The sequence below is a fragment of the Mchenga conophoros genome, linkage group LG7, assembly GCF_057382185.1.
Source record: "Mchenga conophoros isolate Kocher_MC1m ecotype Shallow Benthic linkage group LG7, M_conophoros_male_GT1.1, whole genome shotgun sequence".
In the NCBI taxonomy this organism is placed as follows: Eukaryota; Metazoa; Chordata; class Actinopteri; order Cichliformes; family Cichlidae; genus Mchenga; species Mchenga conophoros.
Window position 1 is genome coordinate 42,896,432 of NC_140532.1, and position 144,179 is coordinate 43,040,610.

General features: G+C 40.4%; 7 protein-coding genes across 15 annotated transcripts in view; 5 read left to right on the forward strand and 2 right to left on the reverse strand.

Annotated features, from left to right (window-relative positions):
* Positions 1-1,821, forward strand: part of LOC146570747 (uncharacterized) — a 9,588-nt gene extending 7,767 nt beyond the window's left edge. The window contains exon 10 of the mRNA XM_085279384.1: positions 1-1,821. This exon is cut by the window's left edge and continues 886 nt beyond it. The gene's annotated coding sequence lies outside the window, so the exon portion shown is untranslated.
* Positions 1,822-14,320: 12,499 nt separating this feature from the next.
* Positions 14,321-40,776, reverse strand: mrrf (mitochondrial ribosome recycling factor). The gene is made up of 7 exons (XM_085279386.1): positions 40,583-40,776; positions 35,944-36,120; positions 35,656-35,808; positions 27,170-27,288; positions 17,544-17,635; positions 16,081-16,240; positions 14,321-15,284 (listed from the first exon to the last, which is right to left on the reverse strand). The coding sequence occupies exons 2-7, from the start codon at positions 36,116-36,118 to the stop codon at positions 15,207-15,209; spliced, it is 777 nt and encodes a 258-aa protein (XP_085135512.1). The 5' UTR covers positions 36,119-36,120; positions 40,583-40,776; the 3' UTR covers positions 14,321-15,206.
* Positions 40,777-40,809: 33 nt separating this feature from the next.
* On the forward strand, positions 40,810-56,287 carry rbm18 (RNA binding motif protein 18). 4 transcript variants are annotated; one of them, XM_085279389.1, is made up of 7 exons: positions 40,810-41,038; positions 42,009-42,122; positions 46,377-46,503; positions 47,292-47,378; positions 50,959-51,071; positions 51,604-51,704; positions 54,505-54,642. In XM_085279389.1, the coding sequence occupies exons 2-6, from the start codon at positions 42,016-42,018 to the stop codon at positions 51,686-51,688; spliced, it is 519 nt and encodes a 172-aa protein (XP_085135515.1). In that variant the 5' UTR covers positions 40,810-41,038; positions 42,009-42,015; the 3' UTR covers positions 51,689-51,704; positions 54,505-54,642. The 4 variants fall into 4 exon arrangements, 3 of the variants coding, with proteins under 3 accessions (XP_085135515.1, XP_085135513.1, XP_085135514.1); XR_014893026.1 differs by having other exon boundaries at positions 50,959-51,704; positions 54,505-54,552; XM_085279387.1 differs by lacking the exon at positions 50,959-51,071 and having other exon boundaries at positions 40,815-41,038; positions 54,505-56,287.
* On the reverse strand, positions 45,059-84,870 carry morn5 (MORN repeat containing 5). Of its 6 annotated transcripts, none has more exons than XM_085279394.1 (6): positions 84,627-84,868; positions 84,357-84,504; positions 80,860-80,971; positions 80,416-80,547; positions 78,104-78,150; positions 71,588-71,797 (listed from the first exon to the last, which is right to left on the reverse strand). In XM_085279394.1, the coding sequence occupies exons 1-5, from the start codon at positions 84,671-84,673 to the stop codon at positions 78,131-78,133; spliced, it is 459 nt and encodes a 152-aa protein (XP_085135520.1). In that variant the 5' UTR covers positions 84,674-84,868; the 3' UTR covers positions 71,588-71,797; positions 78,104-78,130. The 6 variants fall into 6 exon arrangements, with proteins under 6 accessions (XP_085135517.1, XP_085135519.1, XP_085135520.1 ...); XM_085279395.1 differs by having other exon boundaries at positions 78,083-78,150; XM_085279396.1 differs by lacking the exon at positions 71,588-71,797 and adding an exon at positions 77,500-77,515.
* Positions 57,341-70,711, forward strand: lhx6a (LIM homeobox 6a). The gene is made up of 9 exons (XM_085279385.1): positions 57,341-57,853; positions 58,749-58,820; positions 59,054-59,236; positions 60,961-61,082; positions 67,643-67,863; positions 68,208-68,308; positions 68,403-68,498; positions 68,651-68,825; positions 68,977-70,711. Exons 1-9 carry the CDS (start codon positions 57,776-57,778, stop codon positions 69,054-69,056), a joined length of 1,128 nt encoding a protein of 375 aa, XP_085135511.1. The 5' UTR covers positions 57,341-57,775; the 3' UTR covers positions 69,057-70,711.
* Positions 84,871-84,964: 94 nt separating the features above from the next.
* ndufa8 (NADH:ubiquinone oxidoreductase subunit A8) lies at positions 84,965-94,814 on the forward strand. Its single transcript, XM_085279390.1, has 4 exons — positions 84,965-85,172; positions 87,300-87,463; positions 92,866-93,031; positions 94,354-94,814. The coding sequence occupies exons 1-4, from the start codon at positions 85,122-85,124 to the stop codon at positions 94,489-94,491; spliced, it is 519 nt and encodes a 172-aa protein (XP_085135516.1). The 5' UTR covers positions 84,965-85,121; the 3' UTR covers positions 94,492-94,814.
* A 32,690-nt stretch (positions 94,815-127,504) lies between these two features.
* LOC146570753 (keratin, type I cytoskeletal 18) lies at positions 127,505-136,840 on the forward strand. Its single transcript, XM_085281229.1, has 10 exons — positions 127,505-127,568; positions 130,210-130,482; positions 130,608-130,733; positions 131,171-131,253; positions 131,934-132,090; positions 133,280-133,444; positions 133,540-133,665; positions 134,716-134,933; positions 135,710-135,738; positions 136,263-136,840. The coding sequence occupies exons 2-10, from the start codon at positions 130,219-130,221 to the stop codon at positions 136,376-136,378; spliced, it is 1,284 nt and encodes a 427-aa protein (XP_085137355.1). The 5' UTR covers positions 127,505-127,568; positions 130,210-130,218; the 3' UTR covers positions 136,379-136,840.
* Positions 136,841-144,179: the final 7,339 nt, after the last annotated feature.

Here is a 144,179-nt window from a genome sequence, read left to right on the forward strand (position 1 = left end):
TGAAAGCAGTGATAAGAAACTGGTGTTTGCAGAATCTATGAACGCGGCAATTAAAATCTCCTTTTTCAATACATGTAACAGTTCAGATACAGCAGTGGTTTCTGTTTTAGCTCAGTGTGTGTGCATGAAAAAGAGAAAGGTCATAGTTAAGGCATCAGCTAGACTGCAATCAAAGCAGCAACAGCTTCTCTCTGGTGTCAAGAGTAAGAGGAAGTGACACTTTGAGTGTTCCTGACAAGAGATCATTTATGCCAGTAACATTTAATTTAAAAAAAAGAAAGGGTCTTTTTTTTAATTCTTTTTTTAAAATTTTTGTAGGTTCTTCATTTTGTGGAAAAGCTAGCATGTTTACAAAATTTCAAATGGCATCGAGCCAGTAACTTCTCTCAGCCCTGATCTGTTGCACTGGTCGACATCATCTTTTACTAAACTCGATTGTGCGCTTTTTCGCTACGGCTGGTGACTTTACATGATCTCAAAAAGTCCCGAGTCAGCAGTAAACAGCATGTTGTTGTTTCGTTTATCAAATGCACAAAAAGCGATGAACGTTTGTGTGGTAAATAGAGAAGTGAAAGAAAACATGCTTTAAATAAGAGAATGATATCCAAATAATGTGGCTTACTGTAGTTTACAGTCACACACGTGATGTGCGATTAACACTGCAACAAAACAGACGGGGAAATATTCCACCAAAGTAGTTTGTTGTCTTTAAGCTAATACACAACTAAAATGTGATTTTAAAAAAGGAAACTCAGCAGAGATGGGTTTGTAGAAAGCTAAAACAAGACCAAATCCCTAAAGACTCATCACATAATTTTACATGTAGGGAAGAAGGGCCTAAATCAGGGAAGCATCCAAGCAATTTGTCATTTAGCAGCCATAGTAGTTAAACCCAGTAAAAAAAAGAAATTTAAATTGTTGTCACAAAAAGACCTCATATGTTTGCTTTATTTCCCCATTTGGCAGTTGATTGGCTCGGTTTCCTGACAGATTTTTTTGAGAGTCCAGGATGTACAAGAAGTGTCTAAAAGATCATTACAAGTGGGATAGAAGAAGGAGAACCATCTCAACAGCACTTTATTACTTGTTGTTTTTTTTCTAAGCCAAGATGGCTAATAGCACTCCAATGCTAAGGCACGGTGGAGGCTGCATCATGTTATGGGGCCGTTTCTCAGTAGAAGGAACTGTTGTAATGGTCAGAAATGAGAAAGAGCGCATGCAACCTAGTCAGCCATCTACTTCTCTTTCAGCACAAGACCTTTACCCCAGACAGCATCTGTTTAAAAAAAAGACTTACCCAACTCCAGGCTTTGCCCTTGTGCACTTTGACTTCAATTCTTCACCATTTTTTAAAAATACAAACTTCTGTCAGATCTGTGTGGAAAATCACACACAACTCTGGGAATACCCGGCTGTCTAACTCCTGGAGTTTATAAAAAAATTCTTCTATATAACTCCCTCTTTATATCCAGTAGAATTGATTAACTGATTATTTTTGAAACAATCTGTGACTTCATGGTTTTTACTGGTCAGAATATCATCCCCTCTTTAGATGATATGCTTTTATGACAATACAACCACTGCTAAAGATGAAAAAGTGTTTTTATGTGTGTGTGTTTTTGCATATTCTTAACGCAAACAAACTTTTTCTTTGAGAAAATGTCTCCTTTTTCATTAAGCTCACCTCACATCTCTATCATTTTTCAAACTAAGCAGTTCCACAGTAGTTTACAGTTGATTTCAAAAGCCAATTAATTTGTATACAAATTTGTTTGTGAAAAAAAAAACTTTTTTTATACATTAAAATGGAAGATTATTGGATGTTTTTGAAATTTTAAAAGAAAAGGCTTAAATTAGATCAGCAAATAAGGGGGAACCAAAAAGCAACAATCCTGGAAACCTTTGCCGATGACCTGTAAAAAAATATCGATGTGGACTAATTTATTTCAATAATGCAAACCAACAAGAGCACTGTAAATTAGATGATCACAGTCCTCATTAGGCAAACATAACAAGCATAAAACAGTATTTTTTTTTTTTTAATTTTATGCATGTGTTTCACTTTCACAGACAGCTCAAGTAAAGGCAGATAACAGATAATCTATACACTGTGATGTAAGGGCAAACCTTCTGTAAGAAGCTGAGGTGGGGCTGGGTGGGATCTTAGAGGCTGCTGTTCCCTGGAAAAATCTGGCACACAATCTGGAGCGCAGGCATTATCCAAGAAAACCTGCTTTAATGCAAAACCAGGGTGCAGTGTAAACTGGAAACTGGCACGTCATCAAAACACAGATCATTACTTCCAATCAGACCCTAAGAAATCCTTAAGTTGGTGAAGTCATGACTACTATGCCATGGTATCATCCTCATCATTTTCCCCCCACATGTGAGGCTGCAGATATTTAAGTCAAAGGGAAGAATCTGACTCAGAGTCATCTGAGAACAACAATTTCTGCAAAATCTGAACAGCTGAATAAGTCTAAATCTTACAATTTGCTGGTCTGCTAACTCAGCTCTGTCTCAGTCACGATACAATCTTGAAAAACATTCAAGCATGAATAAAGGGGAGGAAAAATAAAAGCCAAATGTATTTAAGAATACATTTGTAACGTTTGCAGAGCTCTGTGTGCAAACTCAGCAGTTTGCACACAGAGCTCTGCAAACGTTTTGGTTCTTCTTCCAGCTTTCATTATTGACTGATCTCTGTGTAAAACTGAGACTAAAACCGGACGCACCCTGACACACTCAACACGCTCAATGTAAAGAGCAACTTGGCAGCCTGCATGTGTCGTACTGGGTACGTTTATGATTCACTTAAATATTTTCCTCCCAAAATTTAGTGATGTGAAAGGGAAAACACGACATACGCAATAAATCTGTTTACGTGCCTTTCAGTCACAAACTTGTTCATGAACTTCTTCGGCAAAGCCAGACAGCAGACAGTAAGGTGGTTTTGTGGGCTGCAGATAGGAAAACGCAACATCCAGAACGCAGGAGGGAGAGAACTCGAATAAAACTCTCGCTTTAATTGGCGATTAAATAAATTCAAAAACACAAAGTCCAAAAACCTCCGATATAATCAAACACTACGAGTCAGACAAGGTAATTCTGTACAACAGAAATGGACCCAAAGCAGATGACATGTCGAAGAAGAAAGGGAGGACTGTTTTATTTATAGCCTATACTTACAACTCGATGGGAACAAGAAACAATCCGACAATCAGAAGGTCAGAAATGAAACAAGGCACCAGTGAAAACTTTTATAAAACAAAACAGGAAGCAATCCAAAATATATCGACTAAACACACAGACAACAGAAAGGAAACAAACTAATCGAGTGGGAAGGTAAGTAAGTAAGTAAAATTTATTTATATAGCACATTTCACACTGGAACTCTTTCCCATGTTGCTTGTCTGTGTTTATTGTGCTATGGTGTGTTGATATCTGTGCATTCCTGTATTATCCTTTTGTGTTACACATTTCAATGTTTTTTTTCCCCCTAGCCTGACCTGTCTCCCCAATGTGATGTTTGTGTATTGTATGTACGGTCGGCAAGGTCTGTCATCTCGGTTGTGGGCAAAAGACCTGCAACTGACAAATAAAGGCTATCTCTCTCTCTCTCTCTCACATATAAAAATCACAAAGTGCTTCACAATAAAATCAGAAATACAAATAAAATAATATAAAACAGTGAAAAAATTTATTAAAAGCTTGTTTGTTTATAAATGTCTTCAGCTGCTTTTTAAAGGAGTCAATGGAGTCTAGACAGTGTAAAGACAACAGCAGGGAGTTCCACAGCCTCTGTGCCAGTGCCTGAAAAGTCCGACCACGTGTTTTAAACCTAGTACGCAGGACCACCAGTAACCTCTGACCCGACGACCTAAGTGCTCGGGATGAAGCATGAGGTTTCAGCAGGTCAGAGACATACTGGGGAGCTTCACCGTGCAGAGCTCTAAAAGTTACAACTAAAATCTTAAAATGAACCCTAAAATTTACAGGCAACCAATGAAGAGAAGCCAAAACTGGAGTAATGTGTGACCTCTTGTTTGTGCCAGTTAAAAGTCTTGCTGCGGCATCCTGTACAGACTGAAGGCGATCCAGAGCTGATTTGTTAAGACAAGTAAAAAGACCGTTACAATAATCCAAACGAGAAGAGATAAAAGTATGAATAATCATCTCAAGTTCTGCCTTTGACACCAGTAGTCTGAGTTTAGAAATGTTTCTTAGATGATAAAAAACAGTTCAAGTTGTTTAGAGTGTTTCTCAAGAGACACTGAACTATCAAATATAACACCTACGTTTCTGAGACTCGACTGAAATGAAGGGTCTAAAAAACTGATATGCTGCTTAATTTCTGAGAGCATGTGATCAGGTGCAATAATCAAGGTCTCTGTTTTATCTGCATTTAACTGGAGGAAATTGTCATTTAACCATTGTTTGATTTCTGACAGACAATTATTTAAACACGACAATTTATAAAACAGAAGTTTTGAAAGAACAGTATAATATAATATAATAAGAAATAAAGTCAAAACAGAAAGCGAAATGTTATACAAGACTGAGTCTCAAATGATAAAGCCAAAAGCAGGAAGTTATAATGACCAAAAAAAACAACAACACAGCACTAAAGAAACAGAAACCAACCTTACCATAAACCACAAAAATAACAAATCCCAGGGACCATCACAGACAGGAGGCTTTTTCTTTAAAGCCAAAAGAGGGTTTTACCCTGGCAGTGAGCAACAGAAAATCTGCCCTGAAAGGAGAAATATCAGACCCTCGTAACCACGAACACAAATCCAAATAAATGCCACATTTACTTGAGATCAGAGAAATAGATAAGAAAGGCAATAAATATGACTAGACTGAACAGCAAAGCCACCCACGATTATTACACATTATCAGATTTTATTGCCTTGTTCTGATCAGCAGCTGCCTGTAAATGATCTAAAACAACTTCCCCCAAACTCTAAATTGCTAAAGCAGAATCTGCTTATTCGGGGGTTTTTGGTAAGCCTCGGATTTTCTGCTCTTCGCAGCAAATTCAAAAATGGATCATTTTTTAGTTTAATCATTGCGCCTTTACTTTGTACACTGGAACTGCTGGAAATTTCATTATATTTGTCTCTGACAGGGCTTCATCATTTGGGATTGAGTGAAGAGGAGGGAAAAACACTTACTGCCATGAAAGAGTCAGGAGCTGAAATAACCTTTTTTTTTTCTGAATCATTACATTTTAGTGTACACACACACACACACACACACACACACACACACACACACACACACACACACACACACACACACACACACAGTCATCAAAAAAATCCATCAATCCTCATTCTTCTACATTAGACACATAACAGACCGCATAATCGAAGCAGTTTGACCACATTTTCAGAAACATCAGGACTCAGCTTCATTTAGTCAAAAATGCCTCTTCCATAGCTTCCACATTTTAGTATCTTCTTATTCTTAGGAAAACCCAAATTTATGGGAAGCACCAAATGTGTTGCGATATTTTGGAGATGGTTACAGACAGAAGAGAAGTGGTTAATGATGCAAGAGGGGCTTCTTCTTTGTGTTAACATAATTTCACCACCCTCAGCTCTCGCCAGAAAACCATTTGCCAAAGAAACAAAAACTGAGCTCATACGTGCTCTCTCTCAGCTACAAGCCTGCGCCTACATCAGAAGCCTCATGTATTTCATGGCTTTAAGTCTGGGTGACGTCTGGGTTTATAAAGCTAAACGGTGAGTGTAAACCAAAGCTAAGTACTTACTGGGAATTTACTTTTCAGAGATTTCTGTTCATTTAATCGGTGTTTACAAGCATGTTGGTCCAGCCATTAAAGCCTACTTACTGTGGGATCCATCGTTGCCTGCTGTGGTTATAAAAAGTCATTAAAATGTTTGTAAAAAATGTAAAAAAAAAAAAAAAAAGAAAAGAAAAAAGAAACCAAGATAAATCATTTCAGAACTTTTTCCACATTCAATGTGTCCTATAAGCTATACAGTCCTGTTATAAAACAAACCAACATCTCTTAGTTTACTTTCCAGTAGGAGTTTCCAGACGTTAACTTAGTTGCAGCAAAATCCATCATCTGCGTAAGCATCAAAGAGATCAATTGGAACACAAAAGAATTTCCAAGACATGAGATGGGTCACGGAAAACAAAGACGACGGTCATCAGTAAGTGAAGAAAACAGGGACAATATGGCACATTACATAAAAACTGGAAAGCCCCTCCAAAACTGGTGAAAAGAAAAGAAGAAAGCTGGTGAGGGAGGCTTCCAAGAGGCCTGCAGCAACATTAGAGAAGTAGCAGGGTCATGTACTATATGTGACAACAAGCTCCATATTCTGTATATACATTAGCCTGGGGGAGTTGGGTTGCAAGATGGAAGCTTTTTCTTATAGAGGAAAAACATCCATTTAGGCTCAATTTTGCAGCAAGTCACTAAAAAGCGTGTGATCTGATGAGCCCAAACATCTGCTGAACAAGGTAGTGACTATTCTTCTTTAGCTAGAACAGAGGCATCTGCTAGAAAGCTGAAATAGAAGATAAATTTCACCTTTCAGCACACCACCACTACACATGCACCCACGGAAAAACAAAAATGGCTGAACCAGAAGATGATTAAAGCTTTGGAGTGGACCGGTGAGAGCCCAGACCCGAACCCAGCTGAACATCTGTGTGGGGTCCTGGAGAGAGCTGTGGACAGGAGATGCCCTCACAATCCGAAGCACTTCCACAAGGAAGACAGTGCAAATATTACAAAGTTAAGATGTGCCACGATGAAAGAAACTTTCCCTAAAACAAGTGAATGCTGTGTTAAAACCAAAAATGTGTTTCCACAAAGAATTAGTTTAACCTCCTAGGACCTGATGTCCACATATGTGGACATCACATTTTGGATTGTCTCAACCAAAATACTAAATTTTGCTCTACAAGGGCCTGATATCCACTTACAAGGACATTATGCTCCCACTGTTTTATCAAAATTTAAAACAAATGTCCTCATATGTGGATCTCACTTTTGTCAAAAACAAAAATCTGGTAATTCTTTGTTTTTACATTCATCAGGTCCCAATCAGAACAAATACCAAAGAGAAATTAAAAATGCATGCCGTGAAAGAGTTCAGGTCTTAGGAGGTTAAGGGTGTCCGTATTTATTTACCAACCAGGTAAAGGATTTCAGTTTTCAGCTGTATTAAGTTACAGGTCACGATAAAGGTGGAAAAAGTTCTGAACTTACTGATCTTGGTCTCACTTTTTATGCACACACACAAAAACAGACACTTTCTTTAGCCACTGTACACGAGGGTCCCACTAGATGGTGCAATTGCACTTCTCATGCAGGCTCACAGTGAGAGCTGTGGACTTGGTCTGCTACTCAATCCATGAAATTTGATTTACTTGTGTGGCTAATCTGGATTTCAAAAAAAGAAAACATGAACAAAAGCAAGCAATATTTGCTGTGATTCTCTCATTGGGAAGGATTTTATAGCTTCCTTTCTTCTGTCTTATCTTCAAAGTGATTTATCCCCTAAGAAACCCTGATGTCTGCCAAAAACCTGCCTAAACTGAATCAATTAAAGTCACTGATCAAACTGTTGTCACTGTAAATGTAATGGTCCTGTACTGAACTTCATTTAACAAGGAAAAGAGTACATAAAATATCAAAACAGTGGCCAAAAGAGCGCATAAATATTACAGTACAACTATTAGACATCTGGTTTTATGCCTTTTTGTTCTAATTGAAAAAAACTTTCTTTGAAATCAACGTAAATCTATTGATAAGCGATCAATCACTCGCCAGTAACAGTAAAGATCCACTTTGTCCAGTTGTCCCAGAAAATTCTCATCACCCATTCAAAAAAACCCAAACCTTGCCCTGAAACCAAACTCAGCCGCTCTACGCTCCACATCACAACAGACCCACAAGTCGCACACACGCAAAACGAGAGTTAACCCCCATCAAAAAGAACGATCTCCTTCATGTGTGCCCCCCTCCCGCACTTCCTCCCTCAGTGTCAACCTCTCAGACCGACAAAGCTTCATCATTTGGTAATTAATATTCTAGGAAAGAGGGGAGCATCAGGAAACAATTATTCAATAATGTATGAATGTAAATGCACACTCCCTCCACACAAAAACACACACATATGCACAAGGGCATATACATCACTGTGATCGACTCTTCCTCTATTCCAAGATCAGATTACCTTCATACATTAATACAACTGGAGTGAAAGCAATGAATGTGCTGGCTTGCACACAAACACTCAGAGATTCAGCTGTGATGGGTGTTCTCGTGCAAAAATCCAACGCGGAGCACCGCGGTTTTAGCTCTCGCAAGCTGATCGGCTTTGTTTGCGAACGTGCATCTTCGTTTATCACATTAAAGCACCAGAAAATGAAAAAAAGTCAGTGTACTCCGAGGTCAGCACGGTGCGTTCACTCAGACTGAGTATTTTAAATATCAATGCAAACACTGTGAGGAGGTTATAGAATCAAAATCTCCTTTAAAAGTTTCTCGTGACAATATATTACATGCATGCAGCTCATGAAAGGAATTGATATGAAACACCCCCACGACAGCACATAGCAGCAAGTTATGGGAACGCACAATACACTACTACAGCTTATGCAAGGTTCTGGACAGCAGGGAAGACCAAAGAGCAGATACAAAAAATGTATTGAAAACAAATAATTTAGAAATTGTCTTGAAGTGGTTTGACGCTGCATTTTATCACAAAAACATATCTCTTTTAAATAGTAGATTCAGTAAAAGATGAGCTTGGAGAACAGTGAAAGGGGTCAACCAGGACACCAGAGCTCAAGTATCAAATTTCTTGGCAGTTAAATTGGCACTGTGGGTTCAGTCTCATTGCAAATAGGTCACAGGTTTGATCGAGATGTCAGATTTTAAGCCCTGGACGGTTAACCTAAATGTACAAGGTCACTTGAGGGATTATTTTTTGCTTAGATTACAGTAGTGGACAGTGTTAGGAACGATGGAGCCACGTGTGAGTACCCCTCTTTGATGTGCCACAAAGCTTAAAAAAAAAAAGAAAGAAAAGAAAGAAATGAAGATGCCACTGGGGTTGTTGAGGTCCATTCTGAATCCTCACTGGAGTCTGGTCACACAACTCCAGTTAATATCCACACACTCTCTGTGCTGGCACTGACCCAGTCTGTTTGGTAATTGGGATCAGATGAGTGGCAGCAAAAGCGAAGCGACCAGGGTTCCTCCAGGACCCGCGGTAACCTGGAAGCATTTATTTTATGGAAAAGATGTTTAGTTAAAGTGCAGCGCAGCAGCCTACAGCCCGGCCCCTCTAATGACCCTCCAGCTTTCTTGCCCAGGCCTGGAGACAGAGCCCTGTGATGGATATGACTGGCGAAACAGGCGCGCACACACACACACACACATATGCTTCCAACACTGCGCTATGTGATGGATATGACTGGTGAAAGCTCTGAACACTGCTTCCTGAGTCCTTCACTTCCTTCCTCGCAGGCCTCGGTCAGCCAAGCTGAGCCAGGTTTCACTAGACTAGGGCTGGATTGAGTTGCAGATTAACAGGCTTCCTGTCCAGTCCGTTGGCTGCGTTCATCTGCTTTCCTACAGGTCACTTTTATTGATGACCGAGCAGTGACGTTATTGAGGATGGATGGGTCTCTTCAGGATGGATGAAATGCTGGAGACTGGCCGGGAGTGTGGAGAAAACAGTGTTACCAGCATCAACACTTACACTTTTCCTTTTATCAGCTATTGTCCCTTATCATGAGGATTTACAGAGTACAAACTGGGTTACATTTAGGTCATCGGTAAAATAAAGGCTAAATGTTTTGCAGTTCATTGCAACAGGATTTTTCACTTCTTAAAAATGTCTTAAAGGTGCTGAAAAAATGATAAAATGTAACTTAATGGTCTTAATGACAGATGACCTACTAAAATAGAGCCTTTTCCAAAGGATATTTTACCTGCTGTGGATATAGTACAATATATACAATATAATATTGTTGTACCACAGGTGGCTCTATTAATCTTTAGATTTGAAAATGGAAGAAAAAAAGAGGAAAAAATTATTTGTTATAACAACATTGCTCAAAAAGAATTTTTTTCATGCTTTCTATTAAATAAACTGATATATCTAGAAACCAAGTCCATTGCCATTCCCTCCACCATCTCATCACTCCAAGCCTCCAGCACCACCCACCCCACACCTCTCATCCTCTCTCCTTCCCTCTCCCTCTCTCCTGCTGGCAGCCGTTGATTACTCTCGTCTCCTGGGGAAAGGCTTAAACTCCTCAGAGATAGTAATATCGAGGGCACTACTGGCTAGTCACTTCAGATCAGGGCGGGGGGAGGAAATGGCGACGGACATAAAGCTAAATATATAATTCCTCCCATGCCGGTAATCACGATGTCCAGACGATTTGAAATGACAGTTTAACCACTTTAGACTGAGGCACGCTTTGTTCAGATTTGAGAACCGGGAGGTGTGTGTGCGCGCAAGTGTGTGTGCGCTGGAACGTCTGGTTGGTCCCTGTGATGGTTGGGGAGCCTCTTCGCGGGTGTAGTAGCTATCCAAAGAGGCCCCGTGTGGTCCTCTCTAAACGCACCGAGGGGGTGGGGCGGCGGCCGCTCCATTGAGTTAAAATGGCTCGCATACCAGACAGGAGCAATTCTGTGAATGACTGACGTGCCAACAGCTCCGGAAGGAAACACTCTCACTACCCAGTATTGGTTTACGTGATTATTAGGATATCCAGCTTCCTCCTAAAATGGTCGATCATTTCCCTGTTAGAGGCAGCAAGAGCGCCCACCTGGATTAAGCCTGAACGTGGTCCACATGCCACCAGGCGCAACCAGGCCTCACGCCACGCAGCCCACCAATTACACACATAAATATTAATAGGCTAATCTGCGCGGATTCTTTTCCTCAGAGCCTGTTAGTACATCCCTGAAAGGGTCAGAGACACTCTAATTCATTTAAATTTTAAGTTCAATTTGCATATGCAGAGATTTTTTTTCCTTCCAAACAGGCTCTCGTTTCCCCCATCATCACATCGCAAGAGGAGCCTGCATTTTGTATTCATACACTGATTGGATCCTTGATGAGATCTTCAGGGTGGCTTCTCACACTCTGGTGCTCTTCACACTCCAGAGGAGATGAGAAGAGAGAGAGGGGAGAAGGAGGAGATGAGAGGTGTGTATGTGGGATCAATCCAATTCTGACTACGTTGAAGTGGTCCGCTCCGTCATCGCCCAACTCCACGTCCTCCTCGTCGGTTTCAGCTGCAGCAGGAGCGCCGCGACTCGGGCTATAATCAGAGGCGGCACAGAAGGAAGAGAGCAGGCAGAGAGCCTCCATATAATATAGACTCCTGCTCCTTTTTCGAGACATACACAACATAACAGAATTCATATTACGCTATTGTCACCAGATTCCCTCAACATGTATGAATAATGCAGGAGACAAATCTGCATGAAAGGTGAGAGAGAAAGAGCACCACACCCAAGCATTTCACATGCACTTTTCAGTCACGCACGCTGGCTTAGTTTTACTTGCACTATATGTCCATGCCCAAATGCATTTTAATGCTTCAGGTCCATTTTCCTGTGATTAAATTAATTGTGTGTTTGGGCAACGAGTTCTGCCAAACGCGGGTGACCTAAAGCTCTGGGCCTGAACACTTCCTGTGCAGACAGAGAGAGGACGGAAGCTGCTGTTCTCGTGCTACGCTCAGACACCAGAATATATATGTTTTTAAAAACAACCTGAAAGTTTTCCCTGCTAATAATATATACTCACATATCTATATTATTGCTAATATTTATTGTAATATATCTATATCACTAAAGCACTTCTGGATGGATGCAAACTGCATTTCGTTGCCCTGTACCTGTGCATGTGCAATGACAATAAAGTTGAATTCTATTCTATTCTATTCTATTCTAATAAACACTTTGAGCACTAAAATGCACTTTTAGTTAATTTACCGTACAGCGTTTTTTCTTTAGCCTATCTAGGTCTGATGGTACCTGTTCTTCAGGGGTGCTACTATCACAACTAATTGAGTGTCATAGAAAATAACAGCCAAGAATATTTGATAAATAGGCTGAACTTACTAAACCTCGTAAACACTTCACATGTATAAGCCAATGCTGAAGTCTTCACAGCAGCAAGGGTCTACACTTCGCAGCCATTTTGAAATGCTTTTGGGCACTTACCTAGGTAGTTAATTTGAAGCACTATCTTAATAAACATTGATTTCATTGGTCACATAGATGCTTTATGTTCAGTCAAATATCACAAAGATGCTCAAAAACATTGAGCATTTTGAGACTAGTTTTTTCCCTCTTGCTAGTTAAACTTATATCAGCATTTCTGCTGAAATTCTGTCAGAGTTCAGGGTTTTTTTTATGTCATCACTCAAGCTTATATACTGTATGTGTAAATACATGAAACTGTTAGTTAGACATAGTGAATAACTAATACAGAAGCTAACTAACATTAAAAAAAAGTTGCGATTATGCTAAAAGTATAGCTAGCAGCTAAACTTTTAGCTAACAATATATTAAAACTAATTCAGTAAATATAGTGAATACCTGCTGAAATACATAGACACTGGCTAAGATTATATCTAATTTTTTTTAAAAGCAATTTAAATAGCAAAAAAAGAAAAAAAGAAACATCACTAAAATTGTTAGCCTGCAGTACAAACCTTTCAACCTTTCATTCTTTACAGAGGAATTCATGAAAGCTAGTTTCCACTGCTGAAAAAAGATAATTTTGCCATCTGTAAGTCAAAAACTCAACTTACATACCAACTAAAACTTAGATTGAAATAATACATCAAAAATTAAACTTTGCGTGGCAAAGGTTTGTTTGTTTTTTTTAAATACAGAAACAATGCTTCCATTGGTTAAAGCAGTAAGCTAATACTTGTGGACAGCAGAGACGTTTAACAAACAGCACTCGAGAGACTTACAGTAGTATAGATCCAATTATCAGTTTGAATATGAGCAGCCTGGTTTTAGTCCATCAACAGGGCTGTTAGGGTGCAACAGTTGCAAATAGCTTAGCACCTACAGGCTAACTGTATGTTAGCAAACTTCACATTTTCTACTTATATCAGTCATAAAGGTTGTTCATGGATTTTAACTCCTCTGCTGTAGAAATTATTCTTATTTCAGTTGGTTTTGGTCCTTGTTCTTGAAAACCTGGTTTTAATAGTCAACACTTTTAAAAAACTTTTTATTTCAGTAAAATGACATTTTTATAAAGGGCGTTGTGAGTAAAAGCAGTGATTTTTGGGTGTGTGTCTGGTTATCTTTTCCTCTGCACACCAGCCTGGGATAAAAGCCTCGGCTATCAAATCAAACGTTTACTGAACTAATTTAGACTTGTATATTTTTGTGAGGAATCGCCAAAGGACACACCAAAGACACAAAGACAAACCTCCGCCGCTCTCGCTCGCACACGAGCGCAGTCTCAAGCACATGCACGCACGTCAAAAGGCGGTGCTAGTAGTAGTAGTAAACATTTGAAAGGAACAGGGGTAATTCACTTGATAAATGTCAACCAAAATGAAGCTATCAGCTGAAAGCAATTTCCTTGTGCTTGCCTGTGTTCTGCGCCAGGAACTTGGGAGATTTTCACCCCTCCATCGATCATGAAGCCTCTGTTTTAGGCCAAGGTACACAATGCCCTCAAATTGCTGACATATGGACCTAGAATCACCACGAAAACCTGCCATTTCCACCCCACCCCTCCTCTGTCCCAACCCAGCCACTCCTCTGCTAAACTCTTGTTTATCCAGTGACTCTGGACTGTTTAGGCCATTAAAGAAAAGCCATTGAAGGAGACAGAGCAAATATAATAACATAAAAAAGTCACAACCTCTAACCAGAAACACAGCGTGGCTACCAAATACCAAAGAGAAATGTGGTTTGTTACGGTTTCTCAATTCATTTTTAATAAGTCTGAAGGCACTCTGATTAAAATGTAATTAGCTGATGCAAAATTGGAGCTCTGTGGTCTCCAATCAACTGTGTAGCTGTAGGACCAAGTGTGTGGGCAAACTTAAAATAAAACCTGTCTGACTTGTGGGCCGCCTGTGACCAGTAGCGGAAGAAGCAAAACAAATCACGATAAAGACGATGACACCGACCACATAATGGCTGTAAACAGCACATACATGAAAGCAGGGTTTGTGTGTGTGAGTGTCGCTGGGTTTCTCATTCAAACATATGTTGGTTTCAACAGCTATTGCGCTACAGTTCCTGAGTGCAGCTATTTCAAGGCAAAGGCCAAGTGCACAACATTAAAAGCCTTCTCCTAATGGACAATTGTGGTGCCAGGGCCTAGGGGTCTGTGCGCAGGAAAAGTCCATTATCACTCCAACTAATGGAGGAGGGAGCGACTTCAAACATAAAGTGGAGAAAATGAAAAGAAAACAAGAGAGAACAAGATGACGCACATGGTACAAAGCAGCGTTTCTTTAATGGACTCCATCAATAACGTTACGTTCCCAACTTTATTGTGTTTAAAAAAGAGAGTAGCCATATTATCAATCCTCAACATGGACAGAAATTAAAGCCCCCTTTTTCCCCCCCTCAAGTGCATTTTTAACAGACTTGGAATCAATGTGAAACAAATGTTTGGCAGCATCTTAATGGCATCTGTTCGGTCGACTCCTACGTCTCTGGAACAAACTCGCTCTCGCTCTTGCCACCAAGACAAACCCGCAGCCAGTTTACATTGAGACGGGTGCGCTTGCTTTTATATAAACAGACAGGCCCTGTGGCAAAGGGTTTGATTAGGAGGAGGCCCACAAATCCCATTAAAAGTCCATTCGTTGCTTTCTCGCTGTTTGTTTGAAGACAGGAAGAGTAACAAGGGAGGAGGGAGGTGACGGGTAGTCTGTTGTCGTTTTTGTACCAGTTTTTGTTTATGCAGATATCACGACGCAGCAAAAAAAAAAAAAGAAAAAGAAAAAGAAGAAGGTGGTCTTACCCAGTGATGTGGGCAGGAACAAGAGCCCAAGATGTGGTTTGAACAAAAACTACCTCCCCAACATGATCCAGTCACTGTCTATTAACAAGATGAAAAAAAAAAAAGGAGGATATGTTGCTGCTTTTCAGTGTGTCCTCTGTTTCACAGTGACACAAATAACAAGTTCCACAGTCAGCCTAACAGCTCCTTGGTCTTGGCTGCAAGCTGCTTGTCGATGTCTGCTGCAATGTTGTCTGCCATCTGCTGAATCTGTGTAGGCAGAGAGAGGGGAGGAAAAAAACAAAAGTAATGAAAGTTAACGCTTCAGAGAGCAGAGGTCTAATAAGAGGTGGCGTGAAACAGCTCCAGAAAAGGATGAGGGTGAGCGGAGGTGAGCTCCATTCGGGTGGAGGCTAGTTTCTCATTTTGAATGTAGTTTTCAAATAAAGAAAATACGATCAATAGTTAACTTATCAGTGAAGTGGACTCACTACACTTTTCCTTATTTTCTGTAATATGTGCTCTTATGACAGTGCATGCTGATCAAGCTCAAAGAGAGCTGACATCCTATGGTCGTCTCACCAGCTCCTGCTGGTCAAACCTGTTTGCAAGGGGCAGCCAATCAGGCAAATGTTTCTTAAAGTGGGAGGAGCTAAAACTGCTTGAATTGGATAGAAGATGAACTGAGAGGCTTCACCATGTCCCCGTATAAAATAAAACTTTTTGTAACTTTGCGATGATAAAGTTATCATTTGTCATCAGCTGTATCCTTTCAGTGTTCATGTTTTGATTGCAACAGCTGGTAAACTCTAACTAGGCACTTCAGTTTGGTGGGGGGGGGGGGGGGGGGTTTGGAGGGAAAACCTCGGAGCAACACATTTCTGATGAGTTTTTCAAATATATTTTCTTAGAGTTTTGTGCAGCACAACAAAAGTGACTTCTGGTCGTGCTGCATTCAGGGAAACATATCTGACAGAGGAAAAACTATTTGATCTTTTCCTCACCTCAAGCTATACTTTTTTTTTTTTTTTTTTTTTTAAATCTCAGGGAATCCCTCGTCTCCTACCTGTTTTTCTACGAGTCGTATTGTGTCTTCTGAGTGTGCTTCCTTTGCTTTTTTGACCTGTGTGACAGCATTAGAGCGCACTCTCCTCAGTGAGTCTTTAGCCTTGTTGCCGAGCTGTTTGGCTACCTTGGCCAGGTTCTCCCTGTGCTCCCGAGTCACTCTGCAGGGAAACGGGAAAAATGTCAGAAATGAGAGGCAAAACAAAAAAACGAGAGTACAAAAAAATATAGAATTCAAAGTTACAGGGAAAAAAAAGGGAGATGGTCTAAATACTGAAATGAGACTTCTTGCTGCATGCCAGCAGCTTTGACATCACTTTTGGCATATGCTGCCATCTGCAAGCACAAACCGCCTGTTATGCATCTGTATTTACCATGTTTATTTAAGACGAGATGAAGTCTAATACCAGCTCGGTTTGACCGCATTTAAGCACGAGCTAGGAAGTAATTACTGTGTTTTGTAGAGTACGGTAAGAAGGTTTTATTAAAAATATCCTGGAAACGACAACATTTCAGTAAGAGACACTAACAAGCAGTCACAACTTTGTGTGGCACGAGCAAATACACTCTGAAAAACAAAATAATGAAAACTAAGGTCCTCACTTGTGCAGATGGGGACGCTAAGTGCTTATAAGCATGACGTCTGATCCTCTTAGCTCTGACTTGCAGCAACCACCAAACAATCTTCCTCAGACCTTAGAGCAGAGCCGAAACATCCGTCATCCTAACAACTTTGCATTCGCTCTGCATTTGTTAATCACTTAGAAAGTCCTACTTCCCATTTCACTCTCCCTCTTTGTCCTTAATTGGCTTTTTTTCCCCTTGTTTTTTGCCTCAGGGACTATTTGCAAACAATCCAAGTGCGCCGTCTATTTACTGCAAACAATACGGCCTAATTACCGATTCCAGGGCCAATCAAGAAGCGCCTTCTCTTTGGAAATGCAAATGTAGGCTTGGAGCGTGCCGAGACTGATTGCAGGGGGAAAAGCAGTCTGACTCTCGTGTCCCTCCTCTGCCAGAATAACACCTGCTGCTCCATGCGCACACACACACTCATGATAATGCATGCACATAACCACAAGACAGCATTCATGCACTGAGACGCACGTGCATGTGTGTATATGTAAAAAAACATACTTTATATACACAGGCAGAGCGGTTTAGTGAGTGAGTGACTGATTGTTTTGTGTCGGGTTGTTTGATTTGGCCGGGGGAAAGAGAAAGAGACTGGCCCAACCCTCACGTCGTCACACCGGGGGTCTCTATACATGTACAGGCAAAAGTCAATAAACCTGTCAGTTTAGAGCACGGAGACGAGTGGAGGAGGAAAATAGAGGAATACCAAAAGAAAAATAAAGGTGAATGAGAAAAAAAAGAAGTGAAAGACAGAAAGTGCTAAAGGGAGCAAAAATGTTTTCTGGCCTCCGGCGTGTTTGTCTGCGAGTGCGTCAAAGAGAGACTCACTTGGGAACGGGCACCTTGATGATCGTCCCGTCCACCTCTGGGTTTAAGTTCATGCTGCTCTCTCTGAGGGCACGGGTGGCCGCTGCTGTAGCCTGGGGGCACATGCACACAGACACACACACACTGGAGTGAATAAAAAGCAAATCTACAAGTGCAGGTAGTGGCTTAGCTCCAGCTGGCAATCATTAAGGTGTTGTGTGTGGTGTGTATATGGTGTGTGTGTGTGTGTGTCAGGGAAATCCCATGTAGTGTGGAATTGCCTCGGGCCACTGTCAACACTCGGCCCCGTGGGACAGGACTGAGAGGTTGCAGGGCAGGGTGGTGACTCCTGGTGACCCCACAGGAGAGTCTGCTTGTGGATGATAGATCAACACACACAAACTTTGTGAGTTTGTGCTCAGTTGTACTTGAAGGTTTTCTGGTAGAATCATTACCACATTATTGTTATTATTATTATTATTATTAATAAAAGTTATTTATACTTTGTTCGCCTGTGTATATGGGGGGTGTATTTATGCATTGTTGTTTTATTACAATGACAAACATGTATATATTTATTCACCTTAATAAACAGTAAATGCAAACATGTTTTACATATGTACATGACACAGACAGGAGCTATAAGATTATGAGTTACAGATGTGAAAGACTCATGAAGCATGAACTACACAAGTTATATTGAAGTATATGTAGAATGATTACTGTGTATAATTTCCCCCCCCCCGCTTCGGATACACAAAACAAACACTCCTCCCTTAACACTTGTTATCCTGTTGCCCTTTACGAGTCCTTACCAAGAAAATAGGAAGTGCTCAACTCTGCTCAGATCAGCAGGATGCTGTGTTTGTTGCAGGGCGCCCTCTGGTGGACAAACTATGCAACATGAACACTCACAGCATGGTTGAAGGGTGTTTCTCTCATTTTTACTTTTATGAATGCAGATACTGATATCAGCCTGCAGCTATATCAGTCACAGTCTAGAAGTAAGTCCCCACCAATGGATCGTTTTTTTTTTTTATAATAATACAACATCCAACTACTGTTAGCTGCATCTCTATGGTAACCGTTGAATCCTTAAACAACAGCTTGGGATCTGTCTTGAATTTATCAAGATTTATTAATTTCCCCCCAGACTGGAGCTGTCATCATTATAATGAATTAAGATTGGGGGAGATTAAAAGGAGAGCGCTGTGTGGACACTGGTTGAAGAGGCAGCAGTGCTGCATAGAGATAGAACAACAGGATCAGAGAAACTACTGGACCACAAACACACAACAACAACAGTTACGCGAGAAGCTGGATTTTGGTCTTTTTCCCAGAACTAAGAAATACACTTAAAACTCAAAATGACATATTAAGACATGTTTACATGTGTAAAACTGAGACATTATCTACCAAGTGAAGCTTAAGTTAAGCAATGACTGCATAGGACCATAAAGCTACAGTTAAAAGAGTGCATAGACACAATGGAGAGGAACAAAGCCACACTCCTCAAGCTAGCGCAACAGCCTCATAACTCAGTTTGCAAAGCGAGCAAATGTGCAATGCATGTGGAGAAAAGAAAAAGAAAAAAGATTTCCTCCTCTTACTTCAACCGTCACTAACCCATCCTGCTTTCTCAACAGCTCCTTCTGGCCTCATCCACTGGGGGAAAGAAATGGCAGCAACATTAAAGGAATTTATTTGTGTGCATTAAATTAATTCAAGGGGTTTCTTTTCTTTTGTTAAAGTCATCCGGGAAACAGGCCTGCAGTTGCACTCTTTGAGCGAGGGGTGATAGATTCATCCCATACCTATGTTTGATTGTTCTCAGCATCAAATTCATCACCATTTCCCCTCTCTGACGACCACTCCGGTGGTTACTAAAACCCGAGTGGAATTTCTCTGTGAAGGCTGGGCAGGTTCTGGTTAATATGTTGGAAAGGAAGAGAAATTACACTGAAGTTTCACATCAAACGCTCACGACTTGGTTCAAAGCAAATAGGCGAAGGGAGAGGAATGTGTGTGTGTGTCTAAAAAAAAATTTAATGCTTAAACATGGACACACACACACACCAAATTGCCTCCGGATCCGAGCGTAGTGGTTAGATGTTGTTCTCTGTATCGTCCCAGCCTGCTCTTAATGAATGAATGGAAAACAATGGCAGGGCCTCTGTAGTTCCTGGTAATGCATCATTATAAGCCTGTTAGCTCTGAGTACTGACGACTCACCTCTGTGTGGTACATGGGTAACACGGGACATGACAGGGTAGCGTGCGTGTGGATGAGTGTGTCCGTCAGTGTGTGTGTGGTCTGTGGTTTCTAGGGTTTCTGGGAAGGAAAAAAAAGAGACTCCGGATTCAGGTGGAAAACTGACTTCACAGATTTGAGGTGTTGATAAATACTTGGATTTGCATGTTGTTTGTATGCTGTGGTTTCACCTGGAGAACAAATGAGGGAAACCACAGCCCTCAGGTGACTGGCTGTGGAAATAGAAGGTGCAGGAAGATATTTAAAAGCAGGTTTTTGTTTGGCAAGTTGTACTGGAAAAAAAAGAAAAGGAAAAGAAAAGCTCTTGGATGTCGTGTGCAAAGACGCTTCTTTTAACTTTTTTTACTGAGACAGATTTTTATCGTTTGCCTTCACTGCCTCTTCTACCCATTTTATATATAGAAGAAAAGATGCAGGCTGTATCTGCTGTCATCATAGCCAGTGTACAGTCACTTTACTTAGGACCTGCTAATGCCCCCAATTAAGGAATCTCTGTTTTACAGAGATGAGAGCAATGAATTATTCTGCCACAGTCACATTAACCTCCTAGGACCTGGCGTCCACATATGTGGACTAGAGATGGCACGATACCACTTTTTTATGTCCGATACCAATACCGATATCATAAATTTGGATATCTGCCGATACCGATATGAATCCGATATAGTGTTTTTTAATCAACAAAACTGTTTTTTAAATATCTTGCTGCATTTTGTATAAGTTCATACTCAAGTTTAAAACAACAACTACACTAAAGCTATTCTGTTATACCTGTATCCAAAAAAAATATTTCATAGTTCAGCAATACTGATCAATCTAATAAACTTAAACCTACACCATCCTCCCTATTCTGGTATTTTAAAGAGTACTTAGTGTAAATATTAAGCAACCTAACTAATAGGGTTCCAACTCCCAGCAACAACAAAAATAAATAAATAAAAAATAGGGAACCACCCCTCACGCTCCACCTCATGATGCTTAATCGACGTAATCAACCTTAATTTGATGCAGTGTGAAAAAAAATGCACAGAAATCAATTATTTTTCAAGAAATATTAAATAGATTCAACATCTTTCTTCAACAAAATTGCAGACTGCACAGATGGTACCTTCACAAAGGAAAAAGTACTATAGCTTACTAGGGTATATATATATATATATATATATATATATATATATATATATATATATATATATATATATATATATATATATATATATTAGACTTAATAGTTACTATATACAGTAATGGACTTCTATTCATTTTGCATCAAATTAAAACTTTGGCTGTCAGATAATTATTTATTAAAAGCTAGACATTTTAAATGAGAATAAGAAAGAAAAGTATGTCTTTGTGCCCCTTTTCCCAGTTAATGCCCTATCGGCCCCCCTGGCTAAACTTTGCTAGATCCGCCCCTGCTCAGTTACCAGCCGTCAGCTACGTAGAAAAAGATCCTGGAGTAGAAAGTAATATTAAATACATTCTAACAACAGCTGATCAAGCTTAAACGTGCTGCTGTTGTTCAGCCGCTGGTTTCCTCTTTCTGGTGCAAAGTGGGCCAAAAGCAAACAAGAGAGACTCACGACAGAAAAGCCGATCAGCTGATCATTAAGCAGTTTCATGATTGAAGTAGCAGCAAGAAGAGGCAGTCGTTTGTTAAGCTTAACGCAGGAATGCTTTACAAACATTCAGAGATGGACTTACACACTTGCTTTACTTCTCTCGGGGATAACTTTGTCGGAGATGAAATGCCGGGTTGCTAGCAAAGCTCCACATGCTATCCAGACCACCGACAGGTCCCGCATGCCACAGCCGCTCCGACTTGCTAACGTTCTGAGGTGAGTTACGGCGTGTTGCAAGTTTTGTGAGGTGCTTTCGTGATATTTAATGGATCGGATTACATTTTTTATTTTTCTCCGATATCTGATCCAGTAATTTAGGTCAGTATCGGACCGATACCGATATGTAATATCGGATCGGTCCATCTCTAATGTGGACATCATATTTTGGGTTATTTAGACCAAAATCCTCAATTTTGCTCTACAAGGGCCTGATATCCACTTACGAGGACATTAAATTGCCACTGTTCTATTGAAATTTTAAACGAATATCCTCATGTGTGGCTCTTATTTTTCTTAGAAACAATAATTAGGTTACAAAAACCCTGGTAATTCTTTGTTTTTACATTCATCAGGTCCCAATCAGCCCAAATATCAAAGAGAAATTACAAATGCATGCCATTGAAGAGTTCGGATCTTAGGAGGTTAATGTTCAGGAACATTTCTGTAGCCAACATAGCACAACAGCAAGCTGTGCAGTTTGTCCACACACTGCATAACCAGACACTTTTAACGACAGACTGCATATAAAATATTTTTGGTGTTTTTGGGGCCGCAAGTGACCATATTTGAAAAGGTAGAGTGCTAATTTATAAGCTAATTATTATTAAAGCCTGATTATTACCCATTGTGGTTCAATCACACTTATTTACAGAGTAAAAATAGTATGGCGGCCTCTTCCAAACCTCCTAGGAAAAGAATTAATGGTTGCCCGGTGATTGCAATGAGGTTTTTGCTGCTGCTGGAGACTGACTCCTAGTAGTTGGGGTGACCAACTGGTTACCCATGTTTTGAGGGTGTTGCTCATCCACCTGAGCAAGGACTGAGAGATTTATTAAGGTTTGCAAATAACTGCAGACTGATCTGAGTCAGTCTGCAGCGGTGAGTGCAACTTGTCTGCCACAGGAAACTCGACTCAATATATTCTGGTTATATTCCTACATAGAAGCAAGGTTGCTGAGTGTCTTGTTGCAGTTAAATTGCTGTTCTAAAGCAAACGTGGCACGATCTGTGGAGGGATTTCTGAATGAGTATTATTCTGATGAGGTTGAATCTGAATGTAAATGCTAATATGAATTTCTATGTATACAGACAGCAACAAAATCTTCTACAAACAACAACAACAGATTTGTGATTTTCACTGATTGATCCCAATCCCTGTGTTATCAAACACAGATTACACATGATTGTCGACTGGCCCTGTTCAATCGGAGACTGACAGCAGACTGACTCCATCACTTGACTGTCCTCCGCTTTGAAGACAACTTACTGCGAGTCGTCGGAGGCCTGGTCCCCGTCTTCACAGGAAACATGACTGTGAGTTTGTTGCTGTGACAGCGTACTACGGCTTCCCCCTTCGTGTGACTGTAGCATGAAAAAGCTGTGTAAAGTTGAGTGACTCACACTCTACTCGTCATCATTCAGCCCTGTTTTAATGAACACTCCGTCTGAGAATCTTCGGATTAGTCACACCTGTGTTTACTACTACTAATCTGTGTCAACATGGCTTCTGTGAAACACTGACAAGGACCGTTTTACGGCATTATAAGTGCTTTTACGTTTCATTCATAATGTCATTTAAGTATTTTTTTGCCAACATAGTTGCATAACTGTGTTGTTGGCACATTTTTTGCATTAATTGTGGCTAAACGATAAAAGTTTAACCATTCTTAACTTATCCTCCACGGTCATTTCTCAGCTTAAAGTACACTTTCTATTATAAGCAGCATCCATTAGTTCTGTCTCAACTGCCCTCGACCACAAAAAGTACAAAACACGGAGGTAGGCTGCGTACAAACTCAAGTTATGTCACAGCGACGCAACGAAGGCAGTCCAAACATGCAATTGGAAGAATGCGTCAGGTGGATCCTTCGCAGTCCACCCAGATTCACTGCACATTGGTTAATGTAGAGTATTTTTGGAGAAAAGAAAATGACGGTGCAAGTGAACAGTACAGGAATATAGTTTTAAAAGTATGTGCTGGGTTTTATCTCAGTCAAACATCCAACAGTTCAAAACGTTAAAATAACAAAGAATGTTAAAATGTTCAATTCTGACAACGTTTCAGCCAACTTATGTGACATGCAGCTCAGGTCCTGCATGCTTTTAAAGCCTTTACATTAAAACCAAAGAAGTATGTAGCTTCTGTGTGATGCTTGTGGTCACAGACAGACACCCGGTCCTAAAGAAGTCTATGGGAAAATGACCTTTAACCCTGACCTCTATAAACACTTTCCTGCTGAGATTATTCACTCAAGCACCCATTTCAGGTGATATTTTAGTCATTCTAAGTAAGAAGGATTACCCAGGATATGCTCATTTACTAACCTCTGATTGACAAGTCATTAGCGATGAGCACTAGACCTGCGAGTCTTAACACCAATACTTGTGTCCTTCACACAAACAAAGTCAAGGAAAATTCCTAACAACAAAACAAATACAGTCTATTACAGATAACTGTAAAACTAGAAAACCAGCAGCACCATGACAGGATGTTAACACTTTTGGAGGGAGAAAAAAAAACAACCACCTGAAAGATGAAGATTGTTTAGAGGGGTCTTGTTTAGAGACACGGTGGAAGGGAAATGCTTGAGGGAGCAGCTCAGGAATACTGGAGCTCAACGAGTAGAAGGAGTCTCTCTGGGAGGCTCAATGTAAACCTTAAAAAGAGAAAAAAAAAGGAGACTTGGATGCCAAACTGTAGCACTCTGGAGAGTCTGACAAAGGAGATGGCAGAGAGAGAGAAAAACTGGAGAAGGAGATGAAGGCTGTGGAGGAACAAAATAAACTGTAGGAAGAAAGAAAGTGCTGGATGAGGAAAAGGAAGAAGTTAAGGTGGCAATCAAAAAACTGAAAGAGGAGGGAAAAAAAACAACTGAAGAAGGTAAAGAAAGACGTGACAGAAGCAAATAGGAAATATGACAAGAGAGAGAGAAAGATGAAAAGACCGAAGCTGAAAGGGGCCAAGAAAAGACTTAATGAAAAGCACAGGCAACCGTGGGAAGACAAGAAAGAATTGGAGGAAGTGCAAAAGGCAGTGCAAGAGTGGCTGAGAGAAGCAGAAAAAGAAAAATAAACTTGGTGAGGAAAAACAAGTTGTGGAGGACACAAAACAAGTATTAAAAGGAAGTGCAGAAGGAAACCGAGGGCAAAAAAGTGAACTGGATACAGTCAAACAAGAAATGGAAGATACAAGAAAAAAAGGATAGGCAGTGATGGAAAGAAAGTGGAGGAGGTGAGGAAGAACCTGAAGGAGACCAATATGGAGACTGAAAATTGGACCAGATGTGAGGAAAGACAGAAAAGGATGAGAGGAAGCAGCTGAAACACAAAAAATGCAGATAGGACGGTGGAGTAAACTCCTCTTCCTTGCCACTTTCTCTTTATTGGCTCCAAGCTCCCTCCGTCTCCTTCATCCTCATCGTCTCCCTCCATCAGCCTTCTACTTTACTGCCTCTTCCTCTCAGGTATGCACAGCGGTCCAGTGACTAACATTATGTTACATGTAGTTTTCCAGGTAAACTCCATCCCAGTAGAAAACAGTAGAATTGTAAACCAGTATAAATAATAATTTTTTAAAAAATGAATCAAAAGAAAATAAATGCATTTTTATTAAAAATCATTGAAAGTTCATGTGTGTGTCGGTGTCTCTTAATAAACAGAATACAGTAATTAGACCTCAGCATGGCTGCTGGTTGCTGGGAAAACACTGGTGGTTATGATTCAAGAAGGACTAAAGCGGATTGTTTGTACGAGTTTCTGTTGTTCCCAACCTTCCACTATGAAAAACACCAACTTATGATATTGTCTGATGATGTCACTGTGATGACTTAACTGAAAAAAAATAGACTGTCGGGAAGTTTAGTTTTACTTTATTTTTACGATCTTAGACATAACTCCTGAGAATTGAGTCATTCTTTTTTCATAAGTGCCCGAATTTCAGAGCGGTGCTTTCCGCAGGTTGATAATATGGTGGCTGTGGGTGGCGTGGGCAGAGTTTCTCTAAACACCTCATAGGCATTCAGAGTGACTGAAATGGGCCTTTAGAACAAACTATTACCAGAATCAGCCCATCCTTACTTTTCACTCCACCTCTCTCAGGTCTGTTTGAGAGTTCAGACCTGGTATAAGGGCTTAAACTCAGACTAAGAGTTTAAATTTAGTTTAAGAATCACCCTCAAATAAAGCAAACTGTTTAAAGAAGTGAAATCATTTATTTCCTGTTGTGTGCTTCCAGATTATACCAACACCGCTGGGCTTGGTTTTTTTAGTTTTTCCTCCACATAAATGACATTTTGGCATCCATCCAAAGGGGTTTAAACCAGAGCCAAATGGAAAACAAATACATGTTAATTTGGGTTTATTTACACAGGCAAAATAGTCAATTTTATTAATGAAATAGTCCTAAACAGTAAGAAATTGCACACATTTCTGTGTCTCTGTAGTGAAACCGGTGACCGTGCTTTATTGCTGTGCACAGCCAATCCCCCAAAGGCCCATAATGAGCCAGGAAAACCCTGGTTATGCATATTTCCGTATTGTATCCTGTCTGAAGCACTTTTCCTCATTCATACATATGTGGAGATATTTTCATTGCAACATTTTCAGATCATTTTTTTCTTGTTTGTCATTTCAAATCAAATCAAATCAAATCACTTTTTATTGTCACATCACATGTGCAGGCACACTGGCACAGCACATGCGAGTGAAATTCTTGTGTGCGAGCCCCACAAGCAACAGAGATGTGCAAACACAACAACACAAACGAGCAAAATACAAGAGAATAATACAAGAAGAAAAATTTGCAAGAATAAAGGACTGTGCACATATTTCCGTTCAATATTTAATGAGATCAAAGAAAATGTAGCAGACAGCAGAAAAAGTTGAGCATATCGGTCATTAGCGTCTCTGGATATATGACTGTATAGTGACACATGCAAGCACATTCAGCTTTTCCAGACCACCAGAAAGTCTGGCCACCAAAAAACGTGAAAATCTACAAAGCAAAGGAGGCAGCGAAAAGAAGCAAAAAAAGAAAAATAATCCATTCCTTCCTAACCTGGGGGTAAAATGAGGTCATTTCCTATTCTGTGACAACTCACACTAAGACATATCCGCGCTGCAGTACACACATACAGACTTTTGTTGCTATCTTTCACCCCAGAACAAAGGGCTCCCCGAGTGATCAATCAATTAGCATCTGAGACACAGCATAGTGAGAGAGAGAGGTAGGTCAGGTTTCATTTACAGAGTGATGTGAGATTCGAGTTCTGGTCTGGCTTACTTTTCCTTCTGTGAGGAGGACCATCTATCTGTCTGTGCGTCTGATTATTTTTACAAAGCTTAGTTACTGCGCGCTTGTCCATATGAGACAAACTGATACCGGTAGGAAGAAATCATAGCTGTGTGTGCTCTGTTTGACTGTGTGTGTGTGTGTGTGTGTGTGTGTGTGTGTGTGTGTGTGTGTGTGTGTGTGTGTGTGTGTGTGTGTGTGTGTGTGTGTGTGTGTGTGTGTGTGTGAGAGAGAGATCGTCTTACTTCAGGGAAGCTGCTCATGTTGACCATAATGAGCTGAGGTGACTTCATGGAGATCTGGCCCAGCTGCTTGAGAGGGAACTTCCCATCTTGAGTCGTCACCACAATGTGATCCAGAGCTCCTAAACAAATACAGGTCAGTGGTCAATGCCAGTGTTTACTTTCTTCATTTATTTACCTTCATGGACAGTTTAGGCATCATTGTTCTCACTGTGTGCACTGTAGCATCCCGATTTTTCCTTTGTATTCGTATCACAGGATTAACCGTTCTACTGTAAGGCAGATTTAACTTATACATTTAATGTACTTTAATTCTTTTTCTCTTACTGTTGTTTTTAATTATGAAATCCATCTTTCAGAAAGATATGATATGCATTGACCCCAGAATTATAATTATAGATTCATTCTCATTTTCTTTACATTTTTCTTTGAAGGAACCAGACTTTTTTTTTCTAAGTAGTATTAAGTAGTAGTTCTCCAGGCACTCTGAAGGTCTTTCAGAGTGTCTCTTTGGACATTGGCTGTTTTTTTCCATTTTTGAAGACCATAGAATCAATTTTAAAATGTATTTTAAGGCATTTTGTTACTAGCAGAAACACATAATTTGTATAGTTGGGGGGAAAAAAAAGCCAAATGTAACATAGTTTGATGGGAATGAAATAATAGTTTAGCACCAACAAGGTAATTCCCAAAGAGCTCTTTGCGAAAAACTTGGCAAATCATGGTTAGGAGAGAGGTACAACAGTCAGCATCCACAGCCATCTTTAAAACACGGCGGAGGCTCGGTCACAGTCTGGGGACGCATTTAAGTGAGTTGTGTTGGCAGAATCGTCTCAAAATTGCTCCAGCAGCACCTGGAAAGTATCCGATTGGCAGTTATTCATTTATCAGCAATGCCAATGATCCCAAACACGCTGTTAATGCAGTAAAAGCATACCTGGATAGAAAAATATACAATTGAATATTGGTCGTGGACTGGCCTCCCCAATGCCTGGGCCTCAACAGTGTGGGATCATTTTGATACAGAACAAAAGGCAGCCAACATTCAAAGATGAGCTTTGAATTAAACTCAAATGAAATGTCTTAAATGTTGTATTTCCATGTATATTTCAACATGTTTGAGTGAATAACTGCACCCGTTTCCCCATTTTTATAGTAAAATATAAAGAAACGGAGGCTGGCTCAAGACTTTTGCACAGCACTGTAGCTGGCCATGTTTTAATAACTCATTTCTACGCACACATGCATTCATATTCACATGCATGCTTATGGCTGTCCTCTTTTCAAAACAGTAACCTAATTATCGCCTCTCTGTGACGCATTTAGAGGAAAGCTGTAAATTGTAGCTTTAAAATCAGGTGAAAGCAAATCAAAAAAAAAAAAAAAAAAAAAAAGCAGCAGTTACCACCACGAAACAGCCCAGTTGATTACTAACAGAACAGTAACTGTATTTCTGGTTAAAGCCAGGTTAATCATTCATTCTTGCTTCACAGATGGAGGGAAATCTATCTTTAATCACTCCATAAATCAGAAAATACTTTCAAGAGCCATAAAAAAAAAAATCAAGTCTTTTACAAACAAAGTAAAATTTGTCTCTTAAAGATATATTATCAAATGGTTTCTGTAAAAGCCTTCAAAATATAAACAGAGAGGAAAATAAGAGTTTGTTAGCGCTCCTAAATTGGAAGATTTCAAGCTATGAGTATGAAAAAAGATCTCTTTTTGATCGGGTCTTCTAAAATCCTGTACTGTAACATTCGATTTGTCAATTTTAAACCAGCATTTGTATTGCAGTGATTTGCACATTTGCTTAACAAGTGAATGATTCCCAGTCTGATCCATGGAGGAGGCAAACAACGCCTTTGGGCTTGTCTCAGGAGATAAAAGAAAATCTACCAAATCAAACATGCGGAGCGATGCTACGGCGACTACTTACGAGTAACAAAGCAGCTGCAAGTAGCTTTATATCACTTTAAAAATCAATCAGAGGCTTTTTTTCATTACAACCTTTCTGAAAATATATGTATGATAATACAGATGGAGTATTTTATCATTAGATATTAACTACTCTGGAAGAACGACCAAAAGACCAGTTTTGGTCCCAAATGTGTATTTTGGAGCTTAAGCTATGGAAGCAAAATAGCTCAAATTGAAAAATAAAAATGGTCTGACTATAGAGTTTCACCCTGTGTGTTAACACCAGCACTGGCACATAGTTAATAAGATGTTGCTATGGTGTAATGGAATAGATGTGGGGAAAAATCATTTAGTCCTTTGGACAGATTAACAGATAGACAGAGGAACGTGCAATAGCACAGTAAAAAAATATTCATTTTGAGACCACTGTCAGACTCTTAAAAGTTTCCATGATCTATTGTCTCCCCTCTTTGTCAACACTGAACGAAACTAATGCATGTTTGCCAACACAAGCTGACTTCTGTCCCTCCCTCCCTCTCTGCATCCACCCACTCCTCTCCATCCTCCATCTGGCTAACCTCAGACGCGCTTGTTTCCTTCTTCTCCACCTCTGCCTTACATCACTCCCTCCCGGCTCACCCGGTGGGGGGCTGCGCTAGTGGTGTGTGATTGTGGAAATGTGAGGTGAACCGAAGGTGAGCCAGTGGTGTAGTTTTCTCTAAAAGATCAATTTATCATATGATTTCAAGGGTTAAAAGAGAGAGACATATCCAATCAAAAAGTAAGATACAGCTGCAAGGAATTAAAAATAAAAGGTTGGTATGATGTGATAACATGGATATCAGCTGACACGCTGCCTACTTTGCTGCCAATTATACAGTCTCCCTTTTTTACTTTGCTCATGCCCATATCTCTGCCTGTCTGACTTTGTTACCTGCACCTTCACAACGAGCACCAGCACATCTGCAAGTACTTTAAGCAGGCAGGCCGGCAGACAGTCGGTCATTGCTACAAAGATGGATGGTGAGAGGGGGTGGCAGCTGGTTGAGATATCGGATGAAATTTGGCTAAAATGCTCTTTATTTTTTAAACACGTTGAGTTTTTAACGATACCAAAAACAGATTTTAAGCTGTATGCTGCGTCTGGGTGTTGGTGTAATCAGGATACGTACCACATTAATTTGCACTTTTTCCCTCTGCGTCTTGTCATGTCAAATTCTCCTTTTAAAAAGGTGCTGTAAAAATTTATATCAGTTCCCATCTCCTTCGCCTATCTCAGCGAGTGTTTGTCTGAACCGTTGCAAACTTGCTGGCTGTAATGTCGTTCACCCGAGTAAGCCCAGTGCTCAGTTTGAGGTTGTTTGGATGAGCAGTTCTCGCCTTTTGGTAGTTCTCCCTTTCCTGGAGTGACTGCTGCCTGCTCCAGTCAGTTTTTTGAGGAAAGGGGTACTGTGCAAAAGTCTTGAGCCACCTCTCATGGCTTTATATTTTGCTTCCAAGAAGCCAGACTTTATTGTAATTCTTATAAAAGTGATCTTGATCAATAGTTCTCATTTTCTTTGAACAATGACTCATTTTCAGTCCAGTCTTTGCACCCCATTTTTTTGTAATTATTTAAGTCACTTAACACTGTCCTAAGAATCGTTCAAGGATGAACGCCCAACCTAACAAAACACCAATTTTAAATGCACTTTTTTGCTGAAATGAAATTTGCACCAATTTATATTTTTGCACCAACGAGGTGATTACCAAAGAGTTACTAACTGAAAACCTGTCATATATTGGCATGGAGCGCTGTGCAGTGTATGCCAAATTACAGTAGAACAGGAATGAATCCATTCTTAGCAACAGTTCTTAATGGGATGCAAATCCAAGTGGAAATTTTTCAAATTATCATCAGTATGTATGAAGGAGATCAAGACTAGGCTACAACAGTGAGTGTTTACAGGCATCTATAAAATACAGTGGAGTCTCTGTCATCTTCTGATTGACAGTGGTTCATTTTTCACCATAACGATGATTCCAAGCATGCTTTCACTGCAGTAAAAGCACATCTGCACAGAAAACACACTGGAACACTGAGTCATGGATTGCCTCCCCAGAGTTCAGACCTCAATATTACTGAAGCAGCTTGGGGTCGCATTGACAGAGAACATAATAAAAGGCAGCCAACAACCAAAGAAGAGCTCTGAATGTCCTACAAGTAGCCTGGAGAACTATTCCTGAGGACTACATAAAGACATTCTTAGAAAGTGTGACTCAGAGAGTTCAGGCTGTGTTGAAGAATAAAGATGATTACATCAAATACTGACTTTCAAACTTGTACAAACTGACTTTGGATTTGCAAGTCTCCAATTTTCCTAGCAAATTAACAAAACGAGGGGCGGCTTAAAACTTCTGAACAATAGTGTAAATGGTTTTTGTTTCACATAACAGCAAAGCTGTGGAGTAATAATACTGCATCTGTGTGTGCTGACCGGTGTTCTCGTTTACACGTGAAAAGCTTTACTTCTGCTCAGATTGTTGAGGACAAAATGTTGCACTGATTTGAATCCAATGAAAGGCAGCACTATGATTTTGTGTAAGTGCTCTGACCTGTGCCCGGTTGTGTCTGATTATAAGTGTCCTTGTTAGAAGAAATTTACAAATATAGGTGCTGTCGAGAAATGCCAACAGCACAAAAAGGGCGATTACCAACATAACCATTTTCTGACGCGCTACAAACACTAAATATGTTGGATTAGTGCTTTTTTTTTTTTTGCGCTGTCCTAAATCATACATCGGCTTCTTAGTCATGAAAACTTTGAGACCTCCAGTCCAAACCTAAACTAAACTAAACTCTGGGGTTTTCCTGCATATAAAATTCTGTTCTATTGGCCTTCTTCCAAAAGAAAATCACCAGGGCTGTGATAAATTAATACTTCAGACGTTTCTTTTTAAAGTGGTTTTATTTTATTTACTCCAGGATAAATATGCTTTTCTTTATCAAATGGCCAGGGGTAAAAGGAAAATGTATATAGCTCTGTTAAGTAAGACTCATTACCGTATGTGGACTGATGTGCTTTTGTGTGTAGTCTCAGCACAGAGCCGCGTTTTCAGCCAGGAAAAACTCGGTAAACCTAATTCTAAAGTTTCCCTAAAACCAAGTCTTCACCCTCAAACAGGCTTTTGAAGGAGTGTGAAAAAAAGGAGGCAGGCCAAAACACTCTTTTACAAAAACCTGTAAAAATTTCATAAATCTGACGTCCAAAACCAGTTCTCACAAAGACAGCTGGACATGTTTTTATTCAGTTTAATTTCTGCAGATCCACGCTCCGATCCAGCTCAATCACACACACACATGCATCTAATGAGTGCATCCTCATAGCCGTGCTCTTTCCAAAACGGTAATTTAATGATTTCCTACATGTGATGTGAGCAGCGGGTGTCCACATGCATTGCAGCTTGGGCGGATTACAATTACCGCAATGAGAGTATATGCTGATTAAAAGCTTAAGAAATGGCGATATCCATGTTTCAGCTTATTGTTTTTACCCGTCTGCGAGAAACAAGAATGTGAAGTCTACTTTAAACAATGTTTTCTTGGACACAGCGCTAGTTTCCAAGTCACATTACCCATCTGCGATGACCATGAGATGGTGGGCGTAGCACTGATCTCCCTCTCTCTGCATTTATCTGTCTGACTTTCTGCTACGTGTTTGCTGCACACATAAGTACAGACTCATGGCAACAAACAGCAGTACATACAGTCATACACTCACTCTCATAAGTTTAATGAGAGCCAGATGAGAGGTTCATGAACAACACACACACATACGCTCGGACAGCTGACGTCATCCCATTCCACCATCTCATCTCTGCTGTCAACTCTAAGTCCTGCTGCCTCCCTGGATTACTGTCCAGCTGGACAGAGGAGAGGGGGATGAATGGACCAGAGGAAAGGAGCGAGGGATATATAGATTAGGGGGAGGGGACACAGGAAGGATGACAGAACAGAGGGATGGATGCAAAATAACGGTAGAAAGGACTGGAAAAAGAGGAAGCGATGAAGGGAACTTTTAACTGAAACGTGTTATAAAATTGTAAAAAGGTGGTTTAAAAATTTCTTATGTGGTCTTATCTAGTCAAAAGACAAAGTATGAAGCTGAGAAGCACTGGAAAATTATAAGACAAAAGTAATAGAGGCAGGGCTCCACACAGAAAATGACTCAGAGCAAAAATCAATTGAGTGATAACCGGATTAGAAAAAAGAAAAGTTGGGAATGTGAAAAGCAAAGCTGGACACTGAAGGGTTCATGATATTGTATGTGTCTTCATTCTGTGTAAAAGAAAAAGAAAAAAAGGAATATTACACTAAAAGCAAATCAGATACGTGTGCGGAAGAAAAGTGGAACAAATTCAAAGTAATTTCAGTTTGAAGTCCGATTCAGGCAGCTGCCTCGTCCCCGGGGAGCTTCCATTACACACCCCACCTCTGACTCCCCGAGCGCGCCCCCATTTATTAAAATGCAGAGAGGAAAAAAAAAAAAGAAAAAGGCTGTGACCTGGATGTACTTGGGGAAACAGGGGCCAAGGCGGGGTCAAGGTAACATCAAATAGGGATCTCTTTATGCTAAGCCTTTTGGCGCCGTGTCCGAGAAAGACTTTGATTCCAAAAGTTTTAAAAACGTTAAGAAAAAGCCCCCCTGTTAACTACAGTGCACGCTGTGCACACTATATTTGGACAGTTACCCATTTTTTCCCTCCAGTATGTTAATTCTGAAACGAAATAATGGATACCACATTAAATGTCTTCCTCTGGCATTAATATAACCCCTAAAAACTCATCTGTCTTCATCATAAATACATATTTTCCTTTAAAGATGTGAACAAGAGCAAGTTTTCACATTTTAGGATGAAAATTAGCCCCAACCCCACCTCTCAAAAACATGCAGCTCACCTAAACACTCTAAGGTTTCAGCTGTAATTCGAGCAGGTTTGCAGAAATCTGAAAAGAACTAAGTGGGAGACGTAATTCTTTTAACAGCTTAGGAGCACAAAAGTAAATGGAAAGATGCCCGTGAAGGAAAACAATAATAATAAATGCTTAGAATCATTTACACCATTACCAGCATGATGTCTATCGACTTCTCCAAGGCTTTAACTGTTTATCGTCATCGTCTTTTAGATTCTCTCTTTCTCTCTCGTTCAATTTTAATGGATCGTTTACTACAAAGTTTGATCAGAATTGATTGAAGACCTTTCAAACTATCGGGTTTACAGACAGAATGTCAAAAACATAACCTCCCTGGTGGTGGTAAAGATGAGCAGAGGTTTCTCCAACATCATCTGCAGTACATAATATCATCAAAAGACTCTCTGTATGGTGACATCATCAAAAATTAATATTGGCCGCCTGTGATCTCCAAGCTCTCAGGCAATGTGGATTAAAGACTGATATGATTCTGTCTTTGAAATCACTGCATGGGCTCAGGAACATTTCAGAAACCACCGTGTGTGAACACCGTTCACCGTGATGGCCACAAATACAGGTTAAAGCTCTGTCAGACGAAGCCACACGTGAACGCGATCCAGGAATGCTGCCATCTTCTCTGTTCGGCAAAGTGGAAAACTGTTCTGTTGTCAGATGAATAAAAATGTGAAATTCTATTTGGAAAATATGGACACTGGACTACACAGGAGAGGGACCGTCCAGCTTATTATAAGTACTCAGTTTAAAAGCCAGCATCTCAGATGGTGCATTAAAGCCTACAGAACTGGCAGCGTGTACATCTGGAAAGGTACCATCAACGCTCAATGGTTTTAGAGCAACATGTGCTTCAATTCAGACATCATATCTCAACCAGTCAGTAGCACGGCTTTGTAGCAGAAGGGTGCGGTGCTGAACAGGCCTGCTGGCATTTCAGACCTTTGACCAGCTGAAAATGAAAAATATGACAAAAAAGACCTAGGACTGCTTAGCTAGAAACTCATAGCAGACACAAATGGGACAACATTCCTCTCCCAAAAGTCCAGCAGCTGGACTCCTCAGTCCCCAGATGCTTAGAGACTGTTGTTAAAAGAAGAGAGGATGCAATGCAGTTTAAAGCTTTTATGAGACTTGTTGCTGCAACCACATCTCAAATTCAAAATAAGACAATTTTCTTAAAATGTTAGATTTCCTCAGTTGAAATAGTTGATATTATCTATGTTCTATTTTAAAATGTTGTTTCTGCATTTTGCTTCCATTCACATTTCACACAGAATCCACAGGCCTTTGTGGAAGATTCCTCTTTGTGATATCCTTGTTATGTGAGGCACTGGTGAGCTTTTCTGTGCATGAACAAAAGCTGGACGAGCACACAGGTAAAGTTTAGCTGCCACGTGTTTAACTGTCTTAATGTTTTCAGTCTGGACTGTACGTACATGAAGTGATGTCTGAACGTTTCTTTTAACTTTAGAGGTAATGCTTTCATGCTTCATCTGCCTTGTTGGTAACCCTTTGTTCTCTGCTTTGAACTTTGTACTAAAACAAGAGGAATGAAAGGCACAGTCCAAAAAAGAAAGAAAGAAAAGTACGATAAGCTCACTACCTGGCGAGGTTCGGATGCTGAGGTTTCGTGTGAAGTCATCTTTGAGCGAATCGAGAACAGTGGTCATGTCCTCCTTCACTTCATCCAGACTGATGATGTCTTCCACCAGAGATGAATTAATGTTCACCTTCCCTGACTGGCCCTTTGCCTTGGCTTTGAAGATTAAACGAGAGAAAGAAGGAAAAAACCGAGGGAAGAGTGGAGACTTATCTAGATAAATAACATCACATTTGTGCCAGCAGAGTCATGGAAGTTGTACAAGTTAACTTCAGAAATCTCCTCACTGACCTTTGGCCTTTTTGGTGGCGTAGAGCCTGATGCATACAGCAGGAGCAGGGTGGTGGAAAGCGTCAGGAGCCAGAAGAGGCCTAAGGCTGACTCTGGATGTGAGCGGAGACCTGACATGTCGCAGCAGGGGCTGACACAGGAGAGGCCGCAGCAAGCTCAGATGATTCAAAGCCATAACTGTTGACACCGGAAAGGGGAGGGGGGGGGGGGGGGGAAGAGTTTAAATTAACAAAACATTTTAAAGTAGATAAATGCCATACAGCTGAGTTTGGAAGGGCAACATGTGATTACATTCGACAGAGCTACAATTCAATCAGAAAAGCAGTTGAAAGCACAGCTGGTAATATTAATCAAAATGAGGTAATAGCTCATATCAGCCAGCAGGAGGTAGGCCTTCATCTTCTTCTAACAGTACGGCACCCTAGTCTGTGTGCACCTCAGTAAATGCATGATAATTTCTGACAGAAGTGCAACTAAATCAAAATGAATGCAACCTACTAATCTGTCATCTGCTACATTTGCTTTGTAGCATTTCTGTTACGGTCTCCATAAATTATTAAAGCATTCAAATCAAATAAAAGGGATTGACTTGCAGATGAATGATCAATATTTGCTCTTTTGTAAGTAAATGAAACCTGTTATTAAGTGAGAGCACATAATGACATCATAAACTGTTTGCTTGATAAACAGCTGATCTGATCTAATTTTTTTCCAAAGTTCTGTAACTAATTTTTTTCCCTGTGAGGTTTATAAGTGATCTTTTACTCTGTTTCTGACTGTGAACATGCTGTTATGTTACACTATCCGATAGAGGTTTTTTCAGTCCCTTTGCCACGGTTGTGTAAATTCAAGTACCTAGCCGTGCAGACTGTCTTTACAAATGTTCACTCTAAAGAGCTCGAGCGTGGTGCTGTAAAAGGGTGCCGCTGTTTCAAAAAGTCACTTTGTGAAAGTTCTTCCCTTGTAGATATTCCACAATCAGCCCTGAGTGGAGTGATATTATTGCAAAATAGAAGCTTTTAAATACCACAGCAACACAGCCAAGGAAGCACGGTGCTGTCGCCTCACAGCAAGAAGATCCTGGGTTTGAATCCAGCTGGGGCCTTTGTTGCATGTTCTTCCTGTGTCTGCACACAGTCCAAAGATGCGCATGGGGTTAGGTTGCTAGGTGATTCTAAACTGGTCGCAGGTGCGAAGGTGAATGGTCTTGATAACTGTTCATACCTCCTCTGGTATTAACATCAGCACAAAAACTGTGTGCTTAAAGTGTCATGGAGTGGGTTTGTGTAGGTGGCCAACTACGTTTACCTTTATAGTGTAACTAAGTCTTTCTTTTTCCCCACTCTGTGCAAACGTTGTAAACCTGCCAGGGACTGCAGATGAAAATCAGCCAGTGTAACTAAAGCACATTTACACGAGTCTCGGTGTGCATGTTAATGTGCACGATCCCCTTAGAACATAATAAAAAAAAGAAATAAACTCTTTTCATGAATAATCATGTGCGTGTTTGGGTTGTGAAACAGAGATAAAAGCCTATGAATAAGAAATTCTTGAGAGCAGCTCAAAAATTACTCATCAACTGATCTAAATAAATAAAAGTTTATTATTTTTCTGGTATTCCAAAAAATATGAATCCTTTCCACCTGAATTACAGCCCATGCATTTGACCAGAGTTTCTCTCGAAGTAGAACACAGACGGTTGGTTCTTATAAATCCATCCACACGTCACTGTTTTTGTGAAGCTTTCAACAGTCAGCTCTACCACCTACATTACATTCAGTTACACTCATACACTTAAAAACATGCCATTTCTCATAAATCTGTGGGATAAAGCTAACCATTATCTCAGCCCACGCGCACTCGTCTGGGCATTCCTGAGGGAGGAACCTCCTATTCAAAAAACCCCCAAAAAACAACAATATGACAGCAGGCCCTGCCTTTCAATGGACGAATCACACCCCACCTCACAAATAGGCTCTTGACTGTGAACTGTGTCACTGACCCACGGTGTGCACACACAAGTGCAGAAAAACACGGAGATATTTAAGCCCCCCAGACACAAACAAGACTCTAAAGCCTGTCTTTCACAGTCAGTGGTTGTGAACAGCGTGCGGTGCACTGCTGCCCGCCTGACATCTTCTATTGTGCCTCGTGTATTTATAACTGCGACCTGTGAGGGGAAACACACCGTCTGAACAGTCTTAATACCCGAATTGAACATTTTAAGTCAAAGGCTGTGTCACAGTGAGCTTTAAACAAGCCACTGGGTGTGGTTTGTCTCCAACCAGACATGACACTGACCTCACTGTTCGCCATTATACCTCCAGCTACCACTAATCCCCCGGAGTCAATCCAACGCTCACTCCAGATATTAACCAACATCCAAACTCATTCCTTTGGCAATATTTAGGCTACACAGTACACCACCACCTCCAGTACAAGCCCAAAACAGGCATCCACGGCCGGCAGGTTTCCCAGCAAGTATGATGCGACACGCCACAATGTGGCAGAGACGATAGGCCGAGATGCGGGACGGTGACAGATCTCTTTAAGAAGCCAGCCGAGCAGAAAGAGTGAGGCACAGGTGTTCAGTGGGATACTGTAGCCTCACGTCCTGTAGATTTCACACACACGGCAGCAGCTGCAGACACACCCTGTGTCTTCCAGCAGCAGAAACCAGCTGGTGAACCCGCATGCTCTCTCTCCTTTCGCTCTGCAGCCTGAGCAGCGAACAACACAGCAGAGTATCTGATGATGTTCTGCGTGGCTCTGCCTCCTCAAACAAGATGTTCATGCTGGGAGCGAAACAAATTATTTTCTTCTCATTAAAAACCATTGAGCGCACCTGGTTTAGTGTGTAATGAATTCCTAAACTTTCCTCAAATGTTCTTTTTTGTCTAATACCAAAAATGCAAAAGATCCCCAAATTTTAGAAGCAGGCACCAGACAATACTTCACATTGTTACAGGCTTGAGGATGCCATCAATTCAAACTAATCATTTCATCACATAGTAGCACTGCAGTTCGACTGATATAACAATCAATCAGCATAATGTGTTGATGAATATGTTTTTACCACAGCATAATGTAGAAATGGAGACTCATTTCTTGTGACCAAGTCTTAGTACCCAGTGTTGAAAGGTGCAGCTGGAGTAGAGAAAAGGTTCTCTGGCAGAGCTTTACTCAACGAAGCAAAAGTGCTACTATTGCTAAAGTGGTTTTTTTTCTTGTTTTTTTTTAAACCATCATAGTACAAAAACAGGAGTGGCACACAGCTGTTTATTTTGGGTGATTGAATGCGTGACTAAACCTTCTTGTCTTTACACTCTGTGCGCGATTAAAATAAGGTTTGATATCTTGCCACACTGTCTCATGTTGTGAATTTAATTTTGAAAAAAGTCCCAAATTTTGAAAAAAAAAGTCACGAAGAATGTTATATCTGTGATAATGAACACAATTTATACAGCAACAATTCAAAATTCAGCTTTGTCACACATCATATTTAAATGACATGGCTTTACAATTAGACAAAGGCACGTGTCTCATCCCTGCTTCCCCCACACACTCTGTCTACAGAGAAAAAGAGTAAATATCCAGTCAGCAGAAGTTCTCTGGTTGAACTGTCTCTGGAGGCCAGAGAAAAATGGTCAGACTGCTTCAAGGTGACAGGAAGATAATAATAACTCTAATAGCTACTAGTTACGACCAAGGTATAGACAACAGCATCACTGAGTGCACAACGCGCCGAACACTGTGGGTTACAGGAGCAGAAGACCACACTGGGTGCCATTCCTGTCTGCTAAGAACAGGAGAGCGAGGCTATAATAAACGCGATCTCTCCAAAATTAGACAACAGAAGACTGGAAGATGAGTCTTGATTTCTGCTGCAGCAAGCATCCATCCTGCCTCAAATCAGCAATGATGATGCAACCCATGGCACAGTTTCAAATAGCTCAAATAACACCAGAAAGCACTGGTTTCTTGAAAATGACAGTGGGTTTACTGGACTCAAATGGCCCCCAATCCAATACAGGTAAGATGAACCTAATATCCAGTGAGTCTAAATATGTAAAAACAGGAACTATTGCTTATGTACGTGTTTTAATGGACCTTTTCACAGACTACCTGTTACCCAGCTGGGTATGAAAGTGATAATTTTGTAGTTTTTCCGACTATAAGAGGACAAACTAGAGCAACATGACACAGCATCACCTAGTTTTACTGACACCAACAGTAAATTCACAATTAATCAAATCAAACACACAAATCAATAAGAAACGTGCGCCCCAGCCATCTATGGGGCACATCACATGCGCAACTTAACATGACGTTAAAAATTCATATGTTTTTATATTACTGTGGACTCGCTCCTGCATACAGCACCAGAACGATTCGGTGCAAATTTCACAGCAGTTACAGCAGTTGGGAGCTATCATACAAGCCCATGCACATTTAGGTTAACCAACTGTACGACTCTATAGCTGAGGGGTTGAGAAGGTCAGTAAGACTTCTCTCCATTCTTACAGGGGGCAAACTGAACCAAAGTGAACTGTGTTCAGCACAGTGCTACCCTTAATTTCAACAACAACCCAGCAAAATAAAAGCCTCAACTGTAAAGTGCACCAGAACACACACTTACTTCAAAAAGTCTTCACAGAAGCGTGTCAGCCTGGGCAACAACCATCGGGGAAAACGCGTTTGACATCTATTTCGTCATCACCACGAGACTGTATGTTATGGCCACCTGGTAGATGTTCGATATCCGTACAGGTTACACTGACTGGGCGGGGTTACCGACTAAGAGGACACTGGAAGCGTTGTAGGAGAATGATATAGGCGATACCAAACAGTAACCGAGTGCTCCCATAGGACTGCGCATGCTCAAACAAACTACGTCATCACCCCGCGCCTTTGTTGTCAGACGGTAGCGAGGTATCGTCAGAGCTAGCTCGCCTAGTCTCTAATATAGAACGAAAACAGTTTAGGAAATGATTAATTTGACGTTTTGACGCACCAGAATCATCCCGAAGGTGGGATCAGTGGTAAATCAATTCGAAGAATTCGCCAGCGAAGAGGAAGTTTGACAAACAACGAGGTAAACGGAAACTCACTTAGCTAACTGCTGCAATCCACTGCTCTTCTATAACGAAGTGACTGAGAGCTCATCTTCATCACATATGTTACCACCTGCATAACCGTGTCTGGTTTAACTCTACCCGGGCGGATCTATCCGAAGAAGTTCCGGAGTTAAGGAGTAGAATTGTACAGTTTGTTAAACTAAGATTATTTGCTTAGCTTTTCCCAGATGTGGAGTCGGAGTTTTGCTTTTTCAGATGTTTTCAGGAACTATGTGTTTATTTGACAGTGCGAGGAAGTAACCCACACTACGTCGTTTCCTGATTCTGTTTCCTGATTAAGTTAAAACCCCTGTTATGAATACATACATCGGCACAACCTTTGCGCACATATTGCACACAACTGCTTTAAATTTTAATTGAATGAAATTAACTGAGTTAGATTAGAAAATCCCTAAAATTCACTGTTTAATTGGACACTTTTCAGAGATTAGATCATTGGCGTGGTAGTGGCTATGTCGTAGAAAGCATGTTGGTGGTGAAACTGCCAAGCAGAAGGAAGAAAAAGGTTCGTGGATGTAGGGAAGGAGGACAAGGAGGGTTGTTGTGACAGAGGAGGATGCTTGGGATAGTGTCAGATGAAGGAAGATGATCAACTGTGGCGTCCAATAAAGGGCAGCTGAAAGGCAAAGTTTTGAGACTCTTTATTATTTATGTGCAGTTAATGTGGAAGCTGTTTATCTGACGCTTTACTTTTTTGACCTTTCCTGGATTTTTCCTTCAATGAGGGTATAATTAGCTGAATATCTGTATTTGGTTGAGCGTGCAGATGCCCAATAGGTGTCCAGGTCTTCTCTGGTAGGTTCCTTCATGTTCCAGAGATTTCCAGAGGCAAACGCCCAGCTGTTGAGTGTCTGAGCTCCTCAGCTCCATGCAAATTCATACTTGCGATAATCAAAAACTCTGCCTTTTGCTTCTTTTATCCCACAGATTCCACATGTCATCGGCAGCAGAGACAGTCGAAAATGCCTCTATTATTTCAGAGAGCACGGCCCATGATGGAAACCGCTTGTGGATAGGAAACATTGATCCCAAAATCACAGAGTGAGTAAAAAAAAAAGTCAGCTTCTGCTTTAACGCAAGCTCATATTTCATCTTCATTGATCCACCAGATATCACTTTAGATAGTGTAAATTATCTACAACACTTTAATCCGTTAGTAATGATTACAGGGATCTGAGCTCATAGTCAAAGAGCCACTGGGATTACAATAGAGCTGTGCCATAGTGAGCATTTTTAGGAGTTAAATGTAACGTTTTCAGCGTCAAATGTGCGAAAGCGCCACTTTAATATGGAGTAACATTTAGTGATGGCTTTTAGTGGGTGATCTGTGGTCACTGTAATAGATGGTATGAAACTGAGGCATTGGTTTGTACCTTCTACCCCATAGAAAGGCAATGTATTGTGTGTCCGTATATGATTGATTAACTGTGTGTGTAGAGTGTGTGTGTGTCACAAGCTGAGACTGAGCAGACAGGGCTGGGTGTGTGAAAGAGAGGCAGTGAAGCGCGGAGACCTGCTCGGCTAAGGAGCAGCCATCATTCCTCAATCACCTGCCCTGTTTACTGTTTCTGTGTCAACCTGGAGCTCTGTGTGTGTGTGTGTGTGTGTGTGTGTGTGTGTGTGTGTGTGTGTGTGAGAGTGTGAGAGAGAGAGATGTTTGGGTGGCAGCTGGTAGAGGCTTTGACACCCAGAAGAGTCTTGACAGAGCATCACATGCAAATCCTTTTTGTTCCTCCTTCTTTGTGTTTGCTGCTGAATGCTAAAGACATCCCTGCATATGCTGTGATGAAGAGGAGGTAGTTTTTTGGGGTGAGGGGTGTGTTTGTACGCCTGTGGGGGCTGCTGGAGAATGTACGGGCAGCAGCTCTGGTGGGCGTCTAGACAGGCGTTTCCTTCCCCTTTCCCTGCTCTGCTCTGCTTCTTCTTAAATGGCCCTCTACTTCTCAGTATGGAGGGAAAACAAGAGAAATGCTCAAGGCCCCCGTTGCTGATTGGGAAGATTAATTAGCTCCGGGATAGCACGCAGTACCCCCTGTGTTTGTCTGGGTGAGCCAAACTCCCTGCAGATGCAAGGTGCTGATGCCACAAGGAAAAATGATTGAACTGAAACAAACTGTTCTCAGCATTTAAAATCAATACAACTTTAAACTGCCCCCAATCTTAATTTATATCATTTTATTACAAAAGATGACATGAGTAATTTATTCTGTGAGGGTGAAATTTTATTTCTTTGAGCTTGGATCATTTGAAAATACAAAAGTGTGCAAAAGTCTTAAGCCCCACTTGATTTCTTTATATTTTGCTTCCAGTGATACACACTTTGTCTTTTTTTAAGCTTTCTGAAGGTCTTTGAATGATTTTTTTTTTTTTTAGATTGCACCCATCTTCAGTCCAGTCCTTGTACCTGGTCGTCCCAAAGGAATGTTTTTTGTTTGTTATGACACTTAACACTCACCTATGAAAAGTTTTAAAAAGGCACCTAACAAACTAGATGAACCAATGTTGTGTCTACACATAACACACAACTTAGAAATGAACCAATTTTAATGTGTATCTTTAGGTATATTGTGACTAGCAGCCTGTCACAAAAGTATATAGTTTGTTCCAATTTCTGTAGTTGAATCTACACTGCCAAATATAATTGGGTTTGACTTGGAGGAAACAGTATTTTGCAGTAGCAAGGTGATTTCCAAAGAACTATCAGCTGAAAACTTGGCATTTTGATTTTGATCCACAACGCAATACCATCTGGAAAGCCTGGAGAACTATTCCTAAAGACTTCTTGTAAAATTGTTGCATTTTTCAGTGCTGGCGTTTAGGTGAGATTTAGTTCTGTTTCATGTTTTCAGTGCTGTTTTAGGTGGTTCAGGGTAAAACGTTACACTTAATTTGAATACAGTGAAAAGCAGCACTGTGATTTTGTGTGAAGTCCTGTGCACCGTTCTGTTTGATTATAAGCTTCCCTGTTGAGAGAATTATGAAATTTTCCTATGAGTTCATCTCTTACAATGAAGAGAGAAGAATTTATTCCACGCGTGATAATTAAATTGACCTTTTCTGCTTTTCATCCTGTTCAGATATCCATTGGGTTATGGAGAAACTATGATGTTGTTTCCCTTTTAAATTTTCAGTAAAAATCCCACAGTTCCTGTCACAGTGCTAGTTGTCAGTTGCACGCTCTTTTACTCTTTACAACTGCAGATAGCTGCATTGTCAAGCAGTCAAACCCTAGCTCCTCCTCTCCAAATTCTTCCCTTCTGACCTGCACTTTTCTGGACCGAACCTTTTGTCTTATCTTTTTCTGGACTTGACTCACATCCCCCCCTGTCCCTTCCTTCCTCTCCTCTTGTTTCCTAACTCTTGTATCTGTCATACCTGGCTTCTCACCTCCTCTCTTCTTTTGCCTTGTGCTCCTCTTCCTACACCTTTCACCTTGCCATCAATATCCCCTCTCTGAACTTTAGTCTCCGTTTGCTCACCTTTCCCTCCCTTTCCTCCCCCTTCTCTTCCCCTCTTCCTCTGGTGGGTTTTACAGCCCCCAGGAGGAGCTCTCCATTGTGGTTTAGCATCCAATAAGGTTCTTAGTGTGTAACCTCTGTTAAAAATACACATATGCTCAAACGTCTAACTATATAGCTTTTTCAAAGGACGGCATAGTTCACTAGTGCACAGTTTTTGTTTACTGAAGTGTAAACAACAACTTAAGTGTAATCTAGGGCTAGATGAGCCACTGTCACATGGGGAGGCTTGCAGGGTGTTGTCTGGGAAAAGCAGAAACTGTCGTCGGTCTAAAGCCCCCCAGGGAGTCGTAGAAGACATTAGTACAACCTGTAGCTTAGAACCTCGCTTCACTCTGAGAATGCCACATCAAGTCCCTTGCACATACACTGCACACTTGCACATTGACATTTTTCTGGTCTCTCACACACACACAAACCACTTGAGGATTAAAAATAACAGGCTCCTAAACAATAAAAGGCTGAAGCATTAATTTCTCTTTAACAGTTATACAAAACACCTGGGGTCACTCTGAGGCCTGGACAGTCACACAAGGCAATGGCACCAAATCAAGAACACAGGAGGGCGTCTGTTGGACTCTTTTCTTCGAGCGTTTCAGTTTTTTCCCCTGTGACAGAAGACAAGAACATGTAAACAAAAATAAAATCAACGACTTGCTGAAAATGTTTGGCTTCAACTGTTTGTGCATGTGCACGTTCCTTGGGTTGACACAAAATATTAAAGTATACAAATGTGTAACTGTAACCTTTTTTTTTTTTTCATAAACTGCTGATTGAGTTGGTTTGCAAACAGTTACGGGTGTTGTCGTCTTTCATACAGTGAGGACTGCTAAAAGCCATTTCTTTGCCTTCACTCAGGAACATGAGGAGTTAATTCTGTGGTGGTTTCAGTGACTAATCAGCAGGGCGATGTGTTGTTTCTTGTTGAGGAGTTTTCACAGTGATTCAAACTTGTTCTTGGACCTCAAACAGTTACTGTAAATGAGTCCATTGACACTCTTAAAAGAAGTCTGCAACAATTTTGCTAATTGATTTCACCATTTCAGTCATTTTTTGAGCCTGACTCACACAGTTGACCCCAGCATCTCGAATGTGTCAGTATATTGGAACTTGGGATGGACACTTTTTCCTGTTTTCTTCTTAACGAAATGGAAAAGCACGTGCTGCTCAGTTTGTGTTGAAAACAATCAATCAGCCCCGGGGTATTTACAGTAGTGTAGCAGCGAATCTAGTCTCCAAGTGACCCTGAACTCATTGCTCTTTTCTGTACTGTCAAAAGAAATGTTTTTTTCCCATGGCTGCAAATTGCTGGTTAAACGCGCGCGCACACACACACCTACAATCTCACAAACACTGCATAGCTCTTCAGTGACCACATGTATGCTCATTTGTAGTCCTAAGCAGCGCCGCACAGTCAGTGGAGGTTGTTTGTGCAGATCTCTGTGCTCAGGGGGGATTTTAAGCTTCCTCTGTTTTATTCCCTCATTGTCCTGCTACTGTATCCTCAGCATTGTCTCAGTCAGAGATTTACTGTCACCGGCCTGCCACACCAGCTGGCCTGCTGCTAAAAAGGTGTCAGGGAGAGAAAGCTGTCATTCTCATTAGCCCCACTTGACAGATTTACGGGGGCCAAATACAGCATGGACTGAGACCCTTTTGCAAAATATCAAAGTCATTTTGCCTTCTTATTTCCCATTTTCTGTCTTTACGGAGCAGTCTTTTCTTACACTTTTTTTTTGCTCTCTCTCTCTTTCGCTCTCTCGCTCTCTCTCGACAGGTATCACCTGGTGAAGTTGTTAGAGAAGTTTGGCAAAGTGAAACAGTTTGACTTCCTGTTTCACAAGTCTGGGCCTTTGGAGGGACAGCCACGAGGCTACTGCTTTGTCAACTTTAGCACCAGGGAGGTACGTGCAGCATGTTTATCTGCATATAAATGTCAGTTGTGTTAAAGTTTGTTTGTTTTTTTTAAACCCACAGAATGTGGCTTTGTACACTAGTACGTAAACTCAGATGCATGAAATACCAGATTTATCATTTCTAAAAGTAAATCCTCAGTTGGCAGGAGTAAAACGAGTCATTTCATCAATATAGGAAAAATATTTGAACTTAAAGATCTGATGAGAAACAATTTTCATCCACTATGAGTTGGATGTTTTATGAAAATGACCCAAACTGAGTGTAAAAACGTTCATGAGTCAACCTGAAGCAGTGTGCGTGTGTGTCCTGTTGAAGTGGGCTTTATAGGGAGCAGGTTTAAGCTTCACAGGTTGTTTTGGAGCGTGCTGTGGGATTGAGATAAGCATCTAGTTTCACAGCTAGTGTCTATCAGTGGGATATGAAGCCCTCCCAAAAGGATTATACAGAGGAAGTGTGTGTTTATCTTTCACACTCACACACACTTACATGTAGACACGCTTGGATAAAGAACTGCATTAATATAATTTAGCAACAAAGCCACTTGCACATTTGATTAGATAAAACTGTATTTATTCACACTGCCTCTCATACACACAGCCACACACTCAGACACCTCAGTTATGGCCTTCTGCTGTTATGAGGACTAATGATTTAATCACTCGGATGCAATCATCAAAGCTGATTTTTAATCACGACTTAAAAGCCGCCCCTCTGTCTTTCTCTCTTTTCCTCTTCCTTGTTTTCTCTGTGTTTGTGTTTCTGTGGCTGCATGCAGGAGGCTGAGAGGGCTATCCAGTGTTTAAATGGGAAGCTAGCTTTGTCCAAGAAGTTGGTTGTGCGCTGGGCGCACGCACAGGTGAGGGTAAGTATCACGCTCACTCCCAGCATACAATACTGCTCTGAATGTGGCTGACATTTTGGGTTTAATCTGCAGGTATAGAGACTAAATATAAATATTAGATCTGTGCATTAGAAAAATGTTAGGCTCTCTAATGACCGAAGGGTTGGGAGAAATCACCAAAATATGTGATGGCAGAGGTCAATCTGGCTTAGGGTGAAAGATAAAAATGATCCGCCAGTAGTGGTTTTAATTTTAGTGTTTTTGCTGTCAGAGCCAGTTTACAGAGAGCACAGGGATCCCAGCACAACCAGCATGCCTGTCTGTTAACAATAGAAAGCCTACTGGCGAAGGGTGAAAGGATATCCTGTATAGAGACGAATCACGCCCTACACACACACAAACACATGGTAGAAGGGGGTCAAGGTCAACGCTGCCGCCTTTAAGAGAACACGCTGTGAGATAAATCTGCTCAAAGATTTACCTAATAACAGTTCAATCAACCGTTTCAAGCAAAAGTAGTGGCTGTTTATATTCATGCTTCTACAAGTGTTCATTTAAAAAAAACAAAAAAAACAATTTTTGTGCCACTAATAAAAATGACCTTGAACCACTTAAGTAACAATCTCCCAACATCTTTGCCACTCGCCTTAGCTCACATGCACTTTTTTAGGTGCGGTACTATGAAATCAAACATTTCCTTGCATAACTATTGTCCAGTTATGCAAGTCAGTTATGCAGCTTGCATAACTGCTGCATGTAAAAACACTTCCATGCAAGAAGCATCTCTAGCGTAGGTTATACTAACAGGAGAGCACGGTTAATCTTGTGAATAATTTAGTGTACTGTAGTGAGTGAATATAATCAGCTGAATGGGGTCTGGTTCTGACCCCTTTTTTTTCTTCTTTTTTTTAATAATTAGCAGTACGTGTAGGGTAATATAAATAATTCTCAAACTTAATAATTGTTTTATTCTTTTAAAGCTTAAAATGACATATTAACAGTATTTTTCAGGGTCAAGTTGGGGTCATCTTAGATTCAACAGACCCCAGACTGTAGCGTCAGGTTTGTTAATGTGAGGATTTATATGAATAAACAGGTTTTTGACTCTTTGCCTGCATGGCAGGCATACAGTAAATGCTGGTTCCTCTCAGTAAATACCATTTTCTGTCTATCAGCTCAGGCAGTTAAAACACAGTCTTGGAGAATATTTATCTTGCTGTCCTCTCTGCCGCATACGTGACTAACAGAGTCAGAGAAAGTGCAAGTTTTTTTAGGAATTAGTTTTTTAATTATAATTAAATTGTCAGTGGGTTATAGACTGGGGTTGACCTCGGCTTCCAGCGAATGTTGTTGGTATTCTTAAGCTTTGTTCTGTTAAAGTAAGCTAGATATGCGCAACCCCATTTTTCCACTCTGCTGCAGTGTGTTGATGGACGGTCGTTATCATGTGACCCAGCAAACTGTCCTGCTAGACTTGATTGCTATAATTAAAGTTTCACAACAGGGAGTATCTCCGCTTAGCCTGCAGACATGGATTTGCCTCCCTCCTGGCAGAAATGAATTCACACATCACCATTATCATGACCTTTGTGAAAATAAATTAATATTTCAACCACAGTCATCTTCACATTGTTCATCAATCTTTCTCCCTCATGTTGTAGACTCCCCCACATTTTCTTATTGTGAGTTTTAGGCGAGGAAAAGATTAGAGGTTTAAGCATGACCCATGTCGTATGTTCCAAAAAAGATGGCACCGCAACGCTCAACTTCACCCATCACCTCAGGAGCTTTTTCCTAAGAGGTATCTGATCATTAAACCTCCTTCTAAAGCATGCAATATGTGCGCTTTTCCCCTTTCTTAACCTTTGTTTGATGCATAATTTCAAGGGTTATGTTTCTTATTAGCTACAGAGATTACAAAATGGGGTCAATTGCAGATCACTGCCAATTCCAGTGAAGCCGGTATACTGATATTTCAAGTGGACTAGTCTGTGAAGTGCGAGTCACTAATTTTTGCAGTCCCGTCTTTGTGAGCAATCTTCCACTGATGGAGCCGGCTCAGGTCAAATTAAAAATGAATTACATTTTTGCCAGCCTGTCTTCATTGAGTCCAACCCAGGAGTGATGTGCTGGGATATGTGAGTCACAGACAGGTGGTGTTGAAGTTATCCAATCATCCAGGCTTACATCTTGACTTTATTTAAAGCTTTGAAATGGAGGGAATTACTCTGATGATCATTTATTTAAGGATGTCCACAATCCTCAGATTTCCAAACCTGCAAATGCAACTGTTAAAGATGGCGTATTTTATACCCATACTTATATAAGTAAGCTTATCTATGATGCATGCCACCTTTGGAGATGAAATGATTTGTGTGGCTAAAAGGGTGCAGTGCTAATTTATCAGCTTATCCTAGTGAGCTTAGTTAGCAAGTGCAACACACAAACACACTTATCAGCTTTATGCTTGTGTCAGGGCGCCTGCCGTGACCCTACCTGTAACTGAGTTACCCAGTTGGATGAGTAAAAAAAAATACCCTCACTCGGAGTTGATCTGAGGGTAAACTATTATTTTTTTTAATACCAGGTATGCAAGTTTTCTTTTTAATGCTGCAAAGTGGAGCATTTTAGCATGGGAGTCTTTGGGGTCTCATTCCTTTTTCGAGCCAACCTCAAGTGGTCACGAGAGGAACTACGGTTTTGTACACTTCTTCTTGGCTTTATTTGTTTGTACTCCGTGTTGTGTAATAGGCTTTTACTTTTAAAACAACTTGATATTTTAAAAGTAATCTATTACATTAAAGCATCATGTATGCATTAGTTACTCGTTTGAGTTTGTTTGCTTTACCAGAAACAATAAACGGTTTTCATTTAGTTTGTGCGTGTTGATTATTCATCCTGAGCGTGTGAAGTCTTCTTAGTATATTGAGTTTACTTCATGATATTTCCAGCACCTCCTCAACTATTTTACCACCCGGTTGGGTGAACTTGTTACTTGTTAGAAAGTAAAAGTTATTGGTGTCATATTGTAAGGTGATACATCCAACACTGAATGAATTTACAAAACAAAAGTTTAACTACATTTGCTATGCATTTCTCACTTGTCAGCCAATTATAGTGCAGTTATTTAGATATTTAGTTTTATTAACCTAATTTAAAATGCTATCTCCTGAAAAACAAATTTAACAACCCAAATTTAGCTTTATTTGCAGGTTTTGGAGTGTTTTCAGATTCAGTGTGCTCTTATTGGCTGCATTCAGATCTCTATGCATTCCAGCCACATGCCTTTAGGAATAGGTGGAAGGGAAGGGTCCTGGCTGGTTGCATGGTCATTGTTTTTACTCTTATTCTTGGCTATACATGTTGTTTATTTCATGGGACTGTATGTAGGAATGTGTGTGCGTGTGCTCTGCTGCATTTATGTAACTTCATGTAATGTCATGTGAGTCTGTCTCGCGTCCACCGGCTGAACTTCGCCAGATGGTTTCCAAACGTACTGCACACGGAAACTGCTGCGCCAAGTGCTGGAGCTTATCATTACCCATCATGTGACTGTTACTTTGTTTAGTTTTTCTTTTTTCTTTCTTTTTTTTCTCCACAGGTTTCAGTTTTGGCTGTTGGAGATGTTTGGAAGGTGGTTTTGAAAGGAATGAGTGCACGCGTTGGTTGTTGCTCATCAGCTGGTCCCACTTTTATCCTCGATCATCCCTTAGGGTGTGATTACAAGCCGGACGTGCTTGCTTGCTGCTTGGTTACTGTCTGTTTGACCGGAAACAAACAAGATCAATACTGTAGTTTAGTAATGTTCATATTTGTGGGAGAAAACTGGAGCTGACTTCAGAGACCTGCTGTTAGTATTTATTAGAAGGTCTGTTGTTTTCTAAATGTCTGCCTTATTTTATTTGGCCCTGTTCAAACTTAGACCTAAAATGTATCTCAGGGGTAAAATGCTGTTAAACTGATATTAATGATTAGGAATTGGAATTTTTAGAAAGTTAAAGTTTGATTGATGTGTACTGTGAGCTGTAATCTATATCACAGTCCACATTATATCTTTAGGACATATTCAGTCTCTTCCACTGATTGTCTGCTTCCCTGTATCTTGTGTATCTTCTGCCATTACTTACTCTACTTGTTATTTTACTCCTTCTGTTTATCTCTTTTCATCTGTCTGTCCATACACGTTTCCATCATTGTTTGTGTGGGTCTTTGTTTGTTTGTTTTTGCCCACGTATGTTGTTTACAGAGGTTTGAAGGTTTTCGTAATGACAAGACGATGCCTCCCAGCCTGGAACCGTCATGCAGCGGTTCAACAGAGGATGGATCCATAACAACCAACCACCTCAGGTTGGCATCAACAGCAGACACACACGCACACATATAAACTTTCTGCTGTTGTATCAGGTTTTGTTTTTTCTCTGAGTGTGTTCACATATGAGCTGAAGGCCTGAACTTTTGTATTTGAATGGATTTGAATTGGTTTCTAATCTGTCGGCACCCAGTGCAAAGATGAGCCAGTGGGCATCGAATTGCCTTCTTCTTTCTCTACCTGTCAGTCTTGCTTAAACCTAAGAAAGAATTTCTAGCAGTGAGAATGCTGCTGAAGTTTACCGTCTCCTACTACAAGAGAGAGCTCCAACTACTAAAACCTGAGCCTCATAACAGTTGCCATCCTCAGAGAAACTTTATTGCATTGAGAAGGTGATAAAATGGCAATAAGACAGTCTGCTACCAGTCAGCCTGTGATTGAACTGGATTAAGTTGGCATGTACACATGCAGTCTATATCTGATTAACTGTGATAAATCGGTGAAGATCGCTAATCTGGTGCTGTCTCCTTCAATGTAAATGCACTTCAACTGCTTACATTCAGAGTCTAGCAAGAACCTCATAGATCCGAAACAGAAATTCAGATATTTCTGTTTATCTATTAACTTTTACATAGGATTGTAACCAGTTGGCAACCAGTTGAGTCATGTCCCCAACTGCAAAGAGACCAATTGCAGACGAGTTGCAACTGACACCAGTGTGATGGCAACGTTATAAATTAAACAGCAGTTATTTGCAAGCCTTCTCCGATCTGTCTGAGAGTGACTGCACTCAGTCAGAGTCAGACTGCGATTGTTTGGAGGCAGGTTGCCTTCCACTCGGTGACCTATGCATTGATTGAAAGTGGGCACTCATAGGTTAGGGTGTTGAATGCTTAAGCTCTGGGTGACCAGTTGGTTGTTATAACTACTTGCAGGGGGTCACTGAATGGGGGAAAAAAATTTAAAAAAGTAAATGCAATCAGTAGAAAACACTTGTTTATTTTTTTCCATTCATTCTTTTCCACTCATCCAACTTTGGGGGGAGGGCTGGAGAAACCCATGAAGCATTTCACCCACTCTGTGAGTGTGACCTTTTGTTACATCCACGATCACGTCTCTCTTCTGACATACTGTAATTAAACCTTAATTAACCAAGCCAGCACAAATACATGAAAAACAGAAGTTTCAGACATATTTTGGACCGCATACGGGCCTAATGTTATCTCAAGAGCTGTTCTCTTTCTTTTAGTGTAGTCCAAGTACCTTCTGAAAACATTCACATTTAATGAAACATCCATTTTAAAAACAGTCTGAGATGTCTTAAGAAGAAAAAAAGAGCTATTTCAACAATGTTCCTCAGTTTTTCCTTGCATTACAATTTTACAGATCAAAGTGGATCTTATAAAAAAAACACGCAAAACGCACACGCTTGAAACTAAACAATAGTATTTTACTCATTTATGATTGAAATAATCATTTATGATTTAGAAAAAGTTTAGCTATCCTCACAGCTCCACCTCTCCAGCAAGAGCAGTGCAATTTGTTAAAGAAAATGAGTTATTATTAGCTCCTCAGCCATTCTGATACTTTGTAAAGCTGTCCAGCAGGACTGGATTTGACCCTTTGCCAGGATGCATGTCTGACACCTCTGCTATAAAACATTCTTCACGGTACTCAACTGTGGTGCTGAAATTATTGAAAGACCACATTGGCTCCAAAGACATCAATGGAAGTGTTGAAATTCTGTCCGACTCCAAAGTATGCCATTATAGCAGCCACATTTGCAGCCCTTATTCCCATATACACACTTGCAGGTCAACCAATTAAATAAATAAAGTGCTGTTAAGTCACTCTGTGGCGTTTTCGCCTCCTACTGAGGTAATCCAGCCTAGAGTCACAGCAAAACGTGAAATACACAGCATGAATTTTATGCAGGCTACTCAGTGAGTATACATCCCACTGGCAACCAAAAAAAGGCAACTCTTGGACTTTAACCTGAACTATGATATTTTCCTTTACTATTTTGGGGCCTTTTTACCCTTTATTTTGATGGGATGTTAAAGAGAAGACACTCAGCAATTGGCCTCACGGTGGATTCACCTTACCATTGTGAGGTAAAGCAGTGCGCTGATCAATGATCTTTTCCTTAACATAAACAACAGTTTTAGGGGGATTAATAATGCATTTGCAGCCTATTTAAAATAAGACAAATGGAGTGTAAAAACGGTCAAATGCCAAATTAGGTTCCCCGGAGTGAGCAGACTCACTGAGCAGAGTGTTTTTTACCCTTTAAATGTGGAAGCTGTTAATTTTGTGTAAATATGTCGTGGTTGAAAAAAAAGAAGTAATTTCGTGTTGTTGTGCAGGAACCTCTCATCTATCTGCTGCAAACCTCAAAGTCACTCTATCCACACAGCACAAGAGAGGAAATATACACTATAGCTCTCTTTTTTTCCCTGATGGCCCCTCTATTGTTTTCCTCTCCAGTTTTTTTTTTTTTTTTTTTTTTTGCTACTTCTCGCGCATACTCATTCCCTCATTTCCCCACCGCCTCCCCACAAGCACTGCAATTTTTTCCCACAATCTTATCTCCTCTGCTTCTCCAAATTCTGTTTCACCATTTAAATAAAAGTAGTCCTCTGTTTCACTGTTCATTCTTCTGTATTTTATTTTAAACCTGTCCACCCCCCTCTCACTAAGACTGCTATTACCTCCTCTTTCTGTCCCCCAGAGTCTGTACATCAGTCCTATTTGTCCCTCACACTCAGTATCAACACTAGTATTTCCCCCCCAGCCTCGCTGCTAACACCTCCTCTCATTTTTTCCTTCTTCCTCCAGCACGAGTGCTAAGATCCGCGCCATCGAAGCCAAGCTCCAGATGATGGAGGAGAATCCAGACGATAGCTACTCAGGCCCGTCTGCCTACGTTTACAACAAGCCGCCAGAGAGGAAACGCTGGGAGCCCTACTCTAAATCACACCACAGCAACCAGAGCAGGCCCCGCAAGTTCAGGAGATGACCCATCCTCCCACTTATTCTATCCCCAGCCACCCACCCCTTCCTCTCTAAACCCAAAGCCAGCGTCTACACCTCAGCCCCCACCTCCACACAAACAGTTTCCACATTCAGTACTTTCGACTGTCCGATGTGGGGAAAATAAAAGCTCTCGAAGGTGAACCCTGACTGTTAAGGAGTAACCACAGCCATCATGGACGGCACCCAAAATGGGTTTTGGGTTGTTTTTTTTTAAAAATTATTTCAGGTCTCAGAATCATCGGTCATTATTTAGCCGGACATGTGACCCAAACCTGGCTGACGTGCAGGTCGGGCCTCTCGTCGGATCTGCCTCATCACGATTTGCAGCGATTGAACACAGTTGAAAGTGTTAAGCGGTGTAAACGCTGCTTCTCGTTTTGTTTTGAACACATCTTCTAACTTCCAGATCACATTATTTAATTAAGGAATATGTTTCTTTTGGAGGGCGGGTTGGGCTTCGGTTTGTCCTAATTGGTTACTATTAATGGAGTGTAAAAATAATAAGCCACAAGCCGCTTAGCGACTCTCACTGCGAGTTTTAGTGTGTGTGTGTGTGTGTGTGTGGGCGCGCTTGATTTCTCCCCCCTTTGTTCTTTTTTTTGTTTTGTTTTTTTTCTTGGATCTAATTTTATACGACTGTTTTTAATGACTTTTGCGTAGCATTTAGATCCATCCCTGGTCGCATTCTTGTTATTTAAAATTCTCCATTAAAGGTAAATAATCACTTCGCTCCTGTGTTTTTCATGTTGATGGTGTTCTTTGTTGCCATTAAAATATTTTGTTTCCATTGCCCAAAAGCTCCCTCTCCTCACCACATGTAACCCTTTCGTTTTGGGGGTTTTTGTTTGTGGAAAATCAGCCATCATGGATCAAATCATTTATTTATTACCAGAAAGAGCATCTATGTAACAACATTATCCACAATAATCATATAGTCTTAGCTATTGTAGCCTTTTGAGGCTCACTTTTCCCACTCTGGTATGATGAATATTAAGTAGTTTACTATTTTTGTGCAGTTCCTGTAAATACTTCCAATACTTTGTAGGCCTTTTTGTAAGACTGATTAATGTGGACACATTTTCCTTATTATAAACTGCATTTTTTTTTTTCATTTGCTGTCATATTGGGCATTTTTTCTTTATTGGAGTTTGAGGCTCTTATGATTTTTTTTAAAAAATAAAAAAAAAAAAAAGAGACGAAATCCCGATGAGACTGTAAACTGGATTTAATTGGCAGATGATTGAATTTGCTGGCCAAATGGCCTTTTCTGTTTTTGTGAGGTTACCAAGTAGGAACTGTTGGTCTACAGCTCGCAGCGGGCTAATTGTTGGAGAAGACGGAAGAGCACAATTTCGTGCAGACCGATGGACCAAATCCTACCTCTTGACATCACTCAGCTCTTCGTGGGATTTGTTTGTTGCTGTAAAATCATTCATGCGGCTGCAGAACATTTGTGAAATCCATTACAGCATTTTTTTTTAAATTCTATTTTTGTTTTATTTTATTTATTTATTTTATTTTCCTTGCCTGTAATTATCTGTTTTCAATAAAGGGCCCACTGGATAAATATATCCTTTTTAGTTCATGGATACACATTCGGGTGTATTTTTTTTCTTCTTTTTTTAAACGCTTGGATCATTTTTGATGGAATAATTCCTGAAGTGTAGATTTACAGATAATCATGGATCCGCTGTGGAAAGCGGGATGATTGACATATCGATCTAAACTATTGTAGGCTCAAACATATCCTGTAATTATAAAGCTCAGCCTTTTGTTTAATGGCTCCCTGAGTTTCTGTCAGCGTTTAGATTCAGTTACATCAGCTCCTATAGTTTATGTATTTATGTATATGTATTTATACTTTTGCATAATTGTATTAAGGATTTACATTAAAAACAAACAAACACATTAATCTGTGGATTTAAACGTAGCGCCAGCTGTGTTTGAAAGATCTGTGAATCGTGAATATTTGCCCTACTAATATACATCTTTTAACTTATTACTTAAACATCGAATTTATTCTTATTTTTTAATGAATTTTAACTTCAACCAGTTTTATTTTATAAATACATGATGCCTTGAATCGCAATATTTATGTTCTTTAAATAACTGCAAGCATAGCGACAACTGGCATAAAATTATCCAAAATATTAACGGAATTATATTTTGAATCATGGAGTTAAATTAATTTCAGTCTCAAAATTGTCTTCTCTTTAATAATGACTATTTTTTCTTTTATATATATATATAAATGAGTAATAAGAACATACATATGGTTTTATCCGCATATACACAACAATCAGCGTGTATATAACAAAAACTTTGGTTTTCGAGCGCAAACTTGTGCGTTAATTGCCGCATTGTTGTCCGCGGTCAACGCCAGCTGTATATTTCCAGTAGCAAATAAATGACAATCATATAAACAAGTATAATTTTATTTTTTTCCCTCTGCTGCTATAAGTGTCTAAGATATCAAACATCCACCAGCAGAGCTTTGAGGAATCAGAACTGTTCCGAACTGCGCGTCCAGCCTTCTCACGCACATGAAACTCTTTACTCGCCCTCCCCCTTCTTTAACTATAAGGCAGGCCAGAGTCTCGCACAACTTTCACTGCAGCTCTGCAGAGACACTCAGGTTCTCCGCTCGCCTGTGCAGCCCCTCAGGTCTCTGCTGAACCTCAAAAGCTTTTCTTTTTGGGGGGAGTTTTTACGAGGCGCCTCGATTTGATTCACTTCCTGTGGTCGGACCCCCGATCAGAAAAGGGAAAGAGAGAAGAAGAAGACACAGAGAGAGAGAGACAAGGGCAAACGTAAGAAATCTGTTGTGAAGAGCAGCAAGCAAAACTCTCCGGCGCTGCGTGGCTGCATCACTGCCGTGACAGACCGTGTTCGTGCTTTAAAGAGACACTTTTCTGTAAAACAAAAGTGCGCGCCACAGTTCATTCATGGTACGGATATAACTGTTTTTCCCCATTTTTTACTTTTTTGTTTTCTTTTTCTTTTGTTTTTTCACGCCCATCGCCGACTATTCTCCTGATCCCAGACTCTGGAAACTCTGAGACGCCAGGGGTTCATGTACTGGAAAAATGAAGTGTTGTCCCCTCTTTCAGAGGGAAATAAAATTCTGTCCGAAGGAATCCCAACAAAGCAGGTACTGACACGCAATGTTTGGGCCTTTTTTAAAAAAAAAAAAGGTTTAAAATGACTCTACTTGCAGCTAGTCATATGTGCAGTGCGGATGCTATACTAGGCTCTAGCTTTACTGTGGGATATTTTCAACATGCCAGTTTCTTCTCTCACTGAACGGCACGGACGGCAGAAGCGCGCAGTTTCTTTGGCAGCCCCCCGGGGAGGGGATCGTGCGGGGATTTTTATTTTTTTTGTCTCTCCGCGATCTCACAAGAATCATGTTTCTTGTGTGTATGTGGAGATCAGCTGCACGCGCTTCTTCTGCGTATGAATGGCGTGATTTGCTGTCCGTGAGGCGTGATTTGCTGTCCGTGAGCCTCTCGAGCGCTGCCAACTCGCGTGAAGAGAATTAGATTTTAATTACAGCCATTAAAAATCAAATTTGCAATTCTTTGGGTGACCGTTGCCTTTTTTCCACCCTGATTGACAGTTGAAATTGACACTCCGTGTCCCTCTTATCCCCCCAGCGTTTCAAGCTATTTGTAATTACAGGTAGTCCCCCCCACCGAAAACACACACACACACACACACACACACACACACACACACACACCACTCCACTCCCCATCCTCCAGTCTCGTGTCCTGGATTGCGAAGAAAATACTATTATTCTGAGAGGCATGGGTTAAGGGCAGGGGGAACAAAATCAATCCAATTTGAGATAGCTTCATTAAAACATTGCCTTTTGTTGCAGGGGGCTTTTAAACAGGTTTGACCGGGGGTTTATTGTCAGGACTACTTTAAATAGGAGTAGCCTCGGAGAGCTGTCCGCAAATGTATCCCGAGGATTGCTCGGCTCAGCTGATGATGAGACGGAGAAAGTGATGACCCGCCGCTCACTGATCGTTTTCTTGTAGGTGATCTCCACCGAGCACCAGAGCACACCGGGAGCCTCGCGCTGCAGTGTGGACTCTAAGCACACGCCAATGGTGAGAGTTTTATTGCCCGTTTATGCTTTAAAACATATATGTTTAAAAAAGGCTCTTTCAGTGCGCCGATAGCGTGCAGCGGATGACGAAAATTTGTGAATTATGCGCGCACTGCAGTGCAAACGCATGGTAAAAAAAAATGGCGACACCTGAAAACTGTCAACGCGCTGATGAGGATGATCGGTGTGTGTGTGTGTGTGTCAGTGCTGAGCTCTGCTGATGCCCTCTTGCAGTCTCACTCGGACGGAGAATCCCAGCGGTCCAACATGGAGCGGGAGGACACCCGCTCTTCCCCCAGCACTCCGTCCACCCCCTCCGTGTGCTCGCCGACCTCCTCCACCAGCTCGGTGCCGTCCACCGGGAAGAACCTGTGCGCCAGCTGTGGTCTGGAGATCCTGGACAGATACTTGCTGAAGGTGAGAGGCCGGCCATACTTTTAGACTTTTTGTTTTCCTTTTTACATTAACAGACAGAAATAGTTCGTCTGCACAAGGCAATCGGGAGCTAATGAAGAAGGATGCTGTGCTGACTCTGCCCTTATTTTTGGATTTGGGGGCCCGCCGTAAGTTTGCACGGAATTTAACGCAATTTGGAGATTGAAAGCAAAAATAAATAAATACAACTTCAAACTGAAAACAGAAGAAAAAGAAAAAAAGGTTGCAATGATATTTGAAAGCAGCTATATGCCTGACTTACTTAAAACTTTTATTATCTAGCCAACTCGGAAAACAGGAAAAGACACAAGAGGCGATTTGTTTCTAAATCTCAGCTATGTTATCGCCACCGTAACATTTCAGGAAACGGAGATTAAACGGCGCTCTGTGTTTGGGAGACCGCAGACAGTCACAACAGGGATGTTTTGGTTCTTTTGCTGTTTCACAGCCAGGACGCCCTGCTTTTGTCGCGTGCGCTTTCCAACCCCAAACAATCTTCACTAGTGCGCGCGCGGCCCTGTGTGTGTGTCAGGAAGTGTGAAGATCATTAGTTCGTTATCTGCCTACTTTGTTCTCCATCCGCGGGACAGATAAGACAAATGAGATTGTTTTATTTAAATATTTAATGTCTGGTCTTAAATTAAACGTTTATGCTATTATAATAAATTAGTCACGCTGAAATTTTTATTTTATTTTATTGTATTTTTCATGTCCAGAACTATTAGTTTATCTGCAATTATCTATAGAAGACGTTTTGTCTATACATGTTGTAAATTCTCTGGATAGGTTTAATTTATACGATCTCAAAACCTAAACAATTAAAATCTTTTGTGTGCAACAATTGTTTGTCTTCTTTATTTAGCCATTTAAAAAAAAGTAATACATATTTCCCATGATTTTAAATGTCGGGACTGATCATTTAACACCGTATTCAAAATAATAATTTAAAAAACTCAAATTCATCAACGAAAAATATATCTATTAGGCCAAATAATAATAATAAGTACTAATAATCATTTAAGGTTATAAATATAAATCTAACGTTAGGGCAAGTGTTTTTGGCAGCCTCCTTTAACTCTCATATGAATAAATAGACAAGCCGGATGGCTTTGCTGCCTGTAAGCTTGCAAAAGTATAATTTTTTAAAAAAAGTTTTTAAAACATTTTTTAAATTATTGTTTTCCTAAACGATTATAGTGCTGTTTAACGAAGAAAAAAAATCCAGTCACAGAAAATATCGGTTGATGCCTTAATATTTCGTATAATATCGTAATTGCCAATAAAATATGTTTTAGGACAAAACAAACAAGCAAAAAAAAAAAAACCCTCCTAAAAAGCATATTGCTAAAATACAGAAACATCTGTGATAAGATGCGCGCCTTATAGTTTCAGCATAATATTCATAAATGGCTTAAAATTGTGAGGTATTTTTATTATTTAGAGTTTTTTGTATTTTATTTATTCATTTACAATAATGAGTAAAATACATTTTTAAAAATTGTTTAAAAAATTTATTTATAGCTCTCATAAACATTCAAAATAAGCTCACGATCGATCGGATTTGCGCAGGCGCGTTCATAACGCATGCTGCTGCATCACGTCAGTGTTCCACAGTGTGACAGAGTCATTACTCACCACAGCAGACCTTAATGCGGCCTTATATCATCAGTTTGTGTGTGTTTGACACGCTTGGTGTCTCTTTGCAGGTGAACAACCTGATTTGGCACGTGCGCTGTCTGGAGTGCTCAGTGTGCAGGACGTCACTACGTCAGCACAGCAGCTGCTACATCAAAAACAAAGAGATCTTCTGTAAAATGGATTATTTCAGGTAGGGTAAGTTTATGGCCGTGTTTTCAAAATACCACGTCCGCCCCTCTGCCAGCACAGCTCTCTCTCTCCCCCTCTCTCTCTCTTGTCGCACACACGTGCACTCACGCACGCTTATCCTTTGAAACGTATGCATGTGGGTTGCCTCATATATTCTTGAAAAGCCTTTTCAAAAACTGAAAGTGTGTAACAAAATAAAAGCTTTTGCCTACAGCGAAGGGCTGAAAGATTCACAGTTTTGTTATGGCTATCCAAAAAACGCGACATTTTCAGCAGCTAGGCCTATAAAAGGAAAAACACTGGAGTGCTGCACTCTGGGAAAATTTCCCTAAAGTGTTTAAAAAGTTGTGGGCTGTGTAGTTTTACGCTATTTAAAGAAAAACGCTTTTGACCTTGTTATGACCAGCTTCTCTTTACCGCTTTGATCATATCAGATCTTAAAAGGCAAATTAAAGTTAGCACACTTTAGTTTCTTTTCGCTTATTTATGCATTTCCAGTGCACCGTGCCAGACTGGCTGGGCGTGTTTTTGTGTTTTGCAACTGCCCGATCATTGGATCCTTTCTCCAGCATTTAGTGCCTAAAAGCTGGTGAAATCATTTTCTCATGACTCAGTCTTGAATGAGGTACAAAATTAACACACCACGTGCCACGATGCGCGCGGATAACTGTTTTAACACCCTGACAGGGACACGTGATGTAAACGGAAATTGGCGGAAATGCCAGTTTGAGCTGTCCGGATTTAGTCGGTCCCTAAAGACAAACAGAGCTTAAGTGCAAAAAAGGAAATGCCTATCTATTCTATAATAAAAGGATATGTCTCATTTTTAAAAAACAAATACAATTTCAATTAGAGAATCAAGCCTAATAGCAATAATAATAAAAACCCCAATGATGATTGTTTAGTAAACCTTAAAAATTAAATATCTCTGATAATATATCTAAAATAATACAAAATAAAATTGTATACCATCTGTATACAACATGCCATGAATGCGTAGGCAAATTTTGTACAATTTTATTACAATACAAGCTGGACTAAGAAAGCCTGTCTGATGTGTTGACTCAGTTTTCTATTCCCTTTTTGTGTGTTTTTGTGAGTGCCAAGAGGAAAATATAAAAATGTGTGCAGGCCTGTGTGTGTGTGGTAGTATAGGGTTAAATGGGGTTCACAGCCACAGCAGCATCAGTATGGTAAATTTCTGTTCAGTAGCCTGGAGCTGGTGTATTAATCGTATGGACACGTGTGCCAATTTGTGCTTAACGCTTTGTGTGTGTGTGTGTGTGTGTGTGTGTGTGTGTGTGTGTGTGTGTGAGTGGAGTGAGTGCATGGAGCTGCAAGTGAGCGTTAGTGTTTGTCTGATCAAAATCTGACACCAAGTCACTGCTCTGAGGTTTATAATCACCAGCAATTAGTTGTCCCCCCACCCCAGACCCTCAAGCCTCCAGACCAGCAATTAGACTTCCCCGAGTGCCTGGTCAGCATGTAACTCGTGTGAATGTGGCTTATGTCCAAACTGAAAACACACCCTGAGACAGATACCTGCACACAGACAAACATGTAATAAGAAACATAAAAACACAAATATGAAACTTTGAAATGGGCATTAGCAGAAATGCCCATTGCAAACACCTGCACACATAATCCACCTACTCACACGCACACACTGGTCACCAACACACACAGATCTCTGTTTATTTATGCATGTCTAGCAGCTGCCAGTCATTTTGCTCATATTTTCCTGAAAATGGAGACTTTTGTGTTTGCTCTGCCGCACCATAATATTTTACCAGCCCAGCTCTGGTTAAATGCTCCCTTAGAATTTACCTCCACACTGCTCACTGATCACTGAGAGACTCAGAAATGCTTTTTAAATGTGGACGCTTAAATACGTCATAGTATCAGATCTCCAAAGATGGTAATGAATAAAACAGTTTAAGCTCTCTTACAGTCAAAGAGTTTTAAGCCCTTGATTGTTTTAAGATATATTGTCATTTGTTGGTAGAGTTGTCTTTCATCAGATTGCTTCTCTTTCTCCTCTGTGCGCCAACGAATTAAAACAGAGAAAACCTCGGCAATGTGGCGTCATCCCATTATAGGAGAAGTGCAACACTGCAGCAATTATTATTTCTTTTAATCATCAAGGCATCTGACAAATATTTAGTCACTTACTCTTTAGCGTTTTAAAGGCCTGAAAGTGGCAACAAATGTACATAATCAGACGCAAAAGACCTCAATAATCTAATCTAATCTCTTTTTAGAATTACTGCAGTATTTTAGCCCCAGATATTAAAAGCCATTTGTCATTATTGTGCTAATTTAATTTTCTTTGCTCTGTAGTGGTTGATTTCTGCATCCTGGGTAAAAATGAAATGCGTTTGTTGTGTATAATGACGGTCACTTAGGGCCTCTTTCTGGTTAATTTGGTCATAGATGTAGTTAAGTGGCATTTTTAAACCTATATGGTTGTTAATTAATTATTTAAACGCACAGAAAGCTAAGAAAATATTTAATTCATAGAAACTGGGGGTCTAAATTAAACTGTCACATAAACTGACACATTTCCCCCTAAAATAAAACGTATTATTACTCTTGTTATTTTTCCTAATTTTGTTTAAAACGTTTTTTAATAAAGGGTGTGAATGAAAAGGGTTTTTCTGGACAGATGTTTTATAAGAAAAACTTATAGTTATTTTCACAAAACGCTAAGCAACTAATTTCCTAAATTTAGAAGTTTAAAAACTGGTCAAAGGACCTAAACTGCTCCACAGTTTACCTCACATTTGTCATCTATCTGCTGTACAGAACTATGACTCTAAAGACAGGGATGACAAGCACAGTCATAAAAGAGTTCATAATGCAGATACGCAGATTAAAAACTACTGCAATAGTTAGTATGGTTACAATATGTGGACGAAACCCCTCTTTTGCACAATAACATCAGTACTTTTGGATTCAATGTCCTTATAAGTCACTCTGAGAATGTGATGCTATTTTAAAAAATGCTGCATTGAAGCTTTGCTGCAGGGCTGGGACCTGTGCAATGGTTACTTCTGTAAATATAAACTGTAATCTGGGTTTAGGCCAGATTTAAACTAGGCTAAACACCGCTGCAAGTCCAGATCCTTTGGGCTGCTTTCAAACCTCTGGAGATATTTCCTCATCTGTGTCAGCCTCTCATCTGGCTTTGGACTGACAGCTGCTTTAATGGGGCGTAATAGCAGGAAATCAGAGTGGGTTTCCCTCCATATACGTGTGTATGTGTATGCAGAGGTTGGGTGGGGGCGATGTCAGCGTTATAGGGGTGCAGGACAGAGCCCCCGCTGTGCCTCTCAAACCCATGTCAGGCCTTGGGGGCTTGCTTTCTCTCTCTCTCTCTCTCTCTCTCTCTCTCTCTCTCTCTTAACCACACACACATACGCAAACCATTTCTATATCAGCCTCCTCCCCTTTCCCCCCTCGCCTCCTTGCAGCCCTCCCTCGCCTTGCCCCATAGAAACCCCATCCGCGTCCGTGAGCTGCAGGCCACACAGGAAGTTGCCCTAATCAGGGGCACCCCGTGACACTGACACTGTAACCAGAGTCCACGTATGTAATGAACTTCGTGGGTGAGATGAGAGCACATGTGGATGTGTGCATGTCTCTTTATGCGTGTGTGTGTGTGTGCGCTTGAATTTTTAAATTTTTTTGCAATAATAATTATTCATCAACCACCCACCTCTGGTTAGCTGATTAGGTCTCCATAGCAACAAAGGAGAGCAGCAGCTACAGAGATTTTTATCAAGAAGCGAATGAATTAAAATTATAATAAGACATCTGTGACACACAGTGTTACGCTGCTCAGTTAAAGCGCTGCACTACATTATTCATGCCGAAAATCAGATTGGCTGTTCCAAAGAAAACTGCCCATATTCCTAGTTCCTACAGGCTAAAAGAGCAGCGGATGAGAGTGTCAAGGACTTGTATTTTCTGCAGGGTTTATCCATAAAACTCTGATCTATTAAAACCTGTTAAAAGACGTAAAGCATATGAAACATTTCCCCCTCTTTTTCTCAGCTCAGAATCCTGTCAGCCTAATGTGAACCTTTCGCACACAAACCGCACAGCCTCTCTCAGGACAAATCTAATAGAGATTAGCATGTTCTCAGAGCACATCATAAATAATCCAAAAAACGTGTACCTCCTCAGGCCCCTCTTTCAGCAGCAGGTGAATTACTGTATAAAAAAAGAGTAAAAATTAGACAGAATAAGGGGAGCAAATAGGAGAAGTCTGAGGAGGAAAGGAAGTTTTGCGGTGAGTGATATAAGGGCTGCGAGGATTGACACGGATCCAAAATAAACATCAGTTTTTTGGTGCAAATGGAAAATAAGATACAGAAAAAGTATGGGTGCAGAAGTAAGAGGAAGGGGAGGAAGACAGAAGAGGAGGAGGGGGTTAAAACAAGGGATGGTTTGCAGCTTTTTCTGGGTTCTGTCTCAGACCATGAAACTGACAAGCTGTCATGCTGCATTAGCTGCAACGTTCCACAATGTTTTCCTCTTTACTGTAGAAACAGGCCCGACTTCTCTGTAAGAGTCTGAAAGGATATCGTACAGTGAGCCGTGCACTCCATTTGTCTCCTGGAGCGGCTTTAATGGCACATAAGAGGTTGTTTGGTTAAATCTGAACATATCAGAGACAATTTAAGGCCTTAGTGGGTGCCATGCCAGCCAATTTTCCTTGAAGGTCATCACAAGGACTCGCTGTTACAGTTGCACTGCTTTTCCCCCTTGATGAATACCATTTTTTGCATTTGTTGTGATATCTACATAATTTGTTGACCTGTGATGATAAAAACTAGGCTGACCCTCAAACAGTAGTCGCCTAATGATGCCCCATAAATAGTCTGCACCACACTACATGCATAAAAGTGACTTCTGGCAAACAAGATCCTGCACATAAGGAGGGTTACAAGCTTGTGAGATGTCAGGGCCTTAGTATGCTTTCATCCTAGATAGAGTGGCCTTGAGTGCACGCATACGCTGCCAAACCCACTCACTTGGCAGCCCTTGTGCTCCTCTGCACCCCCAGCTCTCTTTGCTCGCTCTCTCCGCCGCTTACGCTCTCCACTTTGCCATTTCCCCCCAGCCCTACGACTCCCTGTCTCAGTCACTTACGTCCTCTCTCTCTCTCTCTCTCTCTCTCTCTCTCCATGACTGTTCTTTTCCGGCTCCCTGCCCTCCGCCAGCTCCACTGACCTCTGACTCTAAATATGGCTCATGTTTGTGGCTGTGTATGGAGCAGCGAGCGAAATATCGGGGTGAGCACGGCTGATGAATGTACACAAATCCGGCTGTACAGTGCAGCACACTGCGCATGTTTACCCCCACCCCCTTCCACGCCAGTTTTACCCTTGAAGAAGCACTTTCTTTCAGGCTGCTTACAAATCTGGCCTCCTCCAGCAGAATTGGCAGCTGCCGACCCCAACAATGGCTCTTAACATAACCATAACCATCTCCAACCTAAAGCGTTTGATACCCATTAAAACCCATAATGGGTCCTTCAAATGAGGCGCTTAATATCTTTTTATTCTTGTGCAAAACAGGGAGCATCTATAATATTTCTGTTGCAATAAAATGGAGATTTATTTGGATACTCCACGGACCCAGCTGCACAGTAAACACAATCTCGTGAAGGGATATGAGATATTCGACATTTTTCCATCTGTATTGCCTATGTCTGATATATCTTATTTCATAAAGCACAAGTGCTGCAGCTCAATTTGACTAATTTCTACACACATATTACTAATGTACTATTACATTTGAAAATACTTTTTTAATATTTGGGATTTACATTTTTTCTTTTTAGAAGAATGGCCACCGACATACGGGATAGGAAGGCCTTTTTGTGGGATTAGTTATAAATCTACAGCAGCCTTTATTTCTTCTTTGACCCCCGTGTCCCGTTTTATCCCCCTCATTCAAAACATTTAAACTAAGCAGATGTTCAGCTATCTTATTTCTTGCTAATGAGGAATTGTCTTGAAGCATTTCTAGCCTTACATCTTTGACCCTCTTTCTCTCTCCCACCAACCACCCATCCATAACAGCAAGTCAGGTGGTTTGGGTTTATTCACCGCCAACCTCGCTGTTGCTATCAGTTACAGCGAGGCGATCTAGAATGATGTCATCTGGGTTTTTCTTCATATTCCACTGTGTTTAAAGCCAACCTGGCTTATGTGTGTTTTTGTGTGTGTGTATATATGTGTCAGGGGCTTCATGCATCAGTCAGGAAATTGCAGGTGTTGGTTTGTTTGCATTCAAGGCTCAGCTTGCAGCCGCACTCAGGAGTCTTTTCTGAAAGCCATATCCTCCTCCTCCAAGGTTTCCTTTAAAGCTTCTGAGCTTTGCCAGAAATTAAAAAACAAATTCATGTCAAACTTCACTTCAAGAAAATATTCTCAAAGAAAAGGAAGTCACTGTGTATGTTTCATTTTCTGTTCTGCAACAATTTGATCTTTTTCCCTTTTTTTACCCATAATTCCTCATTCTGCTGCTCTGTTCTTATCCCCCTCACAGTAGGTTTGGTACTAAGTGTGCCCGCTGCGGGCGGCAGATATACGCCAGCGACTGGGTGCGGCGTGCAAGGGGAAACGCATACCACTTGGCATGTTTTGCCTGCTACTCGTGTAAGAGGCAGCTGTCCACGGGAGAAGAGTTTGGTTTGGTGGAGGAGAAGGTCTTGTGCCGAATCCACTATGACACCATGGTGGAGAACCTCAAACGAGCAGCTGAGAGTGGTGAGTGGTTGGGTAAATGACAAGATATATCTGAAGCTATGCTTTTCAGCAAATTTATTGCCTGATTGAATCATTCCTTGTCATAACTATTTCAAATGATTGATATCTGTTAATTTTCTGAGAACGGTAATACCTACAGAATTAGCATGTTATGCTGCAAGAGCGGAAAAGTAGGCCACGGCTCTTAAATTTGGGTCCCTGCTGGGGCATCAAAACTCCTGAGGTCCCTTTGATATGATACATTTTTCAAGTCCTGTAGACTACCTATGTCTCCTGACATCTATAGTCACTTTATTTATCACTGAACTATTATCTGACTTGCATGTGTGTGTGTATTTTTGTAGGCAATGGCATCACATTAGAGGGAGCAGTTCCAACAGAACAAGACAGTCAACCCAAACCGGCCAAAAGAGCACGGACATCGTTCACCGCAGAACAGCTACAGGTGAGAAACGCTCTCAGCAACACCGAAGTACACAACGTTGATTTACTGTGCCAAAGCCCTGACACAGTACCTAATATTTTGTCTCATTGTGCAGATCATGCAGGCACAATTTGCTCAGGACAACAATCCGGATGCCCAGACGCTACAGAAACTAGCTGACATGACAGGCCTAAGCAGAAGAGTCATACAGGTGAGCAGTGTGTATAAAAAGCACGAATGGATGACGTCAATATAATTAAATGTTAAAATGCTAAACTAATGGAACACATTCTTACAGTACACTGAAAAGACAAACTTTAAGAATATAGCCACATGATGTCTGGTTACATTGCATCTTCATAGGTGTGGTTTCAAAACTGCAGAGCAAGACATAAAAAGCACACGCCCCAGCACAGCGGGGCTCCTCAAGGTCATCCTCAGTCCAGGATACCCTCATCTCTGCCCGATGAGCTGCATTACTCTCCGTTTGGCAGTCCCGAGCGAGCGCGCATGGTGGCCCTTCATGGGTACATTGACAGTGAGTTATCATTTACTGTGGTGTAAATAGGCACATCATTTTTAGTATTTGTTTTGACTTTTTAAATTATGGGAGTTACTTTGTAAGACACATTTTGCTTTTCTTTTTTCTTTTTTTTAATCTTGTGTGTTTTTTATGATTTGCTCCCCAGGTCATCCCTTCTCTGTCCTGACCTCTCAGAGTCTCTCTCATCAGGCCATGTCGCTGCCTCAGCTCCCCCTCAGTCGCTAGTTCTCCGACATGGCCCTTATGACCCCTGACCTCCCGATCCCAACCCCTGATCTAACATCAGTGATGTCTCATGAACCAACTCGAAGGTCATCCAGGAGTCAGCGTGGAGAGGAGACAAATATTGCAGGAGCCTTGTCCACTGAAACCAGAAAAAAAGAGAAATGGATGAACGAGATAAAAGCTAAAAAACCATCTGTGATTATGTTCTTTTCTGGGGATAGGACTTCCAAAAACGACTTTGAAGCGTTTATCATTAAACTCACAGACTATGTATCACACGGACCCTTTTGCTTCACGTGTACAGCATCCTCCACTCTACTCAGCCACCACCTAATGTGGAGGTGAAGGGAGCTTTAAAGGGATAAACTGAGCAAGGAAACTTCTTGAAGTGCTGTCAAAACACGAAGAGAAATTTAAAGGGGAACTATCTTTGTGGCCCAAAGGCCACAGTAGACCACATTAGAGGTAAGGCTCCTGGCTCTTTTCTCTCTAAGCAACCATGAAGGAATCTAAATATAACAGGAATCTTTGATTGTTGAAATATTTTTTATTTCGGAATGACATATTGACTTTATGACGTCTCAGAAAACCAGAAACTTCCTCCTTCTTTTCCCACCGAACTGAGGTGCAGAATTAGAGACAAGAAAATATTACGTGCCTTATCTTTTCCAAAGTGATATTTCTCACTAAACATTTAACTGTTATTACGCAGGAAAAATTATGAGACTCCTAAATCTTCAATTGGCAGAAAATCACAAACTATTTAATAGACTCTGTTGTAGCATTTTGTCTGTTTACCATTTAATGAAGCTGCAAAGGACAACATTGGAGCTGTTGCGTGAATAAAACACCGGTTATAAGCAGGAGTTTGCAGACTTTAAACCGTTACAGTCCTGTTTAAAGAGGAAAGTCTGAGATGACCATACAAGTCAAACTTCACATTCCTGCAAAATCAGACCACATTTCCAGATTTTCCCACAGGTGTATTGTTACTAATTTATAATTTATAAGGTTGCTTGTTCAGCCTCTGTATGTGTGTGTGTGTTCCACACAAGCAGGCGGGGAATATTGTATTGGTACAATATGGACAGTATAAAATGACTGGGTTTGTACATATTAAGATGTGTGTGCGTCTGTGTGTGTGAATGTGTGAGTTTTGGCAGGGGTATAGAGTGTGCATTTGTATTTTAGTTCCATGGCCATAGTGTGAAGAACAGGATCCAACAAGACCTCAATGTCCTTGTATTTATTGAGATGGTAAATCCCTGTAAAGCACTTTTTCCCCCATTTGAAATGTTTTTTTTTGTTTGTTTGTTTTGTTTAAAAAAAAACATGAAATGAAACAAAAGTTTATTTGATAGACTGTGCATCATAAATGTTTTGTGTAATAAAATGCAATAAAATAGAATGTGATATTTTTTTGGTGGCTTTGGATCATTTCTGAGGATAAACTAACAAAGCAATTATTCATGTTTAATTTTCCAAAACATGTCAACTGCGAAGCACAGACAAGTGTGTAAGACAATTAAATCGGGCTCAGATGGAATGAAGTTTCAAATGGTAAATACACAAATAAAATCCATAAATATAAAGTAACTCTGTGTTCCATGTGTATTTTTTAAAGTCAGGCATTGTGTTTTGCTGTAACTTCACTTCTTGTGATTAGTGGTTAACAGTGTACATCCTCGTGTGTGTGTGTGTGTGTGTGTGTGTGTGTGCGTGTGCGTGTGCTGGGTCTGCATTTTTGTGCAAGACAAAGAGTGCATTATGGGAAATTTCTCCTGCTCTCAAGGGTGTTCTTTCATTATTAATTTTATTTGATATTTTTTTAAAAGATGATCTGCTGATGGGAGTTTATGGCGATATGTTGAAGAGTAATTTAATGAGTGCCTGACGCTCGCCCAGCAGATCAAAGCCTTGTCAATGTTACCTGCTAATTTCCTATCTTTGGCAAATTACCTCAGATTGTAGTTTAATACACTCACTTTTGAATGCCTGCTAAAATCTTTCATTTAGGCATGAAAAAAACCCTGCAAAAAAAGCACCAAAGCCCCTCAAAACCAACCCTCACACATGAATGGCACATTTGTGTTACACCAGCAATCTGTGGTGTTTTGCACCTCATTAATTCACTGTAAATAAGTCAATTCTTATTACAGGGATGGGAAATGTGTTGTTGGATAAAGTTAGAATAACAGAGTTGTTTGGGCAGCATGTATAAAGACTGTTTAACCCAGTTGGAAACTGATTGCCTGTCCTAATTCTTCTGGGTGTGAGATGTAGATCTGAAATAATACAGTATGGCAATCAAAGCACGTAATAAAACTGGATGTATTCTGTGCTGCCTGTAAACTGATTGTAAATGTATTTCCCAGATTCTTTCCATTCCTCTAGCTCCCTCTCTGTAATGCATACAGTATTATGGAAATTAAGATGAATGCACTGAAAGGCGGCTGTTGCACCTCCCAGAATTCATAGGCCACAGCAGCAATGTGGGTGGGGGGGAAATAAAACGAGATGATTTAAAAGCATGGACTTGATCATTTACTTTTCAGTCATTAATGCAAAATGTAATACAAGACAGAAATTCCCTATAGCTCGGTTTTAATAAATAACATGCTAAAAGTTAACATTGCTGCTCTCCTCACATCTGGCTGCAGCTGATTTTTCCGGCTCAGCGCCACAAACCTCATCTCAAGCCTTCCGACAAGTCCGCACAATCCACTCATGCTCCTGGTCATCTGGTGGAAAGATCCAAAGGGAAATTATTAGAATTTGTATCTTTTTATTCTTCTTTTTATTCCAGATAAAAGTGAACCATTTAACCATTCTTTTGACCTACACTCTAATAGTACAGATTTAATCATATAAAGGCGCACAGCAAGAAGCATTTTTGGTTGAACTCGCTTAAAACGTTTAAATCAAAAACCTAACAGCAAGCATTATCACACCGCAGGTCGCACTGAGTGCGAGGCAGCACCGTTGAAGTGCCATTTAAGTCTCGGTTAAATCTGTCAAAGCAAGATAAGCCCGACAATTAGCAGAAAATAACTTCTCAGAGCCACTTCAGACACCAATAAATAATAACCCCCACACACAAAAAATGGACGCCAATTTTTTTTCCTTTCTTCTTCTTCTTCTTCTTCTTTTTTTTAACCGAAACGACTGCCAGAGGAGATGATAATAAACCAGTTTTTCGTTGTTAAAAACTGAAACGAGGAGCTAATTGCAGGGGAAGTCGGCTTTTCTCTCTGGAGCGCGCACAGCTGCACGCACTTGAGCGGCTCGCGGGCCTCACCCCTAGGTTCGACCGCGCGCGGGGCTCCATTGTACAGAGGAGCAGGTCTGCAGCTCTCCCGCTGATTGTGTGTAATTGCCGGCCGAGGGCGTCAACACTAACAGCCTCTTCAAGTGTGAAACGACCTCTCCCCTCATTCTCTGCCTCTCCTTTTCTACCTGCTCTGATCGGGAGGTCAATTGAACGCGACGGACACGCGGGCAGCTGCCGCCGCGGATCTTTGTAACGCATTTTGTTAGCGGAAAAGGTAATTACGGCAGCTCACACATAACTGAGCGGCCACGAGACTGACCTCAATTAACCACCAACCCCCCAAAACCTTCCTTAATGATAATTAGATTGGGGGGCATTTTCATATTTGCTGCAATTTCGCTCTCTTCAGTGTTGGCAGCGTTTATCTCTGGATTTAAGTCACGTGTAATTGGCACCTAAAGTTAGCTGAGGGTACAGGTGGCTGGCGTATTTACATGCGAGGACAGCACTTTTTTGTGATTTTTAAATTTAGCAGTTTTGACGGTGGTAATTATCAGGCAGGATGGGTATAACTGCAGTGAAATCCCGGGGTGTGCGTGCGTGTGTGTGTGTGTGTGTGTGTGTGTGTGTGTGTGTGTGTGGGGGGGGGGGGGTAATTATAAGAAGGAAAAGCAACACAGCAATAACAGAAACAAATTCATCAACAGTTTTCTGGTCGACTAACAACCTACATGGAGAACCTTTATATGAGTGTGTGAGAGGAGGGGAGTGTGTGCAAGCGATAATGGCACCTTGTTAAAGTCTGTTTATCTTAATCCTCAAAATACACTCAGAGAGAAAAGTGTTTCCTTCCAGCCTAATGGCAGTGGTGTAGCACACATGCACACATACATACATACGTATACATGCACACAAAGATATACAGCATGGCTTGACTACAAAAACGAAAATGGGTTTTCTTATAGCACAGTGGTTGCATAAGAGATGAACAAGGTTCTGCTGAAGTAAATCCAGAATTTGGATAATATTCACAGGAACTCTGTGACTCGCTGAGAAACGACCTGACCCTTCACTGGTGCGATCGATGGAGCACACTTTTGGTTTCTAAGCAAAGGCTCTATGGAAATCAACAAAATGAACACTTAGACAAACATTCAAACATACATAAATAAGTCATCTGTCTCCAATTTTAATGTGGTTTTGTGTCTTGATGACACACACATACAACATGAAACAGCGATGGTTTTACAATTTCTAGCTGTAAATTTATTAATCCATCTGCCAGGGCTCACAGGATTAACACAGGAATCCTGTTTTATAGGAAAAGCAGCGTGAGGATATGTTGCACTCCCCAGCGGACCGGCTGACTTCTATCTGTCTGTGAAACACCTTGGCTGGAAGGGGACAAAGGGAGGGGCCGCGCTTTGGTCACCAGAGAGGTGTTTTCCTTGGCAGTGGAATGTGTTCGGTGTGCAGCTTGCTCTGCCCAGAGTCTCAACTGGAAGCGGTTATTCCAGAAACAGGAAAACGCTCCAAATAATATGGCAACACATGGCCCCTTCTGAAGCTGCCTGTTGCCAAGACAGAATGCAGTATTCACAACTGATTGTGTGTGTGTTTGTTTGCAGTAATAACAGAACGTATTCAGGCACTCGCCAGTGGAGATTTCCAGCGCAGATGTGACCTATGCATCCCTCATTCTTTTTAAATTACAGTTTCACAGAGCAGTGCAAAATGTCTTAGTACCTTCAAACTTTTAGCAGCAATCTTCATCAGCAATGGCTAATTAAAGTACTAATGTATGTCCCTGGAAGTCTGCAGCAAAGCAGATTAAAAATAGCCTTGTGAGCTGTTTGTATTTAAAAATATTTAGTCTGTTGATTGTGTGATTTGGATTTAACATTTAACAGTAATCATTTCCCTGTGTTGCAGTCTGTTGGTTTTAATTAAGCTGTGTTTGTCTGTGACACAGTGAGGGTGGAAAGACACAACTGTTGTAACGATCTCATCATAATGAAAATAGAAATTATTAAACAAAAAAACCTCAAACTGCTTCAGAACTGCAGTCTAAAAAAAATCTATAGTGTTGTTTGTTTTCACATCATGTGCATTTATCAAACCTTCTCACCTACAGGCTATCTGGTTCTTTTAAACTGGATTAGAAAATCTCAACTGATTTAGTGAGATCACTCTTAAATAGGGATGGGTATTGATAAGATTTTTACGATTCCGATTCCATTTTCGATTCTGTTTAACAATTCGATTCTCTTATCAATTCTTATTTTTAAAAAAGGAGAACACTAAGGTCGATTAGCTTAGAACTTTGTTTTATATCTTCTCTTTGAACAAGATAGAAATTTAGGAGTAGCATGGCCTTACAAACCCAACAGTGAGATCTTAAGAGATCCACAGCCTATGGCTCTTAAATGGGGTGTCACGGGGTCCCCAGGAAAAAAAATTGTAAATGTAAAATTGTAAAATAAATATTCTTCTGTAGCAATAACAAAGTATAACATAAATTATTCTGTAGCAATTACACAAGAATATCCAGTAATGTCCCTGCCTACAATTAAACACATTCACTTACCGAAAATCGGGGGCATCTTCTGTGGCAAATGGGTGCAAACCTTTTACCACAAACTGAGTCACTGCTCGGTGACATTCGTCTATCCTGGCCTGAAAGGAGACGCTACCGGTAGACTGCAGCGAGAACTGCCAGCATCTGAGCCAGCCAGACTCTGTCTGTCTCTCTCATCATGGTCACCTAAATGCACAGTAATGGCAGGTTTTGTAAGAAGGCAGATCGCGCTAACATAATATGCACTGTTAGTTGATTATTTACCTGCCGCATTAACGGGAGAGGACGTGCAAACGTTACCGCTGCCGCTGGGTTGAGATTCACGAGTCCGGAGCAGAATTAAAAACATGACATTCATTTAAAGTCATCATGTGTTTTGTGAGCAAATGCTTTTGCATATTCGTAGTGTTTCCTCCCTTAATTAAATATCTACTTTGCAAGTATTGCACGTTGCCCTGTTCTCGTAAAGTACAATCAAACTTTTGAGCGTTTGAGCCGCCATGTTTCCTGCCAGCTAAATGGCGTTCCGCAACGTGGTGACATCATTCGGAGTGACTGGAATCGATAAGGGAATCGTTTGCAAAAATGGCAAACAATTCCAAGGAATTGAAACAGTGGGAACCGGTTCTCAACAAGAACCGGTTTTCGATACCCATCCCTACTCTTAAAGTTAGAGCACAAAGGTGCTCCCTCTATCTGCTGCTTGACATGCACTATACTCTTATTTTCCCTTGGTTTATTCTCCAGGTGAGCAATAAGTAACCTACTGCACCACCTACAAACTGCTGTGGGACTTAAGAAGAGGTAGTAAAACCAGAAACAAAATCTGCGATAGATGAATGTGTATTTTGAATCGCTTTCAATAACTGCACAGTGCACACTTCCTTTTTTCCTGTCCTCTGTTCAAAGCAGGAGGTAGCTTTGTATCCAAGTGACCTGTCTGACTCCTGCTCGAGACCCTTTTCCAAACTCCCTTCTTCCAGTGTCATCCAACCAAAAACAATAACTGTGCGGAGCTGTGCCAGTCTTTGAAATGCCTCTCGAATCCTAATGAGAAATTATTTTAACTGAGGCTATGAAATCACTAACTTTAGATATAATAAAAAAAAAAAAAAAAGATAATTCTTTGCTTGATTAGAATCATAAAACTAATTTAGCAGATAATTTAGGACGGATTAGCTTTTCAAGACTGTATGACCTTAAATGAAATAATAAACAGCAGCCAAGAACGACACACTGACTTCATGCGTCAGCGTGTTGGAGGAGGACACTTATCGTCTATAGGTTAAAAAGATCATTCCGTCGGCTTGCAGAGTCATTTTGGTCAATGATTAAAGTGAATATTTGTAATGGGCTTTGTGGAATTAACTGAGCAGACCACTTGGATTCAGAAAGAGAGGGTCATCCATTACTGTTGTCACTGTTTGAGTTGCAACTATTTGGCGTTGGCATTTATCCAGAGTAACTCACGTTTGAGGAGTGGTTTAGGGTTTGGTGCTGAGCTTGAGTAAACTTGAATATGAGGAACAAATTCCCAATCGTTCTATTAATGGCCAGCATCCTCTTTCATGAAATACAGCTGTATCTGTATCTGAGGCTTATAAAGCAAAAGAGCACCGTAGTTGAGAATGAGTGTGGACAGCCAGCGTATTTGGAGATTGTAAACAGACTGTATATAAAAGATGGAAGTGCATTAGCGTTGCACTCTTTCCAATGGCCAGCAGAGGGCATTAGCAATGACCTCGGTAAACATTTTTCTGAGAGGTTCGCAGTCTCAGTCACTGGTTTCTTATTGGATACAGCATTTTCTAAATTATGATCAGCATCAGCCAAAAGGAGGCGAAAACAAGGTGTTTTAGAGTAACAATGCCCTTTGAGTTCTTTGTTTCTGGTTCCAAAACATGCTTATCTCGAGTCTTTACAAATGGACTTTGTTAACCAAAAAGTACAATCAGCTTGGCTACAGCCGTCTTAATACACAACGTATAGTTCGAACTCACTCTTGAATCCTCTTCCCTGTAGCTATTTTGTATTTTGTGTCCACTCCCACCACTTTCCATTATCACTATCACTCTACATGGTCCGTTTTTGACAAATCCCTCCATACATACGGGAACTGACAAGAAAGCGCTTTGACTCCAAAAATAATCTAAAACCTCTTGGGGAAAATTATCAACAGATCCTATTGTTTTGCTGCTTGGCGCTGTTCCAAGAAGGACTGTTTGTCCAAGTTTGCAACGGCTTCTTTGCAGAAGGTCCAATTTGGCGGGTAAGGAAAGTTTAGCCAGATATATCCAAGCAGCAACATGTGGTTCCAGGGGGTAAAAATAATAATTTTTGCACCTTAAAAACAAAACTAAAACAACATGAGACTTTGTCTTCATTGGCTCAATTTTTCCCCACAGCGACATAGGGATCTCCTTCCTCTTACTTGCTGCATGCAAACTTCTCCACTGGGAGGGCGGGCCTTCCCTGTGCCCCATCATCCCCGCAGTCCTCATCCTGGGCGGAAACCACGAGGCAATAAATTCAGTCTTCACACCCACTCTGACAAATATGCCTTCACCTCCCAGGGTTGAAAAATAAATCCATACAGGATACGAAGACATTCTTCTCAAGAATTGTATACCAAGACAAAAGGGAGAGTACACATAAGCATAAAGAGTGTATGTAACAGCATTCACCACATACACAACACATCACTCCACACAAACTGCATATGAACAAAGGGGAAAAAAAGAGGCACAGACCCATTAAACAGTTGCTGTTTGACTTCATATTTATCTAAATCAAAACAGAGTCTGAGTATTGTTGGAAAGTTTTTGGTTCCTCTTCTTTTTCAACTCAACTTCCAACCCCCCCCCCCCCCCCCCCCAAAAAAAAAATCTTTCCTTCTTATCCTCCCTTATTCTTTCCCCCCATATCTCCCTTTCTTCATCACTCTGCAGATCAATACCAGAACTATAATGATGATGAACAACTCGCATTAAGGAAAGGATCGTGAACCAAATTTTTGTCTTCTTACACATACCGATGACATCTGGCAAGGATGTGGATCTGTTTGATTCTCTCTCTACACATATGTAAATGAGGTTTGTGTACCGGTGGAAGTAATCTGCATTGTGTTACAAGTAGCTCATCTAAATACAAATATCCTGCCCCGAAATACATTAATACCTCAGGGAGCTCGTGAGTCACCTTGTAACTTGTGCCAAGAATCCTTTCTTAAGACTTGTTTGTGATTCCTAAAGAGGAAAAAGAGTCAATCAGATTCAAACACAAAATAAAGCAGATTTGAAAATGGTTAGATAAAAAGCCAGACATTGAAGCTGGACTCTGTCTTATTTAACAATGAAAGAATGTCAGAAAACACTGACTTGTAGGCTTACGGCAATTAAAACCAGTGTTACAAGAGTTTTGCAGGAGTTTGTCAATACATTGCAGAGCACATGTTCAGAGAAAGGACTGCAAACCCCACAGGCATGAGGCCTACTAAGGCCTGAATAAAGTGCACAGCTATCTATGTGGGAGCTGAGATATTTATCCAGATCAGATCGTTGGATCGACTGGGAAGCCACCTGACGACAGCCTGATGTTGTCAGCCCTAGAAACATGACACTGACTATACGTCTTACATTTTCTAGTGATGAAAAATCATGGCAGGGAGACACGACAAACAGAGGATGTCAGAATTTGGGACACCCGACAGACTGCGTTCACTTCGAATCAAGACTTCCAGTCTGGGCACTCGTTCAGTGGAAAAATGTGTCTTCAATTTTCCACTTTTGACAAATAACAAAAGAGAAAAAAAAATTACTGCTGTAGCCTATAGAGGCTTGCCTATCAGATGAAATGCAACAGTGATCTGCAATCAGATAATGCAAGGATAATCCATTAATGTCACTCCATGGGTTCAGTCTTATCAAGACCTTTCCATATGGCCACACTGTATACTTTGAGAGTTGTAGTTATTAAATATGATGAAAGAAAAAGGGTCCTAAAAGCGCTCTAGTAAAGCAAATCCTTCACTGATGCCATTGCCATAACTCACGTTTTTAAAGTGAGTCACTCGTGGATTTTTCCTTTGATCAGATCCACCTTTCCACCATGTCTCGCTTGCCTGAACTATTTGTGTAATCTCGCTGACAGACATACTGTGCAGGCAGATGCACAGAACAGAACGTATGAAACTCTGAAAGAGGAACTGAGGATTTACTATGTTTAAAAGTAGCTTCAATAGAGTTTAATGAAGTTTAGCAAAAGTTCAATCAGAAAGACTAATGCAATTTACATTCTCTCTCTCACCATGTCTCATCAGCAGCTCTCGAACGTCTAGAACAGCCCATTTCAAAAGTGAAAAAATTCACCTACACCCCATACCCTACTTTTTACTTTTTTTAAATCAATCAAGCTTGTGCAGTAGTATCAGAAAAGTCTTGTTTGTGAAATTCAACTGGTGTCATATGATATTTTTCACACAATTGCCCACCTCCCACCTGGATGCACCGCGATAGTCTTGAAACAGTCTTCTGCTCCTGTCAGCGGTCATTTCAGCATCCGATTAGTGCAACCCTTTTCTTCGCCTCGCGCTTTACATCACCACCAGTGTTCACGGTTGTTGTCCTTCCAACTAAGTTCATCACATCCGTCCAGATTCTTTAGCATCACTCTTCAGCCCTGCTCCACCGCTCCCCCCATCAGGGAATATTTGTGCACAGCTCATTCCATCAGTAGCCTCTTAAATATTATGTTACAGTAAAACCCGATCACCAGAGACTCCTCACCTGTGTACCTCACGCCAAATCAATCAATCAATCAATCAATCAATCAATCAATCAATCAATCAATCATTTAACCTCTCAGCCTTGTTTTTTACTTGATTCCCTCCTGTTTGAATTCAGCAACGCGTGTTCTCAGTCACACAGAACCATATTGTGAGGAAATATTTGCTTTCTTCTATGATCCAAGCATTAGTTTAAACATAGGTGCAAAACTTATATTTGCTGTACATACACATGCGGTAAATTTGAAGCTAAGGTTAAATTAATTACATGATTACTGGAATTAATATTGTTTCTAGCTATGGTCAGTCGTAGAAACAAATGGACATACTTTATTAGGTTACTGAATAAATATATTTTAACATAAAGCAATCCATCACTGACAGGTGCTTTACTGGACGTAACACTTTGTGTACATAATTTGAAATGGAAATTTTGTGTTTGAGCTTGCCTTTAATCTTTCTAATTTACCTTGGCGCAACAGGCCACGGTGCCTGGATATTGCTCAGCAGTGGACAGAGCCAGTTTGGCAACAAAACAAGTGGAAAAATGTGCACAAAACCGCAGTGGGGTAAGCAGTGAAAGAGGAGGATTTTGTTGTGAAAATACAGATAATTCTGCTTCTTGTGTGGATCAGGGGTACAAGCTACAAAGTATCCACTAGTATATAACAAAAAATTAATATGAATGAGCACACCTTTCCTAATGGTTAGCGAGCTTTGCTCTCACCTGCGCTCCTGAGAAACCTGCCGGTGTAGGCTGTGACCACTCTGGTGCTGGGGTTATAGAAACCATCTCCACAGTCATAACATCCATCAGGAATGGCTCGTGGAGGATGTAAATCTGTTATCTGAGATTTTCCTGTATGAATAGATGGAATTATTATGATTTGACTGAGGAATGACTTAGAGGTAAAACCATCTATTTGTCAGGCCAGTGATGAACACAGACTCTGGCTCATGAAGCAGGATGACAGAACTGCCTGCATAACTTTGCTAGGTAAAAACAGGGACCGAAATAGAAAGAGCTGTTCAGATAAAACTCATAGTTTACAAATTATCCAGCACTGAGAGGAAGCTTTCAGCCAAACAATACAGAGACTTGGCTTGTACACTATATGCTCATCATTCCTTGTGTGTTTGTTTAGGAGTGGTCTAGAAAATAAGATCCAACCTGCAGGTCTGAGGCCATTGCACCTCTCCGTGTAGAAGCGTCTGTCATAACCATTGCAGTAGCTCCAGTCCTTCTCCTGGTACTGCAGTCCGTCTGCAAAGGTAAATGTCCCCTGGTGTGGAAGCACACACAGACCTGTGAAGTATCCTTATAATTAAGTCTGCTTAATAAAAACCACCTATCAGTGATATCTTACAAGTGGAAAGTGAGGGTTTTCTTTACCAAAGCTGTAATATCTGTATCCTCCCCAATCCCAGTGCACTGTTAGTGAAAGAAATGTAACGTGTGCTCCTCAAATCAGTGAAAAACCCAAGATAATGCACAGATCTCACTGATGACAGTTATCGTACGGAATATTCCAGCAAACTTTGCTGCATGTAAGGTCTGGGTCTGGGTTATTCTGCATACCCCAGGCATGGTTTCTGGAAAGATAAGTTGAAGCTGCGGTTTTCAAATGTCAGTTTTGAGTTCTCTGAGAACCCAGAAGAATTTAAATTTCCCTCCATTGTCTTTCGATTGACGCAGAGCTCTCAGTGATGAATATCTCCAAACCTCAGCAGATAAAACCAAAGCTGTCTGCACAGATACATATCTCAAGGAGAAAGTGGAAAAATATGTCTTTTGGTATTTGGGGTGAACTTTATTTATCCTCAAGGGATGATACAAGAAAGACGCTGTTTGTTGTTCTGCCTCTTTTCTCCCTCATCCCCCCCCCCAACCAGTCACAGCAGATGGCGGCAGACGGCCGCCTGTTTTTTTTAGTTTGTTTTTTACAGCATTACACTTTCCAGTCATTTTTAGCTATATATCTATATTTTTTCATTGTTCTTCCATGCTTTCCTAATTTTTCCCAATAAAAATATCCTTATAACTGTCAAAATCTTCCAAAAAATACACACATTTTCTTTTAGTGCATAAGTAGAGTTAGATACTCTGGATAGTTTTAGAGTTTAACTAGAGTTCAACTGTTATAGTGATATTTTCAAGACCAATATTAATACTGATATTTGGCTATTTACAAATCTGGTATTGCAACATATCAGCGGATATTTTTTCCCTTTCAGACACACATAACATAAACAGACTTCCCTGGCATTTATTATGTATAGTTATTTATTTAGTTGTTTACATTCTGCATGACTCGACTGAAGCTTTTTGAGCCACTTGAAAAAATATTTTAAGCCATTCATAAGCAGTGTTGGTCAAGTTACTTGAAAATAGTAATTAGTTACTAATTACTGATTACTTCTCCAAGAAAGTAATCCCGTTCCTTTACTGATTTCCTCTTTTCAAAAGTAATTAGTTACTTTATTAGTTACTTTTAAAAAACATGATACACAACCTGAATACATAATAAAGCAATAGACCTGTAATCAAATAAAAAATACTCTTTTTAAAACTTGTTTTATTAGTTTTAAATCTTTTAACTTTATGCACATCGCATCTTGCAAAAAATAAATTATATGCAACAGTCTTTGACTTTGAAGAAATTTGTTTAACATTTAAACTGTTACGGCCCTGGGCCTTGGAGGAAGTGAGACTGCCCCTGCCGCCTAGCAGAAGGAGTCGTAACAAAACCTATTTTCTGCATATTCCAGCATATAAAATAATTTTGTGTTTACACTCACTCTTTCAAATAGATGCAAGTAAAACAGCAAAAAATAAATAAAATAAAAGATCCAGCAGCACTAAGTCCTGTCGTTCTTAAATCTATTTTCACTTTTTTAGCAGAAATGGGGCTGTCAGGGGTTTGCCAGGTGCCGCAACTGTCATGTCAGCGGGGGGATCCGGGGCTTTCTCTGTGAATTTCACATTCATGGCAGTGTCCTAGATAATTGCTCAGATTTGAAGTTTAATTTTTTGCTGTAGAAAGAAGTTTTCCTCCTATGCAGAGTTTACAGTGGAGTTTATGTTTTTGTCACTTTTTGCAGAATAAAACTTGAAGTAATTTAAGTACTTCCAAGCTTTAAACGCTACATGGTCGTGCTCTCTCCTGCACTCCATACTATCCATTGCTGATCTACACACGTCTGTTGCTGCCACAGATGTCGCACACTTGTAAGACATTGTCATGAGACACTCTCACAAACAAAATCACGGTTTAGCAACGCAGTATCGTAGCGTGCTTATGGGAAAGTAACAGTAATCTAATTACTGTTTTGCAATAGTAATCCCTTACTCTACTCATTACTTGAAAAAAGTAATTGGATACAAGTAAGGACAATAAGGACAAGGATCCGAAAAGGATAACTGTAAAGTCAAACAGGAATGTCACCTAAGATAAAGCTCTCAATCTACTACAATAAAGAAATCAAAACAGGAATCCAGAAATCCAACACAGAGATCATAACGGGAAACACCTGGAATAACAATAAACCTCCACAGAAGCCCAAACTCAAATATATTCACAAGGAATTCAATATCCCCAAAACAAAAAACAGCTAAGACCTTGACATTTAGTCTAAGTCATATTCAGAGTACATCTCTGAAACCTGCACTAGGTGTGTAACCAATAAATCTGCTCCATTGAAGTGCACCATTATCTCATGTCAGTGAGCTGATAGGGATCCAGGAGCAGCAGCTTCGATTAATGCTGTTAACTATACAGCATATATATGGGTCGTAATGCTGTAAGGTCTTCCCAGGAGCATGGCTGCTCACTGGTTTCTCCTGGATCCCTGGTTTTCAAGCCTGCTCCTTATGTATTAAGACCAAATCATGCAGCCACTGTCTGACTGAGTGGAAGTGTGTCATGCTTACTCACAATCTTTGCTTAGTTTTTGCTCCCATGACTCTCTGTGCTCTAGAGCTCTTTTTGTGTGCCAGCCAGCCACATTTCTGACATATAGCCTCTCTGGGCTCCAACCTCATACCTTTGCTCCTTGGAACCTCCAGGCCTGCTCATTCTCCACTGCCAGAAGCAGTTTCAGCACCTGCACAACTCTAACTAAGGCTGTGAATAAAGATCCTGAGCGCCTGTAATCTGTGCTCTTCTTATTTTTCTTTTATTTTTTTTATTACATTTGCCAGTTCTTTTAAAAAAGCTAATTGGTATTACAAAAGGATCGCATAGAAAAGGCAAAAATTGGAGGAAACTTCTGGGTTTATTGAATTGTTTAGATTTGTTCTGCATGGAGGTAAGTTGCAGGTCTTTCACTGGCACTAAAAGCAGGTGCTGGGTTGTCTGGGCCAAGGTTTGTCATGGGTAAGAGCTACTATCATTTCAAATGAACCGCAACAGCAGTGATGATAATAATTGTAGTGATTGCTATTGCAGTGAGGTTCATGAAAGTTTACTTTAGAGCAGGAGAGGCTAAAGATCCTACCGAAAAAAGGCAAACCTAATTACTACGATAATAACTGTGAGTGATTACTAAAAGGGACCAGATGTAATATCAGATAATATCAGCTATAACCAATGTGAAACACACACAGTTATGCATGTGGCTGCAGACAGTCTGACATGAAGGGATGGACACGCATACAAAACTGTTCACCTGTTTGGCTATGCCGTTTTCCCAGGTACTCTCATATTTACTTCCATTTGGAAAGTACAGCACTCCTTTGCCATGGAACATTCCATCTTTCATCTCTCCCACATATCTTGTATTTGTAGGGAAGGTGTACTCTCCTTCACCTTCCATCCTGAAGCAGAGAAAAAACACACTGTTTTATGAACTGTGTTTGAGTATACGAGCACACACAAACACACGCACACATGCAAACACTGTGTCTGTGGCTCTTTTTCACAACAACGGCCAAACTACCTGCCAAATTTTGTTGCCCCATTGTAACTGCTTCCGATATGCTCCATTAACACAATGTCCTGCTTTCTATGTAGGGTGGAAAAAGCATGCAAAGTCGATCTAAAAACAATAAAAAAAACTGAAAACAGCAGTGAAGCGGTATACCGTTACCATGGCAATGACGCAACAATACGACTGTTGAACAAGTTATTGGTTTCTACTCATCTTAAAAAAAATGTTTTTTTCATAGTTTGTTGGATTTATTCATTTTTAAATAAAATATGATAAATGTCAATCCAATTTTATTTTCTCAAAAGTCTTTTGACAGTGCGCATGCGGCTCCGCGTCGCTCTGTGAATTGCGTCATCAGAGCGCGGCCACTAGCTGACAGTAGCAGGGGAAGTTAACTGACCTTCTTTACGGCCTCGTCGCTCGCACGTCTGACGAGGACCTTGAATGTTTTTCACCAGCGGTATTTGAGCTTCTTGATTTCTTTAACTGCACATCTACGCAGTCATGCCCACAAAGCTGGAAGTACCCACCCTGCAGGAGATGAAGGTGGACGAGGTGAGCGGCCATTATTGTTTAGCATGAATGAAGAAGACGGGACAAGCCAGCTAAGTAGCTAGCTGAAGGGATAGCTGCTGCACGGTTCATTTGAAAAGCTGTAAACTTTAAGCCACTAGCTTTACTTGCTAAGATAGTTATATTATATTGATGAATGCTATACACACGTGAGTGAATATTTACTATAGCACAGGAAGGTGTTAAATATTTCGGGCGCCTTTATAACTATTTTTGACAACAATATATGGCGTTAACGTCTTGAGTCTTTTAAGTTTAGCAAATGTGCATTCAGAATGTACATTTGGTTATACCTGTCAGGGTGAAAGGAGCTTTCGATTCCATTCGGTTCTTATACCAGTCTGTTGTAGCAGTGCTATTTGACATATTGAACTTGTCCTTGGAAGTCAGGTGATAGCTGTCAGCAGCAGCAGCCTGTGCCTGTCCAACAATAATAGCACCGTGGATATAATAAACGAGCCTGCACCATTAAATTAGATCTGTCCTAACATCCTAGCACTTGATCAAGCTTTTGCTAAAGCATACTCTTTCAGCTTGTGAGACAAACTTTCTTTAAGTACAGTATGACTTTTGTTAAATACCTGGCAAGACCCCTGCAGATATTTTAAAGAGAACATGAAGAGAAGAATATAGTGTATATATACACAGATATATTTATATGTTGTAGAAATGCACCAACATGTTTACCTTGTTGAAAGATTTTGATATTGATATTTGATACAGATAGTAAATTCACTTATATTGGAAGTAATGGCTGAACAGGGTCAGATAGAAGCAATGCTTGTATATATCTGACCTGCATTCATATTGTTAAAGCTGCCTTACCCTCCCTCCAAAAGAGAAGACACAAAGAAAACAGCTATATCATTAACTTATGTAGCCCTCAGAAATATTGTTGTAGATAATATAAATCATTTAAATGTAAATAGCGTTTAATAATGTCATTTTTACTACATAATTCAACACCAGCAACAGAGATATTATTATTTAATCTCAGTTTTTTCTTTTACTTTAGCTTTTTGTATATTTAAATCCTGAAACTGTCACAAATAATGTTTACACTCCTGTTTCATTTGTGAACATTTGATTTCACCTTAAACATTATTTGCATTATTTTTCAAAAATAAAACAAATCATTACATTTCATAATGTGTCAAATGGCATCAATGGCAAACAGTGGTTGATGTCTGTTTTTGTTTTGTTTTTTGTTTTTTCTCACATTAATTTTGTGCTGGCTAAATGTTTACATGTGTAGGGTGACGAGGAGATTAAAAAAAATTCAGAAATAAATAAGCAAATGTTTTCCTTTGATAAAATGGAAATGCAAAACAAGTAGATGCATGCGTTGGCTATAGCTAAAGTTTTATTATAACACTGACCAGGCCGCAATTTTACCATGGGGGCAGTCCTAGTAAAATATTCAGATTTTAAAAAAGCCAGAATTTGTGGGCTAAAGTGGTCATTCTCATGTTAGAATTTGTACTTCTGTGTAGAGTTTTGCTTCATAATGTATTTATTTATTGTATAGGTTGTGTTTCTTATTGGACAAAAATAAACAGTCAACAGTTCAGATGCTCAAGGACATGTTTTCACAGCAGAAGCTCTTAATATGTTGAGCGTGCCTGCTCTTCATGAGATAATAATGCATATAGCAGCTATAAATTAAATCACATTAGTAGTGATCACTACAAGGCAGTTGTAATGGGAATATTAAAGTAGCAACACAGCTCTTTCTTTATGTCACATCATGCTGTTTTTTCTTTATTAACTGATCAATACAAGGTTCATTTACAATTCCTACTGGGAACTGCATCCAGGCTTTTGTTTGTGTTTTTTTAAACACAGCCCATCTAGAGAGAGACATTGCAAATAAACTTTGGCTTCACTGTGGTCTGTCTTATGTTTCTTGTTGATATACCAAAATAAAACTAGTACTAAGTGCTACCTTAATATACACTCTTGTTGAGTTGGTGCTATATACATAAAATTGAAGTGAACTAAAGTGTGTCTCATGAAAACACCAATTGCATAATTGTTATTTGTTAGTGTCTCTTGTAGTTATGTTCCTTTTTCATTCTAATTGTCTTCCATGTGTTGCTTTCTGTGCAGATAAAAGTGTCCTCTTCGGTACTGAAGGCTGCTGCCCACCATTATGGCTCCCAATGTGACAAACCCAACAAAGAGTTCATGCTCTGCCGTTGGGAGGAGAAGGATCCCCGGAAGTGCCTAGAGGAAGGGAGAAAGGTCAATGAGTGTGCACTCAACTTCTTCAGGTAGTAGTTTGGTGCCATATAGTTCTGGTATGAATGGACACAATATCTGAAAGTGAACACTGAAAGCAGGAGACTATATACAAACAGGACTGGATTGATGAGGTCTTAGACGTATTGTCTGAGCAGTCTGAATGGTGAAAGGATGAGCTTTGTCATTTCTGCGAGAATAACATTTTTCCTTATGCCTTGGCTTGACGTTGTCATGATATTTGACAGAAAGGCGATACTCCGGTGATTAGGCAGAGTAATTATATTTTTAGAGCTGAGGGCTGCTGCATTGTTGTCATCTGCAAAAGTGAACAGTGTGCTTGTGGTCAGAGAGTGATTGAAAATGTGGCTTGACTTTGGAGCCAGCTGAAAGTGCAGACTGTGGGAGTCCATGTGAAACTCTGGTCAGATACTTTTGCATTTCTTGGTGATGGGCATGTGGGTAAGAGAATGTGTTCTGAGGTTTCCAATGCTGCTCTTGGGCAGTTGTGCCTTCATAGTTCAAAGTTGTTGAAGACTGCAGAGTTGGGAAGTTTCATATTCTGTGTCTTCTACTGCTAATAAGGTTTTCAATCTTTTGACTTTTGGTTAAAATAAATTATTAACATAACTGAGTAAACGTCATGGTAAAGTTGAATATGTGACTTAAAAGTAGTGCAAGGGAAGAAAAAGGTGGTGATAATCAGGTTTCCATGTAACATCAAGGATGGAGAAGAGCAACTAGATTCTAGAGAAGTAAGCATTTTTTCCATTATTACCTACTCGTCTCAATGCGACAAGTCATTTTCCATTACAGTCGAGTACTACCTAATGTGTACGTGGGGTTGTTATATTAACACGGCTCAACGTCCCGTGACATCATTTGTATGCAACATGAATGCTACAACATTGAGGTGATGTTATACCTGCAGTGCAGTCAGTGGCTTTTTGTCAGAATCGGGGACCACAGTGTTAGTTCTGTTAGTGTTAGTCAGTGTTAGTTCCCTTGTTGCTGGTTTGCAAAAATGGTGGTTTTGATTTTTGTGAAGGAGACACTCTCATTATTTATCAAGTGATGCTACTGACTAGCCAATCGGTGACATGCAGTCTGACAACGTCACATTTTCTGATTGCTTTGAACCTCGATTGAGTAGGTACTAAAAAAGTACCATGTACCTGGTACTATCACCTAATACAGCGGTCCCCAACCTTTTTTGCACCATGGACCGGTTTAATGTAAGACAATATTTTCACGGACCAGCCTTTAAGGTGCCGTGGATGAATACAACAAAATAAAATGATACGACCAAGACAAAAACTGTGGTATTTTGTAAATTTATTAATAATAAGCGAATTCACTGTGTAATTGTGTAACTTTATTAGCAGCGTCCTCCTGAAATGCACCAACAACATTGAGAGTAACACCCTCCTCTCTGCCCCTTTATGCTCTCTGGTCGCTATGGTAACGGGTAAATATATCTTTCAAAACAAGACACACAACTACAACACGAGAAAAGACCCAGGGAAATCAAGCTAACAATAAAATCCCTGAAAACCATAAATTTCACACCCGAGCCTCAACTCTCGCAGCCTGGTATCAAACAACCCAGTCCGAATAAATGTGTTAATTTCCACCTTTAGCAGGAACAGGAAAGAACTGTTGGAGTTTGTTGAGGTAGCTGCCTTTTAGGTACTCATCATGGGGAGGCTGATGCTTGGCTTTCAGACACGGCCGTGCTGATCCTGTTGTTGTGCACTAGGGAACATAAATTTATGGCGTTGCTATAGCAATGATATAGTGATATGACATTTTTTATATCACATAAAAATTTATATGGGTGTTATCCAAGGACCAAGGGATGATAAGTGGTATACAAAAATCAATATGCAAACAATGTATTTGTGTTTTCCAGACACAAAAGGAGGAGATGCTGCCAGTGTATTAAAGCAGCTAAAAGAGCAGCATGAGATCAGTTAAACAAATTAATTAATTAAAAAGATTGTAATGATAAAATCCAAAGTATGTCATCCTGAAATCCATGCTACCATTTGGTTTGAGACTGTGTGCACTGCTGTTGCGAAATCAGTTTTGCCTAAAATGTTTTCAATGGCTAATTTAAAGTATGTGAAACATTACTGGGTGATTCAGCATCTCAATCATGACATCACCCAGGCTCAGGAACTACAGTGAGTGCAGAATTATTAGGCAAGTTGTATTTTTGAGGAATAATTTTATTATTGAACAACAACCATGTTCTCAATGAACCCAAAAAACTCATTAATATCAAAGCTGAATGTTTTTGGAAGTAGTTTTTAGTTTGTTTTTAGTTTTAGCTATTTTAGGGGGATATCTGTGTGTGCAGGTGACTATTACTGTGCATAATTATTAGGCAACTCAACAAAAAACAAATATATACCCATTTCAATTATTTATTTTTACCAGTGAAACCAATATAACATCTCCACATTCACAAATATACATTTCTGACATTCAAAAACAAAACAAAAACAAATCAGCGACCAATATAGCCACCTTTCTTTGCAAGGACACTCAAAAGCCTGCCATCCATGGATTCTGTCAGTGTTTTGATCTGTTCACCATCAACATTGCGTGCAGCAGCAACCACAGCCTCCCAGACACTGTTCAGAGAGGTGTACTGTTTTCCCTCCTTGTAAATCTCACATTTGATGATGGACCACAGGTTCTCAATGGGGTTCAGATCAGGTGAACAAGGTGGCCATGTCATTAGTTTTTCTTCTTTTATACCCTTTCTTGCCAGCCACGCTGTGGAGTACTTGGATGCGTGTGATGGAGCATTGTCCTGCATGAAAATCATGTTTTTCTTGAAGGATGCAGACTTCTTCCTGTACCACTGCTTGAAGAAGGTGTCTTCCAGAAACTGGCAGTAGGACTGGGAGTTAAGCTTGACTCCATCCTCAACCCGAAAAGGCCCCACAAGCTCATCTTTGATGATACCAGCCCAAACCAGTACTCCACCTCCACCTTGCTGGCGTCTGAGTCGGACTGGAGCTCTCTGCCCTTTACCAATCCAGCCAGGGGCCCATCTATCTGGCCCATCAAGACTCACTCTCATTTCATCAGTCCATAAAACCTTAGAAAAACCAGTCTTGAGATATTTCTTGGCCCAGTCTTGACGTTTCAGCTTGTGTGTCTTGTTCAGTGGTGGTCGTCTTTCAGCCTTTCTTACCTTGGCCATGTCTCTGAGTATTGCACACCTTGTGCTTTTGGGCACTCCAGTGATGTTGCAGCTCTGAAATATGGCCAAACTGGTGGCAAGTGGCATCTTGGCAGCTGCACGCTTGACTTTTCTCAGTTCATGGGCAGTTATTTTGCGCCTTGGTTTTTCCACACGCTTCTTGCGACCCTGTTGACTATTTTGAATGAAACGCTTGATTGTTCGATGATCACGCTTCAGAAGCTTTGCAATTTTGAGACTGCTGCATCCCTCTGCAAGATATCTCACTATTTTTGACTTTTCTGAGCCTGTCAAGTCCTTCTTTTGACCCATTTTGTCAAAGGAAAGGAAGTTGCCTAATAATTATGCACACCTGATATAGGGTGTTGATGTCATTAGACCACACCCCTTCTCATTACAGAGATGCACATCACCTAATATGCTTAATTGGTAGTAGGCTTTCGAGCCTATACAGCTTGGAGTAAGACAACATGCATGAAGAGGATGATGTGGACAAAATACTCATTTGCCTAATAATTCTGCACTCCCTGTAAGGCTGGTCATCTACTGATCAGAAGGTCGGTGGTTCAGTGTGACAATTATCCAAAGTACATCCTAATGTAAGATGGGGGAGGATGAGTGCTCAACTTGTGCACTAAGTTATGGGAAGAAACCTTTAAATCTTGTTGTATTTTGCTGGTTGATTTATGCAGTGACATTTTTTAATGAGATCAGTATGAGCCTCAATAGATATTTCATCAAAATTTCAGTTACTTCAACTTTAGGGTTGTTGCCGCATACGTTGAAGAGTTATTTTCCATTGTGTAATGTGTGATAATCGCACAGCCGCTTGCACTTTTGCATCATTTGTCCTGTTGAGTCACTATTTGTTTCCACAAAGCTTTTTATTTATCATGTTCTCTTTACTTATTGATCAGTATATTGATTTTGACTTTATAAAAATCAGTTCCAGATTGTCATTTCTCTGTTCTGAGTTACTCAGCCTCTTCTCTAAATTATCCAAAAACATAAGAATAAATCATCAACTTGAGCTCATTAAGTGTGATGTAGAAAACACTCCAGTAATTTTCCCTCTCTTTAGTAGAAAAAGTGGCCGATTTAGAACATGAATAAGAAAATTACCCATGAAGCGTATTGTGTCCATAAAACTTTGTGGTCTGGCCTTTTTCACTCTTAAGTGCAGTGTCTGTGTTTACTGAAAAGTTTTATTCTGAGCTTTGGTTATGTTGTGACGCCTGTGCAGCAACTGAGGTGCTTTTGTGAGAGAAAAACCTGCAATTATGATAATGAAGATAGATTTGAGAAAAGTTGTAATTGCACCAGGGGCCTGTTTTGATTCTCTGGTGTTTCTGGCAACTGCCAGCCACCTTTAGGTGTTCTTGTTATAGAAAACCAGCCCATAGCAATCAGATTCAATCAACAAGTGACTGCTCACAAGCAGAGTAACCATACGCTGATATAAGTTCTTAAATACATTTGGTTTCTTAAATTTGAGCAGCTCTGTCCTTTACATTCTTGAATTATTGACTCCTATGATATGCATTCTTTTGAAAATCCCACTGACTGGTGGGATACTGGTGCTGATTGGTGTCAGCTGACTGGTGTCAGCACCAGTATCATACAACTAGGCATCAAAACATCAAAATTACCTGCCTAATATTGTGTAGGTACCCCTTATCACCCACCAAAACATCTCTCAGTGGTCGCTGGATTGATGGGATCTCTGGATGGTGTCCTGTAGGATGTGGAGAGGAGCCTCTGTGCATCTGACTTAGTTTGCTTCCTCCAAACTTCCCAGATTGGGATCTAGGAACTCTGGAGGTCAGGCCAGTGACTTAGGCCACTTTTGCACTCTGACAGGGCACATTTCCGCAGGGTGGAGGCCACTGCTGTCGGGGAGTGCTTTCACTTTTTGGAGGGTGAAGGTGTTAGCAGTGGGTGTGTTGGTGTCTGTCTGCGACATGGGTGGTGTGCGTCAAAGTGCTAGTCACATGAATGCTGGGATCATTTCCCAGAGAACACCGCATTTAAACAATACAGTCAATATTATGAATTTCATCTTTGTGGTTTTAATGTTTCAATAATGGATGATGGATAAAAATGAATTATATTTTAAGAGAAAGATTTCCACTTCATGCGTTGCAGATTCAGTCTGTATGAAGATTAATCCTGCTTCTGCATGTTATGATGTGTGTCTGTCTGCACTGTGCCTTTTAGGCAAATCAAGGGGAACTGTGCCGAGTCCTTCACGGAGTACTGGACCTGCCTGGATTACTCAAACTTGGCAGAACTCCGTCACTGCCGTAAACAGCAGCACGCTTTCGACAGCTGCGTCCTTGAGAAACTGGGATGGGAGAGACCTGACTTGGGAGATCTGTCTAAGGTGAGACTGGTGAGGGATTAACTTGTGCATTTGCAGTGTGAGTACTGTAGCTCGGTTGATGGGCTCTATTCATGTTGATTGTGGGGTATGTATGATTGCATCTTATGCAGTCTCATTCAGCTACAGTTCTGAGCAGGCAAATAGTTTTATGCTGCTTTGTTTTTTTCTCTTTCCATAAAACCAGCATTTTTAAGGGGCTTGTATAACACTGGCAATCACTAATTTAGGTATCAGCAATCAAAACGGAGCCAAAAAGCGATGCCAACAATAGATTATTAGACATTTATTTATGTAGTCTTTTAAAAGGACTTCTGCAAAAAAAAAAAAAAACAACAACCCAAAAACCTGGGAGCGTTTGAATGGTTGTAATCAACTTTCTGGCTGTCTTTCATTTGTTAGACAGAGATATTGTGCACCGACTCAAACATGTGAGCCGGCAAAGAAAAGAACAAAAATGTGACTTTGTAAAACTGTGAAAAATGTTCTTGTTTAACTCATTCACTGCCAGGGTTTTTGAGCATTTTTACTCATTTTTGAAGAGCCACAGAAAACTGTGTGTTATGATCATATAAACGCTGAACCTACCAAAATGAAGAACAGACTCTCTTCTTCCATCCAAAAAAAAAGCTTGTTTCTACCATTTTCCGTTCTTTAGTAATCAGCTGTAGAAGAGAGGTGGGTTCCACCAAAAATGCCTGTTTTGACCAAAAAAAGGGAGAAAACGAGCTTTTTGTGAAAAATACATTTCAAGCAGTCTGATGTTCACTGACAAGCTGCCCGAGGTTGTATTCTAGCCCCTCCCATTGAAAACGTAATTGACGTCTATAGACGTCAATGGCAGTGAATGAGTTAATGTGCATCTGGACCAAGTTTCTGGCTGCTTATATATTTAAAACAGATTCCATTTTTGTTACTCATTTTGGAACTTAAATTAGCAAACTGTTTTTTGTAAGAAAGGTTAGGAGGCAAATGGTGTGAAGGTGGGACAAAGGGGACAGTCTGGATGATTTTGGGGGAAACAAAGAGGTGCAGGGATATAAATCATGACAAGGGATGAGATGGAAGGCCCAGTGAAAGGCTAAGGAAATGTTCAGGGCTTCAGCTGTTGACAACTTTTGTATGGTTTCATTTTAGCATGGACCTATTATGCGGTTTAAGCATAATCTCTTGTCAGAGATTGGCACGGAGCATGTGCTCTATTGTTTCCTAATAACTGCCATGTTTGACATCAGTGTGTCAATTAATATTTGAGTGAGTCTTCAGTGTGTTTATACTGTGTATGTCTGAGAATTTATGGTTTGTGTGTTGCTTTTCTTCCTTAGGTCACCAAAGTGTCAACCTCGCGGCCCCTGCCAGAGAACCCCTACCACTCTAGACCTCGTCCAGAGCCCAACCAAACCATCGAGGGCAAACTGGAGCCTGCCAAACATGGCAGCAGGTTATTCTTCTGGAACTGGTGAGGCAGCTCTGGAAAATCAGTCACCCTCCAAAGCCGTGGGCTCTGTCCAAAAACAGCTAGGCTTCTTGTGACTGTTGATACTTCTAAGATAGTTCTAAGGTTTGAATTTCTGACCTGCAAACACGAGCATTAAGGATGCTGGATTTGGACAGGGTTCATGCCTGAACAGTCATTTCTTTTTTTGCAGCTGTACCTCAAACATTGTCCAATAGTTTGATTAAGGAACAAAGTCCATGAGTCCACCACTTCTGTAAATGTAAAAAAGTGAACAAAAGCAACATACTGTTATTATTGTTGTCCGAAAATAAAGAGATAAATTATAAAGGAGCTTTCTGTTTTTATTTTAAATTTATTTCAATGCTCAGTTAATATTACTAATGTGTTTTAACATCTTAAGCATTTCTGACTTTTAAAAAAATATATACTTTAAGGTTATTAGGAGCTGCAAGTCTGTGTTTTGTCAGAGTGATTCAAGGTGAGGTTAAAGGTCAGGGTTCAGGGTCACTACCTGAAGCAAGAGAGCGCTGCTGCTGCTTCCTCATTTTCTCTCGGCTCACTTCCTGCCTCTGACCTGGACTGGAAGAAGACCAGAAGGGTAATTTTCAGAGATGCACGGTGAAGTGTGTTTATTGCTGCACGTGTTCATGACCTTGAGTGGAAGGAGGTGAGAAGCCTTTTGAAAGTGGCCCGCTGGTCTGTGGAACATGTAAGACTGTGCCAATGTACACACACGTGCTCACGTATCACTGGGATGGTGTCCAGGATCCAAGCTTATCTACAGTGTGGTGCGGGAGACCGGTTTGAAGACAACTTACTGTAAGGCCTCAGAGTTTGTCTCAGCCCACATAGCAACTGTTTAAAATCTATACTGGCAGCAGCAGTCGCGATTTGGTCCATTCCAAACATGAGACGAGTCTCTGACCTCTGCCATGTGGGTGACTTCTGTGGGAAAAATGGTAACATAAAATTTGACATCTTTCTCATACTCACAAGCAGAGATGTGGCCCTGGGGTTTTTATGTACGATTAAAAAACACTTTTTTTAATGGTGCAAAAACAAAGTGAGTTAACAAAGGATAGTTTTCTGCTGACGGTCTCTGAGTGTATATATAATTATTATTTTCCCACAAGTTACATTTTATCCTACACACAACAATTTCAGCACAGTAGGACCCCATTTCCCAAAACAATCATATTCTTTCTTTGTGTACAGAAACACTGAATGCAGTCATGTAAAAAATAATCCCTTGCATACACCCCACCAAAATTTGGTTGCCTTTTAATTATGTGTTCATACAAGCTAGCTTGTGATCTTTGTTGAAGTGGCTATTTAAAAAGGTAAGATACTTAAAAGAAATTACACTTAACTGACATTATTTGGTCATTTTCAGAATGATCCGTTTTCTTGCTTATTGAGTATAGTTTTCCAAGGGGCTTGGAAAAAGTAAGTCAAAATTGCAGGCCCTACGATCTCTTACTTAAACTTCTGACATCTACAGTCTGCTTTTCTTTCTGACGTTGAAGAGTGTGATGCTATCATGCCAAAAGCTAGGTATGATAGCAAAAGGATTCACGGGGGGGGGGGCCTTCTGGATACCTATGACTGTGATAAGATCTCCCATTTATTTGCAATTAACAGTTTCCATGTAAGAACTATCAAAGTCAGTATTGCCATATAAACAGGACAAAATAAGAGTTCCATCTTTGGCCCACAGTGTGCAAACGAGATGAATAAAGACTCAAATGTAAAGATATAAAAAAGATAAAGAATGCAAGAATTATTAATATGCAGTATTGCAGGGACTTGAGTGACTAAAAGGGTATTCAGAAGTGGCTTAGCACATCATTTAATGCAAAAAGAAATCTTCAATATTTGTCATGATCTTATTCAAGCGCCTGGAGGAAACTGGTGTGATGGGTTCTGTGTAAGTAGTACATGCAAAACTAGAGTTTCTAAATAATGTACTTTGGACAGATGGATGTTAGAGTTTTGTCCGCAGTGACGTTAGACCAGCTCGATGCAGACCGTAGGCGATTCTTCAGGGGAAGAACCTCAAATCAACTATGAAGCATGGTGGTGAAAATGTTATGGTTTGGGGTTGCTTTATTGCCTAACTGACTGGGCAGAGCGCATTTACAGATTTGACTATGAATTGTGCATCATATCAAAGAGTGCTGTTTGAAAGCTGAAGTTGAACCAGACAGGCACATTTCAACAGGGTAATTATCCAGATCACATTAGGAAATCCACCAAGGAATGTCCCAAAAAGAAGAGTTGGCAGATCCACTGTGGAAAGGCCTAAGCAGAACCCAGAATGGCATTTCAGAGGAACGTGGGAGGATTTCAAATGTCCACTAAACTAACAAACATCTTGGAGAATCTAACATGTTGATAGTTTCCTTGTGGATGAGTTCTGATACGCTGATACCTTTAACTGAAGGTCCTGTTTAAAGGCGGATCAGATATCTACTTGTCCAAATATTCTTAAGAAAAGCTACAATTTTCCATAAGAAGTTTTTACTTTATCAAATGACTGTATGTGCAAACATGACTGTGCGTGTCTCTGCGTTTCTATGGGGCGTCACTGACTTTAGCTGCAGAAATCCCCTTCACGAGGTGTGGTCTGGCACTGCGGCTTGCACAGGAAACGTCTGACAGACCATCTTCTGACCTGGACGGCGGGACAAAGGGAGGAGGGAAGAAGGGATACAAAAAGGAAAGGAGGTGTAGATACAGGGAAACACGAAGGAGGTCGCAAGTGATAAATTAGGCATGGAGGGGAAGAGATAGGTGCAAGAGAGATGAGAGAAGAAAAAGAAATAAAAAACAGTTAAAGGGAGGCAAGAAATTAAGGGAAACATGAAGTGGGAGAAAAAAAAGTGAGATCCAGAAAGGGCAAGGTGGCAAACGACTTGAAAACAGACAGACGGAGCAGGGGCTTGGAGGTTGTTCGGCGGCTGACGGTGAGGCCCCAGGGCTCGTGGCAGGCCTGTCTACATGCGACTTGCAGGAAGCAGAGGGTCATCGTTGTTTGACACAGCACCGCCACAGGAAACGGGCTCTGGCACAGGAAAGAAATACAATACAGGGCTTTCATAAAGCTACAGCCCGCCTGGGAGCTCAGTGTGCTAAAATACTCAAACAACCTGGCTTGTTCAGAAGACATAAATGTCACTGTATTCCTGCTGTCGAGTGTCAGGTTTGACACACTAGATGGATATATGAAAAATGATGAGGACGCTTTCAAACAGGCCAACATCTATTTTCTGCAAAAAACCAAAAAAGATAACAAATGTATAACGAGTCAAGAGATATGTGAATTATTTTCCAAAAATTGAATTTCCTTTCTCTGTAGTACATTAGCAAGTTGCAAACCTTTGCGTCAGTAACCCTCCAAAGTACTTATCTTGCTTGATACATCTGCTACATCAGTGCCGTTAAGAGCCCCCAACATGTGGGTGCACTTCAATGGACAAACTAAAATGTAGGTGTGTTTGATTTGTTTATGTTGGTGCACCTTTCTTGCTATTTGGCCCTGTGATCTTTTAGACGGTATATGTTGTCAAGTGCTGCTTTCATGTGTCCTCTTATCCCCCTCGTACTGCACAGGGGGCTTTGAACTAGCATGCAGGTTGCAGTATAAAACACCCACCCACCAGGTCACAAGTACCACCACCACATTCACAACCACAACTCAGGGGGATTACTAATCTGAGAGCATCAAAGGGGTAAATTTCCCGGGAAACACGCACATACATGCACTTGCAGACATTGTTATTTTTTAATAACTGTGTTTTCTGAGAGGAGCTATGCAGGCAGCTTTACACGAGAATAAGATCTTAGTAAGTGAGGGCTGTTGGGTTTGTTTCTGCAACCTTCAAGTCTTTAAGTGCCATTAAGGGTGAAAATTTCAGCTGCAAAATAATTCATTTGTTTTGAGGTGAAAAAGGATTTTCCCCCTTCCAGATTTCTTATTTTCGGTCATATTTGTTATGCTTCAGATCATCACACAAATTGTAATATTTGTCGCATAAATACAAATACAAAATACAGTTTTTAAATGATGATTTTATTTATTAAAAGGAAATAAACCTACTTGGCTCTTTGTGAACAAATCTTTGCCTCCTAAACCAAATAACTGGTTGTGCTACCTTTGGCAGCAAGAACTGCAATTAAGCATTTGTGATAACTGGCAATGCGTCTTTTACATGGCTGTGCAGGAATTTTGGTCCACTCTTCTTTGCAGAACTGTCTAAATTAACCTGAGTGAACTTCAGCTTCATGTACAAACTGATGTCCAGAAATCAGGATTCAGGATTTTTTTGGAGAGAGCAGAATTCATGTGTCCATCAATTACATCAAGTCGTCCAGGTCCTGAAGCAGCAAAGCAGCCCCAGCTCATCACACTACCACCACCATGTTTGACTGATCTTTTTATTGAATGCTGTATAGTTTTACTCCAAAGGTAACGGGACTCAAAAATTCCAAGAAGTTTAACTTTAGTCTCATGAGTGCACAGAATACTTTCCCAAAGGTCTTTGGGCTCTTCAGAATGTTTTTTTTCCTCTGTTTTTTTGACAAACATGTGACCAACCTTTATGTTCTTTTTGGTGGGCAATGATTTTTACCTTGGAGCTGTACTGTGGATGCCATTTTTGTCTAATCTCATTCTTATTGTTGAATCATGAACTCTGACTGAAACTGAGGTAAATGGTGTATTTAGTTGTTTTTCAGGGTTTTTTTTCTAACCTTCTAAACGAGTCATTGATGCTCTCCTGGAGTAACTTCGTAGGCCAGTCACTCCTGGGTTCACCACTGTTCCAAGTTTTTCTTCATTTGTAAATAATGACTGTCATGGTGGTTCACCTGAGTGTCAAAGCCTTAGAAATGACTTTGTACTGAAAACCTTTCCCGACTGATAGATGTCAATGACTGTCACACAGGGCAGGTTGGTTTGGAAATCTTTCATCTGTTTAATAAATAAGTATTTCACATACATCAGTGATAAAAAGGATACAGGATGGACATGAGATGTGGTTCATAGGGGTTCCCAGCATCGCATTGCAATATTTTACATATCAATATTTTATTAACACAGGGACACCAAATGTTGATATCTTTATATATAAACTGGAAATACAACGTTTTTAGTACTATAATAATAAAATGAATTACCTTTTAACTATACCAGCAGATGCTATTGAGTTTTTCTAGTGAGTGACATGAGGTCAGTGTATGGAAGGAAGAAAGATGGAGGCTTTGGAGAAAGAAATTTGAAAAAAGTGCTGTCCAGGTTTAAATCACAAACCTGTGGAACAAATGAGATGGACATGTCACGTGGGATTTGCAAGAAGTGTCATATGAAAGCAACCTTTATACTACAAAAATGAAGGTTTATCTTACGTCCCACCATCCCAAGCTAACGTTAGCCAGTCACAGCAAAGCTAACGTTAAATCAACCGAGAAACCAACCAACACTGGACACACTTAGCTTGACAAAACTACCTTACACTTCAGAGTGAAAATAAAAACCCATCAACTGCATTTAGGCAAATTTAATAAAATGTTGTGGGAAATACGTTTTTTCCCACTGGAACAATCAAATGCAGGTATGTGACAGAGCTGCACGAGCACAGCCGTACCCGGGCTAACGAAGACCTGAGCAAAGCCTGAGTACAGCAGGAAGAGCTGCGTTAAATTGTGACATGTGAACTGACTGTGCATTCATATCTCACAGAAAACTAGAGACTAAATACTTTTAATAGTATCATAACTCACACATTTTTGCTTCCACTTAAGTTAAACTTTGAAGAGTTGAACAGTTCACTTTCTCAGGTTTACCATAGGTTTCAGTAACAGTGTTGGTCAGTGTGTGTGTGTTTGATAATCCCATTTTGAAGGAATAAAAATTACTGAAGTGAGAGGAACAGAACAAAGTTTGCATAATTTTCACCTGAAAAAAAACAAAACGGTAATACATTGCAATATGTCACAATCATGTAGACTCCATGCAAAAACCAACCCGGTTGAGAATTTTAGTTTTTTTATATTCAAATTTTCCTCTAACTAGACTCTGAATAGAAGCCATATTTCTGTCTTTATTTTCTATAAATGTTTAATATGAAGATGTCAGGTGTATATTTCACAAATTATTGTGGTTTAGTGACTATTATGTATAATAGATAGTCACTTGTAGCACGTTCATAAACGATTACACTTCTGATAAAATCGCTGCAAGGTTTTCAAGAAACTGACACTTCATCACAGTCTACACCACGTTATCGCCACAGTCTAAAGATGGAAAAGTCTGCAGCATCACCAAAGGTGACTGTCCAGATTCCACCTGTAGGAGTTTGTGGCTGTGCTAAGCACGGTGGGTTTACCCTCATATTTGAGAGTTGTGCTGGATGAGTATTTAGGGAAAAATAGTGCACTGGTTAATTGCAGTTTATTCATCAAAAACTGTTCAGTAAACTACATTATTCAGACGTATGTTTGAGAAATATTTGCATTGCTTGAGTGTTTTTGTGCACAGTCTTCATCTTTCACATGCTTCATCACATATGTTGTTGTAATACTCTGCATTAAAGTGCTATAGTATTGTACTGAGAGTTGAGTATCATCATAAGGTGATTCCCACCTCTTGCTTTCACAGACCCCACCTGGCTCGATTTCAGTGAACCAATATGGTGATAAATGCTCAGCTCAAGGCTCTTACAGGTTATGTCATAGTAGCTTAATTAATCTATTATACACTATAGCAGCGGTCCCCAACCTTTTTTGCGCCACGGACCGGTTTATGCCCGACAATATTTTGCATAAATACAACAAAATAAAATTAGTACCGGTACCGAAAAAAAGAAGATTTATTCATAACACACGTGAAAAGACCCAGGAAGACCGAGTTAACGATCAAAACGATAAAAAAATAACACTGAAAACCGATAAAGACCCTGAAAACCACACATTTCACACCTGAGCCTCAACTCTCGCGACTCACGGGCCAGTACCGGTCCGAGGGCCGGGGGTTGGGGACCGCTGCTTTATAGGATTCACATAATTTTAGCACATACAGCATAGTGAACTTTATGCCATGTGTAGATGACAGTTAAACATAAGTGAACCCATGCAACATTATTCTGTGGAAGAAGAGAGCAGTCTTTTGTTTATTCCAGCCCATAACTTTCCATTTCGTCTTTACAGGTGGATGTTGATGAATTTCGAAGTGTGTATCGACTAATTAGTCTGCTAAATTGCCCACTTCATGTCCTACATCAGCTTTTAATGGGCTTGTCACATTGTCTTCATGCACTCTTTGATATGACACAGACCTCTGGTCTTGGGGTGGAACGGACTGATACATCTAACTTAGTAGAACTGCAGATTTCAAAACAATACACATAATCGTCACATAATCAGTTAAAGTAAAAACATTCATGGGAGAATCTTTAAATAGCATCTGATTAATCTTTATTTCTGTAGGATAGATGGATACATGATCATTGCCCCCTGTTTCACACAGCAGTCACCATTAAGTGCCATGCTTAAGGGAAATTTAACAGACTGCAGTTAAAAATGAGCGTAGGTCCTTGCAGTTCAAACCTGTGCGGTGACAGGACGATGACCATGACTTGTGTTTTGCATTCCAGCGCGACACGCTTCGCAGCAGCGCTTTCACACTGCAGTTTTGCCTCTGAATGCCACGCTTAAGATAACATTTAGCAGATTTTTATGGTTTCACTCGAGATGTTAGTCAGTTGGAGACAAGACAGAGCAGGAGAGCCTGCGCTTCACAGCACGCTAATGAAACTCAGTCACACACATCTGAACACATTTGAACAAATACACTGAAAAAAGAAAGAAGCACGCATGCGTGCACATTAACAGTAGCGGCAAAAAAAAACAACGTCCCAATGTCCCTGCGTTATGATTAAATCTTCAGGACACAGCTGACTTTTTCTTCTTTGAGGATTTATGGTAATTACAAAGGACAAGGTTCTTTCTCCAAGCTGGATTTAAATGACTGCCAAAAACGAAGAGGGATTTTCTGAAGGCTCAAATAACTCTTGAGTCTGTTTATTCGTCGTGTTTAAAAATAAAACTCCAACCATTTCTTTTGGCTTCGTGTTTACTCTGTGGTATCTGAGCAAATGGACTAATGTGAACTATGTGATGAAATGAGATGTCAAAATGACAGCCCGGCCTGTTGTCACACAGCTTAACACTCAAGAAGCTGTGGTCGGGGAGCCATACATAACTGTTTATTTTTCTGCAGGTGTGTGTGTGTGTGTTCATACGTGCATGCATGGGTGTGTTTGTGTATATGTAAGTGCATGATGGATATAAAGTGCTAGCAGCCTCATGTGTTTGGGTGTTTGTGCATTTGTACATGTATGTGCTGTTGGTCATAAATGTGTGTGTGTGTGTGTGTGTTGCTGCAGCTCCTTCTGGGCTGGCTTGTGTTTATCTTGGCCCGATCCCAGACCTTCATCACTTCTCTGCTGATAGCTCCATTCCTCCATCCCTCTGTCCCTCCGGCTATTTACAAGTCTACCGCAGACTGCTTTTCCCTGCGTGCCAACATCCAATCCTTTTTATACCCTCTCCTCTCCATGCTGTCGTCATTTGCTCTGTCTCATATTTTTTTGTGTCCCAACGTTGGTCTGAAAAAAAGGAAGCAAAAAACCCCCCAAAACCCCTTCTCTCGCTGTCAGCCAAAATAGATTGAATGATGGCCAAGTGTGTGTCCATCTCCGCCCTTTCCTCATTCTTTCCTTTGTGTTATTGGTTGTTCGTGTTTTGATTTGTGTTGCACTGGAGCACAGTCTTATGAATAAAAGTGACGACAGTGTGATGAAAGTGTGACAGCGATCCAACTGAAACTCAAACAGACTTCAGCCGTGATTAATTCAGTCGGTTACACCTGTGCTCTTCCGACTGTCATGTCAGAATCTCTTCGGTTAAATGGACAGTTTTTAACAGACTGTTTTAAAATTAAATCTCACGGAGTCCCTAAATCTGCCCCTGATGAGAATCACTATTTGTAGTTTTCTTTAGTATGTTTTACTTTGAAGTAAGCTGGGAATTGTAGTCTGATTTGTGAACTCTTAGGCGTTAAAAGGAATTGTGGGACACTCACGTTTTACTGTGAGAAGGTTGTATTTAGGGCTGCCACAAACAATTATTTTGATAGTCGACTAGTCACCGATTATTTTTGCGATCAGTCGACTAATCAGATCATCATCCACTGGACGTAAAACTACAGCTTATTGCACCAGCATGAGTCTGCTCTTATATAACTATCATTAGCTTACAGATTTAAGTGTTTAAAGTATGTGCTAACTAAAAATAAAGACAAGATGGTAGTTTATTAAATTTTAATGAATTTTGCAGATTGTTTCGGTGAAGTTTAATAAACTCCTTGCTATCTAAAATATAACAGGACACCGGAGTAAATTCTCCAGCATCTCATACTTCTGATGATCAGTTGTCTGCTTGACGTTTATTCAGCTGTGTAAAAACTATAACCTTAATCTCAGCCAAACCGATTTACTCAGGAACAAATAAAATACTAAAAAAAGCCAAACAATAACATTTTTAAGTTATCTAAGTGACTTATATTACATGTTTAACCTGAGTAGCGAAAGACGGCGGTGGGTTTGAAAACGATTTGCCGGGAGTCCGGTGTTCTCACCAGCTCTAGTGAGCCTTGAACCCCGGCTAACACTCGAGCTAGTGGGGAACAGACGTCTCCGAAAATATGTGGTGTCTTGATAAACTGAGCCGATATTTGAGGTTTACATAGTTACATAGTTTTGTGGCCCAAAAAGAATAATAAGAGTACTATTAAAACTAACTAGCTGCTGCCATTGTTGGAAACTGAGCTGGGCTGCGCTATGAATTCTGGGACACAGTCCGTTATTACACTCTTAAATCCTACTATTTATTCCTGCGTCTTTTGTGATCTTACAAAGCTTCAAACGACGCGTCGACTTTTAAATCAGTCGTCGACGATTTTGATAGTCGACGTAATTGTGACTAGTCGACTAATCGTGGCAGCCCTAGTTGTATTTTGATGTAACACATCCTTTCACTGAAATGACCTAATGTTGTGACCATTGACTGTAGTCAATGGTCGTGACTAAAACAAAAATGAGGCAATATTTTAGCACGTGGCACGATTACATAAAAAGTCTATGCAAAGACTGAAGCTGAAGCAAATTTGTGCCGGATGACCAAATATTTCAGCTCCGGTGACAAATTTACTTGACGCCTTGTCGTGAAAGTGTGTAAACTGAGAGCTTCACGTGGACTGTGGATTCTCCTGACAGCGTAACAATAAGACATAGAAAACAAGCCAGTCATGTTGTTGTTTGTGGACAGCTAGTGTGATATTATTCAAGAACAAAAACAGGTGAGGGCATAGAGGCAAGTTTTAAAAACCACAATCCTAAGATCTGAAAAGGCTGCTGTTGCTAAATTCTGGTTGTTGCTCTTTGGAAGGAAGTAGTTTTGCTATTTGCTGGTGTGAAAGTTTCTGGGTGGTGAAATTGGTGTTGCAAGTATGCAACATAAATCTTTGAATGTTTGTTTTCATGTGGTGTTTGGTTGGGTTCAGTCAGCAGAAATAGATGATTTAGTTTTACCCACTAAAACTAAACGTGGTTAGGTGGAGGTAAAAAAAAAATATAAAAGAATGTAAAGATGGCTTGGTCATGTTTAGGGGTCCGAATTGCTCGGTTAGTTTTTGGAAAAGATCACAGTTTGGGTTAAAATGCAAAGCTTACAACTATATTTTCAACCTGAGATTTTGCATGCACTTCTATGTACAGCCACTAGAGGTCTCCTAAATTATCTGTGTCTGTTTATCACTGGAGTTAATAACAACAGCCTGCTGAGTCAGCGCCCCGCATCTACTGCTGGTATGTATGGGATGGGTGACAACTGATACTGACCATCGCATTTGAATCGAGTGGTTCCTCACTTTCTTTCAAATCTTGGTATGACTACAGTAATACCCACCAACTAAACATGACCCAAAACCACCTCGGAGGCGCTTCGCCCTTGTCAGCTCTTATTGACTGCTTGCTGACAGCACCACGGCATCAAAGGGACTTTTACTGAGACTCATACACACACAGTTATGATCTTGCTAGTAGGCAAAGCTGTCTCATTCCCATGGATTTCCCTGGGAAGTCGCCCTAATTCTGTTGTGCTTGCGGTTTCTACAAGGTATACTGCAGCATTCCTCCGCCGTGTGTTCATCTAAACAGAGCTAGTTAAAAAAGACGCGCAGCAGCTCGGGCTACACAGTTGTGGCAGGGCTCCTGTGGGTGGTTCCTATCTGACAGAGGGCTAAGAAAGTCTTGGGTTTCCTACGCATGTCAAGATAGGTTAGCTGTTCCCAGTGTCGGTCCACTCTGAGGCCCCGGTGGGCTATCAGTCACAGTGGGTCCTCCCTACTCTCTTTCCCCGCGTCCACACCCTCCTCCCACACACCACCTCGCCTGCACTGACGCACAGGCCGTCCTCTGGCTATCATCCTAAGTTTAGTTGTCAGTTTTCGATGTCTCTTCGCCCTTACGTTCCCCTCTGTCTCACTCTTTGTCTTCCACTAAGATCATGACATCTCAAAATACAGTCCTGACACATCATCTTCAATTTACACTTGCATTGAAGCAGACTCCTGCTGTGATCGAACACTCTGCACTTTGCCGTTGGGTAGGTTTCGAAGACACACTGATTCATTTTTTGTTTTCCCAGAAACATAATCTTTGCATATTGTGCAGCCCAAGCTAAAAACAAGAGAAAAGCTAAAAACTAAACACCAGCTTTACTCACCGTCTTCTCTGTGGTGTCATCTTATTCGAGAGATCGCCAGGAAGCGAGAAGGAGACAGCCCAGTCCTGCTATCCCACCTGTCCGCGCATCAACACATAAATAATCACACCACTTCCAGGTTTTCCTAGCTCGTTAGCATCCCGCGCTTACAACACTTTTGCTTAATTGTGAATGCAGGCAGTTTGTGAGTCAAAACTAAAATAACTTTATGCAAAGGAAAAATAAACTGACAGGGATTTTTCCTGAGAGGAAACCTTTAGTTTACTATATGACATGTTTCTTAATAGTGCTAAAGTGTTCAGTGTTCTTTAAATAAACAATGTGGAGTTTTGCATAGTGGGGCATGAAAGAATGCAGGAGTCTCACAGGAGTCTCGCACAGATGTCAGCAATTTGGCTGCCTTGTGTATTTTGGATGTTGAAAAAAAAAAGGAACATTTCAAAGTAAACGAAAGAAGGAAAGTCTTATCCGCCTGGCAGCTGCGCTCTGGACCAAATTGCTTTCAGCTGATGCGCTGCAGCTCAAACTTGCTTGGGTAATGTCAAGTGATGCATTGCAATACTGAGAAAACAACACAGACAAAAAATAAATAAGGAAAAAGAAACGCTGGAAAGTTCCACTGCTTATTCAGGCAGAGCCCAGAAACGCCCAACATGCAAACATGCTTGTGAACAATTTTGTTTTCCGTGTTTAATTTTTTCCTTGTTAAAAAAAAAATTCATTAATTTGTATTTAGTGATCTCGAGTAGAAACATTAGAAGTGCTGCACATACCCAGTGCAAGTAGAAGGACATAAATACATATCTAAACAAGAGCGGGGGCACAGCTTTTCTTTGTCAGTGAACAATGAAAGAAATCAAATATCAACTTTTGCACATGAAAACTACCTTCAGAAATTACATATAGTTTAAAGTAACCACATGAAAAAAATCAATGGATCAAGTTTTGCATTTGCCTCAAACACACATCGCAGAACTGGACGTGATGATGATGATAATGTAATCGACCTCAAATGCAGCACATTGTGTAACTCCATGCTGGCATCTCTACCTGCTCGACAAACAAAGACTGGATTTCTGCACAAACTAACAAACGGGCAAACAAATTAAAGGGAGAATTAAGCATCATGCAAGATGTGCCCTTTCTGCATGCTGGCATGTTTTGCAAAGATGCACAAATATTACATCTTCCAGCACATCAATAAAACCCTCAAATCAAAAATGCACTGAAAATACACATTGGATTTAGATATTTTACTCCCAAACGAAAACAAACACACAGAGACACACACAGAATAAATCAAATGATATTTTGGGGATTTTCAAGCTAACAGCTGGAGATCATTGAATTTTCCATGTTAGGGGTCATTTGTAGTGCAAGCTCAATTGTTTCTGGCAGTTTACCCCATCTGTGAATTGAAGACTTTATTTTCTATATTTTATGGAAGTGTAACATTTTTGTTTTATTTTTCTGAGTTTAGTGTACTTTTGGATATATTTATCAGTTTTCCTGACGTGTAGGAGGAATGATTTATTTAAAAAAATCCTTTGATCAAAATGTAGGTGTTAGGAAATAATGAATAAATGTTTCAAAGCAACAGTAAATATTACCCACTGTTTAAAGACAATTTTTGAATTTTTGAGTGAATTCATTCATTTATGCACAACTTTATCTTTTTTTTTAAACTTGTGTAAAATTCTAAGTGCTACACTTACTGTTTCACTGTTGTATTCATAATTACAGTGAATCACACAAGTCTGGCTATTTATTTATCATACATAATAAATACTACTAAATAATTATGTATTTATTTGCATTCATGTATAAATAGAACTGACATATTTTTAGAAATGAAATCAGTTTTTTTAATGTATTTACATGTTTTTGCACTTTGATAACATCTTTACACTTATCACAGTTATATTTTGTCTTCACCATCTTATTCAGCAAAAACAGGGTTTCAGATTTTTTAGTAGTGTTTTAAGCATTTAGATTTTTTTATTTTAAAGTGGGAAAATCACGTATGTAGAAACCCATATGGAAAAGATACATATAAATCTTATAAAGTTTGTATCTGTCTTGTGTGAAACTTGTATGAAAAGCATATAAGAGTGAAAACAGATATAAGATCCCTTAAAAAATTATATAATGAAACTTGTATGTTTTGGATACTTACTAAAACAATATATGAAAGTAATGAGAAAGTGGCCACTTTCATGAGTAATCACATATAAGTTTTTACTATTTCTTTTCCATATGGGAAAGGACTGATGGGAGAGAATGAGTTTCTTACAAACAGCTTGACCTAGAGACACTGACATTATCCATTCAGTAACAAATACCACTGTGGGTGTGGAGCTTGACTCTCTGATGGCAGGGCCAGAAAGAAAGAAATCTACTCCAAGTCAGGAACAGCACTGGGAATCCTCCCCACACCCTCTCCATGATGTGTTGGACAGTTAGAGGAGCACGATCAGCAACCACAGGAAATGATTCCTAATACCTGTGAGCATCAAATTTTACAACTCCCTATAACACCTGGACTATTTACACTTGCCATAGCTAGTATATGTTGTACACAGTATTTTTTGTTGTTGTTGTATTGTTGGCTTTTCATTATTATGTTATATATATGTGTGCTATTTTGTTCTTTTTTATCTATCATTCTTTGTTTTAACATGTTAAATTGCACCTTGAATGGGGCACCTTAAACACATTTTATATACAAGGTTTATATTTTTCCATCTTCTATTTTTAATCTTCCACGTTGATTTTGTAATTGATTGTCTGTAACCAAGCAACCCAAAAATCCAGACTTTTTTTCCCTGTCTTTCTGTCAGCAGAAACAACTTCGGATTTTTACCATTTTTAATTTGAAACATGAAAGTGATGAAACATTGACATTATCCAAGGATATCTGGTTCATCTCAGCACTCTAGCCCTGACAAAATATTTCCCCCATTGAGAGTCACCACCCAAACACATCCTTGACTCTTTGTGCAAATAACAAATCACTTAAAAATAAAAGGAGGGGCGTGGGGGGGTGTTTGGAAACCTTGGTCCTAGTAAACCAAACCAAGCAGATCGGTCTGAGCTATATTGTGTGACAAGAACACAGCAGGTTCACTTGCTCTCTCACAGCCCCGGCTTTGTTTACATTCTCCTGGAACGGGGATCTGGAAGTGTTTGGCTCGGCTCTGCACTCACTGGGAACTATCAGACAATTCACATTTTAAACTATTTTGATATCAGCTCTGTAGAGAGTTGCTGTTTCCCTGAGAACACGACCTGCCTCTGGGCTCTGGGGCCTGCTACACCACCAGAAGAATAAACAGTAAGAGCGAGAGCGAGAGAGGAGGGCGGGGAAAAAAACAGAGAGGCTGATGGGAAGAGAGAGAGTGCGCACTGTGGATATATTTCTATAAAAAAAAAATATTAAAAAATATAATCTTATGAATGGAGACAACAGTGTGAATACAACATGCAGATATTGGTGACTTATTAAAAAAACCAGAATCAGCATAATAGAGGTTTTCTGTTGAGTAGTCGGTTCTTATGTTGAGGTTAAAGGTGATGGAGTAAGAGGGGAAACCTTCAGCCTGTGTTAATTAGGTAAGTAGTTGTGCTTTAGCCTGCACATACATCGCCCAAAGCAGTTTGTGGATATGTTTATGTGCACCTATAGCGGGGGGGAAAATAAAAGAGGGTACTCACCACCATCACCAGTGTAAAAAGTATCTCAGGATAAACCATGTCAACGGATGGGGCACTGTAATGTGTGGTTACACTGAATGAAATGTAACGAGTTCTTCTAAAAGTGTGACTGAATATTACTGGAAACATCTGGGACAATGTAAAGCTAGCAGACTATAAAAGAATAACATGAAAATGTTACATAGGCTATTAAACAATTAACTCTCTGAGGTCTAGGTCATATGCCCAACATAGCCCCATATATAAGGCTAAACAAAAATCTTTAACTTTCATAAATCTTATAATAGCCACACATTAAAAAATGCTGTCTGCATTTAAATTAAATAACCTGCAGTGGTGAACCTATTTTAAACTATATCATTTACATTTAAAATGTTCAATACATTTATAAAATGCAGACATAAGAGCTTTGGCACAGAATAAACCATGGTTTTTAAAAGTAAAGAGTATATAAGGTTACTTAGACCAGCTACAGGATTAAGGATGTGGATTTATAACACAGATTACATCATATATATCTCATCTGCTCCTTTTCTGCCTAATAAGTAAAGCCCCTTTTCATGCATTTAATACATGATGATGACATTAAGCTGTTTCTTAAACTGTTTAGTACTATGTTCTTTGATTGTATGGTGTTGGTCCAACCTTATTTTGCCAGAGGCTTCTTCCTGTTAAAAGCAAGTTTTGCCTTCCCACTGTCGCCAAGTGCTTTCTCTTAGAGGGTTGTGTGACTGTTGTTTTTTTTAATAACATAGGGTCTTTACCATGCAATATTAAGCAGCTTATGAATTGAACTAAATAATAACATGACATAACTCAATGATATAATAGTTATCATTATTATATTGATCATTAATAATAACTTTGAGGCACTGAACATTATAGTCTTTATTACGCTAATGAAATGGTTTGCTTAAAACACAGAAATGCTTTAAATATACTTGCGTGAAACAATAGATAGGTAACTATTATATCTGTCATTGTCTGACAGTTTCAGGAACAAATTAACTTGCCTATTCCTGTGCAGCTGTGTTTTGTTGTCCCAGATGTTGAAGCATTCTCCCCTTTACAACACTGCATAATTTAAAAAATGAATAACGATCCAGAAATCCAGGCAGGAACTGTCTGCGTCGAAGTGCCTGTGTTTCCTTAAATGCTATTAAAGCTGACACACACACATTGCTAATTGTAAGTCAGCAGTGTGGCTCATATGTGTCACTTGTTTCCTTTGAAACTGTGATTTACAGTGTTTGCTGTAATTTCATGTGACAGACTGAACAAAAACCAAATGCCACAAGCTGTTTTATAAAGTGTTTGTGTTGCTTTCTTTGCCTTTTGTCTTTCCCATTTCAGCACTTCAGAATAAGTAGGCCTACTTAAAACAACCTTCGAGCCAATCAGCAACCCCAACTTCTCCCCTTCAGGTTTGAATGACCTATTAGCCAAATGTGTTTATTCAGTGTTTAGTCACTATTACCCTCGGTATGATCCCTGCACTAAAGGGCTAATGGCTGAAAATTTCCCCCCAGCCTGACTTCAACGTAAAATAATTGATCGCATGTGAGCGCAACTGGCACGCGTTCCCTCTTGTTTTCCTAAAGAGGTGATATCATGCGGGCAGGCTGCTTGTTCGTCACCAAGATAGTGTGATTGCTTCCGGTACTGCAGAAAGAAAGATGGGAGATGGATGAGAGGGCAATGTGGTTCTCAGTGAGGATTTACCGCTGCAGTAAATCACACATCAAATTATTTGGTGTTATCGTTTAAAGGCCGACAAGCACACAAAAAAAGCCCCTCTGGAGCAAAGCCAAAGTCAGAACATGATTTGTTTTGCAAGCTGTGTTTTAAATGCTCCGTCATTACATCGGCAGGAAATTGTCCTTCATCAAAAAACAAACTTTTGTAGTTTTTATCTTTTGAAGATAAAATTTCAGCTGCAGGGATTTATTGTTGGTTTTTTTTTTTCCTGAAACGTAATGTCAGATAAAGATTTAGCCAGTCAGAGCTTCCCTTTTTAAAGGCAATTATTAACATTTTTGTTTTAGCCTAGGTTATTTAATTATTTCTGTCCCCATTCAGCCAGATACTTCTTCAGTGTTTCTTCTGTTTATATTGCCTGGTTAATATCTGGCCTATCCTTTATCAGTAGGGATCATACTGATGCAATTATAACGTAGACTGACTTTGCACTTGTAGTGAAGTTAGAAGTCGTAAATGTGTGTTTTTGTGGTCAACGCCAGATATCGTGTAGATATGTATGTGTTTGTATTTGCAATTATTTATTGTGTGCATCCCATGTTGTACAACCCAAAGTGTGGCTGTGTCCACAAAGTGAAGGGACATGTGTGTCAGTGTGCCTTGGCTGCCAGTTTGTGTTTGTCTGTATGCTGGTGCGTGCGTGCGTGTGTGCGTGTCCTATATGTTACATTTACCTAAACTGCTGCTCTGTCGTTTTCTTGCTTCATTTTGACAAATTTGCGTTTCCAGGAAGTCTCTGAGGTCAGTGCAGCATCTGTTGCTAATTAGGTGCATGATGCAGCCGTGAGCACCGGCGTGCACACACTCACACAACACACACATACATGATGCAGGAGCTGCCCTGTATGGGTTACTGAGGAGCTGACAGCCAATCAGACATAAAGGCGTGTTTAAAGTTTCTAAAGTGACGTTAAAGAAAAGTCCATGACTAGACGTTCAGGTAAGATGCGATGTGGTGTGTGCTAAACCTTTAGAAAATAATTTAAGCATTATGGCCTTTAAAATAATAGATGTGTCTAATGCTTATTGCATGTAATATTTAAAATGATGTAATGTGAGTGTCGGGGCACATGGCTGCAGTCTGAGAGTGGTTTAGCTTTTCTTCCCCCTGTTTCCAAGTGCTTGCTCATAGTGGATCATTGAATTTATTTATATTTTGGTTAATACTCTGCAGTCTTTACCTTACAATGCAAAACGATAAAAGCTGTTTGACTTCATGCTCCTCTGCATTTGTCTGTTTCTTCTTTTGATATTAGATCACTGACATACAGACAGTAGTGCTTTTCTCTGACTTCACCGAGCAAACACTACAGCCTGATAGTTACACCGACCACATTGGTCTTTCCTTGGCTGCCCACCGCATTAGCTCTTCACCTTCGACTGTTTAACTCTGTCAGTTTTCATTCCCTTTCATTCACGTCTCTTTGCCCCAAACCATATTCATGCCCAAACAAGGCCTGATCCCATCAAAAATGAAGCTTCAGCATACATCAGTGAAAACCCTCTGATATTTCAGCAATGCCACAGCAGTAGAAGTGCATAAGAAGATTACGCCAATTTCGCTTCCATGGTTTCTGGAACGAGATCGAGAAGACACTGGGTAGTAAGATGAGAGAAGCCAGACGTGTAGAAAAACTCTGCAAGTTTCTTTTCTTGGTTTGGGCTGAAGCCACAAGAACTGGGCTTCACAGCCAAGTCTCTGAGCCGAACCGAGGTAACCTCAGTGTGTTAAACAGAACCCAGAACTGCAGATTGCAGACCTCTGTCTCTCTATGTACAGGGGCCGGGATACCAGCTGAACCTCAAGTTTGTTAATAGAATTTGTGCAATGAAGAGAGGCACAGATTAAAATACACATATTTAAATAGATTGTAGTAATAGATCACACAACTAAATTTAATGCACAGCAGACAGCATTCAGTGCCTTGGATTGGGCTTTCTGAAAGCACCATCTTTAGGTTGTCACCATATGCTTTGAAGGCTGCACAGAAAAAAATGCATCAGATAGCAACTTTTAATGTTTTGTGTTGGGAATTGACATTTTGAATGAAGCATATAGCAGCGTAGTATTTCTTTTTCATGCTCAAATCATGCAAAAGAAGTCTCCGGGGTCTCCTACTGGATATTGAACTGATAGATTGAGTGATTAGAATTGATCGTTCTCTTTCTTTAAGAAATGCGGTTGTTTAATTTTGTGAAACTGGTTGTTTATTTTCTTGTTGGGCATTAGAAGAGAAGAAATCACTCTTTTGTTTTTATGCTAGATTTTGTCTTAAGAGCTTGGACCCGTGCTCACTATAAAACTATAGAAGTAGCTGTTGTTTTTGGGGTAGGATTACATGTTGGACTATCACTTGCACGGGTGGAGGACGTCTCATTTACTATTTTCGTGTGTGTTGATTGAAAAATTAGACATTGTAGCAGTGATGAGGGGGGCAGGCAGTGCAGCAGGGCAAGGTTGCCACGGCAACTTCATCTGATCATGTAATTATTTGGAAAAATGCATAGCTTCCCAAGTCTTCAAATGACTTTCTGTGTCCATACATTGGGGTTGGAGTTAGATTGCATAGGAAAGATGGAAGTAGCCACCATGTAGTAGCAGCCGCGTGTGAATGTCCGTCTTCAACAGAGGGAATTAGCAAGTTCTGCTTTGCTAGATGATGTCATCTGGTTGTTAAGTGATGACATCTCAAGTCTGCTTTTGGGCCCAAGCTCCTACTGCGTTCATTAATTTTGTTGTGTTTTGATCATGCGTAATGCTTCATATCTTGTTTTATTTAATATAAATAAGCCTCTGAAAAAAATAGTGGTCACTTTAGGCTTCTCTACTACTATTCATGTGCACCGCAGCCTTAGGTTAAGATTTCAATGGGTATATAATGCTTCAGATCAGTAATCCAAACCACGAAGAAGCATATTTGGGACTAACCTTGTGCTAAGGATGGATCATTTCAGGTGTTCTCTTGACTGACGTTTGGTCTGTTTTCAGCATCTTTTTCCTCCCCTGTGGTTGCATTTGTCCATTGGAGATCTTCACATTCACTTAAAGTTAGAGCTCATCCTACATATTCGCTGGCTAGCTCTGTACCCAGCCACCATTATATGCCAAATTCAATAACCAAATAAACATTGCTGCTGTTTAGTTTTCTGTCTTCATTTATATCGGCAGAGATAGGAGAACTGCACGTTGTAGTGTTTTAGGAACCCCTCAGTATCAGCTTTAGGTGGAAACTAGCAAGCTAACTTTATGCTAACTTCAAACTCCATTAAACTTTATAAATCCTGTCTTTCTTATGGATAGTGATAACAATAAAAGTATTTGGGCTGTTTTTAACTCTCAGTGTTGCCACAGTGTCTGTTTGCATTTGGGAACTGAAGAAGAGTTTGCACCAGAAACGGCTAACGACGTCACGCGTATTGCTCCACATGAAAATAAATAACCCTGCTTCCTATCAATTTTCACATGCTAAACTAACAGTTTTTAGAGTCTTCTTTCTTAGCTGCTTTTGCACTGCTACAGTGAGCCGTGACTGCTGCTTCTACACTCCACACACACATGCAGGGCACACTAAGATGTTCGGATGTTTCCCTGCAGGTGATGGACTCACCGTGGCCTGCCATGTTAACAGGCTAGATGTGTTCAAGGATTGAGGACCACCCAACTGCAGCTTCTCTCCACAAAATTCAACCAGATGTTTAATGAAGGCCAGTGTATGTGTGAGGATGGTGTGTGTGTGTGTACTGTATGAGTGTGTGTGTGTGTGTGTAATCATTTTCACCTGTGTGCTGATACAACCCCTTGTGTGGAGGCTAATGGATGCAGGCTAGCTACACCGTTTCTGCATGTCTCTCTCCCCTTTGTCTTGCTTCCTTCCCGTCACATTTCTGCAGCTTTTACATCGCCTCACCCTTCACTTTTCCTTTTCTTGTGTCCAATCCTTTCATTTTACTATTTGCACCATTTTGATACCCTCCCCACCACCACCACCGCTGTGGCTTACATGAGGAATTAATTTTCATATTCCACTTCCCTTTTTTCCAAAATCCTGCTCAACTGACAGCCCTCCTGCTTCCCTCACCTCCCCTCCGCCCTCTCCTCCCCTTCATCCCTCTAGCCCTACCTTACAGCTGTTGTTTTGGATTAGTCAAATGGCTCCTGTCAGATCCAGTGATCCTTTTCCTTTGCCACCCACTGAGCTGCACTGCACTGTCTGCTTGCTGCCTTTTCTGTCTCCTCCTCGCTGTGTCTTTCCCGTGCACGTGCACACAAACCACACTGATGTCTCTGACAGGTGCGTGTCAAGGTGTCTTTGTGGGCAGAGCCGTGAGTTCGCTGCAGTTTCTTTCCTTTCAGGTCCAGCAAAGCGCGACGGTGCTGGCATACCACTCACACCTCTTAACAAAAAAACAAAACAAAAAAAGGTTTGTTGTTCTAAACCGGACAAGAAGCCTAACCAGGGTAAATTCCCGACGGCTTCCCTCTCTGGAATTCACCTTACTTTTCAACTACTCCTCGATTCCTCTTTGAGTTCTTTCTTACAACCAACATTATTTTCTTTTTCCTTTTTTTTGTCTAATTTTGACAGCTGTAGGTCTGGTCATCCACGCTGGCTGAGACAAACTGACACTAAAAGGCGTTTTGACATGATGATGGCGAGAGTAATAGTGTTATTTCAGTCATTTGGAGAGAAAGGGGAGCCAGTGTGTGCGCAGAGTCCGGCTGCAATAGTGCAAGCAAAGATATGCATCGAAGCAGAAATGGGAGAGGTGCTATATAATAATTTGACAGATTCACGTCAAATCAGTTATGTTGTTTCAGCGAGTGAAGAGACAGTGCCCCTTAGTTTTCAGTTTCAGTGACACGACACCTGGGTGGCGTGCAATGATTGCAAATGTATTGGCGTCAATGAAAGAGTGCTAGAAATGTGTGTTTTAGATTGTATGACATTTAAATGTTTTGAAGGTATCCTTTTTTTATTTGAAATTCTGTGCAAAACATTGGGTTTTGATGAAGCTTGCAGCCAAAAAGAAAATTTTTAGGATGCTGGAGAACTGTGAGCTGGTTTGAGACTGTGTCAGTAGCCACCTGAAGAGATGGAGGTGCTGATGTAGGAGTGGGATATCTAGGTGGGTCCTGTGAAGTATATGTATGACTTTTTATGTCATTGTTTTACATTAAATTCACCATTTGCACCTTTACCTTTAGCGCTTTGAATTCAACTTTAATAATTAACATAGACGTCTTTGACAAACGCTCGCTAGCTTTGTGGCTTTCATTGCTGTATTGCACCTCTTACACAAACAAGCAAATCAAAAAATCAAAAGCCAATCGTGGTTCATTGTTTATGGCCTCCGTATGCTGATCTGGCTGTTACAAGATTAATTGCTCTTGGGGGAATGAATGCTGTGTTGATTTTTTTCCCCCTCGAAATACATTAAAACCTTCTTCAAAAGTCTAGTATTCTTTGAATTAGGCCACTGTTTCCTTTGTTTCAGGCTGCACGCATCAAACATGGTAGCTGTTAACTCTTTATGATTATATAAATACTGTATCAATCACACACACACGCTTACGCACACAAAGATTGATGTGGTGGCTTTAATCAGCTGAATGTTTCTGTGCCAGGGAGGGCATTACAGTCCAGTTAGCCGACTCTATTATAATGCCATCAGATCCTTGCTTGTGCGATAGAGGTGCATTTGTATGTGTCAGAGAGACTGCTGACCTATATGTTACAAAGACTGACACAAGTTTTGTTCCCCTGCAAACATAAGCTGTCTCGACATAAGAACAAAATATTGTGAAATTTGTTAACTCAAAAACTGAACTATTTCTTTGATCTTTGTTGTGTACGTACACATAGATTAGCTAACAGTTAAACCTGGCCTCCTCCTGTTTTTTTGGTCCTACCTCTTCTTTCTTTATCTCCTCTTGGCCTCATCTTTCCATCCCTGTGTTTTCTCTCCATCAGTTGCCCCATGTTGCCCTCCAGCTGAGGGCAAGACTGACCTCCTCTTCCTCACAGGCATCCTCTGCAAGACAATGGCAGGACAAAGGAGGCGTGTGTACAGAAAGTTAGCAAATGAATGCATGAAGGTGTAATATTATTGATCAATAGTGTGTAACTTTTTTTTTACTAGTGGTGGGGAGGTATTTTAAATATCTGTGCATGCGTGTAAAGTAGGATTTTTAGGGTGATTAAGAGGTGTGATTTTACTTATAAATTACTTGAATGTTATTGAGTGTGTGTGTGTGTGTGTGTGTGTGTGTGTGTGTGTGTGTGTGTGTGTGTGTGTGAACATGCAGATTTATGATGCAGGAAACAGCAACTGTGTCACTGTAAAACAATAGAAGATTCACGGCGCTACTGCAAACACACACACGTGCACTCTTTTGGCACTTGTCCTCAGACCCCTGTGCGTCTACGGCAAGGAACTCCCTTCCTGCTGCATTGCTGGAAGAAACGCACACACTGAGTGACACATCCCCCTGGACTCACAAGTCATCCGGATAGCTTCGTACATCCTTTTTTCCAAAGTGGGTACAAAAAAAGAAAGAAAGAAATAAAGCACAGGGGAGACGACAGAGACAGGATACAGGATATAAAAGTGAGATGTATGTCAGCATGCCATGTGTTAGATTTATGAAGCTGCGAGGGGGGCAAAAAAGAGAAAAGTGTGTCAGGTGTGTGTGCACCACTCATACATCAGCTCGCTCGCCTCGTGTGTCATGTGCAGCCATATTGCAATCACTGCATTATTGTTGCAAAGAAAATGATAGATTCCCAGGGTGGCTTGTGCTAGCCTATAGCCTGCCCGCTGTGTGTAATCGTCATGAGACAATGGCGTTGAGTGCCAGTGTTCACTTATAATAAGCTTTCTTTCATGTAACCCTTCCCCCCTCTGTTTCGATGGAGGCACTGAAGGCCCTCTTCAGACGGTCAAAGATGTTGCAGCCACTGTTCCCCTTCCCCCTGTGAATAGAGACAGTCAGCCAGAGATAAAGGTGATCGAGAATACAAGAGATTATGGTTGTTTCATTGAGCTTTTCCTCCAGTTCTCTTTCACAATGCAATAACAGTCAATCACCTGCATAAAGAAGCCTAAATATAGGGTTTAAGACTTGTTACACCACTACCCGCAGCCTTGGCTTATAATTGAAACTTTTCCATTCTTTTTTTTTCCCAAATGCTTTGGCTGCCGAGGGGAGATTGGCAGCTCTGAGTGGCCAGCAGATGAAGCGGCTGGCGCGGTAATGAATAGAACGCTGATTGCAGGATCCCCAAGATGCAAATTACCATGCCTGCCACCCCTGACGACCGGCAATTACCGGGCCGCCGCGGCGGACGCCTCGTGCATATTCATTGCACCCGCTGGGCATATTGATCAACAACTTACTTCAAGCAAGAAGCACTGAAATGTATCATGTCGCTCTGTCACTGCTAAAGAAACACTCTTTCCTTTCCTGTTGTCAAAATTGACACAGTAATATCTGGTAGGACAAGCCCTTTAACTAGGCAAGGAGTATTTATTTTAATCAGGCTCAGGTACAGGCTAATTATTAACGTGTCACATTGAAAAGGAAGTGACAAAACATGCCATTCATTAAAAAATAGTCTTAATTCAAATATTAATTCCTGCTTGTACTTAACCTAATTAACTGCACTTAAAGTTCACTGCCCCTAACAATGCTGTGCCGGGTTAGAATTAAAAAAAAAAAATCTTTCACAAACACTTGTATATCAGGCGTTTCTTCGTTCATTTATAGCAAACCGATGTGCGTAATACATTTATTTCTTAAACACTCTACATCAAAAAAACGGTTTTAACTGAATAATTAGTCTTATTATCCTTTACAAAGTGTGTTTAAAATATTTTTCCCCTTTTTTCATGCTGCTCAATATTTAACCCTCAACTTTGGACTGCAGGAGACTTTTTTTCTTTTAGTTATGAAATCATTCCCGAGGAAATGCACACACACAAGCACACACACACAGAGTGAGTGCAGACTTCAGAACATGGCATATGAATATGAAAGGGCTTCTTTCAACAACAACGGAAAAACAAGAGTGCTGCCAGCAGTTAATGGGACCAAATGAAGGAAAGCTGAGCAACATCGGATTTTGAGCTCTCTGCCTCAAAACAAACATTCAATGATCGCATTAGCGATGGATGACAGAGATATATCATTATTGTCTTGTGTGTCTTCTCTGGTTTACGGCCTCAGCCTCACTCGTTTTCACCAACATAAATACATTTTTGGAGAGTTTCAGTAAAATTAATTTACACCGGTTTCTCATGGCCAGTGTAAGATGACTGACCTGCAAGTGACATGTGTGCTTTATGACAACAATTTGGATTTGAGCTCCTTATACCATCCGCTATGCACAGTATGGAACTTGTGGGACCCAGTGCTGAAAACATCAGCTTACTGGAAACATCATGCTTACAGTTTAACAGTGTCTAACATGCGTCTGTGCACATTTGTTTAGCATCTTGAAATCCCATGAAATCCTGTTGTCACATCTTTAACATTTCTATGAATATTTGTTGATATATGTCTAAATTATTAAGTTACAGGGTTAAAAAAAAAACCAAACCCCCATCTGACTATTTTTTAATGAATTTAACGGCCAAAGAGTCAGTTAAACTCCTACAGTAGTGCGCAGGTGTGGATTGGTCAGACTGAGAGTGCTGGCAGTGTTTCCAAAACTGTCATCACAATTTAATACAAATATCATTTAATTATGTGGGGTGTGCAGCAACATGTAACAGCTCCTGTTCTGTAACTTCCTATAAATGAATCATCATGTGAAAGAAGAAGAACTGCTGCAGCAACACTTACAGAAAAAAGCTGTTGTGGGAATCATGTAAGACAGGATGTAGATGTAAAGCATCAAATCTAAATACTGTTATTATAGAAACACTTCATATCAAGAAGAAGCGATGGTCCGATGGTTGTCTTTCAAATATGTGAACAGAGTACTATATACAAATTTAGATAAAAGTTGAGGTCATGCCCAGTATGAGATAAACACGTTTAATTGTATGCAAAATATGTAAAAACCACGCAATGGATTAAAACAATCCCACACATTCAAACTGAGAAAATAGTTTTCAGAGCATTTAAAACTTAGCGGTAAACAAAAAAACCTCCCCTGTAATGCAAAACCTGCATCAGTTGGTTGTACTTCACTGGGAAAAATGCCCAAACATATTCCATATTCATCAGATTTACATAACTGACAGACGCACGGTTAAATAGGTAGTTTTGTGGTGGGACAGTTGCCTGCTATGCCCATTCAGCTGGTACTGCTGCCTTGGCAGGTGAGCTTGAAATCAGAGCCTGTGCGGTTCAAACCCTCACTCTGACTGTTTGTGGGAAATATTACAGCTGCCAGAGCGCCACAGAGCACAGCACCAAACTCAATACAGTGGTTCAGCTGTCGGCAAGATAGGTTTGTATCGCTAAGCGGCTCCCGAAGGTGCCGCCCTGCCTCCTTCTGTTGCTACTTCCCCAGGTCATGTACAGGATAAAACAGTTCTTAGCCAAGTTTCCCCGTGGTTTAAACACACACACACACACACACACACACACACAGACCTCTTTCCTTTCAACTTTTCATACAGTCACCAGCAACGCATATAGATCTGTATCTTAAATATTGCCAAACCCCTTTTGATAAGAATCTACACACACACACAGAGGTCTGACGTGTTTCCGTCAGACAAAAGCAACCTGCACTTAGGCGGCGGTGGGGGAAAGGAAAGCCCAAATGAGGAGGGGGGGACCTGATAGTAACAGAAGAAGAAAAGAAAGAGCAAGTGCAGGTGCTGACCTCCAGAGTTGCTCACATATGTTGTTATCTGTGTGTAATTTCTCCACTGCAGATTGCTATCTCCTTATCAGAGAACGGCTGGTGAACTGAGGTCCGCCTATCAAACGCTGACTTGGGGCCCAAATTACATCAGGGTTTGGAGTTCCTTAAACCACGGGAATAATGAATTCACTTCCACTGGTTACCTTAGATTTAAACATTTGATGAGGAACTGGAAGAAACAGAGCTTGAGAAAAGCCTGCAGGCTTGTTTGTATTACAGTAAGGTGTTATGAGTAAGGTAGTCACAGTGTGTTATGGTAATCAACACATTGCTTTATGCATAATTCAGGCAAAGAGAGATGGCTCTCAGGAGTTTGTTACATTTAAGAAACCTCCCTTTATGCTCTCCTTCTCCCATCATACCTCATTTGAAGGAGGACAGATATGTCCAAATGAAAGGCTTTATGATATGAACAAAAAAGGAAAGCCTCTGTGTCGCTAACACAGTAGCTGCTGAATAATAAAGTTGGAAAAAGTGTTATTAGACAAATTATGATATTGTCTGTCATTAAACTTTTAACATCTTTTAACATCTACCACGTCTCCGGAGGTATGTTATGGTGTAGGACTGAATAATTATTTGGCCAAACTTCAAGCAATGGGCTTTGTTTAATAAGAAAAAGCTTGTGCTTCTAAAGCTTGTGGCTAAAACACTTCCTAACATGAAGCCTGAATGGGTCATCGTGGTCTGGCGGATGTTAAAAAGTTAATCTGAGACATGACTAAACACAGAAGACGAGCATAAAATGTTTGCTAGTCTTATTAGACATGAAATCCATTATTTTAAAAGGTCTCATATTTTTTTAAAGAGGCATCTGTGTACAAAAAATGCACATAGTATAATATTTGTATATAAAGTTAAGGATAGACAGACTCACAGATGATGCGCAGAGATACATTAGACATTTCCCCAGTTATGAAAAGCATGTGCAAGAGTGATTCCAGGCACAGGAAAATGTTCGGAAGAAAATAATGCCGAAACGTTTTGCCAAGCAGTGAACTGAAGCATTGAAGCGCGTCTTCACACAGACTACCTGCTTAAAAAAGGTTTTCCTTAATTTTTACAGACTTGCCCCCCTAAAGAAAGGAAACCTTTATAAGTAGCTTGATTTCTCAAAGAAGAAAACTCATTACATGGTTTTCACAAGAGAGAGGAGCACTTCACTTGGATCAATCAGTGAGTGAACTTTAAACTTGGACTTGAATTACTACTAGTTTTCAATCATCCCACGTTTTTGGTTTGATCAGCTTGAGAAACGAAACCCTGCATTTTTCTGAGCACACACACACGCACACACACACGCACGCACACACAAAAGCTGAGATATTTTTCAGTCTTACATTTTTTTTCTGGACTGAATTATTATGGCAGGAAGGCTCCAAAGCTCGTGGAGCTAAATTTGTCTGTGTGTCTGTATTTGTTTGCCTGTCAGCCAAGCAACATGAAAGCTTGTGAGGGGAGCAGCAGAGCTGTAACAGGAAGCAATATCACTTCAGGAGCAGAATTATTATTGGGAGGTGACTTTTCACGAGAGAAGAAGCGAGGATGATGCACAGCTCCAAGTCATCTGAAGTTAGTTTCATGATGGTGACCTGCTCCACAAGCCAAAGAAAGCACTTCTGTGGTTGTGTATAAGTGATGGCTGTCACATTTGTGTATTTCTTATGACTTTAGTCTGCATGTGGTCATCAACTTACAACACAATATGTTCCCTGAATTTAAACGGTTATATTCACAAAAAGTATAAATCATAAGTGGTGTTTTTTCACACTGATTTCGGCGTAAATTCAACATTTCATTGTAATATTTCAGAATCAAGATGAACCATCGAAAGACTTTTACAAGTGTAATTTGTTGCATATTGCTGTAAAGTGATGATCTTACCTGGACATCCTCAGTACCACAGTATCACAGCTCTACTTTCTTTTACTGGTGTGCAATTTGGCTGATATGGCCATATGATCATTTGTGACAGGGGTCATGTGGGTCAAGTGGGGTCATGAGTAGTATCCTGACATCCTGGCAGTCTAATCACCTGTTTATTTATTTAACAGCCAAACTCTGATCGACACCGACTAAAGCAGAGAGCGAGAAAGTGAAAGTAGCAGGAGGGGTTGATTAAGGTTCAGAGCTCCGTGGCTGGTGTTGGCGTGCATATCTCATATCCAACTGTTTGTCCAGCTTGTTATTCATTTTATAGATTGCAAAAATACAGATCCAAAAGTTCATAAAGATGTGAAAAAGAAATTTGGGAGGAAATAAAAAAAAAATTAAGCATCGTGTGCATAAAATGATGCCCGATTCATCTACCTGTAAATTATTTTCATCTGAATTAACGTTTCACCCAAATAACAGAAAAAAAACTATATTAATTAAACTGCAAAACTATATGTGAGAGGGTTAAAATAATACTTTTTTGTTTTTAATATCAGTCATGAGCTCAGTTATTGTGAATTTTGCCCTTACTACATTCAAAAAGGAATACAGCCTTTCATCTGGACTGTAAGGGAAGTGCAGGAGCAAAGCTTGCTGCTGCCCTCTTTTGGAAAGTTCTGGTGCTACTTTTAGATTAAACTTCGCTTGTATTTACAAGCCTTTGCCACACAGTGGAGACGCATGATGGACTATTATTACACCATTATAACACCTCTTTCAACCACTCACATAAGTATGTCCACTTTGGTTTTTGGTTATCTTACTGCAAAGTCTTCCTACATAAATTTCTGCACTTTATTATTTTAATGATCAGTTCTTAAAACTAAAGTTTACCCATTTGTTTCCTGTTTATAATAATAATAATTATTATTGCATTGGTTATAGATCTTGTGTAATGACTACAGCTGAACAGGTCGTCCACTGATGTCGGAGGTTCGATGCCCAGCTCTGAACCTGGCCTGAATACATCCACCAGCAAACAGTGCGTATGGCGGATGAGGCTCTGGATGAATGTGTGTACAAATAGGCAAATGGGGCCTAAAAAAGCAGGGCGTGTACAGTTACATTCATCACAGGACTGATGTCATCTTTCTGATGATATGGTATTTAGCCAATCACAAGAGTGCTTGGTGTTTATAAAATCTATTTTTTTTCCTCCTTTCTTTAAGGAGGAATCTTGAGTGTTGATTTACTAGTTTGCACAAGACACAAAATGTAAAAGTTATAAACAAATGTGTTTTCATTTTATCGCATGCAGGACTGAAGAATTCTGAAAGTCTAAGAATGAGATGCAAATAAAGATATTTGCTATGCTGTGAGACGCACGCGTTATTTTCATCAGACTTCAATTTGAATATGATAATACAGGCTGGAATCACATGCTTTACCCGCATTTTAATATCAGCAGCACCACTATTTCTCTGAGACTTTGCATAGACAAAATTCACAAGACCAGAGTAAATGGAGTACCTGGTCTTTCTTCCTCTGTGGGAATTTGAGGGTATAAGCATGAAAAGGAGCTTCCATAGTAAAGAACGCATACACAATTAGTTTAGAGGTTAAAATTTTAAGTACACTGAAACATTTTTCTGTCTTGTTCCTCAGTGCACCAATTACAGAAAGCACTGATCGTTTGGCTAATTTTCTCATCCTCTACCACATTTGTGTATAAGTGCTTCCACCAGCAGCTTTTCCTTCTCTGAGTGACTTTTTGAATATTTCATCTCCAGCGTGGAGAAGGAGGGTTGAGTTACAGCAGGATGAGTGACTGCAGGGCAGGAGGGTTGCAGAGATCCACAGGTGGAGCCTCGCACACATACGTGCTAGCGGTAAAAGGCTGGTGGGGCTAATTAGATATTCAATAGCACAGACACATGAGAGCACACACATTATTGTGATGAGAGGTGGAAACTGAACAGCACAGTAGCTACGTTTTGAGGATATGCTGGTTAAGGAGTATTAGTTACTCAGAAAGTTACTCTAATCAATGTCTTTATATCACTAATAAAAAATTATTGTAATGCCTTGCGAGCATCTTTGTGCTCACTGCTTTATGGTTTTACACCGCAGCTCTTTTACTCACTACTTTCATCAGCCAACCACAACAAGCCATTGCTACCCAGCAGACAGGTTATCAGCCCACGGAATGACTGTTATCATCTGTTAGCGTCATTCAGTAGGTGATCATGCAGGGCAGCTCTTGTAGCCGTGAGAATATGTAGGCTTACTTGTAAAATTTCATGCTTGGAGGCTTTTGGGGCTTTCTATATGGTGGAAGTCTGTTTTTACCCAAACCCTGGCTTTCCCTAGTTACAACCAAGTAGTTTTGGTGTTTACGCCTGACCAAACAGCAAAAAACCCAAAACCTAAAACAAAAGACATATGAAACTCAAGTCTCTTCAGTGAACATCACTGATTCTCTTAATGCAAAATTTTATTGTGCTTATAAAGCGGAAACACTGGGCCTGAACGTCGTTTCAGTAACACAGGACTAACACACCTAAATGAGGTGACATGAACTTAGTTTGTGGAACAGGCCAGATAGTGTTGATATGTCTGGGAATGACAATAACTGACTGCAATCAGTGAGGTGATACAAACAAATGCAAAGTCATCGGCAAAAGAATGACCACAGTGGATCATTTAGCTGCCAGTGAGACTCGTATTACTCCCAAAAAGACCAAAATAGAAGTCCACCACTTAGCCACAAAATGAAAATCATTTCTGCTGAATATTGTGCGTGTCCCTCTCAAACTATACAGATCAGAGCCACAGAAAGGTCTCGGTCAACTTCTTCCCTATGCTAAACCAACAAACGATGAAATCCACAAGACTGCTGAAGGTGTCTAGTGGTATCAGACAAGTGGAATTAGCTGTAGATCCTGTGACTTTAAAGGTGAGGCCTCCATGATTTTATACTACTTTTTTCCAAACACATCTCGTAAATGCTTGTTCAGATTGAGGTCTTGGGAATTTTGAGGCAATTTCAACTCTTTACTATGTTCTGCAAACCATTTATGAACATTCAAGGACTTCTGTTGTTTCAGTTATGAGCACAAGTCACTGTAACGGCCACATGAATGCCAGGTTTCCTAGCAGCACCTGTCAACCTGGCTTCTTCCTGTACTGCATCACATTGTCACCTCTTCTCTCAATAAATGACACACATGCGTTTGTTGTCAGTCGCATGAATTAAAACAAAATGTAATTCCTCAGACCAACTCATACTATTTCATTGATCGGTGGTAAGTTGAGCACACATGCCAATTATAGGCGCTTAGGAAAGAGGTTAGCATAAGAACTTTTGGTATGTTGCAATGCGTTCTGCTTTCTTTCTATTATGTCCTTTTAGTAGTACCTGCCATTCTGGAGATGATCTGACCAAGAGTCTTGCAGTTTCAGCCATCAACAACTATGCTGCCCGTTTTTCCTGCTTCAACGCAGCAATTTTAAGAACTGCCTGCATGTTGCTAGTAATGTTTACAGGTGTCATTTTCCTGAGATAAACAGTGCTACTCACTCTGCCTGATAGTGGTTTTAAATGTGTGCCTGATGCTGTGAAACCCGATGACTCCATGAGTGTCTGCAGAAATCTATAGAACATATTATCGGGTTCATGAGGAGATCTAAAGCTCCTATCCCTACCATCACCTCCCAAAAATGTAGCACCTGGTTTTTTCATTATGTCTTGCGTTTAGTTTACCTGTTCACTTTTCATCGGAGTTTAAACGCAAATAACAATGACAAAGACATAAAGTGAGCAGGCATGAGTGGGAAGAGCACCCTACCTTTCTCAAGACCTTCAGGTGCATTAAACACACCTCTACTTGAGAGTTAGATCCTCCCACTCCCGCTCACCTGCATATAAGCACACCTGTAGCATCAGCAGCAAACAGAGCCTACTACATTCTTCTGGATCGTAGACTGACTCTACCTGAACAAAGTCCTGGTAAGGAGAATATATATCTTGTTGGTTTTATTCTTTTATTCTTTATTTTTAGGAATCAGACTTAAATGAAACAGGTAAATATTAATTAGTGGTTTTGCTTGCTTGTTTAATACATTTAATTAGTAATAAGGTTGTTATCATGGAATAATTATAATAATGCACTGACATGAATCCAAATAAAACTTCTAAACTTCTTGCTCAGTTTCATTCAAATGGTCAGCACACATATTAGTCAGTTGATAGCGTGATGATGATCCCACATTATAAAATGCCCATTTCCTGCTGTACAGCGTGTCCCGTTGTGTTGCTGGAATTCACTCTGAATATTTTCTAGATCATTTTCCCAAGCTCTATCTCTCATCTGAACAAGGACTGTCTGTCTCCTGCTGGGTCCTTTGTAGTGTTGTGGGAACGGTGTTGTGAGGATCAAGTGACAGAGAGACAGAGAGGTTCCCTTGACCGCTAATCTGCTACTGAAACTTTGCGAGTGTACACACACACACACACACACACACACACACACACACACACACACAAAGCCACCCTGTCCTTCACTACGTTTGACATCCAAAAAACAGTTAACCTTTTGTAAAGTCAAGGAAATACCATGAACACCTGTTGCGTTGGTACTAATATTAGTTAGTTAGTTTATTTGCTTGTTTTAATCAATTTTAAATCATGCTTTTTATTTGTTCTTGTTTCTAATGTCTCTGTAAAGCACTTTGAATCACCTTGTTGTTGAATTGTGCTATACAAATAAACTTGCCTTGCCTTGCCTTGCCTTGCCTTGCCTAATATTACTGACAGTAACATCATTGATCATTAAAAACCGATTACAAAGACGTGCCATTTGAAGGCGCATAGACACCTGTATCCTTCTCTGTTTGCTTCTGTTCTTTTAGAAATCCTCTATCAGTCTCTTCTTGAATATAAAACACATCTTATTATCAGACGTAAAAGAATATGTGAGAGTCCCACAGTCTCAGTGAGAGGCTCTTCTTCAGCCCATAGCCGAGCTGTGGTCATTTGCATTTAGATTTTATGCTGACTTGAGTTGAATTATGTCTGCACAGAGCTGAGACTGACAGACTGAAGAGTCTCCGGCCACGAAGTCAGTCATCTCTTGATGCAGATGCTTAGGATGAACAGCCACGAGGCAGCCGTGCATACGCTCATTGAAAGACTCCTTTCATCATTTTCAGTGGGCGATCAGTGGTCTTGAATATAAGACCCTACTTGTATTTCCATCAAAGTCTGCTGAAATGCTAGAATAAAGCACATTTGCTCAAGGATCACAAAAGAGCTTTTCTACAACCGGATCTCATGCAACACTACATTTAAATGACTGCCAAAGGTCAAACAGACTGGCTTTTGAAGTTATGATGTGTGTAATTTAAACATTCATCTGCTCTCTTCGAAGATATGAACCTGTAAGAGACTAAACCTCTGTGATTGTGCTCTGGTTCTGTTTCTCAAGTTTATGCATTTCCTCCGTCTTGTCTTCGTAGTTAAAAATAAACGTATAAGTACCCCAAGGGTAAGTCATGCTACATAGCCAAACTTAGCTAATATGTAATAACAGAAATTAACCATTTAATGTAAGATGAGAGCAGGTTTCAGCATTAAAGACAACTAAAAGTAATGGCTAGCAATGGAAATACACAACCAAAATAAATGTACATATGCTTTAAATACAAACAACTGGCTGAGATTAGTAGCTAACATTATAGCTAACTGTCAGCTAATAGCACAGAACTACTAAAATCAAGTTTAAGCTGCTCACTTGTTAACTTATAGGATGGATAAATAAATAAATAAAACACATTTAAAAGTTGTCATTAAAGTTATTCTAGTCAGTCTTGAGGAAAAAAATATCTATTTACCAACTGGTTGGCGAGTGTTTGCTGGAAGTCGCTGGCTGTCGGTATGAAATCAGCTGCAAAGAGGAGGCTACCTTTTTAATGTTTAATGCAGATTGCCACAGTTGCCTGTAGTTTGCTTGGAAGGTGCCAGTTGTCTGCAAATAGTCACAAAATACTTGCCGAGCAGTAGTAGAAGTTTTAAAAGTTTGAGGCAAACCTTAAACGAAGAATGTTCATCTTTAAAGTAAAATTTGTACTTCGTTGCCCCAACCAACACGTTTCAAAAGGTGCAGCTTTTACTCTGAAGGCGCTCAGAGAGTAGTTAGTGAATCTTTGCACTCAAGAGCACATGCTCCACGGAAACTACCAACCAACAAAATCAAGCTTTTTGCCAAATGGTCGGGTATCTGGCAAGATCTGTCGCTGGCTGACGGGGCAAGGCCTAGCATCAACCTCCAGCGACCATTTGCCATCAGGTTGGGGAATACACATTTTGCCCTTGCGACCAATGGTGTCCAGGGCTGTGTAATTGGCGTCTTGTTCAACTGACCTGACATTTGTCACATTTACAAAAAATGCTAGACAAGTTAACGCCATGCGGTTAGTGGTCACATGACTGCAAAACCTTGATATTGTAAGGTAAAAGCTGTCCAGATCCAGTTTAAATTGAGTTGATAAAGGGGCCGTGAGGCATATCAGAAAGGTTGGGAACCACTGGCTTGAAACACAACATTGTTTAACCCCCGAACCTTTTTGCTTTGTTCTTTACGCCTTCACAGCCGCCAATCATGGCCTCCAGTATTTCAATGAAAAGCTACTCTATTGGCCGTCAGCCCTCCTTTTCCAGCCGTTCGCTGATGGACACCGGCCGTGCTCGCTCTCGGGCTTCTGTGTCTTTCGCTGTAGCGAGCCCGCTCACCCGTTCAGCTTCCATCAGCCAGGATCTCAACGGGCCAGCAAGCCTTCAAATTAACGGACTGCATGGCAACAGCACCAATGAGAAGGAAGCTATGCAGAGTCTCAACAACCGTCTGGCCAACTACCTGGACAAGGTCTGACAATAACACAGCACTCCACTGTTACGTTATCAGCCCAGGAAATAACACAAGCAGTAAGCTGAAAGACTTTGATCATTAACCTGTGTCCTCCCTTCTCTGTGGCTCTTTGTATCCTCCAGGTGCGTTCACTGGAGCGCTCCAACGCTGATCTGGAAATGAAAATTAAGCAGCTGATGCTCGAACGCATTCCCAAAGGTCATGACCTCGATTCCATGATGGCCCAAGCTCATGCTGTTGAGCAAGAGGTAGGCATCGAGTGGCAGGCAGGCAGGGGAAAATGTCAGGTCAGCATAAGATCTGAGTTTAGAAGGGGCAAACAAGGCTCAAGGTTATAATGACTGATCACTTTACATAGACAAAACATTCATGCAAATATCAGATCTATTTTAGCAGGAAGTGCACTAGGAGAGTCATCACAGGCAGAATCAGCTCATACTTCTAGTTAACAAGTAGTAAAAGAAGCCAGGCCAGAGTTAATGATTGTTTTGTGCTTTTTAAAACAGAATTAGTCACAGTTCAATGAAGCTCGAACAAATCCAACTCTTAATGTATCATTTAGAAACCTTGTTGCTATTAGTGTAACACACAAAGGTAACATGAACATACACTAAAGTTAAATTATATTATATAAGCTTTAGTCCAGGATTTAATGCTATTATTGACCTATGTTAATATTTATCAGGTGAGGAAGAAGACCTTGGAAAATGCTCGTCTCATGCTAGAGATCGATAATGCTAAACTGGCTGCCGATGACTTCAGAATCAAGTGAGTGATTAATGATTGCACCATGGTGATATAAAGCTGTTTTCGCAGAATGATACAAAGAGATGTTTCTGTTAATAATGTCATTGACGCCTCTGTCATGTTTTGGTCAAACATTTGCTCAATCAACAAAAAAATGTTTGCACATTAACACAGCGTTCTTTGGAAAAAGTTATTTAAGTACTGATTATTAAATTAAAAGATTACTGTAGGAACACTAAAAAGCATAAAAAGGATAGTATGTCAGCTAACATACAGTTTTCATTACATACAGCCAAATATTTATCAGTATATATCAGTAAATGTATATTTAATACAAAGTTTTTCTTATTATTAGAAAATGTTTGTGTTCTTTGAGTTTTTATTGCTGTATTAATTAATTTCAGGCTACTTTTGTAAGACTTCCTGACTGCATAGGCATTTCTTACTACTTTGACTAATAAATATTATGCAAAGGGAAGTCAGAAGCAGAAGTACAGCAACACAAATGCAAATGTTTAACTTTAATTATGAAAAAACAAAACATTAAAGTACTTTTTCCTGCAAACATGTCATATCCAATCATATCCATAGGCAGTTTCTACCGCAGTAAAAACAAGGAGGGGGAAAGCAGTTTATCTGTGGAGGTAATGAATAAAAGTTTACTGTAATATACGATGCTGCTCGTCTTTCCAAACTACTAGATGGGAGACTGAAATGGTGATGTGTCAGTCTGTGGAGCGAGACTGTATTGCCCTGAAAAAGGCCAAGACCGATCACGAGCAGATCATTGCCTCTTTGAGGGGAGATTTGGACAGCCTGAAAGAGGAACTTTACTTCCTCAAGAAAAACCATGAAGAGGTTAGTGTGTTTGCCACCATCCCCATGTTCTCGTTTTCTCTTCTCACTACTTGACATTTGTGTAGTCTCATTTTCATTTTGGCCCTCTCCCTTCCCCAGCCTGCCCTCACAAACACTTGCTTGAAACACGCTTGACCCACTTTGGTGGACTCAGTGGGCTTTTTTAGCGCCAACATAGACAGAAAACGATGTGTGGTTGAGGAGAGCGCAGCGATAGGTGGTCCTCTGGTTACTGTGGACAAAAGCAGCAGGTAGATCTGGTTGCTCACACCTGCTCTCTCTATCCAGTCAGCTGATCCGAGGTGTTCTCCAAGGCAAAGATAAACTTACCCCCTCACACCAAAGGAGGAACTGATCTCCCTTTTACTGAAACAAGACTGTGTAGATCCTATTTAGTGCCACTTAGAGGCCACTAGAATAATGTGATGCAAAGAAAGAAGCAATATGTCCGAGACTGGAGGTTTTTAAAACCTCATTTTCACAATGAAACAATGAACTGCTGCAAATATTCAGCATGAATTTAACCAAATAAGAGTAGATTATTAGAACAGATCACATATTCTTAATTTTTATGTATTTTACCCATGTGGTGCTTGCTTTGTGAATGTGAATCTCTGGAATCTATGCCTTTTTGTTGAATATATGGCAACTCATTTAGATAAGCAGTGTCTCTTTGGGGAGCATTGGGACATTAGATAGACCCTAAGCAAGAATTCAGTGACTAAGCATGAAATATATAAACTATAATTCAAGTTTGTTGCCCAATAAAGTTTAGAAAAATGTGTATAAACATATATCAAGAGCTTTAGTAATACACTACTTTAGAATAAAACAGACTAGTGACAGAGAACAATGTAACAAAGAAGAGAGAGTGAAAGAAATCCACCAAGCATGCTTGAGCAGGATTATTTGTGTGCAAGTTGAAAGGCCAGGGGTAAGCTGAGCTCTTTCCCATTCAGTATTTATGAGAAACATCTAAATAATTAAAGTGCCATCACATCCTCTCTGTCACTCTGCGGTGTAGGGTTCAGCGATCTCTTCCACGCCTTCTTCATATGCTGACTGTGGAAACCAGTGTTGGTTACATTTAATTAGAAGTGACATTTAATACACAGTGCAACTAAAATAATTTGGTTTAAAAATGACAATGTGAGCAATGTAATAAAAACAATCTCCTGTGTGCCTACAGGAACTCGAGCAGATGAAGTCTCGTATTGCCAGAGATGAGGTGAACGTGGAGGTGGACTCTGCCACCGGGCCCGAGCTGGGCACCATTCTGTCCGAGCTGCGTTCCCAATATGAGGGCATTGTGAAGAGGAACAAGGAACAGGCGGAGCAGTGGTATCGCAAGAAGGTGTGGGGAGTAATATCTAGTGTGAATCACTGTAATAATGTTGAATGGTCCTCGCAAAGTTACACAAAAGGTCACAGAAAACACTTCTTTGCCAGCTGGAGACGATGCAGAATGAGGTGAAGGAGAGCAACGAGGCTCTGAGGGGAGCTCAGGGAGAGCTGACCGAGAGGCAGCGCTTCCTGCAGACCCTGGAGGTGGAGCTGGAGAGTCTGCACAAACAGGTGAGCTGGGATGCAACAGCAAGATGAAACAGCGCACGGACATACTGTAAATTCCTTTAGCTTCCACTCATCACCAACTGGTCATGTTAGATGGTTTTTCCTTCCGACTGTCTTGTGCTTGCTCATAGGGGTTGTCTAATTGTTGGAATTTTCCCAGTTAGTGTATTTACCTTTAAATACAAAGCACCTTACTGTCATTTGACTGTATGTAAAATCGAATTGAAAAAGTCACTGTGTAGACAGAGAATGTCTACACAGTGACTACAGCAAGAAAAGTCGCCCATCCCTAGGAAAGGTTGTGGTGTAGGTGAGGGTGTGGTCTTACTTCACTGCTGTTTTTCCTTTCTGCAGGCAGAAGAGTGACGTGTCTGTGTTTCGGTTAAAAAAAACCATTTTGAGTTGTGCAAACATAGCCTAATACCTGCAAGAGCAGTGCAAACACACCTCAGGCGTGATTCTAAATTTATGGTTACGAGTATTAACTTTTCAAAAAGCCGCACTGAAATATGGTGTTGTATTAAAGAAAGAGATTTGTCCAACAGCAACAGAAAATCCTTACAGATGTCCAGATAAGTTTCGTGTACATTCTTTGTACATTTCCAGACCACTGCATCTTATATTCTGGGAAAAAATCATTTTGTTTTTCTTTCGTTTAATCCTGTGTTGACAGTAAACATGTTTTACCGTGCAGGGACATATCACATTCAGTTGCAAAATAGTATGGGGTGAGGTTCAGTGGCGAGGTGGGTTAATTGTGTCTGAGCAGCAAATGTTTGCTTTAGGTGCCAAGGACTTGTCCGTTCACAGGAGTTTGTTGATATGGGCTTGGGAAGCAATTTCAGAATCAGGCGACCTACTATGTCATCATATTACTGATCGCTGGTTACAACACAACACAGCAGAGTCACTGTTATGAGGAGAATCATAGGGTTATCATGTCCGGTGGACATGCCGGTGTTTTTTAACTTGATACTGATATCACGACTATGAGGAATATTCACGGCAATTCCGGATATAGATTGCTTTGTTTTGTTCCCTTTTGCTCCTCAGATAGCAGCTCTGGAGGGAAACCTCGGTGAGACGGGTCAAAAGTATTCTGCTGAGATGGAGCGGCTGCAGGTCACCCTGAACCAGCTGGAGGAGGACCTCTCTCAGCTCAGGCTGGACATGCAGCGCACCAAGACCGACTACGAGCAGCTTCTTCGCATCAAGCAAAACCTGGAGATGGAGATCGCCACCTACAGACGCCTGCTGGAGGGAGAGGACTCGTAAGTATAGCAATACTAATAAAGATGTAGCGCATGTCTCAAAGGGAAATTATAATTAAGTATGCTTTACCCAGCCCTTTAAAATAAATCTGTATGTTAGCTTTGGCCAGCAGGTAACACAGAAACTTTAGTGAAGAAGTTAGAGAAGGACAATAACACACCTGATATACTCAGAGATTATGGTGCATCCTTGTAGTTTGATGTTCAGTCAGAATGGGGATAATTTGGCTACACTGTTGCCTTGATCACAATACCTGTATGATCATCTTACATCAAGCGTTTCTTAGCCTGCCGCCTGGCATTGTTGGGTGTAGCCGTTCTCAGATGTCAGCTTTGGTGAGAACACTGTTACTGTGGCAATGTTCTCAACAGACAGGAAAACTGACGAGAGTGTAAACTGTACTGCGTTGTTTATAAAACCTAATCACAAAAAAATATAATGATAAGCAAGTTGTAAGAAACTGAAGCTTGCTGTGTTTCATGCTAAGAGTCCTTTTAGGGCAGTGTTTTTCTGATTGGCTGCCCCTAACAAACCGAAGGTTTGAACAACAAATGGGTGGGGCTTTTGCACTCACAGCCAGATCTGTGTGCCTGAGGTGACTATATTAAGGATATCTGCTCTCACTGACATCAAAAAGAGCTAAAAACTGAAATAAAGCTGCATGAAACCAGCTATTATAAAATATATATAAGTTCCCTTTAAATGATTGCTTTGATTGTGTTAGTCTTGCTTTAATTGAAAGGTAATTCTAACAGGTTTTCTTTCTGCCCTTCAGAGTCAAAGAAGTCCCTCCTCCACCAAAAAGTGAGTGAGTTATTGAAAACTTTATGGAAGGAAAGAATGACCAAAAGTGAAGTTATGAGAAAGATAAGTCAAGCAAAAAAGGAAAACTGTATTCAAAGTCAAATGTGGATCTGAGCCAGCATTGTAGTAGACAGACAGACAGACAGACAGACAGACAGAAGGGTATATCTATCTTTTACCACACCCAGGAGGCCCACAAATAATTATAGTTATGTAAATATCCAAACAATGCACAAACCACTTACAGCTCAGCTCCTATAGCAACTAATGTGGGTCTGAAAACATTTCCCCCGTGTTGTGTGTCCTAATCTCTCTGACTTGCACTGCTGGATTAAGAAACTGGAGTGTGATGTGATGTGAGATGAATAGGTAACACAACTTTTACAAACTCTGTGCTTTAGTAGCAGTCACATATCATCCTATATGTGAAACTACTGAGATTTTACATTTTTTTAATGTATTTATATGCGTAAAAAACTAGTTTAGTCAGCCTCACATTCTCTTCTCATGTCTTTTAAACACAGAGGAGCCCGAAGTCCGCACCAGAAAGATCGTGAAGGTGGTGACTCAGACCATGGTCAACGGCAAGGTGGTGGACGAGTCCAGCGAAGTGGAGCAGATTGAGGAGTCGAAGAAATAGAACAAGCAAAGAGCCAGCTGAAATTTTAAAATAAACAAAATAAGTAGAAGTTAGAACTTTTTTCAAAAAAAAGGAGAAAAGGAAAAACAAGAAAAATTAAGAGTCCGCCCTATTACTCATGAATTGTGAAAATGAAGCTGAGAGCATTGTTGGAGGTACAGTAATGACTGACTATGAATGTCCTGTGTTTCCTATCATCTCACATGAAACGTGATTCAGACGTCACTACAAACAAGCTATGCTTTGCATGAGTTCATTGACTTTTAGATAGAAATGTGTGAAAACTGACTGATCACTGCTAAACTCTGTTTTACTAATAAAGGGTTTTGTAGTCAAATGATGTTTAATTCCTAGTGCGATAACATTCATTTTACTAAATGAACCTCTGTTCCTTTTACAACAATTTCATGTCTGCTGTTTACTGTTTGCATTCTGAATACAAAGACAGAATAAATCCACAATGTGTCCACCTTCTCTATTCTTACATCACCTTTGATAATGGCCTAGATTTTGGGATTTTTTGAGTCTGAATTGAGCAACTTAGAGTCAGCCTAAAGGCTTCATGAGGCTATTCTTCAGCACAGAAGTGCTTTGCCATGTTAAACGTCTGTGAAGGTTCTCATTCAACCAGGTCATCTTAGTCTAAGAAGATTGGAAAGAAAAGCGCCTGGACTTCTTTAAGTTGTTTGAAGACATTTCACCTCTCATCCGATAGCTTTTCTTTCCCAGCTCCTTAGGCCATGTTTAAAAGATTTTATTTAATTAAACAAGTTTACTGAAGTTAAGCATAAAGTGCAGCCAGGTTTAAAGGGACAATATATAAACAGTCATGAAACGTACAACCTAGGGCGATCGTGGCTCAAGAGTTGAGAGTTCGCCTTGTAATTGGAAAGTTGCTGGTTCGAGCCCCGGCTTGGACAGTCTCGGTCGTTGTGTCCTTGGGCGAGACACTTCACCCGTTGCCTACTGGTGGTGGTCAGGGGGCCCGGTGGCGCCAGTGTCCGGCAGCCTCGCCTCTGTCAGTGCGTCCCAGGGTGGCTGTGGCTACAATGTAGCTTGCCATCACCAGTGTGTGAATGTCAAATCAAATCAAATCACTTTTATTGTCACATCACATGTGCAGGTACATTGGTACAGCACATGTGAGTGAAATTCTTGTGTGCGAGCTTCACAAGCAACAGAGTTGTGCAAAATACAATAATGTAAACAAGCAAAATACAAGAATGGCTACATCTGAAACTAATAAATATATGTACAATATATAATAGTATATGCATTTCTGGATGTGTATACTAAATATTTTTCTACGTGTGTGTGTGTGTGTGTGTGTGTGTGTGTGTGTGTATACACATATTTTACAAATTAAATAGAGTAAACAATAAATAAAATATATAAAATAAAATGTACAGAGTTGAGACATGTGCAAAACAGTGGCATTACTGTACAGTATGGAGTGCATAATGTTGAAGTTCCAGTAGTGAAGCTGAGGTGTCTATGACGTGTTCAGCAGTCTGATGGCCTGATGGAAAAAGCTGTCTCTCAGTCTGCTGGTACGGGACCGGATGCTGCAGAACCTCCTTCCTGATGGAAGTAGTCTGAACAGTTTATGGCTGGGGTGACTGGAGTCCTTGATGATCCTCCCCGCTTTCCTCAGGCAGCGCTTCCTGTAGATGTCTTGGAGGGAGGGAAGCTCACCTCCAATTATCCGTTCAGAGCACCGCACTACTCGCTGGAGAGCTTTGCAGTTGTAGGCGGTGCTGTTGCCATACCAGGTGGTGATGCATCCAGTGAGGATGCTCTCAATGGCACAGTGATAGAAGGTCCTGAGGATGCGGGGGCTCATGCCGAATCTTTTCAGTCTCCTGAGAAAGTAGAGGCGCTGCTGCGCCTTCTTCACTGTTTTGTTTGTGTGTACTGACCACGTAAGATCCTCAGCCAGGTGTACACCAAGGAACCGGAAGCTGCTCACTCTCTCCACAGCAGCGCCGCTGATGGTGATGGGGGTGTGTACTTCTCTGCACCTCCGGAAGTCCACTATCAACTCCTTTGTCTTTGCGACGTTGAGGGTGAGATGGTTGTCTTGACACCAGTGGGTCAGGGCGCTGACCTCCTCCCTGTAAGCTGTCTCATCACCATTGGTGATAAGACCCACCACTGTAGTGTCGTCCGCAAACTTCACAATGATGTTGGAGCTGTTAGTGGCTGTGCAGTCGTAGGTGTGGATGATGTAAAGCGAACTGGATGTGTAAAGCGCTTTGGGGTCCTTAGGGACTAGTAAAGCACTATACAAATACAGGCCATTTACTTGTGGTACCAGACAAAAAGTATGGCGATACAAGAAGTAGTAGGAATCATCCAAAGTAACAGACAGTGCACACGAGAAGTGCGGAAGAGAGTGCAGGCGGGTGGAGATGAGTGTCGGGGGTTATTTGTGACAAATAGATGGCAGCAAGAGTGAAAGGGAAGGTTTACAAGATGTCAGTGAGACCTTCTGTGATTCATGGTTTGGATACGGTGGCACAAAACAACAATAATGTGGCATATAGTAGGGTGGGCCTTGATGACTGTTTCCCTCTTTTGTTACAGGATTGTGCCATACTGCTGCTGTCTTGTTGTGTCTTGTTGTTGTTATCTTACAAGCGTCTATGGACTGGCCATGACTGACTCCCGGTTTTATGGTCTTTTACTTGGAATTGTTTGATATCTTTTAATCTTGCTTTTATAAAAAACTGTATCTTAGGCTGTATTTGTTTTATTTATATCTCTTTTACTAATTTGTTTAACGTTTTATGCTTTGTTTTGTTGCTTTACTGGAGGTGCGGCCGATTGTTGAGGGGCTAGGCACGTGAGGTGGAATCCCCTTCCCAATGTATGAGATTGTACACATACAGATGGTAGATTGCACCATTTAGATTTCAGTGTGAGTGACAGTGAGGTTTGCAGTGGAACTACACGGGTGAGTAATTGGGGGCACCCTTGGGCACTGCTCTCTGTAGGGTTGCCTCCTCAAGTGGCCGGTCTCCACCATTTTGTTTAGGTATTTTTATTGAGCCGTGATTGTTCTAGATTAGAGCATCATGGGTACATCAACTCACGGTGTGCTGCAGGGGGCTGGTGTGACAGAAGATGATGTGATGGATAGGGTGAGATGGAAGTAAATGATTTGCTGTGGCAACCCATAAAGGGAGCAGCAAAAAAAAAGAAGATGAAGAAGAAAATAATACTAATCATTTTTAGGGGTGTGCAGTTAAATTTTAACACAAATTTTGTATCGAACCACAATTTCTGTGACTCATTAAAAGTAAAGAATGATGATAGACAGACCTGGAGGGATGGTCTCACTAACTTGACATATATGAGCACAATGTATATGCTGTACAGTCTTTTTATTTATTTTTATTAATGTTTGGGTTAATGGTTAACCTAAAATCCATCCCCAGAACTATCTTAATATCTGAAAATGATGGGCTCAGTCAAAAGTCAAATTTTCTCTGCTGGTGTCGTCACAGTTGCTCCTTTTCAGGCAACGAAACCACGGCCTACAGCCCGAGCTATTCATAAACAGAAAACTATATTAAATTGGGCTCAAAATCCAATCAAAACACACTGATTAGAAAGCAGGATTTGTGAATAATGCTTTTGTTGTTTAATAATTGATTGTTGTTAATTTTCTGCAATAAATGTTTATTTAAAGAAGGCCAAAGTAAATTTCCAAACATGTTCCTCCATTAAAACATTGTTGGGAAAACAATTTCACTCTAAGAAAATGAAAAGAAAAAAATCAGAATGAAATGAGTATTAAATGGATTGTAACAGTTAGTTTAATTCAAAGGTTCAATGTCCAACAGGATCGCTGAGATAACGCAGAGAACAGGAAAGTACAAGGAGCCCACCTGGAGTAACTATCAAGGGGAATCCCGTTCAGATTACATCACTGTCTTTTGTTCTCAGTGTATTGTAAAGAGGATAATTACAGTCATGGTTCTGAACCAAAACCTGACTTTATTTATGCTTTATACATTTTTCTTGTCAATTACATTTTAGTTGCAAATACACTGAACAAAAATATAAACGCAACACTTTTGTTTTTGCTCCCATTCCCCATGGGATGGACGTAGAGACCTAAAATTCATTCCAGATACACAATATAACCATCCCTCCCAAACAGTGGTCACAAATCAGTCCAAATGTGTGGTAGTGGGCACATCTGCTATATTGAGATAATCCATCCCACCTCACAGGTGTGCCACATCAGGATGCTGATCTGACATCATGAGTAGTGCACAGGTGTACCTCAGACTGCCCACAACAAAAGGCCACCCTGGAATGTGCAGTTTTGTCTCACAGCAAAATGCCACAGATGCCACAAGCAATGAGGGAGCGTGCAATTGGCATGCTGACAGCAGGAATGTCAACCAGATCTGTCGCCCGTGCATTGAATGTTCATTTCTCAACCATAAGCCGTCTCCACAGGCGTTTCAGAGAATATGGCAGCACATCCAACCGGCCTCACAACCGCAGACCTCGTGTAACCACACCAGCCCAGGACCTCCACATCCAGCAGGTTCACCTCCAAGATCGTCTGAGACCAGCCACCCAGACAGCTGCTGGAACAATTGGTTTGCACAACCAAACAATTTCTGCACAAACTGTCAGAAACCGTCTCAGGGACGCTCAACTGCATGCCCGTCGTCCTCATCGGGGTCTTGACCTGACTCCAGCTCGTCGCCGTAACAGACTTGTGTGGGCAAATGCTCACATTCGATGGCGTCTGGCACGTTGGAGAGGTGTGCGCTTCACGGATGAATCATGGTTCACATTGTTCAGGGCAGATGGCAGCTGAGAATGTCCCAGTTCTTGCATGGCCAGCATACTCACCGGACATGTCACCCATTGAGCATGTTCGGGATGTGCTTGACCGGCGTATACGACAGCGTGTACCAGTTCCCACGAATATCCAACAACCTCGCACAGCCATTGAAGTGGAGTGGACCAACATTCCACAGGCCACAATTGACAATCTGATAGACTCCATGCGACGATGTGTTGCACTGCATGAGGCAAATGGTGGTCACACCAGATACTGACCGGTTCTGGGTCCCCAGACCCCCAATAGCGCAAAAAACTGCACATTCCAGGGTGGCCTTTTGTTGTGGGCAGTCTGAGGTACACCTGTGCACTACTCATGATGTCAGATCAGCATCCTGATGTGGCACACCTGTGAGGTGGGATGGATTATCTCAATATAGCAGATGTGCCCACTACCACACATTTGGACTGATTTGTGACCACTGTTTGGGAGGGATGGTTATATTGTGTATCTGGAATGAATTTTAGGTCTCTACGTCCATCCCATGGGGAATGGGAGCAAAAACAAAAGTGTTGCGTTTATATTTTTGTTCAGTGTAGTTACTCAGTCATTTTGTACTCCACTGATAAAAACTGCCACCTTTTCTCAAAAGTTTTAAAGTCAGAAGATGATGTTGCTCCCTGCCATTTGTGCAAAATGCCCAAGAACACAAGCTATGCAAACAAACAACAAACTCCAGAGAGTGTCTCAGCGCAGCAGCCTTTTAAATTATGTGCAGCAAGCAAAGCAAAAACTAAAAAAAAGAAAAAAGTGGTGCTTAAAAGAAGAAGAGGAGAGTGCAGGATGAGGACATTGCACTTTGGATTTGAGCAGTTCTGTCAATGACTTTGCTGCGCAAAGAGTCTGAGTATGAGAAGTTGTGTTTGCTCTGGTACAGTGTGGTGGTAAGAGCCCAAAGAAATATCTGCCCCGGGGCCTATCACAGAGTTATTACGCCTGCGGTTCAGCTGCAAACATGTGAAGCCCAAAGTCATTATGTGGGAGGGCATGTTTGTTGTCACTGAGGTAAAGTGTTGAGTAATATCTCAAAAGCACTGAAAACATACTGCAGTTCTTTCACTAAAGACATTTTTGAGGTAGCTCCTCTAATGCCGAGGCAAATATAGAAAAAAAAATAACAGGGTCCTATAGTGACGGGTGATGTACTTGTAAGTCTTTCCTGTCTGATTTATATGAAGCACATTATCTAGAATGACTGACAGCTCTATAGTTCACACAGACTTAGTAATTAGTTTGGTTGTATAATCTTTATGAGTGACATTTAGGGTTTTTTCCTCTGGCATGATAATCCTTTAAAAGCTCATGCTATTATATGAATGCACACTTTCATGATTCTACAACCAAACCGTCACAACAAACCCAAACAAAAAAATAAATAAAGATAAATCAGGACAAAAGCAGGTACCAGTTATGACAACACTGTCAACTTGTTTATAAAAAAATGTATCATCCATGTGTAACAACAAACAATCGCAGGAGCCACTTTTACACGGGTTCAAACGGGAAGACTTTTTTAGCGGTCAAACATTTTGTTTTTGTGGAAAGGAGCATGATAAAAAGGAGCAGACCAACAAAAAACATAATAAGACATCAACAGGCTTCCTGAGATCATGTTACAAATATACATTTTCTGTGAGTGTTTATAGAAATCTGTGGTTTTAAAAGGCCACAAAACAAAGTTTTGTTTTATTTAATCAGATTTTCGTGTATAGAAAACTGAAACACCACTGACTCAACGCCTTTTCCCGTTACTCTGAATAAATAAGACAGATACATGCAAGTCCTGTTCACAGAGCACTGAGTTTGTAAAGACCAAGGCTGATGCATTGTCGGCCAGCTCACAGTGTTATAAAGCAATTGACACAGAAAGTCTGATAAACTTTAGGACAAACAAACTCTGAGAACTGCCTCACACTAGTGCCACATGGTTACATGGCAAGAAGCAGCGAGATTAATTATTAATATGCCTGAAATAATTTCTAGATTCATGGATTCAGAAAATGAAAATCTTCTTTGTACAGACCAATTGCTGTCAATTTGAAAACAAGGCTTTCAGATGTTGGACAGTTTGGGGCCTCTACTGTAATATTTCCAACTTCATAACCTGCCAGATGTTTTCAGTAGGTGACTGGACTGCAGACAGGCCAGTTGTGATGACCCTCACCCTAATGTCCTTTCATCGGCTCCACTTGGCAGTTCCTTTCTGCAGCTCTTGGAGAGGACGAGTGGTTTGCTCCCAATTAGCAACATTAGCAACAGCTGAGCTCTAATTTAAATCCCTTAGAGCTCAGCTGCCGGGTGGGTCTCTTCCCTCATGAATCATTTGGGATTTTGGTTGTGTGTTGCTTAATTTTCTTTCACTGAACAACACTACATTCCCTGCTCACTCACAGTGCTGACTACACATGTCTTGGTTAATTCAAGTTCCTAAAGGATGTTGCTTTAAAATAAACAGTTTTTTAAAGGGACATTTGTGTGAATCTCACTCTTGGTCATGGCATTGTGACCCAGGTTGTGACACGGTTTAGCATTTCAGCTGTTTCACCATGCAACCAGCTAATGTGTGCCTCTGCTGAGAGCATACATAGTTTCTTTTAGGCAGAATTGTCTTATTAAAAAAATCCATTGCTGAAAATGCATCATCCGAATGGCAACACAAGTTAATGCAACATCTGCATAAATATAGTTAAATAACAAAGGTATATTCACAGATGTGAAAGTTACCCCTGCCATAAGTACCTAATGGACCTAATAAAGACGTATAATAAAAATTTAATTCTTACTTCTGTATTAAAGCTATGATAAAGAATATATTTCTTATATTGTATGTTTTTCTTCTTCTGGTAATTCATCCAGAAAGAGCTGCAAAAATTTTGCATTAATAGCTAGAAGCAGTAGCACAAATTAATCTGGCAACCCATGTCAGTAATT

Excerpts from the sequence above, each read along its gene's own strand:
- morn5 (XM_085279391.1), bottom strand. The coding sequence starts at position 84,673 with ATGGAGCATATCGGAAGCAGTTACAATGGGGCAACAAAATTTGGCAG. Across the intron at positions 84,505-84,626 it reads GGGGCAACAAAATTTGGCAG|GATGGAAGGTGAAGGAGAGT; the intron begins GTAGTTTGGCCG and ends TCTCTGCTTCAG. Across the intron at positions 45,208-80,415 it reads CAGGTTTCTCAGGAGCGCAG|GGGAAAAAACTGAAACGCTC; the intron begins GTGAGAGCAAAG and ends CTTCTGTCACAG.
- lhx6a (XM_085279385.1), top strand. The coding sequence starts at position 57,776 with ATGTACTGGAAAAATGAAGTGTTGTCCCCTCTTTCAGAGGGAAATAAA. Across the intron at positions 59,237-60,960 it reads TGGACAGATACTTGCTGAAG|GTGAACAACCTGATTTGGCA; the intron begins GTGAGAGGCCGG and ends GTCTCTTTGCAG. Across the intron at positions 68,309-68,402 it reads TCACCGCAGAACAGCTACAG|ATCATGCAGGCACAATTTGC; the intron begins GTGAGAAACGCT and ends CTCATTGTGCAG.
- mrrf (XM_085279386.1), bottom strand. The coding sequence starts at position 36,118 with ATGGCTTTGAATCATCTGAGCTTGCTGCGGCCTCTCCTGTGTCAGCCC. Across the intron at positions 35,809-35,943 it reads CGCCACCAAAAAGGCCAAAG|CCAAGGCAAAGGGCCAGTCA; the intron begins GTCAGTGAGGAG and ends TAATCTTCAAAG. Across the intron at positions 27,289-35,655 it reads CAGCATCCGAACCTCGCCAG|GAGCTCTGGATCACATTGTG; the intron begins GTAGTGAGCTTA and ends GTATTTGTTTAG.
- rbm18 (XM_085279387.1), top strand. The coding sequence starts at position 42,016 with ATGTCATCGGCAGCAGAGACAGTCGAAAATGCCTCTATTATTTCAGAG. Across the intron at positions 46,504-47,291 it reads TCAACTTTAGCACCAGGGAG|GAGGCTGAGAGGGCTATCCA; the intron begins GTACGTGCAGCA and ends GGCTGCATGCAG. Across the intron at positions 47,379-51,603 it reads GGGCGCACGCACAGGTGAGG|AGGTTTGAAGGTTTTCGTAA; the intron begins GTAAGTATCACG and ends TGTTGTTTACAG.
- LOC146570753 (XM_085281229.1), top strand. The coding sequence starts at position 130,219 with ATGGCCTCCAGTATTTCAATGAAAAGCTACTCTATTGGCCGTCAGCCC. Across the intron at positions 133,666-134,715 it reads TGGAGAGTCTGCACAAACAG|ATAGCAGCTCTGGAGGGAAA; the intron begins GTGAGCTGGGAT and ends TTTGCTCCTCAG. Across the intron at positions 134,934-135,709 it reads CTGCTGGAGGGAGAGGACTC|AGTCAAAGAAGTCCCTCCTC; the intron begins GTAAGTATAGCA and ends TCTGCCCTTCAG.
- ndufa8 (XM_085279390.1), top strand. The coding sequence starts at position 85,122 with ATGCCCACAAAGCTGGAAGTACCCACCCTGCAGGAGATGAAGGTGGAC. Across the intron at positions 85,173-87,299 it reads AGGAGATGAAGGTGGACGAG|ATAAAAGTGTCCTCTTCGGT; the intron begins GTGAGCGGCCAT and ends CTTTCTGTGCAG. Across the intron at positions 87,464-92,865 it reads TGTGCACTCAACTTCTTCAG|GCAAATCAAGGGGAACTGTG; the intron begins GTAGTAGTTTGG and ends TGTGCCTTTTAG.